We start from the raw sequence: 124,632 nt of genomic DNA on the forward strand, positions 1-124,632 counted from the left end.
GAAAATGGATGACCCGGGAAATTACAGACCAGTCAGTCTCACCTCTGTGCCTGGCAAAATCTTGGAGCAGATTCTCCTGGATGGCATGCTAAGGCACATGAAAATCAACGTGGTGGTTGGTGACAGCCAGCATGGCTTCACTAAGGGGAAATCCTGCCTGACCAATTTGGTGGCCTTCTATGATGGGGCTACAGAACTGATGGAGAGGGGTGGAGCAGTTGATGTCATCTACCTGGACTTATGTAAAGTGTTCAACACTGTCCCATATGACATCCTTGTCTCTAAATTGGAGAGACATCAATTTGATGGATGGAGCACTCGGTGGATAAAGAACTGGCTGGATAGCTGCACGCAAAGAGTTGTGGTCAGTGGCTCAATGTCCAACTGGAGGCCAGTAACGAGTGGTGTCCCTCAGGAACCGGTGTTGGGACCGGTCTTGTTTAACATCTTTGTTGGTGACATGGACAGTGGGATTGAGTGTGCCCTCAGGAAGTTTGCCGATGCATGGCTCGGTTGATACGCTGGAGGGAAGGAATGCCATCCAGAGGGACCTTGACACACTTGTGACGTGGGCTGATGCCAACCTCATGAAGTTTAACCATGCCAAGTGCAAAGTCCTGCACCTGAGTCGGAGCAATCCCAGGCACAGCTACAGGTTGGGCAGGTAAGAGATTCAGAGCAGCCCTACAGAGAAGGACTTGGGGGTGTTGGTCGATGAGAAAATGAACATGAGCTGGCAGTGTGTGCTCACAGCCCAGAAAGCCAAACGTATCCTGGGCTGCATCAAAAGGAGCGTGACCAGCACATCAAAGGAGGTGATCCTGCCCCTCTACTCTGCTCTCGGGAGACCTCATTTGGAGTATTGTGTGCAGTTCTGGCGTCCTCAACATAAAAAGGACATGGAACTGTTGGAACAAGTTCAGAGAAGGGCCACGAGGATGATCAGGGGACTGGAGCACCTCCCGTATGAAGACAGGCTGAGGAAGTTGGGGCTGTTCAGCCTGGAGAAGAGAAGGCTGAGTGGAGACCTCATAGCAGCCTTCCAGGATCTGAAGGGGGCCTATAGGGACGCTGGGGAGGGACTCTTCACTAGGGACTGTAGTGATAGGACAAGGGGTAATGGGTTAAAACTTAAACAGGGGAAGTTTAGATTGGATATAAGGAGGTTATTCTTTCCTCTTAGGGTGGTGAGGCATGGAATGGGTTGCCCAGGGAGTCTGTGAATGCTCCATCCCTGGCAGTGTTCAAGATCAGGTTGGATGAGGTCTTGGGTGATATGGTTTAGTGTGAGGTGTCCCTGCCCACGGCAGGGGGTTGGAACTTGATGATCTTAAGGTCCCTTCCAACCCTAACTATTCTATGATTCTGTAAGTGCCAGTCAGTTCTGCATTCATTTGGCAAACATAGTGCCAAGAATATTCTTTAGCCTGAGCCCTTTTCAAGTGTTTCCTCAGCCAACCTTTGGTCTCTACAGTGTCAATTTTACTTGGTTTACAGCAACGAACAAACCTGTCATTCATACTTTTGAACAACATACTTGAGGATGGAAGTCAAATCAGAAAGTGGAGAAAATTCAGCAGAATGCTGCAGTTGGTTTCAATACTCCTGCTTTCCCAGGAGTGTCAGACCTTTTCTCCTAAAATATATACCTACATACACTGACTGTGTGGTTGCTTTAGCTGCACTAGTCCCTAGCACAGCTCACCGTACATCCACTGTGAACATAACGTCCAGCACTCAAAAGTGCCAAACAGCATGCCTGAATGCAGCAACCACCAGCAGCTGGAACATAAAACATCCTGAAAGCAGCAATGCTGACAAATGTAAACACTGAGTTTTCAGAGATGCAAATTTAAGCAATCGCACCAATATTCTTACCCTAAGCAAGGCTAGTTCATCCAACCTAACTTAGGTCCTTGGCTGGGCTGTTCAGGTTGGGGAGATAAGCACCATCTGCTTTACTCTGTTAAGGAATGGGCAGGTTCCCTTCAAAATGTCCTTCACAACATCCTTGTTTCTAAACTGTAGAGGCACAGATTTGATGGATGGACAACCCAATTGCTAAAGAACTGGACAGATGGCCACATGCAGAGAATGGTGGTCCTCAGGGGGGTCGTGTTGGGACCAACCCTGTTCAACACCTTTGTCAGTGACATGGACAGTAGGATTGATGCACCCTCAGCAAGTTTACTGATGCCACTAAGCTGTGTGGTTTGCTTGGTATGCTGGAGGGAACGGATGGTCCAGAGGGACCTTGACACACTTGGGAGGTGGGCCAATGTCAGCGTCATGAAGTGCAATGAAGCAAAGTGTAAGGTCCTACACCTGGGTCAGGGCAATCCCAGGAACAGCTACAGGTTGGGTGGAAACATGATTCAGAGGAGGACTTGGGGGTTTTGGTTGATGAGAAACTGAACATGAGCTTGATTCAGTGTGGGCTCGCAGCCCAGTAACCAAACATGTGCTGCACTGCATCAAAAGGAGCGTGACTAGCAGATCGAAGAGGTGATCCTGCCCCTCTACTCTGCTCTTGCACAATGCCAGTTGGAGTACTGTGTGCAGTCCTGGTGTTCTCAACGTAAGAACATGGAGATGTTGGAGCAAGTCCAGAGAAGGGCCACAAGGATGACCAGGGGGCTAGAGCACCTCCCATATGCAGACAGGCTGAGACAGCTGGGAAAAGCCTGGAGAAAAGAAGGCTGTGTGGAGGCCTCATAGCAGCCTTCCAGCGTCTGAAGGGAGCCTACAAGGATGCCAGAGAGAGACTCTTCATCAGGGACCTTAAATGATGGGACAAAGGGTAATGGGTTCAAACATAAACAGGGGAAGTTCAGGTTAGATATAAATTCTTTACTACGAAGGTGGTGAGGCACTGGAACAGGCTTCCCGAAGAAGTGATGAATGCTCCATCCCTGGCAGTTCAAGGCCAGGATGGACAGAGCCTTAGGTGACATGGTCTGCTGTGAGACATCCCTGCCCATGCCAGGGTGTTGAAACTACATGATATTAAGGTCCTTTCCAACCAAACCATTCTATGATTCTATGAAAATACTCAAGAGAAGTTCCTCCTCGACACACATTTTCCTCCTCTGCCTGGAGAGGGAGCCTAATGCAGCCAAGTTACTAACATCAGTATCTTAAGTAAAAACCTTAATGTGTCAGATACCCAAACTATACTCTTTAGTCTTCCTAAAATGGGCAGACTTTAAAACCAAAACAAGTGCTTTCTCTCTTTAAGTCACCTGCTCTCATCCACTGTAAGAAATAGTCTATCAACTAGGATAGTTCAGGGCTAGGATGGAATAATGTGAATGGCCAAGCTATTGTAGTTTCAGCTTTTATTAAAAAAAAAAAAAACAAGACAGACATCACATTTACATTTCAGTATATTTTTAAACAAGGCCTTTTTGATAAAGCTTTAGATATCTAAAAAGTGTCTACATGATTCACACCTGCATGGAGCTTTGCAAATCACACAGTAGTCACCAAACAGCTATATTGCACAAAGATCCACGCAATACCACACAAGTGTTAGCTTAGCCTACATTGTAAAGTGCTATTTCATAGGAAGAAATTTGTTCCAGAAAAGTAAGTATCTGGATAGGCAAGTACTGCTGAACTGTATTTCTTTCCATGGTAGTGGAAAAAAACTGGCAGTGTGTTGCCAGTGCCTCTGACAGTGTTTTATTTAATAAAGTGAAGTAAGCACCGTATTGTAATGAATACATCCTAAGTATTCAAGTAACACCAAAAGCCAAATCAATTTTTAAACTCACAATGAGATGAAACAGACATAGCAAAAGGTAAATAGATGTTTAAAGTAGCATAAGTATCTGTCCCCTAGAAAAAGTAACTGCATAGCAAAGCACATCCTAAATGAATGTAAGGTACAGTAGAGGAAAAAAAAAACCAACAAACTAAATGCCTGAATTTTCAATTTCTTACATCCACATTCTTTTTTTTTTTTTTGAGTAAATGAGTCTGAGATACTGGTTTCATATCCAAGATAAATTATTCAGTTTATGACTATTTCCATAAAGTAACAAAAAGGCCAAAGCCTGGTGGTATTGATCCAGCTGCTTATAAATAATGCAAATGTGGAACTGCAAAGTGCTAATCACAACATAAAACCTCTAATTTAGATCAGTTTCTGAAACAGAGAAATCAAAAATGATACACTTTTATGCAGAACGAGATTTGGTCTGGGAACAACAACCACGAAAGTTCAACCCTATAATGTATACCTTTAAGCCGATACTACGTTTGGTAGATGAATGGACAAATAGCACATATGTAATGGGAGAAGTCACAGCTACTGACAACAGAATTCTGGCCTATTTGACTGCTGGACTCACACAGACCAGAACATGAGTCATCTACTCAACAGAGTGTTCCAATCACAGTTTAAGAAATGACTAAGGGAAAAGAAAGTGGCAGGAACAACAAATTTTAACAGAAAGATTTGTTGTGTCTTACTTCAACTTAAGTTGCTCTAAGATCTGGAAAAGCAAGCAAAATGTTTGTGTTACCTATGAAGCTGCTCAGGAACATTCAAGTCTGGAAGTGACTGAAGAGATGCAGGAGGCCCTCAGGCCTAAGTGACTAGGTAAACGAGCAGATTAAACTCAACATTAGTGAATGCTAAATAACACAAAGTGGAGAAACCCTTATGTGCACAGCTTATTTACCACTACCATTAGGATTGTGTGGAAAACACCGCAGATGAAACTGTTAAGCATCAGTTTAATATTCGGCATCAACCAAAACGGCAAATACGATTTTAGGAGCATGGAAACAAGGAAAACCCAGAATTTTGCCATCCTTCATAGTAACAGAGCATATGGAAGGCTTCTTCAGTCAGCCTCAGAAAGCAAACGAATAAAGAGGGACAGCAGGATGCTCCTCACTACAGAATGGCTTCCATCCAGTGAGAAGAAACATGAAGGAAAGAGCATAATGAGAAAGGCTATGATAACCATCTATTTTCAAAACGAAAGAGACCTAAAGGATAACTAGCAAGGGACAGCTTGTTACTACTCCTGCAGGAGAAAGTTCCGGAAGATATCCACTGCTTCACACGTGTTACCTGGGACATCCGAGTGTTTCTCACACAAGCACACAACAAAGCTGTTGGAACATACTTCACACAGCCTTATTAAGGCAAAAAAAATTTTTGGTGAGACTCTGTGGGGCCTTTCTACCCCTGAAAGGGCTGTCCTATTCACCTTGGCACAGATGACATTTTTGCCAATTACCATTTCTGACAGTTTCTTCTGACAGTGGTTACTACTCAGAGGCTTAGGAAAGAGGACAGGGGGAGGGGTGGACTCCAGGTCACATCAGTACAAGAGTTCAGACAGCAAAGCACACAAACGTTTTGCTTTATGACCTACATTCACTTAAGTGTATTGGGATTTTCAGGTCCCATTTTGTAAGTCTACAGCTGTATACATGTACTTAGTAAGCGTACTTCGCGCACATTCATCAACAACATTCATGCAATACTATCCCCAAATTAGAAAGCATATCCCCAAATTAGAAAGCACCAAGTATATATTAGAAACACCCTTCACTTTAGATCTTCATTTTCCCACAACACAAATCAACAGAGCAAGAACCCAAATGCTTTTTTTCCATAGGTTTCTATAAACAGATGCAGTCTGTTCTCCATGCCCAGTAAGATCACGTAACAGATCCTCCTAGATCTGTCAAAATATATGGAAGATGGGAAGGTGATTAGGGACAGCCAAAATGGATTCACCAAGGGCAAATTGTGCCTGACTCATCTTGTATCGTTCTGTAACGGTGTTACTGCATCAATGAACAAGAGAAGAGCATATACCTCAGTCGCACACCTGCACATCTGTAAGGCTTTTCATATGATCCCCAACAACATTCTTACTCTAAATTTAAGAGATACAGGTTTAATGCATAAGGAATTGGCTGAATGGCCATGTCCAAACTGCTACAGTCAATAGCTCGGTGTCCAAGTGGAAACCAGTAATGAGTGGTATCTCTCATGGGTCCCTACTAGCACCAATATTATTTAATATCTTCACTAGTAACATAAACAGTGGGATGGAGCACTTATGCAGATGACACCAAGCTGGTCAGTTCATTCTGACAAAAAGACAGAAGGGATGCCATCCAGACGGACCTTGACGGGCTTGAGGAGTGGGCCCACATGAACTTCATGAGGTTCAACGAGACCAAGCCTGGGTCAGGGCAATCCCAGGAACAGCCACAGGTTGGATGGAAACATGATTCAGAGCAGCCCTGCAGAGGAGGACCTGGGGGTGCTGGCTGAAAAAAAACTTAACATGAGCTGGCTTCAGTGTGTGCTCGCAGCCCAGAAACCAACCGTATCCTGGACTGCATCAAAAGGAGCTTGACCAGCAGGTCAAAGGAGGTGAGCCTGCCCCTCTACGCTGCTCTTGTGAAATCCCATTTGGAGTAGAGGGGCAGTTCTGGCATCCCCAACATAAGTAGAACATGGAGATGTTGGAGCAAGTCCAGAGGAGGGTCACAAGGATGACCAGGAGGCTAGAGCACCTCCCACATGCAGATACGCTGAGAAAGTCGGAGAAAGCCTGGAGAAAAGAAGGCTGCATGGAGGCCTCATAGCAGCCTTCCAGCACCTGAAGGGGGCCTACAAGGATGCCAGAGAGAGACTCTTCATCAGGGACCTTAATAATGGGACAAAGGGTAATGGGTTCAAACATAAACAGGGGAAGTTCAGGTTAGATATAACAAAGAAGTTCTTTACTGTGAGGGTGGTGAGGCACTGGAACAGGTTGCCCAAAGAAGTGGGATTAAATGCTTTATCCCTGGCAGTGTTTAAGCTCGGGTTGGATGGGGCTTGGAGAAACCTGGTCTAGTTTGAGGAGACCCTGTGCATGGAACTAGATAATCTTAAGGTCCTTTCCAACCCTAACCATTCTATAATTGTATGAAACTTAAACAGTGCATTTTTAACATTCTTACTAAAAAAAAATCCAAGCTGCTTCTAGGTAAGAAAAATAACTTATATGAAGTATTACAAGAAATACCTGATTTTAAGTTCACATATTATTTCTCATATAGATAACTCACTTGCTTTTGTCTAAACACCAGGTACTATATCACTCACACATGCAAACTTTTCTCATTTTGGACTCTAAATTCTGATGTTTAAGGTAAAATTGTACTTTATATATTTATTTTATATTTTATTTTGGGGGTGCTGGTTGATGAGAAAATGAACATGAGCCAGCAGTGTGCACTCGCAACCCAGAAAGCTAGCCATATCCCAGCTAGCTGCATCAAAAGGAGCGTGACCAACAGGTCAAAGGAGGTGATCCTGCCCCTCTACTCTGCTCTCAGGAGACCTCAATTAGGGTATTGTGTGCAATTCTGGTGTCCTCAACATAAAAAGGACATGGAGCTGTTGGAACAAGTCCAGAGAAGGGCCACGAAGATGAAAAGGGGACTGGAGCACCTCCCGTATGAAGACAGGCTGAGAAAGTTGGGGCTGTTCAGCCTGGATAAGAGAAGGCTGTGTGGAGACCTCATAGCAGCCTTCCAGTATCTGAAGGGGGCCTATGGGGATGATGGAGAGGGACTCTTCACTAGGGACTTTAGTGATAGGACAAGGGGTAATGGGTTAAAACCTACACAGGGGAAGTTTAGATTGGATATAAGGAAGAGGTTCTTTACTGTAAGGCTGGTAAGTCACTGGGATGGGCTGCCCAGGGAAGCTGTGAATGCTCAATCCCTGGAGGTGTTCAAGGCCAGGTTGGACAGAGCCTTGGGTGCTATGGTTTAGTGTGAGGTTTCCCTGCCCATGATCTTAAGGTCCTTTCCAACCCTAGCTATTCTGTGATTCTATAATTCTATGTAGCCTATAGTAAAAGCCTGGAAGAGTAATGAAACTTGCCTTTATGCCACCAACTATGATACAAGGTGTATCTTATAGTTACAATCATATAAATCATAAGATTAGAGTTTTATCTTACCATCTCACTAAAGGAGTATAACATGCAATCTGATTCTGGTCCACTCTCCTCTTTCCAAATACAACCCAAACGTTCAGCTGCAGTTCTGATTTCTCCCTGCTTTATATCGCATTTTATGCTGAAAGGTCCAACCCCTGGTACTCAGGGGTTAACTGGAAAGAATCTGACCCTTCAGAGGCATTTGGGCAGATGTATTGAAAGGAGAACAGCAACAACACAGTCAGCTTTGTCTTCATTAAAAGCAAAACTGTGTAAGGATTTAAGTTACATAAAAGTCAGATTTCTGCTCCTGAAGAATAATTTTGCTTGCGAGTCAAACTTCTTCCCTGCTTTCCTCTGGGAAAAAAATGTGTGGAGAACAGCATTTCACAGATCACAAGACAGGCAGGAGAGTTCCTCCCTGGAAGAACATCTCCCACTGGTGTGGAAAGTGCCTGGACTGCGTGTTTAAAAAACACATGGTCCAGAGGCTTATGAGCAACACATATATAGAATACAATTAATCAGGACTGAAAATTAAGGTAGAATTCTTCCATTGTTATTTTCCATCTTAAAACATCAATAGGAATAAGTAATCTCTCTGCACTAGATGTCATTGTCATCATACTCCCCATACTTTGCTGTGACAGGTTCCTCAAGATGAACTGCTGCACCACCCATTAAGGCAAATGCTGGGTACATCATGCCAGAGCAGTCCACCTTGCACTCATAAAGGCATTTCATACTGCCAGCATCGTAAAACCCCACCTTGCCTTTGTCACAGTCAAGGCAGATGCCCAAGCATGAGGGCAGGGTAAGGATTCTGCTCACTGCATCCTTGGAAGCAGCAGGTGTTGTGGGGATAAAGAACTTCTTCATGCCTAATGTGACCAGTGGGAAAGGCTGTGACGAGTCAAAAAAGGCATCTTCACTCCCACTGTCGTGACCACTGTCTTGCTCGTATCTAGAACAGAAAAACAACCATTTTCTTCTGTCAGATTCTGAAGTGGGATCAGTGATGTGAACTGGAGAAAACACTTTTATAAAGATAGGTAACATCATGCTATCACCCTTCAAACCTTGTGGGGTAAAAGTATACATAACCCAGGAGGGAAGATGCATTCACTAGCTGGAGAACAATCATTTGGGCCACTTCAAACAATTAGTAACAGCTAAACTGTTAACTCCCGACTGGAGGGATGAGACCACAGAAGGCTTTATTAAGGAGTGGATGTACTCATGTACTAAATGTCCTTATGCTAGGCAATCATTAATGAACCTACAGCTATAGATGAGTTAACCTGAGAAGAAATATAGTGAATATTACTAATCATCATAGATAAGAGACGTTTATTTACGTAATGTTAAATGACACTTGTAAATACATTTAACATCACTGTTGTCCTGTGAGTTTTCCATGCTGCTGCTTGCTACATTGTCCTTAAAACTCAAAACACAAAATAGTGGTTTAAGGGGATTTCATTTTTTGTTGGATTGCTTCAAGTGGTCTTCATGGAGACTTCCCTGAATCCCTTTCCCAGCTCTTTACTGGATAGCCTGTAGCCAGATTTGTTCAGTCTACATGCTTTTCCCCCTACTTTTGTACCCAGATGAAGACAGACCAGAGAAGCACACATTATTCTGTGCAGTCAATCCCTAGCTAGATTTGCTTTTTTTGGCCTGTTTGGGGGGAGGCTGGATGTGGGTCAGCTAAATTTTTTCAGGTATTTGTGTGGAAAAGGAGAAAGGAATCTGGAAATCAGCTTCTAATCTGTCACTTGGCAAAAAGTCTCCATCCGACTTTAAGCAGCTCAAGACACTGGCATTTTTACGCTTTCGATATGGTACACAAGAGGAAGCCAATTTATATTTTAGATTCCTGAAAAAGTGAAGAATCCCCCAGGAGACAGTGTCCCAGCCTGCAGTTCCCAGACACATCCAGGCTTACTGTAATTGAAAACTGGACATTTTCTTCCAGGTTTGTTCACTGTTCTTTGGCTTGTGCTTAGTATCATTCCATTACCGTAAGTAGAAGACATAGCCTAGGACAAGCCAGTGACTTGGAATCCACCATGACACAAGCTACAGCAAAGATACACAGATACGCACAATGAACATTGTACCCCTGAATGACTGCCAAACCTAGTATGCTAAGAGAATTAAGGAAGAGTCTTACTACCGATAATTAAGCATTGCTCCAGTCTTGCAACCGCTGCCTTTTTTTTTCCTACCTTCTTGCTTTAACTGATATACCTTGGTATCTGTAGGAACCCGATTTCTTTCCCAGAAAGAAATGAAGTAGGACTCTGAATAATTAGAATATCTTTGCACTACTAGCACGGGATGAAAAGAACCACCTGCTTACACCATGTGCTTCAAGCCACTTGCCACTGGTAAGCTGCACTTTGTATACTAATGGCCACCAGATTCCCTCTTATTTTTTTAAAAGACATTTCCTTATATAAAACATGAATTAAAAAAAGTCTAAAATTTACCTTGGGCTGATCACATCATGGGTGTTATGGAACATTTTTTGCATCTTGTTGCTAGAGACAACTCCCACTTTCACCAAGTATGAATAGGGTTCCACATGAAAAGCCCAGAAGTGCTTCCCTTTGGTAAGCCCAGCGTCACCAATGATGTAATCCAGGGTTGTATAGCATCCAGTCTGCACACGCTCAGATCCCAACAGCAGAGAAAATCCAGCTCTGCTTTCCACAGAGGTTCTTCTTGGGTTCAGCAGGAGATGTTCACTGTTGTACCCACATTTGTCATCAAAAAGAAAACGGAAAACTGAAAAACAGTATCCCAGAAGATTTCCTCTTAGTTAAGTATCTGGCCCTCTGTGCTTCTAAACTATAATTTAAGTCATGCTGACATTAGAATTTCTCACTTTTAAAGGCTGCCAGAAATATCATGCAAGCCAACACAATCTCAGTATGATACCTACTTAACCTGTTTACGCTTCTAAACATTCATGCAACTGGTAACAGTACAGCAGAACTTTCTGAGCTACTGGGAACTACCTACAGCTTTAAACACCAAAAGACACATATTCAGCACCTTGTGGACATAGGAAAACCCAATACCTGGAGCTGGAGGTGTATGTAAAACAACTTCTCGGCTCCAAGCACTACAGATGGACCCTTTATATCCTCGTACTCTGAAGGCATAGCTGCTGTCATAATCAAGATCAGATATAACTTTGCTCTTGCTGCAAACTTCAATCTCCTGCCACACTGCACTCTCCTCTTCTCTATTAAGCTTATGATATTCAAGAACATATTTATCAGCTGTATCTCTCTTCCCAGGCCATTCCCAACTGATCAGAGCTTTGTTGTATGTTCTGCTCTGCAATTCATTTATTTCTGGTATTTCCAGACCTGGAATGACAGACATTCAGGAGAGAAGAAATCAAACACAGATACATACTGGTTTAGAATTAACAATACAAGCCCTTTGTTGAGTGGCTATAGCACTATGCGTGTGTGGGGGGGATATTTAACTCATTCAAAGGGTGCAGATGAGGATGGTTGTGTTCATGCACTTAAATACCTTCCTGTTTTTACTTTCATTTCAAATATTATTTATTTTTGCTGGCAGCTAAAAAAAAAAACAACAAAACCCAAAAAACTACCACCTTATAAAAACCTATTCTTTTCTGTCATACAACAAAAAGCTCCTAGGAAAACCTAGTATCAATTAACTACAGTAGTTTGGAAACCAATGTAACCTGGAACTGAATGCAACGGCATCTTGGCTTCCTTATCAATGCTGAAGCTACCACTGCTGCCCTGTGGGTTACAGGGACAGAAGGCACAATGCAAGTTACAAGACTGAGCTCTGCAACTGCAGTCTTGCATTGGTTTTACCTCTTTCCAGATAAATCCTTAAAGCCATAAGTTGAGAAAAACCTGATGCTCTCACAATTTACCATTGGAATGGAAGGTCAAGTCACCAAGGACCAATTCTTGCTGGGCTATGTCCACCACAAAGTCTTCAAAAGTACTTTCAGCTGTGGGCCTGAAACTCTTCAGAGATTCAGTAGCTTTTTGGATTCTGAAAGCACAGAAACAGGGGGATGGCAAAAGAGAGAAAAGGGAATTCACACATGTGCACTCCTTGAAGTAAAAAAATTGGGGTTTTGCTTAAAAAAAAAAAAATTTAAAAAAAACCTGTTTCCCTGTACACATTTTCAAGTCACTCAGAAAGGTCTGTGTCTCTGGACAGAATTCAAATGCAAAATTTACGGGCCTTTTGTGCATCAGTGTAAAGATAAGGAACAGGTAATCTCCTTCAGCTGGCAGAGCATTTTAGCAATCTGGGACATGTTCAAAGAACAAAACAGGTGTGAAGTGCTAATTGGAGAATGACTATTAAGATCTGTCCTGGGCTCAGCAGTAGCAGTCATTTTTCTCCTTCTTGGTAGCTGGTGCAGTGCTGTGTTTTGCCTTTCGGCCTGGGAACAGAGCTGATAACACTGATGTTTTGGTCTGGCCAAGGACTTTGTGAGCCTCATGCTCTGCCAGGGAGGAGGCGAGGCCGGGAGGAAGCAGAGACAGGACACCTGACCCAAGCTAGCCAAAGAGGTATTCCATACACAGCACGTCATGCCCAGGATGTAACTGAGAGTTACCTGGAAGGGCTAGGACTGCACAGCTGGAGGAGGTATCGGTCGGTGCTTGGTCGGGCTGGGGGGGTGAGTTATTGGTTGGCTGGTGCTAAGGTGTTGTATATTCTTTTCCCTTGTTATTCCCTTTATCATTATTATTATTGGTGGTAGCAGTAATGATTTGTGTTATACTTTAGTTACTAAACTGTTCTTATCTCAACCCATGGGAGTTGCATTCTTTTCGGTTCTCCTCTCCATCCCTTCAGAAGTAGGGGTAAGGAAAGAAAGAGGGAGGAAAGGGGAGTGAGTGAACAAGCTGTCTGGCTGGGTTTAAACCACGACAGTTCTGTTTTGGCACCCAATGTGGGGCACAAAGGGTTGAGATAACTACAGATCTGTCCGGATTAATAGTCACTCATCACAATGCTGATTTATTGGCTCTCAAAGTTGTTCCTCTTCATCTCACAGTTTCAGTATATCGTACCTTACTTCGAGCCGGTATTTGCTGTATTAGTGTTTTTCAAGTGTGGGGCTTGGGCTAATGTTCTTGTCTCATTGTACTTTATGGCAATGACTTGTAATACAATGGAATCATTGACTATGAAACTGATCTGGCTTATGTTCCCAGTGTGGTCACCACCTTTATACTTTGGGAGGTATATAATAAAAGTGCTTAGCAATTACACATCTTTTTTCTCCTTCTTAGGTGGTCAACCTGTGAAGGAGACATTCTTTTACCCTCCCAGTCCCCCGTCCCCCCCCCCCCAACCATTTACAGCATCATTTGAGAGTTTTGAAGTCTTTGAATGGCCTTTTAATGCTGTTGAGACTTGTTTGCTGATCGTGATGGGGATCACCATGTTGGCACGCATACAGAGTGTATTTTGCCCATGATCGATTTCAAAAGTTAAGCAGAGTCAGGTCTGGGTTTTGTCTGGTGTTAAACAATGATATAGGAGGACCAAGAGATTTTCCCCAAGGCTGGAGAGTCATGAGTGGCAGGGTGTATCTAGGTCAGTGGGCCCCTCCAGTGCTTTGGAAGCGTCAGAGATGGAAGGCAGCTGTATGGAGTCCCTAGCAACAAGCTGCAAAAACTGCTAAAGGGGACGGTGAATTATTTTGAACCTGGTGGGCCCATGACATGCAGGCCATCAGAGCAGAAATGCAACATAGAGACAGAGTCATGATCGAGGGGTGGACTTTGCAATTGACACTATTGCCCAGGTGATTCCTGAGTGTGAACACTGCACACAGCCTCTCCTACTCTGAAAGACTGTTACAAGAGATGGAGCCTGACATCATGGACCAGATGGACTCAGCAGCTTTATAGGGACTGGTCCATGCACTAAGATAAGAGTCCACTGAGATAAGAGTGATGGTATATTGAAAATGTGGGATCTGAGCATGACGTGAATGGTATGGAATAAGGGGTGGATAGTGTCCTGGGTTCAGAAGTAGCAGTCATTTTTCTCCTTCTTGGTAGCTGGTGCAGTGCTGTGTTTTGACTTTTGGCCTGGGAACAGAGTTGATAACACTGATGTTTTGGTCTGGCCAAGGACTTTGTGAGCCTCATGCTCTGCCAGGGAGGAGGCGAGGCCGGGAGGAAGCAGAGACAGGACACCTGACCCAAGCTAGCCAAAGAGGTATTCCATACACAGCACATCATGCCCAGGATGTAACTGAGAGTTACCTGGAAGGGCTAGGACTGCACGGTTGGAGGAGGTATCGGTCGGTGCTTGGTCACGCTGGGGGGGTGAGTTATCAGTTGGCTGGTGCTAAGGTGTTGTATATTCTCTTCCCTTGTTATTCCCTTTATCATTTTTATTATTGGTGGTAGCAGTAGTGATTTGTGTTATACTTTAGTTACTAAAGTGTTCTTATCTCAACCCGTGGGAGCTGTATTCTTTTCGATTCTCCTCTCCATCCCTCCAGAAGTAGGGGTAAGGAAAGAAAGAGGGAGGAAAGGGGGGGGGAGTGAGTGAACAAGCTGTCTGGCTGGGTTTAAACCACGACAAGATCAAAGAGTTTAAAGCTAGAAGAGACCCGTTTTGCTAAGTTACAAATACCCGATGCAATCTCTAAAGAACCAGTCAATGATCTGAATGAGCCCTTCCACTGCAGAACAAGGCTGGGGATTAGCAGGACAGAGCCCCTCTAGTGTGCTGTTCCTTAACGCACACTGTAATGTAGTAATATCTACTGAATGGCACTGGGATCATCTCCTGAGCCTCCGTAATACAAGGTACTGTATTCACTACTTTGCTAGCAGGTGTCAAAAGAGTATGACTGACTAGACATCCTAGAACAGTATCTGTACCTCAAACAGAATATAATCAAGATACCTGACATGAAGTTGTTTTGCTGTTTGAACAAAACAAGACGGATCAGTTTCTTTAAGCACTTCTTGAGCATATCCTACAAGGCCATTATTTTCCAGAAGCCCTTGATATTCTTCTGCTTGTGCTTGCAATTTTTCCAGCCTTAAATTCTTAGAAGCATCAATTGCCCTAAGAGCTGCAAATTTCTTCTCTTCCAGGATATGAGATAATTTCTCAAAACTTTGAAATGCTTCTTGTTTAGCTCTTTCACTGTTAAACTAGGAGGGAACAAAAGACACATTAGATTGCACAGCACTGTGGCTGTGTACAGAAACGTATTTGTTCAAGATATCATTGCAATGTAGTCACCCGTTTGACAGACAAGACTAATAAGCTTTGTTACCATCTTCAGCACTGCAAATGTGACCAGCACTGCACCCAAGCTAGTAAGCATTTACTATTTTAACACAAAGAATTAAGAGCAGGAAAGTACTCCTCTGATTATGCATGGCATCTGTCTAAACAGCTCATGGAAAAGCACTATAAAATAGCAGTTTAGTCTGTGAAGTCTGCATGTCCAAGAGCTACGTGCTCTTCCATCTTCCCCAAACACCCTGAACCACAGGTCCAGCCCAGTTTCTCACATGCCCTCAGAACTGTACAGCCTCCTCTGACTGGATAAAAGGAACTAGAAAGCATGGAGACTACCTTTATCAAGACACAAGCAGGGCCACAAGCTCCTGCAATTTCTGGCACTGCATTTTTCATGCCGCATGTGAGCTCCCAGCTCCGATTTTTCTTCATGGAGGTTTTGCCCTCAAGGCAAACAGACGGCGTAAATTGTACAGCACCACGAATACACAAAAGCTGTTAAGCCTAACCCACTTCTCACCAGTTAAAGCATCAAATACGCTTTATTTCAATTAAATTTACAGCAGCACTCAAAATTTAACTTCTGTAAGAATACATGTGACTCTGTATGCTGCCCAAATTTCCCACATTCATGATTAGGTCATGTGGGATTCACGACTAGCACAAACTGATCAGAAATTGTTTCTCTGGCTAACCAAAAAAAAAATCACTAGGTATTTAAAACACTTCACTGAAAACAATTTGAGTCCCTGCCTTGTCCCTGCAAGGGCCATCCCCAAACAACCCACAGGATGCTCTTACTTCTGTTTCTTTCAGCAGCAGATCCAGCTGTGTGATGTGAGCTTTCACCTGGCTCTCCTTACCGATGAGGTACTCAATATCTTTTGAAAGCTTCTCCTGTTAAAATAAAACAGCAAGCTGGGAGCATAAATGTATCCCACCCAAACTGACAACCAGTGCAGGCAGGTCATCCAGCTATTGCTCAGTTTGTCTCATTACAGGGACCAAAATCTGTCACTAATTACAACCAGCAACCCCACACAGAACTGCTCAGTGACCTGTGATGACTGCACACAGATGTGAGGCCACTGCTGTGAGCAGAACTGGGAGCACAGCCTCTGAGGACAAGCGGTAACAGCCTCAGCTTCCTTGCGTGCTCCTCCCCAACCACAGGAGTAGGTAGGAACATGATGGTTCAAGATGTTACTAAAACTTACAGAAAAGCCTTATTAGTTATTAACTCATTTGTAGTAAGATTTGCTAGAAAAGTAAGTGGTTCAAAGCACAAACTTTTGAGTTTGTCTGCACTTCTTTAGTTGCAAGAGTTAACAGCCATACAGGAAAAGTCCTGCAAACAGGCAAGCAGGCCAAAGAGCACAAGGCAGGCAGGGGCTGGTCCTCTTTTTTCCCCCTCCCTGAAAGCAAGAGTGTTAAGAAAGAAAAGGAGGTAGCTGCAATTATTCTTTAATAACAAAGCAATGTTTGCAAGTCTGCCCTGTTCTACTGTGTGTAGGAAATCAACAACTGTGCAATTTTAGAAACATACAAGGTAGCAACAAAACTTCAAATGCAAATTTTTCAAGAGTGCCTCTAAAGTACCAGCTAACCTTGACTGTCAAGTATTAACTGCTTCAACCTTCTGCATTGATTAGTCCTGCTGTACAGTTGACTAAAGTAATGTGGAAGCACTTCTAAGGGGTTATGTTTCAAGCTTCATAGAAAATACAGCTTAGTTTCTCAGACCTGCTATGTCACCCTAATATATACATTAACAGATACTGCACAACAGCATGCCTCCTGACTAAACACACACACACCCTGGATTCCTGCCAAAGTATGTTTGCCATTACAGCAGAAGCTCAGTACTCTTTCCCTTCTTAAGGCCATGTCCAACAATATTTGCTTTTACCTTTAGGGCTTTGTAGGCAGTGCTCATGGTTGTTACTCTGTGGTTTGCATGACATCCACCCAGTTTACAAAGATGACAAACTGGCCTTCTGCAGATTTCACAGTACATGTTTACCCTCTCCATTTCATGTTCTGGACACATCAAAATCTGGGGGGAGAAAAAGGGGGAGGAAAAAAATAAGAGCAGATGTGTACAGGTGTACTTCCAAGAACTGAGGTGCTCAAAAGGCCATCAAAACAATCACCCCATGGCAGCATCCGATTTCTTCAGTGGATTTTTTCTGTTCAATTTATCTTCCACCTTTTATATTTGTCCATGCCAGTGAAAGCCAGCAGATGAACGCATACAACTTCACAAGGTTTACAGTGCATAAACTTGTAGCAATGCCGGTGCAAACTTCATATAGCCTCCATACTGCAATTAATCCTTTGCTAACCCCTAAAGTTGTCTGCATGCCACAAGCTCCCTACACTGTTCTTCACAGCTGTAATTGCAATATATAGCACACCCACACTTTCAAATTTAACCATGTCCACAACAACATCTCTTCAAACAGCTATGAACTGTTTCTTAAAGCAAGAGTTGACATAATACTGCCATGATCTAAGTTTAAGCAAGACTGATCAGTCACATAGCCATTAATCTTAGAGCAACAAACAAAATGCAGCCACCATGACCAGTCACAGTCATTTTAAAGACAAAAGGCTCCAGGGTTGCTATTTTTCTGCCTGACTCTAATTACAAGTTATTCATGCTTAGTACTAATTCCAGTATCAGTTTGAACAGCATTGTGAAAAACCGGTGTTCACTAACAATCATCTTTCAAAGACTGAACATCTTGAAATAACTGCTCTAAGAGGGGGAAAAAATTGCTGTGCAACTCCAAGCTCAAGCAACAGATAAAACCCTCTAAAGTGAAAGAGAGGGGGTCTTAGAAAACCCTAAATATTTGCCTCATCCCAGAGCACTAAAAGAGAACATCTTGAGTCTGTCTTCTCCATGTTAACCAAAGAAGAGCTCTTGATAAAGCTGTTCAGTTTCAAGTCAAGGAGAAGAGCAAGACAGCAGTGTCAGTAGTCAAGCTTTAAAGGTATAATCTTTTATCACACACCCTTTTATCACACAAACAAATCCCCTCCCCCCCACCAAAAAAAAAAAAAAGCCACAAACAGCAAAGGCCACCAAAACAGAAAATTTTGAGTAGCACAGATATGGGCACAGTAAGCTAAAACTGCAGACCAGTTCAAGCCTGAAATGTTATCTTAGGCTTGTGCTTTCCACAGCAGTGCATAGTGACACCTAACAGAAGTCATGCATTCACTTCATCATATAAGCAAAAGTTACAGCCTGCAAGTTAAAGATAGTAGAGGTCAGCAGATTACCTAGTCTAGCTCTTTAAAATTTCAAGATCAGCCCACTGTGTGCTTCTCCTATCCCCACCACACATTACAAAGTGTTCTTCAAACTGGCTGTAAATTCAAGTGATGACTGGGAATATTGTTTGGGAGACCAGCAAATACTCTCTGCATTCAGTTCAGGTCTTAGCAATGCAGTGCAGTGAAAAAATGCACTTTCCTTTCTAACAGGTTTGAGGGGGTTTGTTTCTTTTTAAACAGTGCATCTGTCTTAACATGATTTAAAAAGCTAATTACACACATTTGATACATCAGGATGATCTAAACTACTTTTCCCCCCTTTGCTCTACTTCAGCAGAGTTCAGCTACTGACTTTAAACCCAAATTAGTCTGTATGTACGCATGCAGAATTCCTTTAAGAATGTTGCAGTAGTGAGGGCTTAGATACCACAGAAGTAAAGTTTTAAGGTACTCTACTGCATTTTAGATTAAGAACTGGAAGACAACATGCACACTTTTACCTTACTTGTGTATCCAACATACGGACATTTCACAAAGATAGCTGTGTGCTAGCACATATTAAAGCACATACAGCACATGCTTGTTCTTAACTGGAATTAAGGCGTTAGACTTAAGAAAAACAGCACCAAGTGCACTTCTGGATGTTCACTGTCAGCTCACTCTTTTCGAGGCTCAGATTTTTCCAGCCTCAGAATAAAGGTACGTCACTAGTTAAGCCCTTCTTATGCATTGTGCATTAATCAAATTTACTTAATTTAATCAAAATGAATCAGGACTCCTTGAATATCAGCTTTTCCAACATATGTGCGACCCCCAGTGAGGTCACTGGCCACCAGCACACAGCGTGGTCAGACATTAAGACCTACAGTGGTCCCTTGAGATGAACATGTAACAATTCCTCATGTCGTGTAATTAAATTGAGTAGGGCACTGCCACGTTCTGCACAACACTTAGCAGAAGAGACAAAGGTAACTGCACTTTGCAAATATTCTTTTCCGTCCAAATGCAGCAACAGCAACTACACTGTGTAAAGCAGAAAATTGCCCATTACACTTCTCTCTTCTGCTACAGGTTAAGAAAAAAAACCCAACAGTGTAAAACCAGCAGAGTTCTGAACTGCACCTTTTGCTATTGCTAGACACAAGGAAGGAGGAGAGGAAGAAAATGCTTTGTGGTAGACCAAACTCAGGCACAGAACTTCCAAAGGGAACCTGCCTTAATGGGGCAGAGGAAGCCAATTGTGTTGAGGTTTTTAAGCTTACCCACACAGGCATCCTACTTGACTTCTACCAAAAATCACTGCCACTCCAGATGTTCAAGATCATCAAGTCTTCCAAAAAAAGAAAAAAAGGATCCAAATCACAAACACCACAGTCCATTCTCCAAAATTAAAAAAAAAAAAAACCACCAAAAAACCAAACAAAAAAAACAAAACAAAATAATAATAAATCCTTATTTTTAAGGTCCCCTTCAAATTATGTTCTCAGTGTCGTTTCCAACAACAACCACTTGAGCATCAAGAATAACAAAGGCATATGGTGCATTCAGTAAATAACAGCAATAAATCCTAAAGAGCATCAACTGCCGCACAGATACACCTGAAGCTCTATGTATGTGAATGCTGCAACGCAAATCCTGTAAGATATGGTATACTTACCTTGGGTCTGAAGTTGGTGGTTGGTCCGACATATTCATGCTGGGCTTTCACAGTTCCCCAAGGATGGTGTATTTTGAAGCATTCATTACAATAGCTTGCACTGCAGTCCATGCAGCTCTTTGTAGACTCTTGAGGTGGAGGTTTGCAGAAATCACACATAATAGCAATGGCTGCCCTGGCTGCCTGTCTGTATCTTTCCACAATGGTTTCCAAAGTAAAGTTGCGAAATAAGCCATTGATGCCACGTTCTCCGAGATCAATATCCCGCTGGCAGCCCGGACAAGGAAACAGACTAGATCTAGGAGTCAGTGAATTGTGTTTTCTGCCTGCGTAGACACCTGATTTAGAGGTAGCATAAAACAGAAGATGTTTAAACGGAGAAGCACAGGAATTTATGAACCAATTCCAAACTATCAAAGCACAGTGTCCAAAACACTAGATTACCAATTCATATGCAGTCTGCCAAGCCAAAGAAAATACATTTACCATAACAAGGTAATGAAATGTCTGAGTCCAAGGGACATTATAAACTACTACTCTAAAATTAATTCTGTGGTAAGCTTAATTTAGCTGTTCCAGTCCTGTCTTCATCTAGTTTTAGATACATTCAAGCTGCAGCCTTTCAAAATGCTGAACACAGAACCTTCAGAAAAATTTTAGTTTTAGGCTAACTGGCTGGTCAGTAACAGAGTGAAGTAAAAGATGCTTATTCCCAGAGTGAAACTAATTATTTCCAGACAAACATAGCAAACTTCGAGCTCCCTAAAGCTTGCTTTAGCTCGTTTGAATTTATCTGTCTCATCCCAAGGAACATCATTAAAAAAATGAACAAACAAAAAAAAACCAACAACAACAAAAAAAAAAAAACACACAGTCCCCACCACCCCCCCCCCCCCCAAAAAAAAAAAAAGAAAAGAAGGAAAACAAAGAGAACTAGATATTACCAGTATGACATCTCAGCCAAAAAACAGGCAGAGGCTGACTTGATAAAACCTCACACACGAAAGGGAATGTTGAGATGGTTATGTCTGGAAGATTCTTCTGCCTTGAACTGGGGAACCACAGATCTGCAGTTACATAGGGTGTTACTTCTCTCAGCATTTCAGAAGGAACAGCAGAGAAGCTGTGCTACTACCAGCTATGCAAAAATTTCCCCTCCTATCCAAACTAAAGTGATCAAAGGCTCAAGTGAAGCTGCAAGCCTGAAGAACCTTTGGAGCCTATTCAAGGGGACGGCTCACAAACCCAAAGCTATTTACAGGGTAATGTCCTTGAGGCTATCAAACAGGGAGGGCATTCCAGTGTCTCACACACGAACTCAAGGAGCACATCTGTGCCTTTATGTATTTCTGAAGCAAGCCAGGCAAGTGTTTAGGCTTGACATGTACCCTCTCAGCTTCTTCTGGCAAAGAAACAAATGAAAAAAAACATCTTCTGTAGCTTGAGTGTGGTTTTAAGACCCCTTTGAGAGGACTGCATGGTGTTGTACCTAATGTTGTTATACCTAACAGATTTGTAAATTCAGGCATGACGTTAAACTGAATTCTCTGGATTGAAACTGATTCTTCTTCATCTGTGTTTAGTCAGTTATCTTCTTATCAGAAATGATGATGCTTCATCTCTTTTTGAAGTGTCCTTTGGTACTACTCAGAAGACACTTACTTGCCTTGTGCCACTTCTCCTGTGGCTGCTTAACACAACAATCTAAAACCTCCCTTCCTATCATGTCTCTAACATGTGCCCTCCTATCCAGTCTCTTTAAAAAAAAAAAACCAAAAACAAAACCAAAAGCAACAAGAAAACAAACCACCGCACAAAAAGGACAAAATAAACAACCAACCAACCCCAAACCACCCACAAACCAGTACTCCTGTTAAGGAACCAGTTCCTTTAAATATCTCTCATGGCAAATATGCATGACTGTCACTCAAGAAGCAACAACCAGAGCATGAGCAAATGCATACAAGCTGGCAGTCCCAAACCTTGTTGATCTTATGCCTTTCTGTAGGTTCTGAGTGGACCAACTAGACTGCATTTACAGAACAGTATGGGGGGCACAAGGCACCAGCATACAACTCTCTGCCTAACGGAAGCAGAGATTTTGGATTTTTTGTTTTAGTACTTACTTGAACCGAATTAATTGCCCAACTGCACATCCTGCAGTACCTGTAACTTGGCATACACAGCAAGACACACATGCAATGCACAGCAACAGCAGTGAAACACAAAACTATATTTCCGTATTTCCAATGTATGCTCCAGCACACAGCACACAGGAACACAGAGAGATCTACACAGACTTCTACAATGGCCTAACCAGAGATGATTTCACATGCAGTGCCATGCAGTCACCAACTACAGAAAGCAACCCAGAACACTTATATTTGCAAAAACTAATAAAATAATAGTACAGTGTCATACGTACAGGGACTGCCTACAATCAGTATGCTATAGCAGAAAGCAAGCAATGACAAAGCAAGACAGCAAAAGAAAAAAATATGGTGCAGTGGTCAAGTTTAGAAATATAATCTGAAGTTTGTATCCAGCAGCATGCTTTTCAAGTCTGGCTCAAGTGGCTCAAACACGGAAGGGGCGTTTGTTAAACAAAAAGATGAGTTCAGTTGTGTTTTAATGCAGGCCTTTCATTCTGCCCGTACTACAATGAAAACGTGGTAGACCAGTTGTAAGCTCTGCAACTGGTGACACTGCTTACAGAAAGCAACCCAGTACCAAGGAACTCCTGTGCACCTTCAGATGTCTCATCCCTTCTCAATGACAGCACTCTAAGAACTAAGGTTTCTCCTCACCCTGTTTTAAACCGTGGAAGTTTACTTGCTAAGCTCCTCGGTATGCTCTGCCACTTAAATTCTCACAGTATGGAAACAAAACATCCTCTTTTTGCCTAGTAAGTGTCGTAATATTAACTAACATGCAGTAAGAATTAGTCTGCTTTCTGCTTATAGGATTTCTACCCTCATATTCAAAAAAAAAAAATTATTTCTTCAGCAGTGTTTAGAGTACTATCTTTCTTATCTGCCTTATGTCCAGTTTGCTAAAACTGAATTTGCTTATATACAAAGCAGAACAGCAAAACCCATGGATTTTGTAGTCATATTAGCTGTGCAGATCAGAGAAATTTAGGTTCTCACTATATTCTCTTTTACAGTTGGCCAATCTGGTTTACAAGTATGTATTTTGTAAAATCATCAGGAATCCTCAAAAGATATTTTCTGCTGTGGTTTGTAGACAGACTGCTCCACTTACACCGAATAGCTTGACCATTAACTAAAAAATTAGTGCAAGGTATGCTCCTGCTTAGACTCCAAACTCAAATACTGCGATACAGATGGCAGACTAACGTCAAAGAACAATCTTAAATACGTCTTTTAAAGACAACATTTAAATACTCTCTTCCAAAGAAGTGATACCAACACTTAAAATGTTGAAAAGCCCAGCCTCCAGCTGATTGTTTGCAAAAGGGTAAGACATCTTAAAGATAAAATTGTGTTTTTCAAGTAAGCAGGATCACCAGAATTCTATGGTTATGGAAGATATGGAATTTAAATGTGTGAGAATTCAAAAAAAAAAAGATTTTAAAAGTCAACTGGATTCTCATGTAAGTTTTTAAAAATATATTAATGCATATTGCCACCTACCCCCCAAACTCAGTTACTATTTTTGGAATGATTTCTAGGAAGAAAGAAAAGAAAAAGGCAACAAACAAACATGAGGTAAGTCACTAGCTGCAAAATGAGACCGCATCTGGAATATTGTGTCCAGTTCTGGGCCCCTCAGTTCAAGAAGGACAGGGACCTGCTGGAGAGAGTCCAGCGCAGGGCAACTAAGATGATTAAGGGAGTGGAGCATCTCCCTTATGAGGAAAGACTGAGGGAGCTGCGTCTCTATAGTTTGGAGGAGACTGAGGGGTGACCTTATAAGTGTCTATAAATATATAAAGGGGGAGTGTCACGAGGATGGAGCCAGGCTCTACTCGGTGGCAAACAATGATAGGACAAGGGGTAATGGGTACAAACTGGAACACAAGAGGTTCCACTTAAACTTGAGAAGACACTTCTTCTCAGTGAGGGTGACGGAACACTGGAACAGGCTGCCCAGGGAGGTTGTGGAGTCTCCTTCCCTGGAGACATTCAAAACCCACCTGGACACATTCCTATGTAACATTATCTAGGTGTTCCTGCTCTGGCAGGGGGATTGGACTAGATGATCTTTCGAGGTCCCTTCCAATCTCTAGCATACTGTGTGATACTGTGTGAAATGTCATTTTTCAGACACTTATCTTCCACAAATCAAGGGTGCTTTCTGCAAAAAGAGCAAATAAGGCCAGCTTCCCAAGAGCTCTGGTGCTGTCCTACAGTATCTTTGTTTTATGACACTTTCAGTCTTCAACTGAGACAATCCAATCTTCTTCCCATTTCCTGTCCTCCACCGAGTGTGAAGTTCAGGTTTGTGTTTAGCTCAGTTCTTGTCTTTCTTGAAGGACACAGTATTTTTATGGATTGCTTGTGTGCCTGCCAATATTACAGCAACATGGAGCTTTGTGGGGATTTCTGCCACTTTTGACAGAGCATCCCATCAAAAAAAAAGTAATATTAACAAGCCCATGCAGTGACTGAAACGCTCAGAATAGCTCAGTTTTCAAAAGGAGATGTATTTAAACCAAAGAGACACTTGCTATCCTTCCACCCAATTGTGTCGCTAAGCACACCAAACATCACAAATTAAAATATGTAAGTTTCCCCATATATGCATGTGCCATGCTAAATTGCCAGATCCAGAACTACTATTCAGATTAACATGGCACAAACTTCAGTCTGCTTTTTTATCAAATTAATCAGGCTCAGATACAATGAAGAACCAGTATTATCTTCCATTTAAAAGCTATGGCCAACCACAAGCTCTCAATGTTATAAAGACTGATTCAATAACTATACTTCACTACCAGTAAGTCAGCAGTTTCACTGGAACTTGACCATGTAAATTCTTGAAAATTAAAAAGCATGAGGCAGGGGGGTGACTGTTGAGGTTTTATTTTTAAAGGGAAGAGAGAATATGCGGTTTTGCACCCATCAACATATGTTCAGACACAAGAGAAAAAAAATATAATTCAACTCCTAACTGAATTCCAGTCCAGTTGACCTTTAAGTCAGTGTTTAACAGAATGAAAAGCTTCCCTTATAGAAGTCCTTTGCTGTACCTTTGCTCACTGCAAAAGCAATTTTGTGGACTTGACCACTGACAAAAAGCTATATGCTAACCAACAATATTTAACTCGAGATCTAAATGCTAGACTACCTCTAGCCAGTACAAGAAAGGAAGCATTTCTGCCTCTCCACCCAAAAGACCTCCTCTGTGAGGCTGTGAACAATGAATAGAAAGCCATTTAGAAACCCCAAAATGAGATACACCACTGGTTTACAATAGTTTAAATAAAAAGCATCAGCTGTTTTCTCTCCTGTGGCTGTTAAAACTCCTGCAGGGCTGAATGGAAAGAATGTTCAATTCCCTAGCAGGTGAAACAATTGTAGTATTTAAGCAGAACAGAAAAAGGGAGAAAGAAGAGACTTGGGGTGGGGTGCAGAGAGAGGTATTTCAGACATTCTGTTTCTGCATCGTCCATCAGCACTGCACAAGTGTTACCATAACCACATTACACTCTTTAACTACACCAAGACTGTAATTAAACTAACATTATAGAAAATGGATCAGCAATAAGAAATAGCCTTTATTTTCATTTTATATGCAACATACCTTTTTTGACCAAAAATTATTTTATATACAACATAAACAGTGGGTTTGTTTGTTGGTTTTTTTTTTTAACCAACACATTAGATTTGAAGAAGCACATATGCTCTATTTCAACTGAGAAATGGAGAGCTTTTACATTAAAATAAATTGTATTTGTAAATATGAGATTTGCATTCACAGCAAATACAAAACATGGACAAGTTTATTCTGGCATCTCAAGAATTTAAACGCCAAAATCATTTTAAATAGATGCTACTCCTCATGGAGATAGTAGGGATTCCCTTAAGTGGGAAAAAAGAAAAAGAAAAAACCCACAGCAGGAAGTTGTCATATACATTTTCAAGTATAACAATAATGTTTTGACAGTAACATGCCCTGCACAAGCCTATCAGAAATTCTAGTGGGTTTTTTGTTCTATGTGAGGCCTCACTTTGGATGTCTCCTGTACTTTTTCTCTCTTAAGGAGCTGTTTTATTTCAAATCCCGAGCATCATAAAACAAATTAACCGAGGCAATGCACACTGTGGGTGCTTCAGATGCAGGACAAGAATTGCAGAAATATAAATTTTGAGCTGTTTGAACATTACTGGTACCAAATGTCTGAGCACAAATCTCACACCCCACACAGCAATGGAACTCTGGTTGCAACATCAGAAGTGAACAGTTTAACCTGACTATCCAAATACATTCTTTAAAGGTCCCATTTCCATATGTTTTCCATTTTGCAAATGTGAACTGTCTGAGATGATAATTTTCCTGTGATGTGCATCTGCCTGAAACTCTTTGAGGGAAGAGGGGGAAGCCCGTTATTTTCATGTCTCAACCTTCTCTTGCTACTACTCATCAACAAGTATGAAGTCTTTAGGAAAGCATTAATCTCCCTCAACTAGTAGGTTTGATGAGAAAATAACACACATAACTTCCAGTCAGTTGCTGGGATGATGGCAGGCTACTGTGGATTCAAAGATTACAACCCCAGCAACAACTTGCATGCATATATCTCACGGCAGGCAGAAGCATCATGAACAGGTCTATGATTCTATAATTCTAAGAGCAGCCAGTAACTATGGTAGCACTGCAAACTGAAACTCTGCATATCTAGATGTATTTAAATGCCAGGTTCTCAAGAGAGCATGGCCTCCTTTGAGTACAGGGCACACTGACCCACAGCACCATGTGCAGGCCATGTTGTCCTAGATCACTGCCTGAATGAGAGCCAGCTGAGCAGCTTCTAACGGGAGATAAAGCATTACCTCCTCACTTATGCTGCAGAAGGCAGCACGGGGGCTTCTCCCCACAGGCAGCCTGTCCAATTCTCCCACACTCCACAAGCCACAGCCTTCACAGGGAGGTCAGGCTGCCCACAGTAGACCTACCACTCCGATGTTCACGTTGTAGAAACATAAATCTGCAGTGGAAACCAGGAATCACAGTCCATGCATGCAATACCATGCCAGAACATTATGCTTATTGAGGAAAAAGGGAATAGGCTTGGATCTGGGAGAAGGTAGGCACCAGTAGGCTCTATTCATTCAAGTGTCACGTAACACTGCAGTTGGAAAGCAGCTGACATGTATGCAGAGCTTAAACAGTAGCTGTGGGACTGCACACCCCACATCCATAAAATAGGACTGTAATGCAGATAACTAGCCATTTAGTTTGGGGATTCACACAAATCCTGTAAGCTTCAACCACCCCAGCTACAGCAAACACAACATTCACTCATCAAACTGATTTGAAAAAGTACCAGTACTAACAACTGAGGAGTTGTATAAGAGAAGCGGAGGAAATAAAACATCTGAACTTTGGAAGCTGGGAAGACGAATGTTAGTAATATGGGAAATGCAAGACACAGCTTTAAAGTTTGTCTTCTGGGCAACTTATCCAGAGCACTGGGGAGTCTGGTTTTAAAGGGGATAATTATGTCAGAAGGAAGCCTAAAGGCGCAGATCACATTTCTTTCAAGAAGTACACCATGCACAAAGCACCTTCGATTCATCTATGTAAAAGCAGATCAACTTATCCATGGATTATACAGACAGCTGTAAGAATCCTTCTAGTGTCAACCCATAATGAGCGTGAGCCTGACAGCCAAGCACTCCTTTGAGCAGACCACGCTGAAGGAGACTGTTGGTACAATTTTCTTACAGTCATCTGTCCCCAGTTCTGCAATGATCATCATCTATGGGAAATTATTTACTGTAAGCATAATGAAACAGGTAGGACAAAACTACCATGCGCACAGACTGCAGGAGGCTCAGATGGAAGCTGACACTAATGAATTCAAACTGCCTGAAACCTGAGAGAACCACCTCAACAGTACTACTGATAGGCAATAAAACTGCTGAAATCTACATCTCAACACTACTGAACATGATACTATTGCACCTTGATGTAACTGAAACACAGGAACAAAACCACACAATGGTCACAAAGATTTACAGGATGCCACAAAGACAAATATATTATCTACAAAATAAAGTGCATTTTCCTTGAAAATATTCCCATTGTTCTTGCCACAGAATAAGACTTGCACTAACTCCAAGTCATCATCTCTTTAACTGCCTCAGACATTTTACCAGTGCAGACAGCATTCAGCTCAAGTCAGTCCAATACATTAAGTTAGGAAAACTCACAAAAATCCTGACACATACCTGATCTACTAATCTTGTCAACTCGATCCATGCTAGAAGAGATTTTAATTCGAGGGCTACTCTGATTAGAGGATTCGGAACCTCCATCAGCAAAAGAGTCTTCAAATGCAAATAGTATTTCTTTCACACACTTGTGACAGATACTGTGCTGGCAAGGAAGGATTAGCGGATGGGTGAATAATTCCTTGCATGCTGGGCAGATGAGCTCTCTTTCAAATCCCTTAATGGCAACCTTCATGACAGAAAGAGGGAGAAACAAATGTAAGAGCAGAGAACATGAGCTAGCATGGCACAGCTGTCTGTCACCAAACCCCAGCTCTGCTGAATAATCGCTGCACAGTTCTAGCTGGTTTGAAGCACTCCTCCAGTTAACCCTGCAAACAAATTTATATTTATGAGAGCACTGACAACATTCATTTCAGCTGAAACGAAAGCTGCCACTAGGAAAATTCAGTTCATCTTTAGGTCACGTCTGCATTGCAGGGGAAGAAAAAGAAGAGGGGAGTAGTCTTAATTCCACTCAAGAACCAAGCAAGATGAAATAAACCATACTTCCTAACAATAGGAATACATACGTTTAATTCTGCTTGCTCACCTGCTTTTCAAGAAGCAGGGAAAAAAGAAGAAAAAAGGAAATAAACTGTCCGGCTGGTTCAACAACAGGCTTCCCTGCCCTGTAACTCACATTTAAGGAGAAACTATTCTGACTTCATTTGGCTAGTAGCTCGAGTCAGGAACATTGTTTGTTTGACGCACAAAGACCCGCCTGTGCACCACCAGGGCAGCTCTTCCCCAAGTTAACGACTCCACAGCCGCCTGGCGCTGGCTCCCGGGCCTGAACCCACCGGCACCTCCTCGCCGCGGCACTAGCTCGTGTCCGCGACTGTCCAACCCGCCGCCAAACTACACCACGTACATGCAGGGGAATGAAACCCATCCCCTGCGCACCGAACCCCGGCTGAAGGTCCCTGTGCGAGCCATGCCCGCCGCCCCACACCGCGGGCTGCCGTCAGGACCCCTCCAGCCGGACGGGGACCGAGCAAACACACCCCTACCCCACTGTCGGCTCTCACCGCGCTTTCCCGCCGGTCGCCTTCCATCCCCACGCCTCCTTCTCCTGCCGATTCCGCGGTTACAGCTGCCATCCTGACGGGACACCGCGCCCCTAGGCGGAGGCGGGGAGGCAATGCCGTGCTCTGGGGCGGGGCCAGAGGCAACGCCCAGCTCACAATGGCGAGCGGCACCTGGCACAGGCGGCGCCACTTCCGCAGCGGCGGAGGGTCCGGCAGGGGGCAGCGCGGTGCAAGGCCTGCCAGAGCCCCCCCAGTCACCACTCCTCCGCTCCCCTCTTCGCAGCTGCGGGAAGTGTGCGTAGAGTCATAGACTCACAGAACGGTATGGGTTGGAAAGGACCTTAAGATCATCTACTTCCAAACCCCCTCCAATGGAAGGGACACCTCGCACTAGACTATGTCGCCTAAGGTCTCCACACAGCCTTCTCTTCTCCAGGATGAACAGCCCCAGCTTTGTCAGCCTGTTTTCATACAGGAGGGAAAGTTGAAGGGAAAACGGACAGTAGCCTTATGCTACACAACAGACAGACGTTTAGTGAATTAAAGTGGATGGAGCCTGAACTACATGAATGATGAAATGCTGTAAGTTTGACAAACCCTAAATTTGACCTATTTGCCTGTTTGAAAGACTAACATCAGGATAAGATCCTTTCTCTGCTCAGAATTACTGTTTCGATATGAGTCAATAAAACAAACACACTTGGAATGGCTTATTTCAGTTTTGGTCATTATTTACATCTGGGATTCAGTGTCCTAGACATGAAATTTGAGTGAAAAATAGCATTCAGAAATTATGAAAACAGGAGACTGTATAGCATATTCAGTATTACAAAGAACTTTCTAGAGAACACATGTAAAGATGCTATTTCACATTTACTTTGGAAAACCGCCCTCATAAAAATACAGAGCACTGTGCTTGAAATAATTCTGATATTTAGTATTTATATTCAAAATGATTATAAATGCTCACAGTATTTATATTCAAACTGAAACATGTCACTTAATCAAGCATGTGGGGAGAATGGGTTGGTAAGTACATGTGTGAGGATGGAGGCATGGACCCAGAGGTAGAGTGCAAGCTGGATCGTTTATTGAAAAGATTACACGATATTTATATGCTTCCAAGCAATTAGCCAAGCACATCTGTGTTTGCTTTGCGGTTACATCAGGTGAAAGGTCTATCTGATTTTCTTATCGACATCCTCTTTCCAGTCCCGACGTCCTTGTGCCTTGCCAGTTCCAACATCTTCCAAGTACCAGTCAGGGACAGGTCACTCTTAATTGCCTGCTGTAGTTTCTCCTTCCCATGGTCTCTGACAGTTTCGATACATTCCAACCCCCACAGTTCCCCCTTCTTGTTTTTGCAATGCAGTATACACATCTTTCAAAAGCTTGGGATAACATTTGCTGCATACATTGTAATAAGCAAGGTACAACACATATGATGGCAAAGAGAGCAAGCAAAAAGATCATTCCTCCCTTAACCAAAGTCAATAGCCACCCAGTGATACCCCAATCAGAGAAAAGTGATGATAACCAATCTTTATCATCCTCCCTTAACTTCATTACACTGTCTTTTAATTTACAGTTACTTTCATGTATGGATTCTGAATGATCTGACAAATTCATACAATACATTCCTTCCAGAATTTCACACCCATGTCCATGAGCTAAGAGGATAAAATCAATTGCTGCTTGTCCTGGGTTCAGCAGCAGCAGTCACGTTTCTCCTTCGTGGTAGCTGGTGCACTGCTGTGTTTTGACTTCCAGCCTGGGAACAGTGTTGGTGATGCCGATGTTTTCAGTTGTTGCTAAGTGATGTTTACCCTGACCAAGGACTTTGTGAGGCTCAGGCTCTGCCATGGAGGAGGGGAAGCCGTGAGGAAGCAGAGACGGGGCGCCTGACCCACGCTAACCAAAGAGGTATTCCATCCCACAGCACGTCATGCCTGGGATGTAACTGGGAGTTAGCCGGAAGGGCTGGGCGACTGTGGGGTTGGAGGAGGTATGGGTTGGTGCTTGGTTGGGCTTGGGGGGTGAGTTATCGGTCGGCTGGTGGTGAGGTGTTGTATTCTCTTCCCTTGTTATTTCCTTTATCATTGTTATTATTGGTGGTAGCAGTAGTGATTTGCGTTATACCTTAGTTACTAAACTGTTCTTATCTCAACCCGTGGGAGTTGCATTCTTCTTGACTCTCCTCTCTGTCCCCCTGGGAGTAGGGGGAGGCAAAGGGGGGGGGGGGGGGGGTGGGAAGTGAGTGAACGAGTTGTCTGGTTTGGTTTAAACCACGGCACTGCTCTATTTTGCAAAGTCGCATGTCTTATAGAGTCAACATCAGTGAGCAACACAGAGAGAGCGGATGCTGTAGCATTAGTTTGCTTAGCAAGCCAACATCCTAACTTATTCAATGTTGCCAAAGCTTGAGCGCTAGCTACTCCGGGAGCTAAAAATGAAGCAGCTATTATTTCACCTGTGTTCCAAAAATTTACTTTGTCATTGCAGCTCAGTTGAAAAGCGTGCTTTGACCTTCGAGAACGCAATCCTTGTTTATTTATTATCATAGTGTTATTAGGAATAAACATGCCTTAAGGTCCCTACTGCACACAGGCCATCCTTTATATGGCATAGGACCCTTTGCCAGGCCCAGTCTTGTGGCAACTGAGGCATGGACTCTGTTTCTGGCTACAAACAAAATCCCTTACTGAGTGAGCTTACAGGTTTTTATAGTATTCTGCTTAGCGGTTAGTAGTGGTTAGTTCTTTTGGTACTTTTCCATCACAAAACAATTTTATTGATCACACACTCTTTCAGCCAACCACATTACTATCCACACACCTTTGCTTAATTATTTCTAAACATAGTTCTCTGCTATTACTACTCGTTACAATCTCACTTCCACTTCCCCTTGACTACACATTCTTTATCTTGTCTTAAGCATCCTCCTGTTTCCAAATTTACAGTCTTCAGAAATTATCTTGATGCTCTTTCTTCGGTTCCACACAGTGTTCTTTCTCCAGCTCTTTCTAACTTGTCCCATTCACTTCTCCCAAGGTTTGTGGCTGATAAGAATCCAGATGCCCGGGCTCTCGTCCATGTCTACTGGCGCAGCTTCTTGTGCAGCATTCCCCTCATCTCCCCCTTCTTTATAAACTAACAAAACATTAATAGACTTAGCAAACAAAACGATTTATACAAGCAATTAAACAAGGAGCTGTGATCAAAATATATAAAAAGATTTTTACACAGGCTATTGCGATTTTAATAATGTCTTTCTACCATGCACTGATGCCCTATTCTGACAGCAAACTTTCTAGCCAATTCCAGGTACTCTCCACTTGCAACTTCTTAACTCCGTCCTTTAGGTTTTGAATTGCGTCATGGACAGACTCAGAATGATCAGATAGATTCATGTAACACATTCTATCAAAGTCTTTACAACCATGGCCTTGAGCTAATAGCAAAAAATCTATGGCAGCTCTATTTTGAAGGGTAGCGTGTTTGACTGAATCGTTATCTGATGTTAACAGACCATTGCTGTGGGTGAAAAACCTCCGGGGCAGAGGCTGGGTTTCTTCCCGCCTCTCACCGGGACGAGTGGACCCCCCGCCGCCCAGCAGCGCGCATCTTGGCTGGCGCAGCGCGTCCCCGCGCCTGCCGGAGCACACAAAGGCGAGGGGCGGCCGAGTATCACAGCCCTCTGCCCTCGGGCAGGCAGTGGGGGGAGCCCGCCGGAGCCTGCTGCTGCCGCCGCCGCCGGGCAGGTGACTGAGGTCGCGGCATCAGGGAGGTGGAAGCGGCGCGCCCGTGCTCCGCAGCTCCTTATCCCACCGCTGCCACCAGGCGCAGCCCCTCGGTCGGAGGGGAGCCCCCGCCGCAGCTTCCACCCAGCTCCTCCCGGAGCGCCGTTTTCCTCCCCACCGTCCAGCCCGCGGTTCGCCTCGTGACACACGGGATGTGGAGCATTCAGGTTGTGGGGCTGGTTCACAGCACCTTGATTTTCCGCTTGTTTTTTAATGTTTTTCCACATATCATGCGGGTCAGGGCGGTAGAGGTCGGGTTCTCTGTAAGGGTCGATTGGTCCGGGATCAAAACGGTCATCTTTGGTTGGCTCATTTGCTGTTGCAGCCTGCCGGCGGACATCTTCCCACAGATCGATAAGCGCGGGAGGGTGTGTGAGCACCAGCAAAGCTTGTGTCGCATGACAGCCAATGCCAGGATCAGGCGGGAATAGATCTGGCTCAGTTTCTGGGTCTACTGGCCCCGGGTGTAGAGGATCCAGAGTGTTCTCATAGACTGAGTGCCATATGGCCAGCAGTCTGGGGGCCACTGCATCATCCCTTGTGTCTGCATCCCAAAGGCAGACCCCAATCTTGTCCCATACTCCCTTCTGATAAATATTAGTTGATGTCGCCTCTGGGGCATGGGCTGAGGCCCATATTCGTAAGTCTTTCTATTCATCTTCATTTACAGTAACCCCCTTCTTTGCTAGGAATTTTAGTAGTACTCTCTACGCCTATTTGTGCTCGGTGGATGCTGAGTTTCCCATGTTCCTGTTCCCAGCCGCTTACCTCAGTCAGAGGTATCAGTTAATTGCTGCAGCCTTTTGGAGTTTGGCAGGGCACCTCACCGGTAGCCAAGACACAGCTCTGTGTTGTCCCTGTTCGGGTGCCGTTTGTGAGGATGGAGGTGTGGACCCAGAGGTAGAGTGCAAGCTGGATTGTTTATTGAAAAGATTACATGATATTTATATGCTTCCAAGCAATTAGTCAAGCACATCTGTGTTTGCCTTGCGGTTACATCAGGTGAAAGATCTATCTGATTTTCTTATCAACATCCTCTTTCCAGTTCCTACGTCCTTATTCCTTGCCAGTTCCAACATCTTCCAAGTACCAGTCAGGGACAGGTCACTCTTAATTGCCTGCTGTAGTTTCTCCTTCCCATGGTCTCTGACAGTTTCAATACATTCCAACCCCCACAGACATGAGTTGTCAGCCTTGCAGCTATGTTTTGCGTAATGATTTGCAAGCATCTGAATAACTATATTTTGCCTTAACCACCTCTACTACCGCCAAATGTCCTGGTGTTACAGGCAGGCTTTGAAGGATCTAGATCTTCGTAAGCCCTTGGCTACGTTAGCATACTACCCATTGGTGACACTGGGTGTGATAGTTTTGGGGTCAGATAAACTATCGGCCACAGACCAGAACAAAGGCCCTCTTGGCTCTGCTGGTGCCTTTTGAAACAGTATGAAGAACTTTTGTCTTTGGTAGCACAGCAAGGCAAGCTGTTCTGTACTCCATGCCAGAGGTGTAGGTGACAGCAGAGGTGGGTCTTGCTAGTGTGGACGAACTTGGATGAAGCACATACTCTCCTACTGGCCTCTTACAGCCTGCACACAGGCCACAATGCCAACTGCTGCTACAGTCAAGACTGGTGACTCCTTGTTGTATCTCTCAATAGATCATTACCATATTAGCTTGCTTGTGTGCCTATTTGCTCTGGCTTTGGGGTAGTTTAGAGCATGATTTTAATTACCACCTCCTCTACCACATTAAGATATTACAGGATGAAGAGGTACTTGAAGGCTTAAGAAGGGCAGAATTCCCATGTCTGTTCTCACACCTTTTGCTAGCATTTCAATGCTTCCCAAGGCTAGGACTACTGCATTTGCCAGTACCTTTAAGGTACTGGGAGGAAAAAAGCAACAGCTAGGAGTCACTGGCACACTGAAAAGGCAAGAGCACAAATAACTGCCGAAGGAGGGTCCTGTCCTTTGCCTCTGCACAGTCACCCATGTCAGACCTGCTCTTCTGCTTTGTTTCCAGCCACTTGTGCATCAACTGCAAACCTGTTCTGCTAACAAGGGACAACTTTTACATGAAGCAATACCTGGAAAGTGTCAAGACAGGTCAACACATTCTTTATAATTCTCTCCTGCCCCTCAGCAGGCAGGGTCTGACCAGGTGTCAAGGGCATGCCTTGAGCTCCCATGACAGCAAGCACAACACAACTTGAGTGGGGGTTGTCATCCTATTTTCCCTCCTACCTCAGGTTCAGTGTGCTTGTTAATTTAATCTCTGGTACACAGCTGTCTCCTAACATTAACAGTCAGTACAATTCAATGAAGGATGGTTTTCAATGAGCCTGGTTTTCAATGAGCCATAAAAATCCTAGGTTTGTCGTTACACAATGTAACAACATTGAGTGGTTGAGGCCCTACTGCATGAAGCAACACAGCCCTGCCCCAAAGTGCTCAGTTCTGTCAGCACCTCCCGTGCCTTTAGCAATCAGGATCCAAGACCAAAGCTTTCCAGGACACTTCTTTTCATGCAGCTTTTGCAACCATGGCTCAAGCCTAAGCAAGTTCCCAGCTGGTCTGCACTCCTCTGACTGAGCTGCTGAAGCCTGCCTTGCACCAGGCTTGCCTCAGAGCCAGAGCCAGAGCCAATGCTTCCATGGCAGAGGTATGCAAGATGAAGAGTGAGATTTGTTCCCAAGTTAACGTGACTTTCTTGGGCACTGGGGTACAAGGGAGACACATTTTTTTCCCCCTAAACAACAGTTGTATTCCTGCTAAGATGGATGTAGTGGGTGTTTAGCCCACATTCTGGTCTCCGTAAATCGTTAGTGATGCAATTTGCTGTAGGAGAAGAGGAGTTTGAGCTTGGTCAGAGTACACTGAGTGACCATAATTCTTTGGGGAGCTAACTTTGAGCAAGACTCTGTAATCTTAGCTCTTTGGGGAGCTAACCTCAAGCAAGAAAAGTGGAGCAAAGAAGTGCAACAGAGAGGATGAAAACAAGAAGTAGATGAAGGAACTGAGAAGTGAGGAGAAGGTTGAAAGGAAGATGTCGAAAAGGCAGACTAACTGATTAAAAGCTTGTATTGTGCGCGTGGACAGCAGCAACTAACCAATTGCATTGTCCGTGTCTTGAATCCTCTCAAATAGTGACTCCGATGTGATTGCAGAACGAAAGGCGCAACTCGCGGAAGAGGGCTGCGTACTCTGGAGGGGACTGTCTTGGCTGAAAAATCGTCTTGCTGGCCAGACTGAGCAGACCAGAAATCTCCAGGAGTAGCTTCACCTGCTTCAGAGAAAAATTCAGGTGAGCAGCCAAGAGACAGGAGGGAAAGAGAGAGGATGGGTTCAAATATCTCAAGCGAAGAAAGGATGATAGTTAGGATGATGCAAAAGATGAGGAGGAAAATATGAAAGAAACAATGTGGAACTATTGCTAGCATGGTTAAAAAGTAAAGACTTGCCCGTGGAAACACCACGTGTATTTGACTGTGAAATTTGGAAAAAAGCTGGTAATCTGATCTTTGACCATGCTACAAGGGGTGACTCAAATGCCGTACGTATACAATCGACATGGCGTTTGGTATATGAGACGCTGAAACAGATGCATCGTGACAAAACTGTAACAGAGGAAGTCAGTGGAGTGTTAGTGACTGGAGACCCAAATGAGGAATCCACTCACAGTGGAAAGTCAGCAAAACAGGAAATAGCAGTCCAGATGGACAAGAGTGAAGCAGAGCGGGAGGAAAGTGAGTCGGAAAGTTCAGATGAGGAGGGGACTGTGGTCTCACAAAAGATAACATCGTTGCCACATATATGACCTGCGGTTTCATGTAAAAAGGGTTCAGGCAGTACGATGATGGCTGCAAGCTGCAGGGAGCAAAAAGAGAAAGATGAAGGAAGTAAAATAAGAGAAGGGTGGAGAAAAGTGCATTTAGACCTAATCAAGGAAGGGGGAGAGTTGCAATTAACACCTCACTTGGCATTTCCTGTGGTGGTCCAGCTCAGTCAGCCCGGGACCCATCAATTGGGAACTGGTAAAGGAGATTCAAAAAGCTGTGATGCAAAATGGGCTACAATCACCATTTACCCAAACTTGATTGGAAAATGTCTTGGGTGGACAGCTTGTGATTGTCCTCAATTAGCTGCATTGATTTTAACACCAACCCAAAAGTTGTTGTGGAAGGACAGATGGGCAGAACTGTGTGAGCTGCAGGCTTTAGAGAACTTGAATCGGCACCAGGGTGATCCATGCCTGGGAGGAAGAGTAGATCATCTAATGGGGGCAGGTGCATTTACTACTCCTGAGGTTCAGGCTCAAATGGTGCCATTTTAGGAGACTCAGCACACTTAGCATTAAGAGCATTTGCGACTATTCTGGAAATGGGAAAAAAACCTCTCTCATTTACCACAATAAGACAGGGGAAGAATGAGCCCTATATGCAATTCATAGATAGCTTGTGAGAAGCCATAGATGGACAGTTTGATCATCCAGAAGCAAAAGAGTCTTTGTTACTAAAATTGTCTATTGAGAACGCGAATGTGGACTGTAGAAAGGTTTTGCTGTCCTTGCTAAAATCTGCATCATTAATAGAGATGGTAGAGGCTGCGAATCACGTAGGCTCTCTAGAACAGCAACAAATAATGTTAGCTGACACGTTTGCTGCGGCCATGCAACCCCTAGGAACCGAAAATAAAAGATGTTGTTTGCGGCAAACTAGGTCACCTTAGTTTCCAATCCCCAAAAGGCAAAGCAGCCAAATCCAAGGGCCCATCAGACTGGGTCCCAGGATGGTGCCCCCGATGCCAAAAAGGTTGTCATTATGGCAACCAGTGTCAGTCCAAATATGATCGGGAGGGCACACCCCTTCACCAGGGATTGGGAAACTGGAAGCGCAGCATGGGGCAGGGCCGCACCATGACACAAATACCCCTGAATGTGGTGAATGGACCCCCATCGTTAAACAACAACCTTCAGGGTGTTTGGACCAACTCACCACAAAAACTTGTGGAAGTGCCGGAGTGGATGTAGTGACAACTGAAGAAGTCACATTAATGACATCTACTGTCCACATGGTAGCGCTTAATGCACATGGACCATTGGGCTGTGACTTTAGTACCCTGTTATCAGAACATTCTAGTATAACACTGCAAGGTATCTTTGTGCTGCCTAGCATAATTGATGTGGACTATGTGGGACAGATTAAGGCAATGGTATGGACTCCGAACCCTCCAGTACATATCCCTAAGAACACAAGTATAACACAACTTACTCCATTTTTAAATCAGGCACCCACAACTGGGTCAGAGAAAAGGGGAACTGGAGGCTTCAGCTCCACAGGACGAAAAACAAATATTATGTGGACATTAGAGATTCAACAAACAAAACCACAGATTCGAATAACAGTGAACTGGGGAAATCAATCAGTGCAGCTTGATATGCTAGTAGACACCGGAGAGGATGTAACAGTAATTGCTGAGGAAAATTAGTCCCAAGACTGGTGATTAATTAATCCCCAGGGAACTTCAGTAGGTGTAGGAGGAAACACCACAACTAAACAAAACATTAATTTAGTGATCTTTCGAACATCAGATGAATCTCAGGGTTTCACCAGACCGTATGTGACTTTAATTCCCATGAATCTGTTGGGAAGGGACTTGCTAGGACAAATGGGATGTACTGTCATCAAAAAATTTTTAGGATGGGCCACTGATGGGTAACCAGTACTCAAACTGAAATGGAAATCTGAAAAACCGGTTTGAATAGATCAGTGGCCATTAACCACAGAAAAGGTTGCCATTTTGTGACAGCTCATCCAAAAGCCAGACACATTCATCCATCAACAAGTCCATGGAACACCCTGGTATTTGTCATCCCAAAGAAATCAGGAAAGTGGAGACTGTTACATGATCTGCATTGGATAAATGAAGTGATGGAAGATATGAGGCCTCTACAGCCAGGGTTGCCCTCACCCACGATGATTTATCAAGATTGGAACATTTTAGTTATTGATTTAAAGGACTGTTTTTTCACAATACCCATTTATCCTAGAGACAGAATTTGCCTTTTCAGTCCCTGTAACAAACAAAGAAAGACCTATGCAGACATATCAATGGGTGGTATTGCCACAAGACATGAAAAATTCACCAACAATATGTCAAGGTAATGTTGATGTAGCGTTTTGTCCATTTCGGGAAAGGCATCCCGAACTATTAGTATATCATTATATGGATGATATACTGGTGGCTGGGGAAATGACCTAGAACCCGTTAAGCAAGAAGTTTGTTCAATGTTGCAACGACATAAATTGCAAATTGCCCCTGAAAAGGTTCAAGATACCGCACCATGGAAATATTTGGGTTGGAAAATTTTAGATCACACCATTGAAGCTCAAAAATTAACCATCAAGATCGATATCCATACACTTAACGATGTGCAAGTCTTGTTAGGAAATATCAATTAGATTCAAACATTACTGGGAATTGACAACAAAACTTTAGAACCATTGTTTGAATTGTTGAAGGGTGACACAGACTTAAATGCACCCAGACAAGTAACACCAACAACAAAATAAGCAATAACGATGGTAGAAACAGCATTAAGTAAGAGACAGACACATTGTGCGGTGAATGGAATTCCTATTGAGTTTTTGATTGTCAATAATGATTTCCAACCAGTAGGATTAATCATGCAATGGGTTGAATCTGATAAGGAAAAAGTGAAAATTCTCAAGTGACAATTTTTGTCACATCAACCATCAAAAAACATTGTAACAAGACCTGAAATGTGTGCTCAGCTAATTATGAAAGGAAGAGAGAGCGTTTTAGCTCTATCTGACAAAGAACCTCAAACCATAATTATTCCCATGACAGAACAATATTTGCAGTGGTGTACGCAGAATAGTTTAGCACTACAGATAGCTCTAGGAGGATTTGATGGAGCAATCAAGATCCATCATCCTAGCCATCGAATATTGATCTTTATTCAGCAGGAATGTAGAGAGGAAAAACACAAGTGTAGTCTGAAACCTGTGAATGATATCACAGTCTTTACAGATAACAGTGGAAAATCAGGGAAAGCAGCTATTACCTGGCAAGAACAGGGCCAGTGGAAATCACAAATAATTTTTCTGAGGGATCACCCCAGACTGTAGAATTTAAGTGATTGAGGTGTTTAAACGGTGGAACACATGTCCAATCAAAATAATTTCAGCATATGTAGTAGGAGTTGTGCAACAGTTAAAAAGGGCTTATTTGAAACATGTTACAGTCGAAACCTTGTTTAACAATATGAAACAGTTACGGTTGTTGTTAAAACAAAGAACTGAAGTGTACTATATATGTCACCATCGTAGTCATGCAAACTTGCCAGGATTCTGTGCAGAAGGAAATGCTAGAGCAGACCATCTAGCGCTGATAACAGTGCTGATAACACCGATTCTGTGAAGATTTTGAAGGCATGTGCTGCATGAATTTGTTGGACCATTCAGAATATATTTGTAAAGCTATTCATGAGCTGAAAAAAGGAGTAACAAAATTACAAATAGATGATGGATTTTTTGGATTAGGAAACTGGATTAGGAAACTTGACTCTCTAGGACTTGGGACATGGTTTGTTTCATTGATCAAAGGAGGTCTTACAATGCTATTCATTGTTATTTGTATCTTACTGATTGTTCCATTTTTATTGAGTTGCCTGCAGCAGATGTTAGAAAAAATGGTAAAGCAAATAATGTTTTTAGAAAAACAAAAAGAGGGAGATGTATGAGAAGATGAGTTTGAGCTTGGTCAGAGTATGCTGAGTGACCTTAATTCTTTGGGGAACTAACTTTGAGCAAGACTCTGTAATCCTAGCTCTTTGGGGAGTTAACCTTGAGCAAGAAAAGTGGAGCAAAGAAGCGCAACAAAGAGGATGAAAACGAGAAGTAGAAGAAGGAACTGAGAGGTGAGGAGAAGGTTGAAAGGAAGATGTCGAAAAGGCAGACTAACCAATTAAAAGCTTGTATTGCGCACATGGACAGCAGCAACTAACCAGTCGCGTTGTAGCTCTGAGCGTGTGGACATAATCTAAAACATATATAATCTTTGTAATCTGAAGTAAAAGGGTCTTCGACTTGTAATCAGAGTCCGTGTCTTTAATCCCCTCACTTTGCTTCTCAACCCTGAGCAGTTGAACCTTGAAGATGACTGTTTTCCCCAGGATTTTCTCAATCATGCAGGCTGAAAGATATATTGTTTGCTCAGCAATAAGGCAGGAATTTATGCTGCCTGAGAGAAATGTGACTGTTTTGGCTCAGGAACATAGGCTCTTCTTTGTCTATTTGATGTTTACCCTTCAACTGTGTCACCCCAAACAACCAGCAAGGGCCTTAGACCCTGGGGTTTCAAAATGAAAATAACAATGATTTGAGAATCTCTTGTCATAAAACAAAAAATATCGACCCCTAACCCTTTGATTCTGCTCTGCAGAGATGTGCTACAGGCCCAGAAGCGTCACAGTTGGATGAGTTTCCTGACAGATCCCTAACTTTATAAACTGGACCAAACAAGTGTGGAAGGTCACACAAACACTCAGAGCACTCAGGCAATGAAGACTGCACTTAGCAACCACCAGAATATTTGGACCATAATCAGCTTTGGGTAGGATTTGTAGCTAGCACTTCTCAAAGCATGCTAAGCTGGCTCAGTATACTTTTACTTTTTTCAGTTACTGCCATGTGTAATGTACTCTGCTTCAACCTAGTACATCCAGAAAGCAGCGGTTACAGAAGATCCAAAGAGAAGACAAGAGTCCACACAGAGGACTCTGCTGTTTCCCCCTGCACTTGCCAAGCGAATGAAGGAATTGTAATGAAAAAGCTTCCAAAAAATACATGACATTTAAATCACAATATCTTCCAGCTCTGAACTAGGGAAGAACATACCTGTAAACAAATTATTACTGTTTAGCAGAAAGTAAAAGTACAGATTATTTTTAAAAGGACTTAAAATATAAAAAGTTTACATTAAAATAAAAAAAAATAAAAACTTACAGGAAGCCCAACCACAGACTCAGTTTCTTACACGATAAAGATATGCACAAAGAAACACAAACCATTCAGACATCGTGCATGGGGAATTGCTATTCTGTCCTGCTGCCTTCCTTCCTTCACCTAGCTATACCCAAGGCTGGCAGCTGGCCCTTCATAGAATCATAGAACGTTTAGGGTTGGAAAGGACTAATGGTGTCCCCATGGGCAGAGATGCCTCACACCAGACCATGTTGACCAAGGCTCTGTCCACCCTGGCCTTGAATACTGACAGAGTTGGAGCCCTTGCCATATTATGTCCCATGCTCTTGAAGGCACTTCATAGAACCCACTGCTGGAACGATGAGAACATGCCTAAGCGTGGAGACACACCTTTTGTCACACAGTCATTAGCCCTAAGTAACTCAGATTGAAAGCTGTGAAGACAAGCAAATTGGATTTTAACTTGTTTTATCTACTAGATTTCAAACTCAGACTCCTCTGCAGCATCTAACTTGAGCTGTTAACTGAAACTCAACTCCCAAGTTATCTTCACATGCTCTTTTAACATAAGTCACCTTTTTGTGCAAATACCCCTCTCAACATAGACATAATCTGGCACAATTCTGGGTACCCTGGAAATGGAAGAAAATTGCTGGTCAAGAGGTCTTCTCCTCATGGGAACCCAACCCCCTATTAAGGCCTTTCCTACACATAGGCAAGAAGTATGTAAAGCCTTAAAGATGAGCAGTAGAACTCCAGGTCACTTAAGTAAGGAGCCCAGAGCAACCCCCCCAAGCCCCCACAGCTGCTAGTAAACTTTGCTGTGTTTCTTCTCTCCAGTTTCTCATGTGATTTGTTTTTTTCATGCCTGTGTGGCTCTATCTCTTACTCTCACCTGGAGAAAAGCTGAAATGTTACCATGAAAGAATTCTGCATCAGTCAGTGTATGAAACCAGGCAGAAGGGAGGGACAGAAATCAGTGTTATCTGCAGGGTCCAGGTGGAGAACATGCAGAATTTTAAATACTTTTTTTATTTTTATATATTTTTCATGTTTATATCATATGGGGTTTAGAGCTTGGTTTTAGTAGTATCAGTTTCTGAAAACCATGTGGAGGGTAGAAATAGACAGTAAAACAAAGAAAACGTGAGGGGAAAAAAACAGAAGGGTCTGATTAAAGAAATGGAGCATATCAAGTTACTTATCTCAACAAAATCAACAAGCTAGTGCACAAGGACAGTGTCAGTGTTGCTAGCCTCTCTCTGACATTCTCATTTGTATATATTGGCTTATTGAATTTAATCCACTTACAGGAAAATGATTGGAAATAGTTCTACAAAACGGATGACCAGCATTGATATCAGTTTCTGTATCAGGCACAAATGTTTCTTTATAGCATCTAAAAATTCTTCGACGTTAAAATTACAAGAGAAGCCGATGCATTCCAATTGAAAAAACGTACATTAATGCAAGTAAAACAATTTTGAACAGAGTGAAGGCAAAAAATTGGAGCAGTGTTTGTGTGTTTCACTGCTACAAAACAAAAGTTACAGATTGTGAAGAAGCGGGGGAGGGAGATTGAGCCGCCTTCTGGAATATTGTCATTTTGAGACAGTAGAGTGTCTATCCTTGATGTATTTTGAACTGGGATTTCAGAGTCCTGAAAGAAGGTCATACAACCTCCTTCTTACTCAGTGTCTCTGATAGAAAATGCAGTTAATTGTTAATCTGTGTCAGAGGGGTCTTTTGCAGTGCTCAGATGCTGCTGTGATATTTGTGTCATGTGCCTTGGAGGCCTAGAATATCTTACAGAGTATTGAAGTGAGCCTGAACGGATGTTATAGATACATGGATTGCACAAGGACTATCTTATTGCGGCTAAAAGTGTTGCATGTATCTTTCTGTTCCAGGTACAATGTGCAAGCTGTGTGTGTGAATCAGAGTCATGGGGGAATAATTAGTACAGATCACTAAAAGAGATAACAGGTTTTTGAAGTGATATTCCCACAGGAAAAAGTGACATATAATGATTTACCCCATTTAAGAGGTCTGACAGAAGATGCAAGCTAAGTGGAAAAACAACATGAGTGCCAAAAGAGGTCACATGCACAGCATTGAAGAGCTGATATATCATACTGTAGGGATCCTACACAGTGAGAGGTGAGTGTGAGAGTGTACAGTATTGTTATTGAGTCCTATTTCTCTAATAGTGCATTGTTCAGTGAAAGCCAGATGCTGAACAGTTAATTCAGAGCACGTTCATGCACTCAGGCTCTGTTGCAAAAGCTTTATTGATGAAGGAGAAGAAGAAAGGGAAAACCAGGGTGCTGGGACCTTTAAGCAGTAATACCCTGTCCCTAAGTAAAAATATTTTACCATGCAGAAGACTCCTTTTGCTGGCATCATTTTTGTCACCCGAGAAAGCAGCTTAATTATCCCAGCAGATACCTCCAAGCTGCTGGGTAACATCAATAAATTACAAAGGGCCTGCAATCTGAAACCCTGGTCCAGAGGTAAAGAAAGGCAAAAGGAAAACATGGAGAGCAAGAGGTCTCAGAACTGGCCCTTGGAGCGCCTCAAGTAGTGACCACCACTATGGAAAGTCTGTGAAGGTCACACAACTGCTAACTGCTCTTTTTCCACATACATCAAGTGTCTCAGAGGATGGGACCTGGCAATGTGATGCTCTATGTATAAACAGCAGTCTTGGCAATAAACATGCATGATTCACACTGCTCTTCTAACTCTGTCTACCAAGCCATATGGTCTTGCATCTGACTCAAGCAACCAGCACAGGCTATTTAACTGTTAAGAATGAACAGAGGTAGCATCGCTTTACAGGGAAATACCAGGCAAAGGGATTTTCTTGCCTGAAACCCTTTACGATTTTGTGTATTACTTAAAATGGACAAGAACAAGACAAGAGCCTGGATTCCCCCTCCTTTTTCTACAAAAGGAACATGCCAGTTTCCATCAAAATACTTGCAAACTTGGAACTATTGTGGGGGCAGAGGGGAGTGAGTTTTCTGTCCATTACTGCCCACTGCCATTTCAGCTGTGGAAACAGCCTGTGTCCAGCATCATGCTGTGTCCAGTGGTGAGCAGCCAGACAAACTGACACACACCTTGCAGAGGGTGCAGAGGTGGCTGCCTGTTCTGGACCAAGCAACACTGCCCAGTTTAGTTGTATTTTTTAAGTTTTTCATCCAACAGCCTTGGAAACACATGGCAAATATTGGAGTCATAGAATCATAGAATAATTTAGGTTGGAAAAGACCTTAAGGTCATCTAGTGCCACCCCCCTTCCATGGGCAGAGATGCCCCACTCTAGACCAGGTTGCCCAAGGCTCTGTCCAGCCTGGCCTTGAGCACTGCCAAGGATGGAGCATTTACCACTTCTTTGGGCAACTTGTTCCAGTGCCTCACCACCCTCACAGTAAAGAACTTCTTCCTTTTATACCTTACTCAAACTTCCCGTTTTAAGTTTGAACCCATTACCCCTTGTCCTATGCTACAGTTCCTGATGAAGAGTTCCTCTCCAGCATCCTTGTAGAACCCCTTCATAGGCTGGAAGGCTGCTATGAGGTCTCCACACAGCTTCTTTTCTCCAGGCTGAACATCCCCAACTTTTCTCAGCCTGTCTTCCTATGGGAGGTGCTTTAGCCTCCTTATCATCCTCTTGGTCCTTCTCTGGACTTGCTCCAACAGCTCCATGTCCTGCTTATGTTGAGTGATCATCTGTACATCAGATCTAAAGCCAAGTCAAGTTCCCCCACCCAGAAAAACACAAAACTTAAGGGGAGGACAGGCTCATCTTTCAAGGCTGGAGCCGACCCTCTTCTCCAGGCACATCTGCAGGCAGAGGCCGGTCCCGGCACTGCCACCTCCTGGCCCCGCACAAGTGTCCGGGGCAGCTACACCGCACCCCTGTACTGCGCCTGGTCCCATCCGGCAGTGCCGCAGCGCCACCGTCCCGCAAGGACCACGCCACCCCTACCTTGTCCCGCTTCAGCAGGCCCAGGACGTTGCCGAAGTGGCTGCCGGCCGCACCTGCGGCCTCTGGCTCCGCCGACAGGCAGCCCTTGCAGCGCGGCCACGGTTGCAGCTGCCACTTTGCTGGAGATGTGCTGCCTGCCTCCACGCACTGGCACCCCGCTCCTGTGGAAGGGCTCGCGGTGCCCAAAAGCACCATCTCAGCTGAAGCACTGTGCGCGGTGTTAAAGCTGGTGAGGTTACACCTGCCTGAGGTCTTGCCAAACCCGAGCATGGCTGTATAAACAACTCCGGCTCTTCGCTGAACCTGTGGCGTGAGGTTGGTGCAGTGGCCAGGTCTACCCAAAGCAGCATTCCCGATACAGGTATGCCTCTTTTAGCACAGACTGAAGTGGAATGCATGCTGAGGTACAGTGTGGTGTTTTTGTTCCAAGTCTCCTGATGGTTTTCCTAAACTCCAAGCATTTGCTTCGATGAGAAATTGTGCCTAAACACATCTGCAGAGAAGAGCACATACTAATGTGATGTACGTTACTGCATGTATGATCTGTCTCATATTTATGTGCTTGGACTGTATGCTTGTCTCCTATGCTTGTCTGCAGGGTAACTCAAAAAGGAAGAAAGCTTTCTGTCTTCTGTTTTTCTGCATCCCAGGCCTGATGCTGTCGTTTAAGATAGATACAATGTGCCTGTATACAACCGTAGCAGAAAAACTGGTCCAAGCAATTCAAGTCCCCTGCACTGCTTGAAGAAAGCAGCAACCTTAAGGGCCCATTGAAACGTTCACTCCTGGCAAGAAGGCCAGCTACCAAGAGGGACAGTTGCAGGAGAGGCACTGCAACACTCCACCCCAGCCATCTCATGGATGGTGTTTGTGATGTCGCAGACATGGCACCCCTGCTCCATGCCTGTCTCCATTTCGTGCTGCTGCAATAGCTTGTTTCTGGTGGAGGAACCACAGGTCACTGCAGCCCGCAGCTGGCTCATTTCTTTCTGTTCTGGTCTCAAACTGCCCCAAACCCAAGGTTTTAGCTTCCCCCAAGACCTGGGGAGAGGGACAGGTCAATGTCCAGTCCACTGTTCTCTCACTAGCTCTCTCCCAAACTGAGAGGTGGAAGGGGACAAACTACCTTTAAGCTGTAGCTGTCAGGTAGCTCAAGACGCACATCACCTTATGTGGAGAAAGCATAATAAAGGGTGTTTTATAAAAGTGTAATGTTTTCTCTCAGAGGCTGTATTTCCTGAATGTAGTGATACGGTGGTAATGTTATCCCAGATTCTCTCTACAGGTTACCCTTTCCTTTCCGGAAATGGGGCTCATGAATAGCTATGACTTTTGTGTTACGAGATACTGTAAAATAATATGTATCAGATGACTCATTAATCAAATAGCTTGGTATTGGGATATAGACAGGCTTTCAGTGTTCTATGTATTGCTTTGAGAAAACAGCCCAGGAATAAACAGTTGGCAGTGACACAGGGGAGAGTGAGCTGTCATCACCCACACAGCTGAGAGATCCTCAATACATAATTTAACTCAATGTGAGATACTTTACTTCTCTGATCCAATTCCTGTTTGACAAACAGCACTCATGTGGGAAATTTTTGCTGCTGTGAATTCTTTGTGTCAGTGCTGAGGGCCGTCAGACAGTGGGGCTGGGCAAGGCTGGGAAGGGGGCTGCCTGAAGGAGCCCCTTGCTTCTCCCACAATGCTGAAGTCCGGTAGTCACCTGCAGGACACTGTGCTGTTGTGACCTTGGAAGCAACAGCACTCCCACATGAAGGAAGGTTGTACCACTATCACTGTGAACCTCCAAACATAACCAGTGCCAAGCAGCACACATACCTTTAACCTCCTTGCTCAGTAATGATAGGCTGTGTGAAAATACAAGGAATTTACCATCTTTCTTGCTACATAGTGCAAAAGGCAGCATACAGCTTTTTACTCCATTGGAACCCTTCCACCTGGAGGCATGCCTGCAACTGAATTTCACTGCAGCTTTGTTATGTCCGTGCTGAACAATCCCCAGCAACCACCTCCCAGGGCCTGTGAGGCAAATTTCTTCCCTGGTGTACCTGCTCTGAATTGGTGATTTTGTCTTGCCTTGTTTGGCCATTAATCACATCATATTTTGAATTATGTGTTCCAAATTTCTGCTTATCGTCTCATGGTTATGTTGCTGCACCAGTGTGATTAGTTTTTTCCTTTTTTTTTTTCCTTTCTGCTACACACCACAGCACTGGCCTGAAATTCAAGGACCTGTGACAGAAAGGATGATTCCCAGTTCCTCTCCCTTCACCTCCTCATGCCCTGCTTCCATAAATTGATCAACAGCCCACTTACAGCTGAGTTGTACTGTACTGAAGGGAGAGCTGTGGCTCTCATTAGAGTGCTCTGTAAATATAAGAGATGTAAATATGTAACGATGACAAGTGCAAGGTCCTACACCTGGGTCAGAGCAATCCCAGGCACAGGTGCAGGTTGGGCAAAGAAGAAATTCAGAGCAGCCCTACAGAGAAGGACTTGTGGGATGCTGGTTGATGAGAAAATGAACATGAGCTGGCAGTGTGTGCTTGCAGCCCAGAAAGCCAAACGTATCCTGGGCTGCATCAAAAGGAGCGTGACCAGCAGGTCGAAGGAGGTGATGCTGCCCCTCTACTCTGCTCTCAGGAGACCTCACCTGGAGTATTGTGTGCAGTTCTGGTGTCCTCAACATAAAAAGAACATGGAACTGTTGGAACAAGTCCAGAGAAGGGCCATGAGGATGATGAGCACCTCCCGTCTGAAGACAGGCTGAGAAAGTTGGGGCTGTTCAGCCTGGAGAAGAGAAGGCTGCATGGAGACCTCATAGCAGCCTTCCAGTATCTGAAGGGGGCCTACAGGGATGCTGGAGAGGGACTCTTCATTAGGGACTGTAGTGACAGGACAAGGGATAACCAGTTAAACCTTAAATAGGGGAAGTTTAGATTGGATATAAGGAGGAAATTCTTTCCTGATACGGTGGTGAGGCACTGGAATGGGTTGCCCAGGGAGTTTGTGAATGTTCCATCCCTGGCAGTGTTCAAGGCCAGGTTGGAGGAAGCCTTGGGTAAGATGGTTTAGTGTGAGGTGTCCCTGCCCATGGCAGGGGGGTTGGAACTAGATGATCTTAAGGTCCCTTCCAACCCTAACTATTCTGTGATTCTATGATTCTAAATGTAGCTCAAGTCATGAAGTCCATCTGGACAAGAAGGATATGGTAGAAGACATAAGAAGCTGATGGTTCTTTCATGCTTTCTTCTTGATGTGGTTTTGTTTCAGTGTTAGCTCTGTCAGTATTCCAGGTTTGGGTGGCTGCTAGTGATAGGCAAGCAGAAGGATGCCACAAAACATTTCTACATTAATTTAACAGTTTTGGCAACGGCATCCTCCCTAGCACCTCTTGCTGGGATGACCCTGGGCCCTGCCCTGTATGATAGCACTCTTTGCCATAGCCCTGCAGAAGTGTATATTTCTGTAGAGTCCTGCAAGCTTCAGCAGAGCCTTGTGGGCAGTTCACTATCTTTAATACAAACTGTCTCCATAGATCCAGACCAGTTAGGAGTTTGGGACTATTCTCTGCAGCAGATATCAATTCTTGTGGCCATTCTGAGGGCCCCTGTTTATCTCCCCTTGATGTGAGATAGTTTGTGCTAGCCTTTGCCTTGAGTGGCTGCAGGCTGACAGGGGGATCTACACTTCAAAGGCTGGAGACAGATGGGGAAACTTCATGGTGCAGCTGGTAGCTCAGAGACTTTCACTCCTCTTGGTAACCAGTTGCTGTGTTTTATATAACCTTTACTGAGGTAGGCTACGTCTATGTCAGAAATAGCTGTGAGCTCCTCAACTGCTCCACATAAATTCCAGATATGCAATTGCTTTTCATACTTTTATTCCTTTTGTTTCATCTCTCAGGTCAGGTCCTTTCTGTGAAACCAGGGTGCCTGAAAATTAATTCAAACCTTTGGTTGTCATGAAATAATCAATCTCAGAGCAAGTCATACTATGTTAAAATGAACCGGCAGAAGGAATTTTTAATTTCCTTTCTATCACTTAAACTCGAAGTGGGTCTCCAAAATGACAAGATCCCAGCCAGATTATCAACTGATTTAAAATAATTTGTATAATTTTAAACCAGTGGAAAAACTGGCCATGTGTTGCAATCCTGAAATGTCATGAACCACTTGATATGGAAATTAAAATAGAAAGAAAATCTCTTCTTCCTGACCTGTGAATTATGTTCATTCCCATAGGATGGCAGTGACAGCTTTAGATTATCTGGTTGATGTCCTTCTCCATCTTAATTTTCATTTCTGAACTAAATCTGAGCAGTGAAGCTCTTGTATTTCTGCTGTCCATGGATGGTGAGGTATTTTCCCATTTCCGTTATACAGGCTGCTCCTTTCAAGCATATACCCTTGGCAGTTGCCTAGTGTCCTGGGGGGGGGGAACTTCTCCCACTGGGCACATGTACACCGTGCTTGAACTGGTTGCCCTCAATACATGTGGAAATCTACTTAGAGAGTGTTTGAAACCAGGTGCAGGTGGTGATAGGGGGCAGGCTAATGCAAATAGTTCAGTACAGAGAAGAGACAGACTGCTTCCATTTTATGGTATGCATGAGGGAAATGGATCCATGTAGGTGTACTTCCATCTCAGAGACTCTGATGCCACACACAGTTGCAATGCCAGAGCAACGGAGATACAAGAAACATGATGTTAAAGGTGATGGAAAACTGTGCTAGTATTCAGTATGAATTACTTCAGTGTTAAATTCTACATGGAACAAACATCTGAAATAATGAAAAATTAACCACTTAAATGCATATCCAATTATACATGCCTCTGGAAAGGATGTGACCTGCTTTTATTCTGCTGTGTTCAGAGGCCTGTGTCCAGCTAAACCATTCTAAAGAGAATTCATGCGAATAGTTTATGAATTCTACATAAACTGTTTCCTTCCACACAGAGTGATGTGGATGGGAACTGTCAGTAGCAGAAAAAAAAACAAAACATGAAACAGACAAGACCTTCTGATGGCTGAAAAGGTTTTACAAGCAGGACAAAGGAGACCAAACTGTATTTCAAAGCTCACAGTACCTGTATGTAGGCCCAAACCTCTCCCGGGAATAAACACCATCCCTTCTTGTTCTTTTAGGCACCACAGAGGGATTCCTTTCTCCCCCTCTTCCCTCCGTTCAACTGTCACCTGTGCTACTCTGGGGAAGAAAAAGGAGCACAACTATCTGGAGTATCTCAGTGAATGGTCAGAGAGCTGTTTGCTTCTGTCTTTACCACATTCATCCAGGGTCCCATGAAGCCCACCTCAAGCAGACAAATGCCTGCACCTTCTCCCTGTCAGCCACATTAATAAATTCCACCTGGAAATCAGATATAGCCTGTGATTTCCTGGGATCCTCAGATGTCCCTCTATGATGCAGCTGCTAATTCACATCTTAACGTTCTGTTGGAGTAGTAGACTTTTGCCTCCTCAGTGTCTCTGTTCTTCCTTTGTGATGAAAGTTTTACTCCCTGTCACTACAGACTGAAGCACATATTATTTATTTCTACATACTTTGTTCTAATAGATACTAGCAAAGGCAAAAAGGTCACTAAACCCATAACAGTAAATATGACAAATAACAATCACCATGAGATACGGAAGCAGCTCTGCAGATGATCTGTGGCTAAGTCAACATCATCCCTTGCTAATGGCCAGAAGAAAAAGACTCACTCAGCCTGTGCCTCTCATTTCTCTTGCTTCTTCTACAGGTTCTCTGGTAGAGGCAAATGTAATAAAATTAAAAGGCGAGTTTCAAATCCACAGTACTTTGGAGCCAGACTTTTTGTTCTGCTGTGCCCAGACCTTTTTTGACACTAGAGATAGCTAGCTCTAGGCATTTTGCCTTGCTTCATTTAAAGATTTCCAGCCAAATTCCATAAACATGTTTGTTCAGTAAGTGTCAGGCACAAGACCACTAAATAAAGTTCAGTAAAAATGGCATCTGTACTATGTGAAAAATTAGGTATAATTTCCCCCTCCCTGTTCCATGTGACACCAGCACAGTATCACATGCCCACGGGAGCAAGCTCATTTAAGAAATATGGGTGAAATATGTAGATTACTATTAATGTTTGATGTATTGAGTATATTATTAGATATTTATAAGGAATCATCTAAAGTACAATGAATATACAATGAATACAATGAATATGTAATCTAATTGTGATTTTTTGCTACAACTCTAGTTAATCAAGTTTGACAATATAATTTTGGGTATCTAGAATTTTAACAAGTGTTTATTAAGCAAAACACAGCAGGCTTGAGTCTGTTAATTTACTGATTCTATTAATTTACTTGAAAGAATGTGACTGATGAAGAAATCAGAGACATGCAAATCAGAGAAAGATAAGGGAAAGGTGAGTACTGCTGAGCTCTACATGCAAGTGTGGTTAAGGGTGGTTTTGGGTCTTTGGCAGGAGGAGAAGGTCTGTAAGAGGGAAGGCTGTGAAGGAGATGGCACTCCTGCTCCGTGGTACCATTATGTGGAGCATGGAGAGGATCTGGGACAGCAGTTTGTGCTGGATGTGAGATGGATGCCAAGATTGGCCAGCACTTTTGGGGACCAAAATCCCAAATCATGGTTCTGGCTGGTTCCCCTTGTGTGCTGCAGTGCAGGACATGCCAAGCACCACAAGGTGCAGACCCAGCACAGGGTGTCTTGGAAATATTCCCGCCCCATGCATACTGCAGTGCAGAGTGAGCTATTGCAAACCTTGCCATGTGAACTCGGTTGCTTGTATCATACAGATGGTATATACAGTCCCTGTTGTGGGAGCCTGGGCCCTGCCATGGCAGCCAAGCACTATTCTGGAGTTTCTAGAAAATAAAATCCCCTTTTTTTCCATGCAAATGTATTTTCATTCTTTTGACTTCTGTAGGCCTCTTGACAGCTTCTCAGCAGCTTTCCTTGGAATACTTAAAAAGGCCTCCTTGATGCAGCAGCCTAGCTGAGTGCAACAGATTTCCTTCCAGCCCAGCTATAATGCCCTAACTTCATGGAGGCAAGATTGCTTTGCACTGCTGTGAAGGAAAGTCAAATGCATCGTGGTCTGCCAGGGGTGGCTCCTCCCAGTGTCTTCCTCAAGTGACCTGCCACCTAAGGATTTCAAATGGATTGAAGACAAGGCAAACCCTTCTCCTGCTAGCTAGGAATATTGCATTATTTATTACCTTTTCCCTTTTTCACATGGAGATGGGTTGGGTGAAATAAAGTATGTTGTCAAAAGGACATTTTAGCCTGGTTTATTTTTTTTAAATGTAAAGCAATCAAGAATAATCCACTCCTGACTGACACCAGTAGATGAGCAGAAGTGTGTAGGCTAGAGCTGTCTCAGCCCACAATACAATGCACCTTCAAAGTGTCTGAAACTTCATAGTATCATAGTATAGTGCGGTGAAAGAGACTTTCGAGCTTATCTAATCCCAGTCCCCTCACCCAAGGCTCATTCTTACCTGGCCTTGAACACTGCCAGGGATGGAGCATTTACCACTTCCTTGGGCAACCTGTGCCAGTGCCTCACCACCCTCACAGCAAAAAACTTCTTCGTCATACCCAGCCTAAATCTATGCTCTTTCAGTTTAAAGCCATTCCCCCTTTAAATCTTTCTTTGCCAGTGTTTGCAATGTACAAATTTTTACCGTAGTGACAGGCATTGGGGCATTTATTTTTGAAAGACAAAAAACCTCATACATAACTTCGTTTTTGGTCCCATTTGCTCCAAATCTGGCCAGCATCAAAAAGCACCAGAAGGCTCATCTTGTTCCAATATCCAAGAGCTATCTGTAGCTAGCTGGAGTAGGCAGGGCAGCCATCAAGGGAGGGGAATTGAGTACAGGCTGGGTATTAGATCAACAGCTGCTACAGAATTTAATTCCTTTTATAGTAAGGAGATTGTGGGGATATCTCCTCTTCATAGCCTGCAGTCTGTGGCTTGTAAAACTGCTCTCCCTGGGGATCAGATTGTACATAACATCTCAGAAGCAGGTCTGCCTGTTTGCTCAGATTTCTGTCACAGCCAAGGGTAGCGTACTTGCCATTGCCTCCTGCAGGGACCCGAGAAACCTCCCTGTTGTGTGGCTCACGGAACATGACTTGCAGCCATGGGAAGTAAGAAAGCCTGCAGCAATTCAGAGGGATCACAGGCAGATGCAGAGTCAGGGCCTTCCAGGAGCAGGAGGAGAAACATGAGGAGTACGGGCTCTGGAGACTGCCAGGATACTGTGGGGAGGGCTGCTGGGGGCAGCTGCAAGCCAGCAGTGTTACCAGGCTGGGGAACAACCATCCCCATAATAGCTGCTGTTTCCAACAGGCCCCACAGCTGGCAACATCTCACAACAGGGAACGTGTACAGCAGAGATCATGAGCCCCTGCTGTGTTTAATACCTGTGTTTTGTAAGAACTGATTAGCCCGATCTAGCAGAGGGAAGGGGACATAGCCTGCGACCAGGGATGCTCACCTTGTTAACACTGTTTACACCTTTCCTTTAGATTCTCATCACCATATTCCTCACTCTTACCAGCAGCTCCTCATTCTGCACAAGGAAATTGCTTGAGACTGGGGTTTATTTACATTGAAAACAAATGTCAAGGTGCAGAGCCATCAGGAAAGACTGGTGGTAGTAGCAATTCACATGGTTTGTGTAGGAAGCTATCTATAGCAACTGGGAAGCCACAGGCAGGCACATATTATCCCCACTCTGCAGGATGCATTCTGTCTGGCCATATACAGGGAGTTACATATAGAACCATACACAAAAATAAAGAAGAGCCCTGTGGCTGAGTTGGGAAGCCTCACCCAGACAAATCTCTAGTGGAATCCCATCCTTGGCTCCAGCAGAGAACTCTGTATTTCAGGGTCTGTTCCACAAGGATGCTGATCTGTAAAGTATGAGCATACAGACCAGGGTGCAATCTTAGGAATCTAAGATTCCTAATTTCCTCCGAAATATCCGCGCTATTTATAGAATCCCTCCCATTCCCATCTACATATTTTGCAGACCAGCACTGCATCAGTTCCATCAGCAGAACTCTTCATAAGGTAAGAGTTTACAGGCTGGAAGGGGGGAGGGGGGAAAGAGAGTAAAAAAAAACAACAGTGCTAAATTAGAACTTAAGAACTGTAAAAAATAGTCCAGGAGGGTTCTTTAAGACCTTAAAAATCCACCATATTTCCCTAAGACAGGATTAACTGTCCCTTTGTCATTCCCAATAGTTATGAGGCTATATTGCTGTGAAGGAGCACCCCAAACCCTTCATCTCCTCCCCAGTGAAAGCTCCCAGGTAAGTAAGTTTACACAAATGCTTTTCAACACGATGCTCCTCCACAATGAGCCTGCTGAAGTTAAAGGAGGATTTAATGGTATAACGAGCAGTACAAGTGTCAGGTCCAAATTTAAAATGTAATTCTGTTAAGGGAGCCGATTTTAGTAAGGCATGGGCATAACTCAAAGAAGGTTGCTAAACAAAAAGGCCTGGACAGTGTAACAATAAATAAATATAGCTTTATGTGTAGGGAAATATTTCAACTAAGCAAAGGCAGCATGCAATTTTAACATCAGTGCTTCATATTCAGCTTTCTAGGCAGCATGAGTACCGCTCCTTTCTCCCAAGCATTCAGGAAGGGTGACAAACAACAGAATGCTGGGCCTCAACTTGGATTCTGTCATTTTCATCTCAAATTGTCCTTCTGCAGATTCACAGAAAAGGTTAAGATGGGATCCTCCCTCCCAGGGGGAGAGTCTCTGTCCCGTATGTTGTAGCAAAGGGGACATAGCGAGAAACCCAGAGGTGGCTCTTGCAGAAATAGCTTCCTGAAGGCCTCTGTGCCCACTCAGACTGCAAGCATGTGAGGTGGTTATTTTAACTGGTGCATAGGGTAGTTCCTTGTTCTTGTATTTAGAGCAAAGAGTGAAGAGGTACATTTTGCAGGCTTAAGATCAAACTTTGTGAGGTAACGGGAAACAAATACATCTTTTGCAGCCTTTAAAAAAGGATAACTGCTGTCAACATTCAGCCTGAAAAAGTGCTACTACTCAGCTTGGAAAAAAAAAAGAAAACCCACCTTGTAGAATAACTTGGGCAAAGGATATGTGAAATGTAAAATCTTTACAAACAACACAAGATAGCTAACAGATACAGAAAACAAAACAACAAATGTTAGCAGCTTTTTGAAGTAGAACACTGTTATATTACTTGCTACAAGGAATTAACTTATTATTCACAGAATATAATTTTTCATTCTTTTCCCCTTACTTCTGCTCCTCCACCCTGATGTTCCCCACAGATGAGAACCGGGTCACAGACTGGGAAACTCCAGAAGCGTAAGTTTGGATTTTGCAGGTACAGATTTTCCCCAAAATAATCAGATACATTATTCCTCATGAAGCCAGGTAAGAAAGTATCACTATTTGGACTGTTTCCCAGCAGAGACTTAGAACACCACATTCAAATGTTCTGAAATTCCTCTAACAGGGGATGTAGTAAAAGCTAAAACAGCTCTCCATGAAGGCAGAGAGGAACAGGGAGGGATGGGTAGCTACAATTACATCTTCATTGTAACTTAACCATGAACCAAGAACCCATCCCACTCTACCATTGGTCAATTTGTGGCTGCCATCTGATATCAAGAACAAATGTGGTAAAAAATGATTTATTTTTACCACATTTTGTTTTTTGTTTGTTTTGCTTTTTTTTTTTAATGGATTCTCTTCTAGGTAGACCCCCATGACCTGACAGTCTTCTGTTCAGAGGAGCTACCTCAGCCTTTGCTGACCAACATCCCATTAAGGCTCTCCAGGAAAATGGACTCCCACAGGAACTGCTGTAGCCCACCTCCAGGATGCTAGATCCTCTTTTAGATATTTCTACTTGCACCTGAATTTCAGGTCATCTCAGGATGTGGGAATGAAACAAATTCCCAAACTCCATCTCCCTTACTTCACTTCCTCACATCGCCGAAGTCTTGCTCCCTTTATCTCTGCACTTAACCTTAGGCAGCTCAAATCCCTTCCACCATTTTGGTTCCACTCTTTTTCCACATTCCCTTCCCTATTTTTCTCTTGCCTCCACTTTCTGTATCTCCCAGATACAGACATCCATTTAGTAAGGCCACGCAACTTTAAAAGTACAGTATATTGAATAAAATAACTTTATTTGCATTTACTTCATTTTTTTTAAACAAAGTTTACGGAATCTAAAAGTAGATGATAAAAGGTAACTTTTTACTGATACTTTAATTTGGGAGCTTCTCCACTCCAAAACATGTTGAACATCAAGATCATAAAGAACCCCGAGGATTTGTGCTATACCATATGATATGTAAACAGATTTTGAAAATACTTTCCCATTATGTATTTTGACACAGTAAGCACAAATTTAAAAAAAATAAAAATGAAGTTTAAATGCCTCAAGGGATTTCTTAGAAGTAAAGCCATTTGAAGACCCATTTACAGTTTGCAGTGACAAACTTTTATATAATCAAAATACCTCCTTTTTCACAATGTAGAATATTCTCCTGAAGGCAGCTCCCTATTGAAGTAATGCCAGCAACACAGATCTGATTGTATGACTCCAGCACTTAAAAGAGCACATTTGCTAGACATGGCTTTTAACCTTGCGCTACAGTTATGCTACCAGAACTAAATTCAAGTCTAAATCAGTCATGTAGTGACGTATGTGTCATCTGAACACTGTTCAGAGTCCTTGTTTTCCACATCTGATGAAGGTGGTGAAGGCGTTCTGAGGTTCTTATGCTTACATTCAGGGCAGGATGAACTTTGCAAATACCAGATTCTCCAATTAATGACAAACCACAGATCCCAAAGTAGGCGTGTAAAGCATCTGAAAGAAGAACAGAAAAAGAAAATTATGTCAGGCTGTCAAAGCCAACTGTTCCTGGATTCCAACTCCCCTGAATAATTACAGCCAAGGAAAACAAATAGGTGCTTCATTTTAAACAGAAGTTTTGACAGAAGAAATAATTTTCTGCCCAAAGTGACCAGCGTGAACCAGTCAGTCATCTCTAGAAACAGAGTCTAGTTTTCTTTTTATAACAATTCTTGCCCACTACTTTGTTTCTTCTGAGAGCTCAAGTCAAAGAGCAGAAGAATTTGAGCATTCTGAAAATAATTCTTGTCCGTAAAGCAAATTTTTATTCCCCAAACATGAAAGAATTTTTTGGCTGAATACCAATATTAGTGCCAGTAGCTGTCAAAGAACAAGATTTAGAAGCATGAAAGAAGTTATTACTTTACTAGCTTTACCCCTTCCTGAGATAATACCCTAAGGACAGGAATTTGTGAGGTGGCTCGATCAGTCATAACAGCTGACTGCCATGAAAAAGGGATGCACTTATCTCCCTATCCCATCCTGCTCCTGCAGCCTACCTTATACCAGCACTACAGCTTGCTGAAAACTCTAAGCAATTGAAAAAACATGGAAGAAAATTAACCCAAACAGGATAAAATGGACAGTTTTCTGATACACTAGTGAATTAAACTGGTTTTATTTTGCTACACACCAAAGCTAGTGCAAAAAAGAGAAAGTAGGTGAAACTATACTTGGGGAGTCTGGGAGGAAGAGAAGCGAGTATGCCTCCTCCTGGCAGCAGCAAGTCATGAGATTGGAGTATCTCCCCATGAAATCACAGGCTAAAGATGGAATGAGGATGTGAACGTAACATGCCCCTTGCAAATTCTCAACACTTAGTAATCTTTCAGAGGTGTCAGTAAATTTGGATCTGACTAAAATGGTAGTACAAGGAAGTACCTGGGTAGTAAGACTCTGAAAGAAGGCTTCTGCTGATCAGCATTAACATGCAGACAAAAGCATGCTCAGAAGATACAACACTACTGACCTTGCAGAAAGTATGTCAGGCAAGGAGACCTCAGCTTCAGGAAATAGTGTATTAACCCCTATGGACAGCTGTATTGAAACCATATACAAACCGGATTACCTCTACATGGCTATTTTCTGGGTTCAATGACAAAGTTCAGCACTTGTGCAAATCTGTGCTAACTTAATACTCTAGCTAGTTCAAGCCAAAATAAACATATGCAGCCTGTGTACATCTCTGTTTCAAGCTATAAAATACATCAAGTTTTTCAGGGTCAAAAACCACAGGTCCAAACATTTTGTTTCAAAAGTAACTCATAAATACAGAATGCAACATGCAAACTTGCAAATGCTCTGCTGCTGTCTTAAAAACATAACAAAGAAAGGTGTATGTACACTTCTACAGGCACAAATCTCACTTCAGTGTTTTACGCATAGTAATTGTGCGCACCTATTTTCATTCTATCATTCCTTATGTTAGGTGTTTTAATCCTTCATAACCCATAATTCACATGTGCTTCCAATTCTTTTAAATTGTGCAACATTTGAAGAGAAGAAGCGACATGCATCAGAGTTCTGCTTGACCTCCTGAGGCATGCAGCAGTACATTTAAGTAATTTAAGATGAAAGTTTATTTAAATATAGTCATGACTTATGCACAAATCTGGAAAAAAAAAAAAAAACCAAAACCCAACCCCAAATGGGTTAAGTATCTATACTAGCAAAATGCTGTGGATTAACCCTGGAAGACAGCTGAGCACTGCAGAGCTGCTCACCTCACTTCCCCCAGCCCTGGTGTGAGAAGAGGAAAGGGAGAGTAAAAGTGAGAAAAACTGCAGGTCAAGATAATGGTAATAGGTAAGGGGAAATCTGCAGCTGCAAGCAAGAAATCCAAGGAATTCATTCTTATGGATCAGCAGGCATGTGTTTAGCGGCTTCCCAGAAAGCAGGGCTCCATCATGCGTAACGGTTAGTTGAGAAGACAAATACTGTAACTCCAGACATTCGCCCCTCTTCCTCCTCCTTCTCTCAGCTTTTATTGCTGAGCACAATGCCATGTGGTATGCGGTTCCCTGTAGTAAGCTGGGATCAGCTGTCATGGCTGTGCCCTGTCCCAACTTCTGGTGCATCCCCAGCTTGCTCACTGGCAGGGCAGCATGGGTAACAGAAAAGGTCTTGATGCTTTTAAGCACTGCTCCACAACAGCTAAAACATCCTTGTGTTACCAAGATTATTTTTGGTCGCAAATCCAAAATGCAACCTCGTAAGGCTCCCTAAGAAGAGAATGAACAACTGAGCTGCACAGATGCTTCGTATTAGTGAACTATGAAATCTTCATTGTGGAGTCATGCAACAATCAAAAGACAGCTTGCCTTTCAGATACTAGACTGAGCTTGTAGGAAGCTCAGCTGTGTATATATGACAATAAAATCACAGTTACACAGAAGGAATGCTGCATTATAGTAATTCTTCACATTAGAACTGCATTAACATTTTTCTCCTTCCTTCAAAACATGAAGACAGACTTATGTTACTATCTGCATGAGGAAAGAATGCTGCAATAAACTCACCATCATAACAAAAGAGACAGCAAAAGAATGCTTTATGAGAAACAGTGGTGCTCAGGCTGGAACACCACACAAATCGGAGGAAAGCAGCTTAAATCTTGCCGTTCTCAAACCTTATCTCAAATAATCACAGCTATGCTAAGACAGGTTAAGGAACTGTGAACATTACTAGGGTTTTACATAGGGTTTTTTTATCCCTAGCTCACTAAGTAAATGGTTCATCAAGATAAACAGAAATATTTCCTCCAAGTGATACTTACCTATATAATGCACAGTAAATACATCTAAGGAACCCTAAGCTGCTTTTTAGGTGTGGGGGGGGACAGATCTGTCACAAGCACTGCATTTTCAGTTTGGGTTCACCTTAAAAAAGTCTCAACTGTGTTCAAAATGAAATTTTGAAAGGAAAAATATCAAGGCACAGATTCTGAACAGACTCACCCACTTTTATCACATTTGGTGAGTTTACAGTCTCTTTATCTTTCTGTACAATATGCCACTGGGCATAATTTTGGGTTTTCGTTTGTTTGTTCATTTGTTTTTTTTTTTCCCCACAAGTTTGCAGTACTTCCACTGAATTCTAGCAGCTTTTAAAATTATTTCAAATTAGAAGATTTAGCATCTTTTCAAGTTTTTCACAACTTTAAATTATCTATTTGTAAAGGATAATTAACTTACATACTATATCTAATTGATATGCATAACTACATAATGTTGGTATGTAAACTTGGACTGTTTTTTACATATATCAATGACTTCTGAATAAGCTTAAAGGAATTCATTTATTAAGTAAAAGCAGTTTTGAAATATTTTACTCAGATAATTTGCAAAGGTACCCAACTGCATGATATTCTCTTTAACTAGAACAGTTACACACATATGAAAAGGCTTGTCCAGCTCTAAACAGACAGTGACACCCTTAGCAATAATCTAAACAGCAGCTCACTTGCTCTGTGGGTGTGGTGAGCAAGAAAAAACTACCTCCCTCTTCCTACTTACATCATGAAATCTCATATTTTGTTTGTTTGGTTTTGTTTTTGTTTTTTTTTTCTCATTTTTTGGAAGAAGATTGAGGAGAAAACTTCCTTTACATCTTTCCAATGTCTCACTGTTGGAGTGTGCTTGTAGGTTAGAAAGCACATTAAGTTTGAAAAACAAATTTACCTGGATGGCTATCTGGCCACTTGGCAAATCCCCCAACAAGGCGATCTTGAGTTGACAGGATGTAATTTCGGTTTTTCTCAAAATTTGTATATTGGAATATGTTCAAGAGCTGAAAAGAAATTAGACCATTACAGTAATATACTAAATCTTAGTCTATTTTTAATACTAAAACATAGTACCTATTTATGAGATAAGCAGTGATAGCAGAGATAGCACTAATCTGGTAAAGCTCCGTATTTTTGCAATATGAAAGACCTTTATAGTGATGTGTGCATATTCAAGCACTTGGACCAAATATGTACCTCTTTTGAGAAAAGATGCTTAAAGAAATCGAAACAAGGCAGTAACTATCCTCTAGCTGTTCTGTACACTACCTTCAATGTTGCTCCAACCCAAAATGAATAGCAGGTGTCTACAGGTTTGTTGGGTCGTCCATGGTAGCCATTCTGTTGTCTCATTATACACCACCTTCTTATTCTGTTCAGTTCTTTTTCTGAAAAAACTTCTTCCAGTTTACCCATCAAACACAGCGATGCAATGCCACAAAATGTAGAGCCACCTGTGAAGACAGAATTGTTTTTGCAATGTTTTGTTACGCAGATTTTCACTGAAGCCTGTATGATCTCAGTCAGAACTAGGGTGGTAGCAATAACATCAATAGATTTTCAAAAATATGAAAATATTTAGTCTAATCTCCAAAGATATAATAGCACTTTGGTTCAGAATATATGTCAAAGGGGATCCCACCCCCAAATCAACTCTTGCATTATGTTTACTTTCTTAAAGATGGATTCCCTCTCTCAATGCCGCACAATTTACATTACACACCAATCCAGAAATAAGCAAATTGCAGAAAACATTTTTTCATATGTAACTTAAAAAAGAAAGCTATTGGGATGCCAGCAACCAGAATGAAGCAGACATGCCAAAACAGTCTCAGACGCAATCCCCACATGATACAGACACAAGTGTCTGATGAACAGAAAGCAAAAAAACTAGGAGGGAGGAGCACAAGAAGAAAAAATACAATGGCAATCACTTTTTAAAGCCCATCAAACACCATTCTGAGTATACTGCCTGACATGACAAAATTATAGCCCGGAAAGACTGTAAGCAAGCCACTGATAGAAGACTGGGGCCCAGAGCTCCTTACACTATCATAATGCTAAAAGACCCCATATTTTCATTTTGATGCTGAAATGCAGCAGAAGGATGCGGAAGTAATGCAGTCTGTTAGGGACAAGCATTCTATGGTACCTTAGCTAATTGCTTTCTTAAATACACAGGGATATAATTTATTCCTTTCAACTTGATCTATCCCATAGGAACAAAAAAACAGACGTGATCCTATCAAAGCTCAATACTAAAAATAAAACTAATAAAACTAATAAACGATTGACAGATTGAATATCAGTCACATAAAACTGAACAGTTTCTGCCACAATCAGACCACTACTTCATGGCAAAGAAACATTTTGCTTAAAAAATGTCAGTCCTTTGGGAATTCCTGTCTTCACAACTACCAACTATTTGCAACAACTAACTGCTGCTTCAAGATTTGAGCCCCCAATATATGCTTTAATCTATCAGAGAAAATGTTTCTAGGTTTTACTAAGAACTGCTGAAATTGGAGATTATCAGGTGCATTGCACAAAATCTGTTGCAGATAAATCCACAAAGTATCAATGGTACCTGTGGAAAAGTTTCATCTTTCAGCAAAAGACAAGAACCAGAACCAACACCTTTCAATAAAACATTCATGAGGTAAGATTAATGGAGTTGGTACATTAAAAGCCTATCTGATCTGATATTAAGCTGGAACTAAAGCAAGAAGGCAGAAGACAGACAATATTCTGAGGCATGTTTTGGATTTGTTTCTCATCACAGTTCCCTAAATCAGAAAAGAAGGACAGATATGACATGCCCTGCACCTCTTACAGCATTTCCAATCCCAGTCATAAAAACAGGTGTAGAACATTTTAACATTCTTACCATGAGATTCTAGTCCAGCTCCCTGTGCCAGGCCATTATCGTAAGACTGAAGACAAAAAAGCCCACAAACCAGTTACTTTGGAATCACATTACTTTCACAGACATTGCAATTTCTCTGCCCTATAAAATATTACTATTAAAAAATACCTTAGCAATGCTGAAAAGTCACTTTGTTAAGTGAAAGAAAAAGGAGAAAGCTGAGTCTGATGAACAAAGCACCAAAAATATTACAGTACAGGTCTGTTAGGAGCAACCTAGGAGCACATGATATTTTAGATGTAGCAATAACAATCCTTTTTTCTTAAAAATTCATTAAATTATTTTGTATAAGAAACAACACATCATAGTAAGATACCTATAAAATGGAAAATGGTTATTTTACAAGAGTTCAAGGGGTCTACAAGGATGCTGGAGTGGGACTCTTCACTAGGGACTGTAGTGACAGGACAAGGGGTAATGGGCTAAAACTTAAACAGGGGAAGTTTAGATTGGATATAAGAAAGAAGTTCTTTACTGTAAGGGTGGCAAGGCACTGTAATGGGTTGCCCAAAGAAGTTGTGAATGCTCCATCCCTGGAGGTGTTCAAGGCCAGGTTGCACAGAGCCTTGGGTCACATGGTTTAGTGTGAGGTGTACCTGCCCATGGCAGGGGGGTTGGAACTACATGATCTTACGGTTCTTTTCAACCCTAACTATTCTATGATTCTATGATTCATCAAATACTTCATAAATTATCACTGGACAAATACCCAGCTCTTTAGGAGGAACAAAGATGAAGTTTAACTCTTGGAATTAAATTACACAGCTCCTAGATCTTCTATATTAATTGTTCAATTAATGATTGGTTCAATATCTGATCAGACAGTTAGAAAGCAATTTTAAACCCCACCTCCAGGTGCCAACTATGCATTTCTCTTGTTTTCTCCATAACATTTAACAGTGTTAGCAGATACAGGACACCTTGACAGACTACCATCGAATCCCACAGTCCTAACTAAAGAATGCTTACAGCACCTAGCACGCCGTTAGGAATGACCTAAGGATTGTTTTTAAAGCTGACATTGAGAAGAAAACAGGAAACAGCAGCAGACACAGAAGCTACTTTGAAACTGTATTTCTCAGTTCTTTAGTTCTTGCTGCAAGCTCAAGCAACTAAAAAGACTAACATCTGATACATACACTTAAAGCTGCAGCTTGACATTCTGATCTTTGAACCCGTCAATTTTAAGTAATTCTGATGAACATCAGAATGCTAAAACAGTGTAAACGTGAATGCAGTGCAAATGTGCTACCACATTCCACAGGCTCATTAAGCAAAGGCAAGCTGATTAGCAAAGCTATGCTGGCAAAGCTAATTAACTCTACAAACACTGATTGTAAAGGGAGGTGTTTTACTTTACGTATGACAAAGTAATTAGCTCTGGAGAAAAGCTGTTAAGTGTGCATCCCAGACCTTGTACTACGTTGGGCTGCACAATTAGCTTGTAATTTTAATAGATAATTGTTAATCTTTGGCTGACTGGTGCCTGTTTGCAGACAGCAGCTGCTCTTTGGGGACTTGTGAGTTTGGGGAGCTACTGGCTGAAGAATGAGGGAAATACTTTTGGTTCTTTGTCCTTTTTAAAAGACTCATGAAATTATAAGTGAAAAGAGGCTGTAGGTTACTGCAATGTGAAAATCGCATAACTGAATACTATCCTCAGGAAATGTGTAAAACCAGTTGGGTACAATCTTTGCATCACAGTCTAAGAGTTCTATAATTAGGTTAATCATATCAACAGACTCATACACCTGCATTTCAAGAAGAGTACTACAGTAGAAGCAGCGTATGCTACACTTAAAAAGCTTCTAGCAACATTTCCACTGAAAAAAATAAAACAAATTTGGGGTAAACCAAGCAATGTTGCAAAAAAAGTGTATTTTAGAGTCTGTAGAAGTCATTAAAAATTTCAGCATCTTAGTGTTTGTTGGTTTTGTGATTAGTGATATATCTGACTTTTGAATGTGGAAGCACCAAAAATCAACCTCTGTTGATAAAAATAGTGTTCCTGGAATCTGACTATTTTACTGACAATAAAACTGACCCAGAATTGGTTTTGTGATCAATTTAGTCAAGCCAAGTGACAGTCAAGAAGGCTATCCATTCTGTATAAAGATTCTTTTTAACATGGTTATTTTTCTGAATAAAGCAACACCATTGATTCAATCTTCTGCTGTTCTTGACAGGCCTAACTACACAAATCCACTCCCTCCTTCAGATATGTTGAATTTTATCTGTCACAAATCTTACCCTCCATCACTAAATAGAATAAATTCCAAAGAACAAGCTAAAATAATACAGAAGCTTACATACAAAGATTACTGTGTTTAACCAGTCATGTTACTCTCCATCCAGATTAGCTGCATTTCACATATATGCCAATTTGAATTACTGAAAAAAAGTTGATCACTTGCTTCAGCTGTGTGTATTCAGCTGTATGATGCCATAGAAAGTAAAACAAAGACATACCTTTCTGTCACAGCAGTTTACTACTGAGCAATGCACTCTTTTTTATAATTAACAGAAGTAGTAGAATGAGGTAACATTGTAGCAAACCAGAAATAGGCATTTGCAAGAAAGTCTACAGCAATACTCACAGTGTAGTTAACTAACGTTACACAAGGAATAACAAATGAAATATTCTCAAACAGAAATTACTTTGAGTTGTAATATATATGCAATTCTTTTTAGCACCATCTATGATATCTGTAGAGGAGTGTCCTGGGTTCAGCAGTAGCAGTCATTTTTCTCCTTGTTGGTAGCTGGCGCAGTGCTGTGTTTTGACTTTCGGCCTGGGAACAGAGCTGATAACAATGGTGTTTTGGTTTGGCCAAGGAGTTTGTGAGCCTCATGCTCTGCCAGGGAGGAGGGGAGGCCGGGAGGAGGCAGAGACAGGACACCTGACCCAAACTGACCAAAGAGGTATTCCATACCACAGCACGTCATGCCCAGGATGTAACTGGGAGTAACTGGAAGGACAAGGGGTCTTCTGGGTCGGACTCGTTTTTCAGCGGGTGGTATTGTATTCTCTTCCCTTGCTATTTTCTCTTATCATTGTTGCCGTTGGTGGTAGCGGTGGTGATTTGTGTTGTACATTGTTTGCTGGACTGTTCTTGTCTCAACCCATAGGAGTTGCACTCTTTCGATTCTCCTCCCCATCCCTCTGGGAGTGGCGGGAGGGGGGCCTCGATTGCTTCCAGCCCGGCACCACTCACTGGGAGTGAGTGAACAAGCTGTCTGGCTCGGTTTTAAACAACGACAGTTCTTTTGGGGGCCCAACGTGCGGCCTGAAGGGTTGAGATAACAACAGATCTGTCCGGATTAATAGTCACTCGTCACAATGCTGATTTATTGGCTCTCAAAGTTGTTCCTCTTCATCTCACGGTTTCAGTATATCGTACCTTACTTCGAGCCGGTATTTGCTGTATTAGTGTTTTTCAAGTGTGGGGCTTGGGCTAAGGTTTCTGTCTCATTGTACTTTATGGTAATGACTTGTAATACAATAGAATCATCGATCATGAAACTGATCTGGCTTATGTTCCCAGTGTGGTCACCACTTTTATACTTTGGGAGGTATATAATAAAAGTGCTTAGCAATTACACATCTTTTTTCTCCTTCTTGGGTGGTCAACCTGTGAAGGAGACATTCTTTTACCCTCCCAGTCCTCTCCCCAGACCATTTACAGCATCATTTGAGAGTTTTGAAGTTTTTGAATGGCCTTTTAATGCTGTTGAGACTTGTTTGCTGGGTAGTGATTTGTGTTATACCTTAGTTACTAAACTGTTCTTATCTCAATCTGTGGGAGTTGCATTCTTTCCAATTCTCCTCCCCATCCCTCCAGGAGTAGGGGGAGAAAAAGAAGGGGGGAAGTGAGTGAACGAGTTGCCTGACTGGGTTTAAACCACGACAAGGAGAAATCAAGCTAAGATTCCCAGATACCGCATTTTATATTCATTGTATTTATCTTAATAAGTAATACACTTTAAGAAATATTTGGTTCATGTGAGAGGTAACTGAATTGGAACATATCTCAAGGAAGGTGGTGGAAAGAGATGAATTAGAGGAAGGAACAACCACAACTATGAAATGATTTTCACACAGGGCTATTCCCTGAACATCTGAGATTTTTTCAGACACATCTCTGACACCACAATGTGATTGATCAGCATGCAGATTTTGTGTATTTGCCAAGAAGTACCAGACACTTGGCAACAAGTCAGTGTATTGAAATGCTGCTCTCACAAGCAGTGCACATGCAGAAAGCCCAGGCAAAACTAGAGTAACATGTGCATACTAGCTCTGCAGAGAATTAACAGTGTCCTTTAGGATGACTCCTTTTGCCAAAAGGAGTCCTGCTAAACACAGCGTATAGTCAATCTGCCAATTCACAGTAAATCTGGACAAAAATACAGCATCTCTTATTATGTATTAGCACATGCTAAGACGACTGCTGCCCAGGATTGTATAAAACTTGTTATGTGGTGTTTTCTGGGGAATGCAGGTGTGTGAACAACTTATTACAGGATGGATAGGGAAAGGACCAACAGTGAAAAAGGGAAAGATCAAAGCAGACTGTGGAACAACAAACGGAAAACAGAGGGGAGAATGGTATGAAAGGTACCACTCTAGTATGAACAGACTGCTGGTCTGTCTGTATGCTTATATGACTGAGCCTTGTCTTGATCACCTTGGTTGGTCCAAGATTATGGCAGAATCACATAAAGCTTCTTGTGATAGACAGTAAGAAATGCTTATGCAACTAACTACTTCCCTAAAAAATAAAACCCAAATTGATCAGCTAGCAGCAACTATTAAAATACACTGGTTTACAACAGAAGTTGTATGCCATGATACATTTGGCTCTCTGAATCACAGAAATTTACTATTTATGTTTACTCACATTCTGGGAACCCTAGGTTTCAAGCTTGATTCAGGTTCTTTGAAAAAGATTTATTTTAATTTTGGAAAATGAAACTCAATTAAACTAATGAAACATCACAAAAACAACCCTGAAAACTCTCCTGCTCCAATCAAATACGAAGTCATCTTGCACAGACACATGAATAAATATGTACGTTCTAATATTTTCTTTCATTCCAATATTTAATAAATAATGAAGTATATGACTGGAAATACTTACTGAGCTTGAACTGATGCCAATACTTATTTTTTCCTTTGATTCTGTGTATCATTTAAAACACACGACTACAGATCACTGAAATACAAGAATTTTACTGATGCAGTGCTATACTTACATATTTTTTCTACATTAGAGGAACATCAGGCCCCAATTTTCAAAAACTTACTTTTGATTTTAAATTGAGTTTTAAAGAAAAAAGATCAGATTTCATTTGCCACTAACAAACATACCAGATAATTTTATCTTGCTAGTAGACACATTACAATGAAAACAGAAATGCAAAAAAACCCAACATACTTTCTCATTTTCAACTTGCTAAAGTAGGAACAAACACTGCCACATTTAAATTTAGACACAGGGATTTTCAGTCATAGTTAAGAAATAAAGCTAGCAAATTTAAAATACAGTAAGAAATAACACTTCGTGAATACTCACCATACTTTTTCTAATGTAGTCTATAGCTTTTTTCATATCCATGCCTGACCAGTTATCAAGCATGTAGCAGATGCAGGAAGCACAGTACACAAACCTCATATCATTCTCACTTCCTTCCAGCACTGCACAGAAACTGAAAGAAATGTTTTGGTCATTGTACATTGTATAGCCTCTTACATCAGAAAATATGAGAAGCAGTTTGAGGAATTGTGTAATTTTTCACTTTGAAAATGAGTTACTTCTATTTACATTATTTCCATAAATATAACCTAAAGCTATGCTGCATCTTCTTTCTAGAAGATGTGATTCTAACTAAGCCAAGTAAAATAAATAAAACTATTAACATTCAGGGGCGTGGGTGACTATCTCCAAGGATGTAATGACACCTGTCTTTATTTATTCGAAGATGTTAATGCTTAGAGTATATACTGATGTATAAGCTACCATTTTAACATTTACCGTTTTAGGCAGAATTCTTTGCCTTCCTAGAAATCTTACTAGCTGGCCAGGCTTTCTTTCCTGACTGCAAATTCAGGATCAGTTTTCCATGTATGTATAAACGTATTTGTGATTGTCACCATTCTAATATGAATGGCAAAATGTACCTTCAAACCAGTTTTTGATTTCTTATAACTATCATATTTCCAAACTCTACAAACATTTTAAAATGGTTGTATCTGTGTTGTCTAGGTAAAATATTGTGCTCTCATAGCCTCAAAATGAAGATGGATGCTATGATTTGGATGCCTGTACCAGAAATAGTTTGGCCAGCAAGACAAGGGCAGTGATCATATCCCTGTACTTGGCACTGGTGAGGCCACACTTTGAATCCAGTTATGGGCCCCTCATTACAAGACAGACAACAAGGTCCTGGAGAGTGTCACAGCTTGGTGTCATCCGCAAACCTGCTGAGGGTGCACTAGATCTCACTGTCCATGTCGCTGCCAAAAGATGTTAAACAGCACTGATCCCAATATCAACACCTGAGGAACACCACTAGCCACTTATCTCCACATGGCTATCAAGCCATTGACCATCATCTTTGAGTGTGACCATCCAGCCAATTCCTCATCCACCAAATGGTAATGCTATGATACTCTCTCTTTGACCCTGAAATTCAACTGTGTCCCATTCTACATCTGGGTTTTCTATTAACCTTCCAAAGAGTTGCAGAATATAAAAGATCTTTTACCTTCCATCCTCCAGCTGGAGAGCTCTCAGTCCTGCCAGTATGGCATCTTTATTTACTCTACTTAAATCATCTCCAAGGATAACCAGACATGACAGACCTGTGTAAGTCATTGCTATGTGCCCGCTATCATAGGGGTGAGACAAACCTGGACCCTAGAAAAAAGGGAGGAAAAATTAAAACATCATAAAACATCATTCACACACACACACCAAAAAAAAAAAAAAAAAGAAAGAAAGAGATAAACAAAGTTCTTTTCCCATCACTCATTATGGCTGAACTAGAGGCATTCCACACAGCTTTTCTAATCAAACTAAGCTACTGCACAGCTCTGCTACCCTTGTAAACAGTCAGTTAGTAGGAAGCTTTGGAAGAAAGCTTTGCCAACAGTATTATTTATGCAAGATTTATTTTATTTTTGTTTTATTAGTATTTATTTTGCTTTTAAGCAAAAAGACAAGAGTGTGTTCATCCTGATACTGGGCATTAGCTTCCTGGAAGTTGGGTAAGCACTGTGAAATAGCCAAAACTCTGGAGATACGTTCACCAAAGACTGTAGAATCTAATGATCTACAAGTAGAAAGCAGTGTGAGGGATTATTAGCAATCTCTCTGCCAACTGAAGCAATACCAAACCAGCCTCTCATCTATTTTCATCTCTATTCTAAAACAACAGAGCTTAAAGAAAGTTACTTACATAACAAATAATGTCAACAGAGAAGTGAAAATAGCATTAAAATGCAGACTAGTCACACTACAGGAACCACTTTAATGTTCAGGGATTGATACAGCTGTGTTAAATTACTAGTTTTCATTCTGATATTTTATAGGCACATCCTGGACTGTACCACTTCACAAAAACAGAAACCACATGTAACAAGATGACTCTGGGTACTTGGGATGGCTCAAATTGGAGCAACTGGAAGACAGCTATTTTGAACAGGATAAAAGCTATTTCAATACTGAGTAGCAGACACAAGCAAGTTTTTAAATCACACTTTACTAGCATTATTGCCTAATCAGCTGCTTTTTTATTTTGCAATTAATCCTATAAACACATTCAAAAAGCAGGATGAAACCTAATTTAAGATTATGTTATGTGTAATTGGTATTCTTCATGCAAGTCACACTTATTTCCAAAACCAAAAAGCTTTGCTTCTAGCAAGAAACTGGGAGAAAAATACTAGAAAATTACCCAGTAGACAGCAAGGGACTGTTCTCATGCTAGGGAAACAAACACAGTTGGGAAAGGAAGGCAAAAAAAACAGGTGAAAATGGCTGCAGCTTCACTGAAAAAGCTCTAGCTGGGGAAACAAGAGGAACAAAGGAGTGCTGAAAGCTGCTCCTTCTCTCCCTCACTTCCAGCCCAGGATCTCTGCTGAGCAGGGGGCACCAGTCTCAACAACTCCCACTCCTATCCCCGAGCTCCTAGTGCCCCTGTCACTGTCACCTGCCCTACACATCCAGCCACAGACACACCATCACACGGTGATGGGAAGCTGGCAGGGACCTCTGGAGCTAATCTGGTCCAAACTCCTGCTCAAGCAGGGTCACGCAGAACCGGCTGTCAAGGATCTAGGGCCTTTTGAGTATGTCCAAGGATGGAGACTCCACTACCAGAGCCATCTGTGTCTGTACTCAGTCACCATCACCATGATAGTGTCTCCTAATGTCCAGAGGAAATCTCTTGTTTCAGTGTGTGCTCATTGCCCGTGGTCCTGTCACTGGGCACCACTAAAAAGAGCCTGGCTCCATTCTCTTTACATCTTCCCTGAAGGTATTTATATACACATTGACATGATGCCCCTGAGCCTTCTCTTCTCCAGGCTGAACACTCCCAGGTCTCTTGGCCTTCCATGTAGCAGAGGTGCACCAGTGCTTGACAGACCTCCCCATGGAGCATACCACAGACTCAAGACAGCTATGCCCTCAAATAGTGTAGAAAAATCTACTGCAGTCATGTTTTTCTAACTTGAGTGGATGAAAGGCTCTAATTCCAGAAGGAACAACTTGGCCTATCACACCGATTTTCATGCTTTTAAATCAATCAAAACAAAAAATCTTTTCAGAATACCTTCCCCTTGGAAATTTCATTATAAGCAGCTTAACTCTTGTGATGTCTCAACTTATTTAAAATATAAAATTCTGCACAAAAAATCCAGACACATAGGGTGACATGATTTTGCCCTGCCAAAGAAGTATTTGGTTTAATGTAATTAATTAGTAATTTTAACCAAAGCATGTCTCCAGTTTAAAAAGCCAGTTTTGAAGCAGTTCTTGCCTTGAAATGATTCTCTGTATCTGTAGCTAAAGCTTTGCACATACTTTGTCAAATGGAATACAAGACACACTATTTGATGAAAAATTCCTGGAAAGGTTCTCAATATTAGGACCAACCACTTATAAAATGTCCTGGCAGTTCCCATCAGCAGTTACCAAAGAAAACTAAGTTTTTAAACATGTGTATAATTGAAATTAAACTGGATTGAGAAGAACACTTGATTTCTTCCTACTTGGATGTACAGAAGATGCATCTGTTTCACACAGACACACTGAAAAAGGCAGAGTATGCATATCAGTGTTAACTGTTCACCACTGCTGTTCACACACTTTAATAGGTAGTTCATCTCCAAATCAACTGATAACAGGAATGACTGAACAGTAATACACAATAGTATAAAAGTTTGACTTTATATTTGAAAACATAATTTCCAGAGGGAAACTGTATTTGCTAATCAAGGAAAGTTTATTCTAAGGATAAGGATATTCTAAGGACTTGCTTTTGAAAACTGGGGTTTTCAAAAGGTAGGAAAACTCTACCCAGATGTTCTAAATACTACAAGTGTGCTTGGATGTTCAGCAAGTTTTCTAAGACATCTGTAGTTCTCAAACAACATTCTCTTTCAAGAGATGATTTTTCATACAATGTCTACATAAACTAAAAATGCCCACTTCACAAGGTTTTATTTTTTTTTTAATTGTACTTTTCTATACATGTGCTAATGCCATATTGCCTGTAAAGCTTTGGTAGCCCACAAGCAGGTTTAAATAACTGCGCCCCTTATTTTTAATGAATTCTGTATTTTAGTAATTCTATTATACTATTACTTGCTGCAGTAAAAACAAAGCGCAATAACCACATATACTGTATGCTCATGAAACTATGTATTATCATCCTCCGCAAACCAGTTGTATCAATCCCCACTGTATCCAGACAATGCAAAAATTCTAACTGTACTTCATTTTCTATGCAAACATTTCAAAATGTAGCAGCAGCACATTGCTTTTTCCAGAACAGGGTTTCAGCAGTTCCAGAGCTATACAGAATTTTGCAAGTCCGGTAGTTTTAATAAAGACCACAAACTATGCTTGTATGATGCATACAGATGCCTGTACCTACAATCAGTTTAAAGTTATTTTAAGAATAGTAGAAGTTACACCTCAAAAACTGGCACCAAGAAAGCTATTAAACTGTGGATGGATTGTTGAACACTCAGACTGAACAGAATAAATATATTTAATCTAGCAAGGATATACTACATGAAGGAGTAATGCAACAGGAACGGGTCTGGAAAGCAGAGCAGTAGGTGCTGAGGTGCAGCTGCCTACATCATATACATTACACAGTCCATGCAAGCTGTAGTCTGGCTCCATGGATGAGCAGCCCACTAATGGAGAAGTTCACTCAGAGTGCAGCTTCTGGTTTAGTTTGACTTAAAAGGGGCCTAGTTTGTGTGTCTTGCTGTTTTGGAGCAAGCTCTTTTTAAACTGCTCTTACCAAGTGCTCTCTACTGATCTGAACTAATACACTGGTGCAGAGAGGGTCAGAGGAGACAACAACAGTGATATAGCCTGGTCTTGTTTTCTCTTACAATTCACCTGTTGTAATAAGTACAGTCTGTAAGTGTTCCCGAGTTCCAGGATTCCAGGTTGAGATAGAGCAAGCGAGAGATTTCTGGGGAGGAGCCACCACAGACCATTATCTCGTGTGCCTTGCAACTGGTTTGAGATTCCCTTTTGCTAACAGCGGTGTTAACTCCCCTATTTTCAAGGTTACGTTCCCACAATCCCTGCCAAACAGTACTGCTCTATTTTTGTCTGTTTCACCACGGACCATTATCTATTGTTGCTGACAGTAAGTCACACAGTAAACAGATTAACTTGGATGCTGGTGACAGAGTAAAATAGTTCTGCTACATGGGTATTACCACCATTGTCTCCACAATCTGAGTCTTCCTTAAAAGAACTGATGCTTAAAGATGCAGGGTGAGGGGAAGCTTTCAAACATTTAAATCTAGTTCAGTGACGTGATAATGTTCCCTATCACATGGTCTAGAACAGATATTTAAACATAACTCATGGTCACCAAAAATTCCCACTGACCACTGCAAAGACAGCTGAGAAATTCTCGCTGCTGCAAAACCATTGGTAAGATCTCTCCAAACATTTTTAAAGAATGCTAGTAACCATACTCCTAAACATACTTATAAACAAGCAGAGTGCCACTTTCAAAAAACTTTATTCTCCCACCTGGCATCAGTGTTACAAATATGGATTCTTTAGCTTTGAGAATATACAGTGTGTTGGGAACAAAATCATACCTTTCTTCCCCAAGTAAAAGCACGTTATTTACTGCAATCTTACACAGAAGTTCCAGGTATTCAATCTAGCCTCTAAAACTGTTTCATAACACTTTAAAGAGACTGAAAAGACCTAAGCCCATCTGTTCACCTCTAAAGTAAAAAGCCAATTTAAACTCCAGTAACACCTGATCAGACAGACTGCAGAACCTGAAGCCATTTCAGAAAATAACTGTTACCCTATTTTAAATGATTCATTTTAAATGCAGTGACAGAAGCAGCCCTCTGCATTCATGTACACTTAGGAGTGTTAAGGCTTGTTATGGCTGTGAGTGTTGAGTTGGTCATGTGGATAAGGTTTTGCTCACTTTTACTACAGTCACGAAGAGCTTCATAGCTACTACACTCAGGCACTGAAAGGGTAACAGCTCAAAAAACCCAACTAACCCCAGACCAAAATCAAATGAGCTATCCTGGTATTATTTAGTAAAGTTGGAAATTGTAACATACCCCTTGGCTTTTTCTATTACTTTGGAGGGTCCCTAATGACAGAAGACATTTGGGGACCTCCAGTGTGGCATTTTCTCAGAGTTCAAGAATAAGATCACTGGAGTGTAATAAATAGTAATAAATGGTAACTGTAATAAATAGTAACTGTCAATGCAAATCCAAAATGCTTACAGGCTTTTCCGAAAATTGTTTTTCAAGACAGAGATTTAATAGAATATTTTAAAATGATGAACAGAAAAATAATAAGACCTTAAATATAATTCAAAGTGGATTTCCAAGTTTTTCTGAGTAATTTCAGAACATTTCAGCAATACTACTGAAAATACTTTGAATATTTGTATGCTGATAACTCAAGCAGATCTGATCTCTCTAAAGTAGATGCAATGAAAAAAGTACACCAATGCTTGAACAAAAAACATGTCCATTTGCCAAAGTGTTTTCTAAAGATAATGGCCCTGTAGGTAACTGCTGCAGCCTATTTGATTCCACCCCTCTGTCCCTTCTGCAGATTGGCTAACATACTACAAGACACTGATGGGCCGCAACACATTTCTTGAGAAGAGAATATTTAAGTATGAGGCATGTACTATTGGAAGTCGAGAGTTAAAGTAAAACAGCAGAAAGTGATGGGAAAGGATAATGATGCTTTGACAATCTTACGGACTTTCTGTCTGCATGGACCTTTACAAGATGTCAAACTATATCCAGAACTGGCTCTTCAACTGGGGAAGATTTGAAAAAGATTGTCAGAAGAATGCACCACACAGCACTGACAGAGATCTTTGAGGAAACATGACTGATAATTTTTTATCATCTCAGTCTGGTAAAATTTGGTCTTCATTCATTTTATAATGCTGTTATGCCACAATAATAGAATGATCTCAGCTTCTTTAAGTGACTTATCAAAGAAAAACATCTTCCTTTTGAGGAAAACCAGTCTTTTTCTTATACAACTACACTGAAATTGTTATCTACTATCTTGTCTTCTAGCTTATTTTTAACAAAGCATCCCAGTAAGTCACTAATACAGATCCCAAACTGGTTTAGGTTTATGTAGAAGTTTTCCTATTTTCAAGCTCATCAGGTAGTTGGATTGCCAACTGTCAATTCCAAATAAAACAGATGAATTCATCTTGCTACTACAGGGTGAGCACACTGAAGACACCATCTGTAGTGTAATACCAACACAAACTAAGAGACAAATTACCTTCCCTGTCATGTGCAGCTGTAGCACCCCATGTAGAGATGTAAAAAATTTTTTTCACAATTATCTTCCCTTGTTAGAAAGTGCTACTCCTGAATATTATTGCTATGAGTACTTGGATGATTTGCTATGCAAAGAGCATATGCAGTTATTACTCCAATGTAGATTAACATTCATACAAATTACTGAGAAATATGAAGTTATGATGTTAAGAGTAAACAAAAATAAGGTCAAAACAGGCTGCTGTGCTGCCTTCACAGCCACATTAGTTTAAGCATTTTAACAAACATTTTTACAGTCATCAGTGTATCAGATGTCTATTCTTGCTTTCAATTTCAGATCCCAAGATCCATTTATTTGTATTTGAAATCTTGCCACAAAAATCAAACACTTGGTGATACATTAGTGGTCTTGCAGATTTTTCATCCACTCTTCGGTGAGATTTGACTTCTCAATCTTAAATACAGGACAGAACTACCGTATCTTTCATAATCCTTCCTTGCACACTGTCTTCGACTTTCCTCTTCCGACCCCATCAGACCTCTATACTTTCTTTTGCAGCCTCTGCTAACCTTCTTTTTCTCTTGTATTAAGGGCACTTTCTTTCTGTATACAGATTTAACTCTCTAGAACCTCAGTTCCATGGGCTTCAAACCATCCTTTCTTATGGTCAAGAAAAAATGGGATGAGCAGAGACTTGACTATCTTTGAGTGGATATGCTTGTTTCATCACAGGAAGAGAAATACTGAAGTACTGTGTATTAAGCACCACTTAATATGGAGGTTTATGTCCTTCTCTGCCAGGTGACAGCTCTTGAGGTAGAGAAGTTTTCCTACTTCAGTAACATCAAAGAACAGGGAAAGTACACTGAGACAAGCCCCAGTTTGCAGATCAATTTTTTCACAGTCCTAGAAACGTGAGTGGTACCATTTTAATATGTTTCTTATACATGTTTCTTAAAAGGTCTGCAAACATTTTGGTGCGTTAACAGTGCAAAAATCCCTGTTTTCCAGGTATTCCGTGATTATGCAGTTAATATTATAAAAAAAACACATGATCATTTATTGCCTATCTGAAAATATTTCAGACACGTACACACATTCTCAATGAACTGACCTTGGAGGGACTGAATGGCATTCCCAAATATGAAGAGCCTCTGAACCCACAGTGATCCAAATTTGATTCTGGAAAAAAAAAAAAAATAAGGACTTAACTAGTTTGTTTTGCCGAAGCACTCATTATAAAACAATAATTCTCTAGTCAAGCTTAAGACCTGTTAGTTCAACACCATTGACAGTATTACTAGAGTCTGCATGCGTCTTTCAGCATATTCTCAAACTCAGTTTGTTTTCACTCTAATAAAAAAAAAAAAAAACAAACCAAAAAAACTCAAACAAAACCACAAGCAAACCTGATCCTGCTGTAATGACAAAGCAACAGATTACTTTGATAGGGTGGAAATACAGTGTTCATATCAGCATAGACCTGTCTTCCATACTTGCCACAGAAAAAAAAAAAAAAAGTGATTGCTCCCCTGGAAAAGTGGCCAGAGCTAGAGTTAACAGATTTTTTCCTCCTCTCTGGATTCCTGCCTGGTAATCCCATCGGTTCCCAAGCAGAGTTGTTTTAAGATGCTTTGCAACATGTAAAAGGACAAACCATTTGCAGTTGTGAGCTAACTGATCTAACTCAGTACTATCAGAATGAAATAATTAATATGATGTGAAAGGTAAATTTTCAATTGGAGCCATTTTTATCTCACCCAAAACAAGATGGTACAAGAGGCTGCAGCTACCAAACATTTCTGTAGGGATTCAGTATAATGAAACGTGACACAATAACTGAGCATCCAGCATAAAGAAGTGTGCACCACACAGTCTAGAAATAAGTGCAGGTTTGCAGGGTTCAAATCTGCTTCTGCATGGCAAAAAAAAACAATTACTTTGCTCCTCAGCCTCTAAAAGTAAAAGTCTAGCGAGTGCCATAGCTCAATGTCACTTCGGTGTTCTTAAATTCTCTCTCCCGTCTTTCCCACTGCCCATCTGCCCCTCATCTCTTCAGCCTTTAATCATGAAGACTAAGGAAAATTGCACCACAATAACCAAACAAAAATAGTTATAAAGCTGAAAGTCCTAAAAACATCACTATGAAATGTGGTCTACCAGTTCTGGTGTCATTTATCAGCATGTGTCCTGAGTTCAGCAGCAGCAGTCATTTTTCTCCTTCTCTGTAGCTGGTGCTGTGCTGTGGTTTTGACTTTCAGCCTGTGATCAATGTTGATAACACCGATGTTTTTAGTTGCTGCTAAGTAATGTGTACTCTGACCAAGTACTTTCTGAGTCTCATGCTCTGCCAGGGAGGAGTGGAAGTGATGAGGAAGCAGAGACAGGACATCTGACCCAAACTAACCAAAGGGGTATTCCATACCACAGCACATCGTGCCCACTATATAAACTGGGGGCAGTTACCCGGAAGGGCTAGCTCTGTGCTCGGGCTGGGCTGGGTATTGGTCAGCAGGTGGTGAGCAGTTGTGTTCTCTTCCCTTGTTATTTCCCTTATCATTATTATTACTGGTGTTAGCAGTAGTTGTTTTGTGTTACACCTTAGTTACTAGACTGTTCTTATCTCAATCCATGGGAGTTACATTCTTTCGATTTCCCCCCCCATCCCTCCAGGAGTGGGAGGAGGAGGGGTAGAGTGAGCGAGCGGCTCCGTGGTCCTGCGTTGCCGGCTGGCTTAAACCATGACAGCATGTTGGCTTCTAATTGTAAATACATTCTGCATGTATGCAACATTTAAACTAGAAGCTCTTATCAGTCTAAGTACTTTGCCTTCATTAAAGTATGTAAATTAGTTTCTCTACCAAACAAGTCTTTGTATCTAATTTACATGGAGTGAACCACCTTCAATTCTCCACTTTCCCCACCCTTCAAACAAAAGTACTTTTTGATGATATTACAGGTGTAACAAAGGTCATTTCAACCTGCTCCAAAACTGGTAAGTCATATCCACAAACAGAAAACGAGTAAAACGAGTATTTGTAGACAAGGAAAAAAAAAAAAAAAAAATGCGTGCACAGCTGAAAGCTGTCCTGAGAGACACTGGCCCAAAAGCATCACAATATGAAAAATGGGACAAAGTAGATGAATCAGTAAGAAGAGAACTAGAATTCCTACCTCTTATACACCAAATTCCCTAGGTGACATTGTGGAAAAAATCACCATTCACTTGGCCCCTTTTTGATAAAAATGAATCTGTCTTAACTGCTTAAGTAAACTACAAAATTCAGTTTGAAAAGGCACTAATGTGGAAACCCTTCACCCAGAAAAAAGCTGCTACCTTACCAGCACACAGCTGTTCTGCCCTGCTGCAAATTAAAACATGCTACAATCAGGACAGCTCTGCAGTCAAACTGAACTCAGCTGTTAGTTGCTAGATGGAAGGATTTATCCCAGAAAAACTGATCCCCATCACTGGACTTCTAAACTGTAGCTTGTAATTCATTACCAAGGTAGAAATGGCAGTGTGAAAGCCAAGTGCTCAGGTTATTGTCAGGTTATTGTTATTGGGTCACTCTGACTGACTTCTGACTTGACAGCTACTCTGAAAAAAAGAGTTTAAAATAAAGTACATGAATGTTACTTGCTTTAGATATTCAATTTTCATGTAATATTTAAAAACTTTTCTTGCACTACTAAACTGCTACTAACTAAAACGCAGCATTGGTAATCTTAAAATACTGGGTTTTTAACTGTATTGCTGTCATTGATTTAAAATCTGTTCTGACTCTTTTTACGTAAAGTCAGTGACTTCTGATCTCACATTCCAGAATTTACATGCTGGATCCTAGGAGAAAGAGAACAGCATGGCTCTTCAATGCCCTTACTACTGCATAATCTTTAAAAGGAATTTTATCCCCTCCTCCAAACAAAAAATCCTTAGTCATTAATGTGTATGCCATAGATGCTTCCCAGACCTTTGGGATTACAAGTAAATTGCTCAATTTTTAGTTACAACTCTTGAATTAAAAAACAGCATGCTGAGCAAAGGAAGTGTAAAAGCATATTAATTTCTAATCAGATGACTCTGGAGCATTGCCATCATATCTCAATTGGTGTTTTTTAGCTTCCTCTAAACATACAAGTTCAAAAACAAATAGAAAACAAAGTGGAATTGGGGAAAACCCACTGTCTTTCAGTTTATGCACATCACCTCATCTTCAGTGAAACGTGTTTTATGATTTTTGTAAAAGTACTTGTACTTCGTATCTCACATAACAGCTTCGTAGAGCTAATCAAACTTTTGCCTACTTTCCTGAATCACAAACAGCTTGTCAGAATCAGAAACAGAATTAGAAATTAAACATACACTAATTAAAAGGATATGATCACAGTTTATGCCACAGAACCACAAACAGGGCTGGAAGGGACCTTAAGAGATCACCTAGTTCCAACCCCCTGCCACAGGCAGGGACACCTTCCACTAGACCAGATTGCTCCAATCCCTGCCTAGCCTGGCCTTGAGCACTGACAGAGTTGGAGCATTCAAAACTGCTCTGGGCAACCTCTGCCAGTGCCTCACCACCCTCACAGGGAAGAATTTTTCTTAACGTCTAATCTAAATCTCCTCTTTGCCAGTTTAAAGCCATCCCCCTTGTCCTGTCACTACATGTCCTTGTAAAAAGTCCCTCTCCAGATTTCTATGGACTCCCTCTTGTAGGTCCCTAATAAAAAATTGCTGGAGTGGAGTTCAGCCTCAGCACAGTCTGTCAGCACAGTCTGCTGAAGCATCAAGTATTAGCTGCAGTTATGAAATGGCACCAACTAGTGTTCACTTTCAGAATTAAGCATACTTAAACACTGAAAGAGCTTGGAACAGTGCAAAAAAATAAGACATTTCATCAACTGCTGCATGACTACTACTACTACTACTTTTCCACATTGATCAAAACACACCTGGAAAAACTTTTCACATCCAACAATGCAACTAAAGAAAATTAACCCTCTTCCCAAACCAAAAGACTCCACACTTATATCAAGAGCCAAGACCTTCCCATGAATAAAGCCACATTACTTATGTGTATATAGGTCAGAAAGTCCTTAAAACATGTAACAGAGCTTCAAGTCATGACCACAGATGACTTATCCTGGCAGGTCTTTTGTTACAGATAGGACATTTTAGTTATTTATCTTTTATAATTTATCTTGCATGGGAAGATCGGTAACTTTTACCACTGCTTCATCCCATTCAGTTACCAATGTATTCCTCTCATTCCAAGGCTTTTCTCATTTTGCCAAGTACAGACAGAAGCAAGCTTACATACATCACTAAAATCTTAACATAAAAAGTCACAGCTTTAACACAGGCTGACACAGCGGTACATCCAGACAAAAGTAAGCATAAACAATTCTTCCTGAACTAGGGCTAAAAAATAGTTATTCTTACAAATCAAAGCACTAGAATATGTTATAAAATGTAAAGTTGCATTCTCTAAAATCAAAGTCCATTAACATCCAGTTAAACACTTCATATGTAGCCACTGAAGAAGGTTATGTTGGAGCAAAATTGGTATTTTTGCTGAAGAAACTCACAATCAGAAAGGTCACATATAACAATGATCGCAAAAAACAGTCAATGACATTTTATACATTTTCTTCAGTACTGACGCACAAGTAAAGAAGAATCATTAATTATCTAAATTTAGACTTTGACAGAAGAAAGTTTTAGGTCCCTCATGTAGTGTAATGGTTTTCAGCCTTCTATGCACGGGGTTTTGGGGGTCCAGACCCACAAATGAAATACGTCTCAGCTCTCCTTCTGGTGGCACTCCTTAGTACAGCAAAGCTAGTGAAGTAGCCTGCTGTCAGAAAGCACAATCTTCTCTCTCCCTTTCATAAGGCTGGCACTGGCACTAGCACTCCCAGCCAACACGGTTCACAAGCAGAACACAAAGCTAACCTTCTGTTAGACAAATAAATGGATGCTTTCTTCCACTTTAACAAGCTAAACCAGCTCTCAAAAAGGGCCAAACACATGCCAGTGTTGCTGTGGGGGCGGATGGTGGATAAGTGTCTCCACTGTCTGTCTGTAGTTAGATTACTTGAACACAGAGCCAAGAGGTGTACTTCAATTGGAAAGTCTGTCTAGGAGCTGCTTTATGAGAAGAAAAATAGTAAAAGTCTTGACATAACAATAATGTTAAGAACATTCAACTGAAACAGGATCTCCTGTCAACCCTTTTCCAATTTTACTAACACTTTCAAAAGCAAGTCTAAGTCTAAATACACATAATTTCTGATAAGGCTTGTAAGAGAGCACCACCCTTCTCAAAAAGAAAAAAAAAAACTTTATTTTTTTCAAGATTTCAACTTCTTTCTGAAAGGAAACACAGCATGGTCTTTCCGCAGTGAACACACAAAAACATGTATCAGCCATGGGCCTAAACAGAGCATTTACCAAAAGCACAGGTGAAGTACTATGGCCCAAATATAAGGACTATAAAGCCAAACTATTTTGCAAGAGTTATAGAAGACAGGGGTCCTTCAAAGACAGTAATCAGATTAAGCCTACAGCTAAAGATGGTAAATTTCTGTGGAGGATCAGCTTGCATGTGTGACATGCCATTCTCTCCTAATTAGAACTGGTACTGAGTCAGTCTCTTGAATACTTCAACTGAAATTATGGCACCTAAAGGGCATTATTTTTGCATCAGTTACAACAAACTCACAGAAGAATATAGTCTATCCTGACAGACCTTAATCTTTACCTTCCTTTAATGCATTTCAGTTGGGCTCATTAGAGTATATATTTGCTTTCTTACCCAGCGAGATCAAGATCTCAACATTTTGCATTCGTAAGCTTTAGTTTCACCCAAAATTTTCAAATGCTACAAACCTCTGAGTTGAAGCTTTTATGAGCCAACAGACATATCACATACGAGTAAATACAAACATGTTACCTAAATCTATCACAGTATGTTGTGATATTTTGTCTAGTAAGTATTCTAAACCACAAAATTCAAAATTTTTTCTACCAGGTTCTGTAATGCCCTGCTGTGGTGGGTTGAACCCAGCCAGCAGCTAAGCACCCACTCACCTCCCCCTCCCATGGACAGGTGAGAAAACAGAGAGAAGGGGAGAAGGCTCACAGATTTAAACAGAGACAGTTTGATAGGCAAAGCAAAAGCTATGGGAACAAGCAAAGCAAAGGAGGAACTCATTCACTACTTCCCATCAGGCAGGCAAGTGTCTAGCCACAACCCAGAAAGCAGGAGCTCAGCACATCTCAGGGTTATACTCAAGAAGACAAATGTTACAACAAAAATATCACCTCCTTTTTCCCCCCTTTCCAGGGTTTTACTGCTGATCATGATGTCAGAGGATATGGAGTATCCCTCAGGTCAGTCAGGGCCTGTGCTGGCTGTGTCCCCTGGCTATATCTGCTAGGGGAAAACAGAGTGCAGATATGGAAAGAGAGACAGCGTCGACGCTGTGCAGGCACTGCTTAGCAGTAGCTCCAGCACTATTGTGTTAGTTACCAACACTGTTTTAGCCATAAGCCCAACACACAGCAGCAAACAGGCTACTGTGGGAAAAATGAGTTCTATCCTAGCCAGTATACCTACTGTAACTGTTACTGATAAAAACAAATAGATACTAAGTTTGCAGAGCATCAACTGTTCTGTCTCACATTCATTTGAAAAATTGCTAAGTAGCAGTAGCGCTCAAACTAAATTGAATTTGCCATCTTAAAAAGTACTTCAAATAAAAGTCAACTGAAGCGCTATGGATATGGAACCTTTAGAGGGATAACATGAACAGCAGAGTTTATTTTTTCTGATGAGAATTACAGGAATTCTCTTTTTGCTCACTTTAAGATTTCAAACAGTGACAAGATCAAAAACAAGCCCCAAGACTTAGGTTTTCAGTCACACAATCAGTGAAGACTTGTTTAAAGTACAATACGCTTACTTAAGGCAAGATTACTGGAATTCATCATTCCAGAAACTACAGTATAAAAGCATGATTAAGAACATTAAAATTCTAAATCTTCCATTAAAAAATACATTTATCAGCAAGCATGTAAAAAAAGTTGCAATAGAAAGTTTATTTAAAAGCGATGTAAAGGCTTTTTTTTTTTTTTTTCACCTGGAAGGATTCTTATGCATCAAGCTAGCAACCATTCTCTAACTAGAGATGCACAAGCATTTCAAAACTAACAACTTGACATCTACAGCCTACCAGGGTTTAGCTACTTCAAAGAGGAAAAAGAGAGCGTCAGGGCTCTAATGCTGGGGGGCTGTCAGTTAACAAAAGGTTGCACACACCCAGGATTAAAAAAAAAGAAAGTGAATACATTTTATTCAAAGCAGACTCTATGGAAGGGTATACATTCTCTTCTGCACATGTAGTCATCCAATATCTAACTTGCTGATGCTGGTATAGTTTATGTTTTGCACCCTCGATTGTCCATTAGATGAAGTAAAAATGGAACAAAAATAATGCTGAATTTTAGGGGTCAAGTGATCAGATAGCTTTATCAACCAAAAGCCTAAGCGCGTAAGAACAGCAGAGTTTTTACAATGTGATACAAAAATATAGTATTGAAGGGAAGTTTGTTCTGGTGAAAAGGAAATACTAATTACTTAAGAGCACAGAATGCACTCCCAATAGAGCCCTCCTAAAGCTACTCTCCCGTAGTTTTATGATGATAGCCAGAAAAAGGAGGAGCATATCTCAGCTGTGCCCTTGGACTTGGCTCCACATCTGCATGCTGAAATTCATACTGTTCTTCCTCTGAGGCTCTTGACAATGGGACTATTCCAAACATTGGCTAGTTAGAACACCCTCCCAAGAACTATTGCATGCTATTAAACAAACAAAAAAACACCTATTCTACTCTCTCTTCTTGCAAACTTCACTGTTCTTTCAGAATACACTCCTGAAAACTGGAATAAAGATCAGAAAGTGAGCAACTCCTGAAAAACACCCACATGTTCATCATGGAAAAAAATTTTAACCTTAAGGGAGAGGAACCTTCTCACAATTAAAAATGTTGTGAGAACAACTACGTGATCCAAACCCCTAATTTTCTAGAATCAGTCCTGGAATACAACACAAGAAAACAAATCTATTAGCACTAATGCCTGGGGTGGCTCTCAAGTCTCCATAATAATAAAAAGGACCTTTTTATAACTGTAAAAACTAAGCACCGTCAATCTTGACTTCCATATGCTTACTTCATAAAAATGCTTTTCTTTCATATAACTGCTTTTAGGGAAGACACCTATTTTAAGTATATAATTAGACTAGATATTATAAGGAAAAAGACAATTTTCTTTCTACCACCATGCAACATATGAAGTACACATTCATGACTTTACAGAGGGGTACCTGGAATCACCTTTTCTCTAGAGACCAGCATAGAGCACCATCACTTCACATTTCAGCACCTCCTGCCAGAAAGCAGTAGTCATCTCACCTGCATCTCCCTCTCTTTCGCTCCCTCTATTGCTATTAACCATTCACCTGCACTGCCATATTAAAAATTGCCAACAGCAACTAACCACAGAAAGAGCACCTCCCTGACTTCTGCCAAGTTGCCAGGAAAAGGACCCTTCCTGTGTGCTCCCTCTCTGGCTTGGATCTGCACCTTCCAATCTGAGGACAGCTGGGCTGCAGAACCAGCATTACTCCTAAAAACTTAGGTAACTTTAACCTTCACAGATCTAAGGAAAAGATTATTAATTTTAAAGCAGGAACTGAGTTCATCCTTTTTGCTTCTTAACTGATAACCTTCCATTTTCCAAACGATATTCTGAATAACCATAACCTGTGAAGTTCCTGGCATAGTTACAATTAGTGGAAGTCAATATAATGATATTTGTAATCTTACATAACATATGCATTTCTTTTAAAACCAGGTGAAATGTTCCTCTGAGATGCTTAAAGATGCAACTTTATTATACTATTTTATACTGTCTTATCTTCAAATAAATTCCAGTTTTTCAACTTGCATACATTAAAAAGCTGAACTAACTGCTGCTTCTTGCTTTATTTATTAATGTAGAGAGATGTATTTCTAGGACTCACTTAACATATCCATCTGGAATTACCAGGACAGCACTTCAGGAAGGTCAACTTTGTATATTACAAAAACCAAGAGGCTATTACCACTATTCCCCAGGTAAAAAGCAAAAGTAAAGATGTTAGTATCAATAAAAAAAACTAAAAACTCACTCACTGTCTTCTGTGGGAAGGACCTGCAGGGAATAAATCCATTCTATTATATCATCTTTGTTCACCACATCTAAGGAATCCAACATATCCAGACCAGAGAGTGCGAAAAATGCAATTGTCAACCTAAAAGAAAAAGATAAGACTTACACTTCCCACCATAAATATCATGGGGAAATTAACAAATGGCTGCAGAAACAGATATATCTATGAATTTTCAGCCTTTGACAGTGGTGCAACACACAGAGCCTAGCTCAGAAAGCATGATGAAATTATGTTCTTTGTACTGTAAACATTTCTCTGTAAGATGTCAAACAGCAAGGCTTCCTTTGTACCTAACCAATGTATGAACAAGCACACAGGAAGAATCACCATCTAGAGGTACTTATTTCTTGCAAGCATAGATAACTAAATTAAAACATAAAAAATCAAGCACTTCAAATCCAAGTGTCCAATACAAGAGTGAAACAGCTAGCATGCTGAATTTCTTGCATACAGCCCATTTCCTTGTATAAGCATGTGCTACCATACCTGCATGCTAACACCTTCTTTGAGGGTTTCATTTTCACCCCAAACCACTGCAGTCATCTAGCTTAAAGTATGTCACCTAGTTTAAACCCTCAAGCAGCTGCATTACTTGCTCTGACAGACCACCAAAGCAACAGCACTGTGTTAGGAATTTGAGATAGCTTTCTATGAGAGAAAATGTTAATGTAATGGTACCTTGGAAGCTCTGAATCAGATTAAAATTAGAGGGATGTAATATTCTGCCACCCACCCTTGCATCTGACTATTATTCTAGGAACTCCTGCTCTCCTTTCACCATGTAAGATGATGGATTGTGAAACAGCTGCTAAGCAGACAGAAACTACACTTCAGCAAACTAACTTCAGAAGTTAATGTCAGCTTTCCTTCGGAGACTTAAGTTACAATTTGCAGTAAGTCACAAGTTGATGAGCCACCTTGTCTGCCAGTAGTAGGCACCTCTGATGACGACAGACAGATGTAGACAGAAGATTCTGCAGCCACGTAATTTCTGCATGTGGTTCTGCATCAGAAGCGCCAACAGTAAGAACAAAGACAAATGGTGATGTCAGCCCAAACACACCCTCAACAGAATTCATCTAATTAAATAACAGCAGCCAAATAATGATGCAGCAGGCACTCATCTCACTACAGTGACACAACCTCAAAGGGTGACATTGCTACTGGAGGGCTGACAGGCTGCTATAGTCATTGCCTGGCCATTCACAACCAGAATTTAAGTCAACAACTGCTGTTTCAAAACTGCTAGTATTACATAACACAAACGATGGCCAGAACTCAGGTGAATAGTGGTGACTTGTTAATCTGAAGTTACCTGATTTTTTTTTCACCTTTTTTGACATCCTTTGATTCTTTTTTTTCCCCCTATCTTTTACTTTAAATCTCAGCTTTTCCATTGCTTTTCATACCATTCTTGCAAACAAAAGGTATTAAACTGTAACCTGCCTGGATATTGAACACTGACATTAACACAAAATCACAGAACAACTACAGTTGGAATGGACCTTATCATCCAGTTCTAATCCCTCTGCCACCAGCAAGAACGTCTTCCACTAGACCAGCTTGCTCTAAGCCCCATCCAACCTGGCCTTGAACACTGCCAGGAATGGGGCAGCCACGGGTTCTCTGGACAACTTGTGCCAGCACCTCAGCACCCTCACAGTAAAGAGTTTCTTCCTAGTATCTAATCTAAACTTCCCCTCTGTCAGCTTAGGCCATTCCCCTTTGTCCTGTCCCTACAGGCCCTTGCATAAAGTCCCTCTCCAGACTTCTTTAGTCCCCCTTTAGGCACTGGAAGCTCCTCTAAGGTCTCCCCTGAGCCTGCTCTTCTCCAAGCTGAACAAGCCCAGCTCTCTCAGCCTGTTTCTATAGGGGAGGTGCTTTAGCCCTCTGATCATCTTCATGGTCTCCTCTGAACTTGCTCAAGCAGATCCACATTCCTTCTTCAAAAAAAAATCCCTCCATGGAACTCTAAGATCCTCGCAAAAAATTAAAACTACAAACCCCAAAACCCAACATGGAACAGCGTACACCTCCACCAGTAAAAGTATTCATGGCAGAAAGTGTAAACTTGCTCTATATCATTGGGTTCTAAAACATGTCTTTTTCCTATTATTATTATTACAAATAAAGTTTCGAGTATTGAAAGCTAAAAATGTATGGTTTACACAAAGGTGGAACAAGAGTATCTTTTAAGCCACCTGATGACTAAAAACCTGCCCTTCGAAGTGCAAAAATTAACACTTCAATGCTTGTATCAACTTTTGTTGTTTATCAAGTCTTTGTAACCCAAAATCTGATTCTGGATAATAACCCAATTTTTTCAAGCAAAACCACTACTTTTATAAAAAAAAACAAAACAAGAAAGCTACTCTTCAACTACAGTAAATTATTTCTTGGAAACCTCGCATGTATTTTCTGATTTTCACAAACAGCATGTTAGACAATGTTGTACTGAAAGCTACTTAGAGACTTTTTCACACTGTGTTACCCAGCTATGCTACTTCCAGTGAGGCACAAATAACATGTCAACTTCAGCAGTAGAAACTGCAGCAAACTAGGTACAAACCCACAAGGCTGTACATACAAGACAGAGAATAACTGTCATCTATTCTTAAAAATACATAGAATAGAAATATAGAATAGTCAGGGTTGGAAAGGACCTTAAGCTCACCTAATTCCAACCCCTTTGCCATGGGCAGGGACACCTCACGCTAGACCATTATCACCCAAGGCTCTGTCCAACCCGGCCCTGAACACTGCCAGGGATGGAGCATTCACAACTTCCCTGTACCTCACCACCCTTAAAGAATTTCTTCCTTATATCCAATCTAAAATTCCCCTGTTTAAGTTTTAACCCGTTACCGCTTGTCCTATCACTACGGTCCCTAATGAACCCCCAGGGATGCTGGGGATGGATCAGAACATGGATCAGATAAAACGTAAAAAGTGGGTTTACATATAGTTAAGTTTCAGTTTACTTATTGAGAGTTGATCCTCTGTGTTAACAGCACCAGCATGACTAAAGAACAGCCCACATAGTGCGCTGGAATTTACATATAATAGCCAAGAACATCTGGCACCACTGGACGTAGAGCCTGATGCAGCCACCTAGCTACTGCATCCTTAGTCCCTCACCGAAAATTAACAGCTACATGTTCTAAGCCTAAAAAAGAAACTCTTAGCAGCACCTTAGCTGACAACATATCATGAAGCATAAAAGTTTTGTATACAGCTATTTCCATAGAGGGCCACCCTTTATAAGACAGCCCCCAAGTCTGGCATCACTTTTGCTGTTACTTTTCTTCAAACCTCGTACCACTTTAGTTACTACATGTGTATTAATTCAGGAAGACAAGGATCACAGCTTGGCAGCTGAAATTTATTGAACCAACTTACAGAAAGCTTACAAAACAGGTATCATTTGTCTTAAGTTCCTGTCCAAGACAAGCAAGTAAAGATGTTTCTGATGACAGGTTCAGTGCTCTTCATCTTCAGGCATGGATTAAGATTACTTAAAAACTACTGTTGCTGATGCTGCATGCAGTAGCAACAGAAATAATTATAAAGGCTTTAAGCCAGTATGTTGAGTAAAAAAGGTAGTACTGAATTCCTTTTATCGCTGTACTTACTCTTTTATTGTTTGACAAACTACAGATTAACTCAGAACGGACCAGCACTGTGTGGAAAATTTCATGCTCTACTACACTGCCTGGTGTCCACAAATGCAGCCACTTCTGCTGCAGTGCAGTGAACTAAAACCAACTCACTGACATCTTTTTTTAAGAATTCTCTCTTTAATTTACTTGAGTTTCCCCATTTACTTCACCACAAAGTGCAGGAACAAGAGAAGTAAGAATAAAATGGTAACAGCATTTCTTTCTGCAGCAGTGCCAGCTCAGGCGGCTTTCTGAACCCACTGACCTTGTACTTGTCAAAAAAAAAAAAAGCCTTAGTACCCTCAAGGTCAAACTGGGGATGACGCATTTGTGGTTCAATCCCCTGCTTAGAATTTCTTAACAGATATGTATGCATATCTGCAGAACACTGATCTAAAAATCAGTGTGAGAGAACTAGAAAACCTCTGGCTGAGTAAAAACTCAAAAAAATGCGTAAGTTTAGATGACTGCCATTTTTATCCTAATTGAAGGGCTAAGCTGTGCTTGTTACCCCAAAATTAAGCCATCCCGAAAGAGATGCAAATTGACAGTTTCAGTTTTCAGAAAACGGTGTTTTTTTGCAGAGCTGCTCAACCGTTGTGTACAATACATGGGGCACTGGTTATTTAATGCACTGCGGTCACTATGAGCACACATTAAGCTTAAGCTCAGGCAACTCCTTGTTTGCTCAAGAATTTTCAAAACAATTGGCATTATAATTAGCATTATTTAAAAAGAATGGGAAAGACCCCATGTAAACCAGGGCCTCTGCTTCAGTTCACTAGCAAACTGACAGCCTGGCAATCTAAATCACAGAACAAAACAGAAACATCCAGGAGATCACCAGTCCCACCTCCTGCAGAGCATAGGGCTGTACATGAGAAGATACAGGACCCTGACAAGCCAGGTCTTCAAGGAAGACTCCATCACTTCACTGTGCAACAGCAAAGAACATCTTTCCTACATTTAAACAATTTGCCCTGAAGCAATTTGTTCCCATAGCCCAGGACACCCACCACCATGGTCCCTTGTAACCAGGGCACTCCTACCTTTTCTGTTACTAGTTTTCTTGGTAATGGAAGGCTGTGATCAGATCTTCCCTCTTTAAGGCAGAACACTTCTTTAGCCTTTCTCTGCATGACAGTGTGGCCAAGGTTAGCCCTCTGCGTTATGATTCTAGTATAAATGCATGTTATTGTTAACTGTAATACTTAGAGTTAAGAGTACAACATGCCTAGACCTCCTTGTGCTGTCATTTAAAATAACTGGCAAAGTATGCTGAAACATCAGTTAATTCTTAATGGCTTACATCTCTGAAATAAATATTTCAGAATTCCCTTTTGTATATAAAGGGTTATTCCACACAGTTCAGCATTATCCATAGTAGTTCTTACACGTTTTTACCAAGTGTTTGTACTCTCAACTGAAATAAAGCTTGATTCAGCATGAAGACTTGATCAACGGCATTTTTCACAGTGTGACTTGCAAAACATTAGAAAGTGGAAAGCACCTGGTGATTTTACTGGCTGAATATCAAACCCTCTACACGTCTCCAAGTTTTTATCAAGTGCACCTTGACAATCAAAATATTGATTCTCTTGTGCCTCAGATATAACTATGCTATGTAAAGACTAGGAATTTTAAGTAAGTGGATCCTGAAGCCATTAAAACTGTCCATCAAATTCCAAAGGAGATACATACTTCTCTAGTACTTTAACTCTCCTACTAGCTAATGAAGATTTAAATTAATTCTGCTACACTGAAAAAAAAATAAAAAATAACAGTATGTACTCTGACTTCGATCAACAAAAGGTTTAAGTCACTAATTTTAAAATCGGCTTTCAAGACTGAAGCACAGACCTTAAACACATTAAAAGGATCAAAAAGTCTTTCCTCGTGGATAACGGGGAATTTAAGCGCGCACAAACGAAGCCCCTACATCCACTCGTATTTTGGGGAGCCGTGCGATGGTGGGCAGATCCTACAGGCAGCGCTTCCTTTCCGGCCACAGCGGGACGCGACCGATCACAGGGCCGCCACAGCGTGCTCCTGCTGTTGCTTCCTGCTCCAGCTGCGGCAGCCTCTCCAGGACAGGTTTTCTGTCAGCGCGACCACCCGCCAGAGAAAAACGGTTGTACGGGGAACAGGTAAAGCTGGCGAACGGCAAAAGCCCCGCCCTTCGACCGTGCTGCCCGAACGTCACGCCAGGTCTCCGGCCCCCACCCGTTCCCAGAGGCGCAGGATACCGTCCCGCTACCTGCTGGTCTCGAGGGAGCAGTACCGCTCGGGCAGGATCTGCAGGCAGCGCTGGAAAAAGCGCACATGGCGCTCCCGCAGGAAGTCCAGCCGCTCCGCCTCTCCCGACCAAGGCGCCGCCGCCGCCGTCGCCGCCATCTTGTGACCGATCCTGACCGGCGCGCTAGTGCTGCGTCACGCGCGGCGACACCCGCCCCTTCCGGGGCTACGTCACAGCCCGCGGGAGACGCGTGTTTCGCGGTGATGGAAGCGCGTGGCATCCGGCTGTGTTAGGTGTTTCACACCCGAGCTCACACAATACAAAGGCAGCACGTGTCATTAGGTCAGTTAAGCTCTGTGACAGCTCCCAAGGGCTGCCGGCCGCTCCACTGCTGAAAGTCACCCTCATCCTTCGACAGGCTCATCTGTAGCCCCTATCTCCAGGCTGGGACAGCTATTAAAAAAAAAAAAAAAAAAAGAGGTCAGAGGTCATTTATAATTATATTTCATCATGCTACGAATCCATCATTCTCCTCCTTACCTGCAAGAAATATGTAGAATTGGTTTTGAGACTGGTAGTGTGACCTCTTTTGTGCGTTCCTCCAACCCCTTGGTAAGTCTGTACAGGTCTTTGTTAACATGAACCTCAACCTCCGAATGAAACAAACAAATCGAGCTTTCCATTGATCACAGAATGAGTTACAAACCCTTATTAGGTCCTCATCAAGGCTGCACTTCGAATACTGTGCTCAGTTCTGGGCCCCTGGCCTTGGTTCAGCTCTACCAGTCATTTTCCTCATCCTTAGTAGCTGCTGCAAGTGCTGTGTTTTCAAATTTAGCCTGAGAGCAATGATGATAATAGATCGATGTTTTCAGTTGTTGCTAGAGGAATGTTTACCCTGTTCAAGAACTTTTCAGTCTCTCATGCTCTGCCAGTGGGGGGCACAAGAAGCCGGGAGGGAGCAGCATCAGGGCACCTGACACAAACTAGCCAAAGGGGTATTCTATACCACAGCCCATCATGCCCAGTATATAAACTGGGGGGAGTTACCCAGAAGGCCCAGATTGCTGCTCAGGTTGGGCTGGGTATTGATCAGCAGGTGGTGAGCAATTGTATTGTGTGTCATTTGTGTTTTTTATTTTCCTTTCCCCTTTTAGTTTTATATTCTCTCCCCTTGTTATTTTGCTTATCATTATTATTACTGGTGGTGGTAGCACTAGTAATTTTGTATGGTACCTTTGTTACTTGACTGTTCTTATCTCGACCCATGGGGTTTACATTCTTTTGATTCTCCACACCATCCCTCGGGGAGTGGGGGGTGGGGAAAAAGGGAGGAGAGTGAGCAAGTGGCTTCATGGTTCTGAGTTCCCAGCTGGGCTTAAAGCACAACAGACCCTCACTACAAGAGAGGCATTGAGGTGCTGGAGCAGGTCCAGAGAAGGGCAACAAAGCTGGTGAAGGATCTGGAGCACAAGTCTGATGACTAACATCTGAGGGAACTGAGGAACTCTGGAGAAGGCTCAGGGGGGGGCTTGTCCCTTTCTTCAACTACCTGAAAGGAGGCTGTAGTGAAGTGGGGGTAGGTCTCTTCTCCCAAGTAACAAATGGTAGAACAAGAGGTAATGGCCTCAAGCTGTGCCAGGGGTGGTTTAGACTGGATATTAGGAAAACTTTCTTCACCAAAAGGGTGATCAGGCATTGGAACATGCTGCCCAGGACAGCGGTGGAATCACTGTCCCTGGAAGTATTAAAAAAACTGTGTAGATGAGGCCCTCAGTGACATGGTTTAGTAGTGGTCTTGGCAGGCCTGGTTGGACTTGATGATCTTAAAAGGTCTTTTCCAACCTAGTTTATTCTGTGATTCTCTGATAAAAAGTACAGAGTAAACCAAAGCCAGGTGGCCAGGCAGAAGAGATGTTTTTTCCCTTCACAACTTCACAGGAAACATCATGAATACAAAATCAGTAAGAGGGGCAACAACTGCTTGCTGTCATTAACTTTAGTGATTTAAAAGGATAAACTCCAAGAACTCAGTGTTCCCAAAACTCTTCTGGAAGCCAGTCTACTTATTTAACTAGTCATTGAAAACCATTGAAACCCATATTGCAGCCCATTTGTATGAGCTGTAGGCTTTACCCAGAATAAATACAGCTGGGGGACAAATTAGTAAATTCTCCATTGCCCCTTCCCCGCCCCCACTCCCCCCTGTTTTTTTAAAGGATAGCTATGCCTGCTGCAATTTTGTTTCTTGGGAACAAGCATGACTTTTTTTTTTTTTTTTTGCATTTATCAACCATTTTGATAAGGAAAAATAATTATTTTTGTCTCAGTGAGGAAAATGATTGCTTAAACAGCTAAACTGCACACGTCAGATTAAAATAAAAAAGAGGTTACATTCTGTCTTGTTTGCCAGCCTTTTTTCTTTTTCTTGTTTTTCCTCTTCTTTAGCTTGTTTTTGTATAATCCTTAGCTTCAGTTTCTGTAGATCCCGAAACGTAAAACAAATAGAAAACCAAACATTTCTTTGGAAGTAAAACAAGTTGTATGAAATACGTATGTAGCCTTTTCAGTTATAGTTTCTTGTTGTCTTGAAATTATTTTGTCACAGAACAGAATGAAAATACACTGTGTAGCTACTTGCTACAGCTTGTCCTGCACAAAGAAATTATAGTTATGTAGTTCTGAAAAAAAAATAGTAGTTTAATCTCTGCAAAAATTAAGTCCAGTGGGAATGGTGACAATGCTATCAGTCCTCCAATAATCAGATTCACATTAAAATGAGATCTATCATGCCCTTACAGCTACTGAAACCTTCAGGATATTCAAACAGGACTTTTGATTTCATATCTACATACAATAATCAGGTCTTCTGACATTTTCTATAGCATGGAGAGCAACACAGCCCAAGCTGGTTTTCCCAAACATTTTCATAGTGAAGTAAATAAAACCATTTCTTTATGCAGAAAGAAATATGGACTTGAATAATCCTGTAGAATTTAAAATAGTGAGGAAAAGGAACACTTTTGTATAAAATAAAGTTTCATACTGCTTCTTGTATGCAGCAGATGCTATTCTTCATAGTGAATCACAAATAGATTTAAATAAATGAAACTTGTGTTTGACAGATTATACTGTAGGAGGAAGTAGGTGAGTTTAAAACATGTATAATGGGGATGTAGTTACGCACACTCTGTTGAAACTTAATTTCTTCTGCAGCAATTCTCTTCCTTTCCTCCTTTCCTGCCTCCTCTCTCTTCTCCTTTTCAAACTTCTTAAGTTCCTCCTTTTCTTTCTTCAGCAAGGTATACTTTTCCAACACTAACTTCATGTGGCATTGGCATTATTTTTGTTGCTTTTTTCCTTCTTTTTTTTCTAGTTTTAGTTGCAAAGCTTGTTCCATTACCTATTGCTTTCTGCTCCTTCCATGCTTCTATTGCTGCTTGTTGTCTTTTTCTTTCTTCTGCTGCTTTTTGCTTTTGAGCTTCTTCACGCTGTTGTGATTCTTCCTTAAGCATGCTTTCTGATTTCTTTTTCTCCTTCAAGTTTCCTTGGCTTTTCTTGCTGCTTCTTTTCTTTCCACCTCTTAATTGACTGCGGGAGAACAACAGGGGAGAGGGAAAGGGAGAGGGTAAGATGTTCATGAAAACTGTACACATTCCTGTTGGTCTTATAAAAACATGCTCCAAGGATACAAAGTAGCATACAGATAGGAATTAAAAGTCTACTAGTGGTAAAACCTAGGACAAAGAAGCAACTATATCTGCTTTCTCCCTTTTTTTATTTATTATAGACACAGGGTTATTTAACATATTCCTGCTAAAATCATTTAAATTATGGCATTCATCTTTGGGTAGTTATGAATGTTGGTGTATTATGCTTTTTTTTAAGCAAACATACATTTTTTTTCTCCCTTCAAGTTAACAAGTCCACATTCTATTTTATAATACCATTTTTATGTTAGCGTATCATTTATTACTCAGGTGGGTAGCTCTTGAAAGAATTGTAATTCTCTGTGTCAGAAGAATGCTAATTCTCTATGTCAGTATGGCATAGGTATATTGCCTATACAGGGGGACAGACATTCTTTGGGACAGATGTAACAAGAAATGCAGTTTCAGATAGGATCACTTACTGCTTTGGGGCTGGCACCTAGCTTGCTGGTCCACTGCCATAAAAGTATGTCTGTTCCTCTTTAAAAGCATTGATTCATTTCCAACTTCTTCCATCATCTCTTTGAGCTTGTCAACAACTAATAAGGAAAAGAGGCTAATATTTAAGTATTTACCAGTAATTCAGCACTATCCAAAAATGCAGGCGTTTGCAGAGGCTTCTTTGACATTTGATTCAGTGTACAAAATAGCATGCATTTTCATCTCATATAGCCTTAAAAGACTCTCATTTATACAAAAGATGTGATTTCACAGTGATTTAGGTCACTGGATGCAAAGCCAGAATAAATGCATATGTCCTTTAAGTAAGTCTCTTTCTGAGTAATCTTCAACTGATTTAAGAGAATAGGACAGCCTTATTCTAAAGTTTCCACTTTTGTTTATTTTTATAACAATGCAGTTAAGTGACTGCTCATATCTTTGGTTTACGCCAGGATGCAGCAATCCTTTTTAACCTACTTCTACAAAGCTGACAAAGACCCATCAAAGTAAGACTTCTTTATCCTGTTAAGTCAGCATACTGTAGTCTCAATATGGAGAAAAACAGCAAGACAGCTGCCTAGAGATCTATGGCAGAAATGGTAGAAAAAGTGTTTTAGAATCTGTTTTAAACCAGCATAACATTTCTATGAACACATATTGAACACACAGTTTAACTAACCTGACTTTAAAAAAAAAATAAACTAAATCAGTACTGTTGTGTCATCTGAAAATCCCTAGTTCAGCTCTCATGCTGTGTTAGTTCTTGGTAATTTGCTGACAGCTGAAGAAGATAATGCATTTTTTTTTTATAGAATAGACACTCCACAGATGAAATGAGATGCATTATATCCAACATCACAAAGCCCTCAGCTAGCAGAACTTCAACAGGAGTTCCACATGAGGTAGCAGAATATCATAGGGGAATGTGCCTATTTTGAAAAGGTTTCAGAACATCCAAACTGAACAAGTTCTTTCAGTATTTCCCACAGAATATTCCAATTTACACTTCAATCCATGTGGATGGCTAGAAATTAGTTTTCTGTACACCCTTGCTCTGTGACATTTTACCAACTGAAAGGGAGCTGTATCTAAACAGCAGTAGAATACTAACTTTACATAAGGCAAAGTTAGACGTAGAAAATACCTGGCTTTCAACAACCTGAGGAAGCAAACCCACACCACTTCTGAGAGAGAGGAAGTTTCTCTGTTTCCACACAGAAATGCATTTCTACATTCTTCCCTTCCGAGACTCCTGGAAAAGCAGATAGACTTCAGGAGTATTCCAAGTCTGCAGGGGAATCACAAGCAACTGTGAAAGGAGCCTGTCTGTAGATAGAATGTTTTTAGATCTTTCATAGTGACTTACATTCAGGTGTAGGTTTCACGTATTTTAATTGATGCTGGAGTCTCTTCTTAGCTTGTTCAGCTTTGATCTTCCAGTTCTGATATTTTTGACCAGTACCTGTAGTACTGGAATAGCTGTCATTCTGTACATAACAAAATACAGTATTATTCAAAACCAGTATTATTTAAATTATTATAAGTTATTTTTAAGCAGACAACACCACAGTGTAGAGTAACAGCATTACTTTGGTTTTATACTGGTGCAATTCAACTAATTTTAAGTCACACAGGTATAAAACTAGGGTGATGACAGTGAGCTGATGACTGTACATAAAAAATGTATTCTGATGAATAAATGAAAAAAATGAAAAAGAATGTAACATCAGCTTGCATTAACAGAAGCTGCTCACCACACTGCAACTGCCTTGCCTCTCCCAGCAGCCAGTCTCTGGCAAGTCGGAAGAACTACCTACCTGACTATAAACAAGTAATCAACACTAGGAAGATTGCCCACATTCCGTCTTGTTCAACAAAAATACAAGCTTATGAAATCTGCTTAATAACACTTGCAAACTGCAACTCTGATTCACAGCAACCCTGAACAAATTTAACTGCTAGTGATACAGGGTTAACCAATGTACAGGGGGGTTGTACAGGGGGGTTGTACAAGGGGGTTAGAGGAATCCGCTTGCTTAAACAAAATGTACCTATCACGCCTACTAAACAGAACAAAGGCACTAACCATTGATAAGGAAAAGCAGACACCTGGTTCTATTGACAAGGAAAAGCAGACTGATTCTACTGATAAGCAGCTATTGATAAGGAAAAGCAGACGCCTGAAGGGGGAGATGCAGATGGTTTATGGCTGGGACACCGACCAAACCCTAAGGCCATACGTGAAGACTAAAAGGTGAAAAGTTCAAGAAGAGGAAGACTCATTTACTTCATCTTGAAGACCCCTACCCACAGGAGGAAGACTCAGCTACTTCATCTTGAGACCCCTGCCCATGACCAGAGGGGGCACTGCGCAGGTGCAAAGGACCTTCTAACTCATTATAATATGAAGCGGGGATAGGACATGAATATGTATAGGCATATTGTGCAATCTTATGAATATATATAACTTTAGAGAATAAATGTAGAAGGAAACAACACTGAAGTACGCATGACTTTGAGGAATTATCCCCGTGCGTCTCAGCGCTGAATACTTTACAACTTTAACGAGTTGTGGAGTCAATCCGCGCATCACTAGCTAATCAAACTGTTTGGGTTACAGGTTACATTTTGAGGCCAGCCACACAAACCTGCACTTCCTCCTACAGGTTTCTTTTTAAAGTTTATTACCTACACCTCGTAAAAAGAATTCCTCAGCAGCCGTCACCCAGCGGGCCTGCGGAAAAGAACTGCCCCCTGGCGAGGAGGGAAGCGCGGCAGCCCTGCGCCGTGGAGACGCCTTTACCTGTTCATGCCCAGCGGCCACAGCAGTGACCGTCATTACGAGGCCACCCATGTTGAGCGCGGCGTGCTTAGGGGCGGACCGGCTGTTGTAGCCTTCCAGAACGCTGGGCTTCCGCAGCAGGAAGGAGGGTTTATGTGTGGGGGTGTGTCACCGTTGTCAGAACCGAACTATGAAGGTGTGTGGGGGATGACATCAGTTGCAGCCATCATGGATGTGGCAGGTGGCATTCAAGGTCTCTGCGGTGTCTGAGAACCCAGAGCTGTGTACAGTTGGTGGGACCACAGCCTGGGCATCAGAAGCTAGTGTTCCAGCAGAGTGATGTGCTGAAGACAGGAATGCTGTGTATGGAGATCCATTACATGTATAGCAGAAAGTGGTGCTGCCTGTAGGGCTGTGCCATGTGGCTGATACTGAGAAGTACCGTTGATACCTGGGAAAAAAAAAGGGTTAATAATATGCCTGCCCGCTTAAGTAGTCAATGTGCTTGCTGAAGCAGAACCGTATGAGTTAAAGTTGCTAGAATTGTGAAGCAGAATTGTAGGCGTTACAGGTGCTAGGCTGTAGTAGATAAGATTCATAACTTGTGTGATGAACGTTTAAGAAATTCTTGTTTAAATAGTATCCGTAGAAAAAAAAAAGAAAAAAAGAAAACAAAATTTACAAGCTTAACAAGTTTCTGCTATAAGATACATAAAACCGGCTTGTACCAAACGTGAGGTTTGGATAGGAGCCAAAACCCTGTTCAGTCTGTATGAAAGCAAGAGATTACTCATCGTGATGAAGAGGAAATACGGGCCTTCATCCTCACGACCCACTAACGACCACCACTAGGAGGCACTGCCCAAGTCCATCAATGGGATGAATGCCAGAAAACTAATTATAATACTAGACGGTAATAGGTTTTGCATATGTATTAGATGTGAAGCAATCTTATGTTTATGTAATATTAACAAACTGAGTGGCAAAGGAAAGGTGCGCATGCTTTTGGAGGAGTGATCCCCCATGCGCCTCAGCACTCAATGAAGCATACATACTTTACAACTTTAACAAGTTGTGGAGTCTATCCGAGTATCACCATGTGCACTTCTGGTGTCCCCAGCTGTCCTGGGCTCAGCAGTAGCAGTCATTTTTCTCTTACTTAGTAGCTGCTGCAGTGCTGTGGTTTTGACTTTTAGACCGGGAACACTGATAACACCAATGTTTTTAGTTGTTGGTAAATAATGTTGACTGTGACCAAGGACTTTGTAAGTCTAATGCTCTGCCAAGGAGGAGGAGAGGCCGGGAGGAAGCAGAGACAGGACACCTGACCCAAACTAACCGAAGAGGTATTCCATACTACAGCACGTCATACCCACTGTATAAATTGTGGGAAGTTACCCGGAAGGGCTAGATCTCTGCTTGGGTCAGGGTGGGTATCAGTCAGCAGGTAGTGAGCAGTTGTATTCTCTTCCACAGTATCACACAGTATCACAGTATGCTAGAGATTGGAAGGGACCTCGAAAGATCATCTAGTTCAATCCCCCTGCCGGAGCAGGAACACCTAGATAATGTTACACAGGAATGTGTCCAGGCGGGTTTTGAATGTCTCCAGGGAAGGAGACTCCACAACCTCCCTGGGCAGCCTGTTCCAGTGTTCCGTCACCCTCACTGAGAAGAAGTTTCTCCTCAAGTTTAAGTGGAACCTCTTGTGTTTCAGTTTGTACCCATTACCCCTTGTCCTATCATTGTTTGCCACCGAGTAGAGCCTGGCTCCATCCTCGTGACACTCCCCCTTTATATACTTATAGACACTTGTAAGGTCACCCCTCAGTCTCCTCTTCTCCAAACTATAGAGACCCAGCTCCCTCAGTCTTTCCTCATAAGGGAGATGCTCCACTCCCTTAATCATCTTTGTTGCCCTGTGCTGGACTCTCTCCAGCAGCTCCCTGTCCTTCTTGAACTGAGGGGCCCAGAACTGGACACAATATTCCAGATGCGGTCTCACCAGGGCAGAGTAGAGGGGAAGGAGGACCTCTCTCGACCTACTAACCGTCCCCCTTCTAATACAGCCCAGGATGCCATTGGCCTTCTTGGCCACAAGGGCACAGTGTTGGCTCATGGTCATCCTGTCGTCCACTAGGACCCCCAGGTCCCTCTCCCCTACACTGCTCTCTAACAGGTCGTTCCCCAACCTATACTGGAACCTGGGGTTGTTCTGCCCAGATGCAGGACTCTACACTTTCCCTTGTTACATTTCATCAAGTTATTCCCTGCCCAACTCTCCAGCCTGTCCAGGTCTCGCTGGATGGCAGCACAGCCTTCTGGCGTGTCAGCCACTCCTCCCAGCTTAGTGTCATCAGCAAACTTGCTGATAGTACACTCAATTCCCTCATCTAAATCGTTGATGAATATATTAAATAATACCGGTCCCAGTACTGACCCTTGAGGCACTCCACTAGTTACAGGGCTCCAACTAGACTCAGCCCCATAGACTAAAACTCTCTGGCTTCTCTCCTTCAGCCAGTTCGCAGTCCACCTCACTACCTGATCATCCAGTCCACACTTCCTCAATTTAGCTGTGAGGATGCTGTGGGAGACTGTGTCAAATGCTTTGCTGAAGTCAAGGTAGACCACATCCACAGCTCTGCCATCATCCATCCACCGTGTTATTTCCTCATAAAAGGCTAAGAGATTGGTCAAACATGATTTCCCCCTGGTGAAGCCATGTTGAGTGCCCCTCATAACCCTCTTATCCTTGATATGCCTTAAGATGGCACCAAGGATAAGGTGTTCCATCACTTTCCCAGGGATGGAGGTGAGGCTGACCGGTCTATAGTTACTCGGGTCCTCCTTCTTGCCCTTTTTGAAGACTGGAGTGACATTTGCTTTCCTCCAGTCCTCAGGCACCTCTCCCGTTTCCCAAGACTTGGTAAAGATGATGGAGAGTGGTCTAGCAATGACTTCCGCCAGTTCCCTCAGCACCCGCGGGTGCATCCCATCTGGACCCATGGATTTATGGATGTCCAGATTGCTCAACTGGTCTCTAACCCATTCCTCATCGACTAAGGCAAGCCGCTCCGTTGACCTGACTAAGGTCTCAGGGGTACAGGGCTCTTCAGGACTGTCTGCAGCAGAGTAGACAGAGACAAAGAAGGCATTCAGTAACTCTGCCATCTCTGTATCTTCTGTCACCAGGGCACCCATCCCGTTCATCAGTGGGCCTACATTGCCTCTGGTGTTAGTTTTGTCTGCCATGTATTTGAAAAAGCTCTTTTTGCTGTCCTTGACCCTTCTCGCCAGGTTTAATTCTAAGGAGGCCTTAGTCCTCCTAGCTGCCTTCCTACATCCTCTAGCAGCAGCCTTATATTCCTCCCAAGTGGCCAGCCCCTCCTTCCATGACCTGTAAACTCTCCTCTTCCACTTGAGCATACCCAGCAACTCCCTATTTAGCCACATTCCCTTGTTATTTCCCTTATTATTACTGGTGGTAGCAGTAGTGGTTTTGCATTATACCTGAGTTGCTGGACTCTTATATCAGCCCGTGGGAGCTGCATTCTTGTGATTCTCCTCCCCATCCCTCTGGGAGCTGTGGAGGAAGAAATGGGTGGGGGGCGAAGTGAGTGAGCAGCTGTTTCATTCTGAATTAAACAATGACACCAGGATAAGAAGGACATGCAGCTGCTGGAGCAAGCCCAGAGGGGGGCCATGAGGATAATAAGGGGATGGAGCACTGAAGATAGCCTGGAAAAGTTGAGGCTTTTCAACATGGAGAAGGCTGCTTGGAGTCCTCATAGCAGCTTTACAGTGTCTAAAGGGATCCTATAAGGGTACCAGAGATGGGCTCTTCATCAGGGATTACAGGAATAGGACAACGGCTGATGGGTGCAAACTTAATTTGGAAGATAGGGCTAGATAAAAGGAAGAAGTTCTTTACTGTGAGGATGGGGAGGCACTGGAACACAATTTCTAAAGAACTGGGGTTGAATTTAGATATTAGGAAGAAGTTCTTTACTGTGAAGGTGGTGAGACACTGACACAGCTTGCCCAGAGAAGCTGTGGCTGCCCCATCCCTGGCAGTGCTCAAGGCCTGGTTGAATGGGGCTTAGAGCAGCTTGGTCTAGTGGAAGGTGTCCCTGCATATGGAAGAAGGGGTCTGAACTAATGATCATTTAAGGTCTCTTCCAACCCTAACTATTCTATGACTCTATGATTGTCTTGTAATTTACTGTTACACGCAGCAGAAAAAAGTTTGTCTAGAACTTGTTTGTATTTGGTTTCCTTTGGTGACTGTCAGCCAGATTAGCAAACTGATAACTGGTCAGGGATTGTGCCATAGCAAGCATGTGTTTTCAGCAAGCATTTTAATAAGGTTGCTCCAGTCATAGTGTAATTCAGATACTGTTCAGTAGCTAACCAGTTTCTGGATGGTAAACCTGTATTATTAATTGCCACACACTTTACTCATGAGTTATTCAGAATTCTGAGGGCTTTTCAAAGATGCCTGTAAGTTATATGCGAGATATTTCTGATATCAGACTTAAACTAGGCTTGGCTAGTTCTTGCTCTTCACTCCAGGGTGTTCAGGCATTGAGTTGTGATGCTAGTAAAAGATGAAACCTGTTTTTATGCTGGGCCGGGACGTTACTTTACTCACTATGTGGAGCAGGACTCATAAATCAGAATATGCCTGATCTGGAGGTTGGACTTGGCTGGCCACCAGGTGCTCACGAAGTTGCTTTATCACTCTCTCCACAGCACTACAGGGAAAGAAAATAAGACAGAAAACATGGGTTTAGGTAAAAGCAGTTTAATGAGCAAAAGCAAAGGCTATGCTCAAAAACAAAGGAAAGCTATTTTCTATTTCCCATCAGCGTGTGAGGCACAGCCACTTCTTGGAAAGTTTGGCCCCAGAATATATGGTGATTTCTCTAAAAGACAAATACCTTAATAACAAATGCGCATCACTTTCTCCCCTCATGCTAATTGTTACCAACAAAACATCATACGCTACAGAACATCCCTTTGGTCACTTGGAGTTAGTTGTCCCGGGTGTCTCCACCCAGCCTCTTGCCCACCCCAGCCCACTGGCTTTGGGAAGGGGGTGGGGGTGTCGGACCGACAGCCGTGATGCTATGTGAACACTGCTCAGCAGTAGCCCAAATTCTTGAGTGGTCTAGACACCATCCTAACGACAAACACAAAGAACAGCTCTACCTGGACTGCTCTACTGCAGAAATTTTTCTCGTCCAGAACAGATACAGTGCCACAGCTCTTGGGTGGTGGCCTCTATGGCCTTCTTGTAAACAGGTAATCTAGACCCAGAAGCAATGAGCTAGGTAATTACATAGGGTAATTACACCCTGACCTCTCCCACTTTCAGCTTACTTTGGTGTTTGAAGTTACCAATTCCTGATATCTATGTGTGTATTGCTTCATAGATGCAGGATTTTACACAGAAAAGAAGCATGGGAATATACCAAGGCAATATGTTAAAATAGAAACTGGGTATACATAGAACAAAAAAGCCCAAGTAACAACCTGGAAGATATAATAACAGCAATCAAATGATTTATCACAAGCCATTATCATAAAGATAAACCTTGTTTGTCCCAATATTGGTTCAGCACCATCTCCTATTTTCCTGAAGTCCTTCAAGACAAATGAAGAAAAGGGAGTGCACAGTAATGTTACATTCCCATCCATGAGATCCTTGAGGAAATTACCCACTTTACCATGAGGCATAACCTTCAACTCACTGAATGGATACCCTCAGAAGACAGGCTTTCATAAATAGCTGTTTCTCTTCGGCATGGTTGATTGGTTTTGTTTGTTGGTGTTTGTTTTTTTTTTTCGTGCGTGTGGTGGTGGCTTTTTTGCTGTTCTTGTTGGTTTTTTGGTATGGTGTTGGGTTTGTGGGTTTGGGTCTTTTTGTGTTTTTTTTTCTTTTTTTTAAGTAAGGACAGAAAAGACAGCCAATGTTAGAGAAGCAGCTGGAAGCAGTTTAAAAGGGAAAGAGTAAACTAAAGATCAGAAGATAATAAAAGCCTTTAAACCTATGAGTAAAACTATCCACTTGTCAAGGCATTCATAAAATTGTCTAGTTATCTGAGACTCAGCTGCTGCTAATAACATGAGTTTTCCTGATATTTTGACTTCTGAAGACAGTATCTCTACTTAGTCTAGCCTGAGACTCACAGGTCAGAATTAAACCAACTCCGGGCATCAACCAGAAGATATTATAAAAAGAAATAAAAAAAAATGGAAGCAGGTGTAAAAAAAAAAAAAAAAAAAAGCTGTTACAGGCACATGGATGATACATCCTTATCTTGGGGCTTGGGGTGCTCTGGGGGGCATAAGAACTGCAGGGAGGGCACCTGGTGTGTACAACAGCAGTTAAGTGCAATAATGCAGATAGGGGCAGGCATGTTACAGTTACGCACTGTGAAGGCAGGCTACTTTCACCCCCTTTCTGTCAATCAGGTGTCATCTGAAAAGAAATTTCTGGACCTTTTACAGGCAAACCAGGAGGGACTGCTTGAAGATGTAAAGTTTGGGGGCAGCCTTGGCTGTAGTGAGCATGAATGGGTGGAACTCAGAATTCTGCGTGGGAAAAGCAAACCAGTAAGCAGAAGGCTAAACTTCTGGAGAGCTAACTTCAGCCTCTTCAAAGACCTATTTAGAGGAATCTCATGGATAGAGCTGTACAAAAAAAAGGGAGTCCAAGAGAGCTGCTCAATTTAAGCACCACTTCTTCCAAGACCAGTCTATCCCTCATGCTGATTTAAGCCCAGCCATAACACAGAACCATGCAGCTTAGCTGTAACACAGAACCATGCAGCTTTCCCCTCACCCCCCCTTCCTCCTCCTGCTCCGAGAAGGATGAGGAGGAGAATCAAAAGAATGTAACTACCACGAATTAAGAACAGTCCAGTAACTAATGTATAACACAAAATGACTACTGCTACAACCAATAATAATAATGATGAGGGAAATAACATGGCAAAAGAATACAACTGCTCACCACCCGCCGACTAATTCCCAGCCCGACCCAAGCTGTGATCTAGCCCTCCAGGTAACTGCCCCCAGTTTATATAGAGGGCATAAGGTGCTATGGTATAGAACACCTCTTTGGTTAGTTTGGGATAGGTGTCCTCTCTCTGTTTCCTCCCTACATCCCCTCCTCCCTGACAGAGCATGAGACCCAGAAAGTCCTTGCTCAGAGTAAACATTACTGAGCAGCCAGTAAAAACACTGGTGTTATCAGTGTTGATCCCAGGCTGAAAGTCAAAACCACAGCACTGCACCAGCTACAAAGTAGGAGAAAAATGATTGCTACTGCTGAACCCAGGACAGTATCCACGCCTTCTTCCATACCATTCACGTCATGCTCAGATCCCACATTTTCAATATGCCATCACTCTAATCTCATATATATACATCCACAAACAAACACAGAGATCATTCCTCAGTGCACTGACCAATCCCTATAAAGCTGTGGGTACATTCGGTCCTTGATGTCTTGCTACATCTCTTGTCTTTCAGAGCAGGAAAGTCTGTGTGCAATGTTCACAGTTGGGATTAACCTGGGCGATATTGTCCATTGCTAAGTCCACACGTTGATCATGAGCCCATCTGTGTTTTGCTTCTCTGTCCTGAAGCCCTGAAGTGTCATGGGCCCAGGAGGCTCAAAATAATTCACAAAAACTGTTGTGGTTTAAACCCAGTCAGCCACACAGTTTCTACTCCCCCCTCCCCCATGCTATTTCTTTCCTTCACCCCTCCCCTCCCCACTCCCAGATGGATGGGGAGGAGAATCAAAAGAATGTAACTTCCACGGTTGAGATAAGAACAGTCCAGTAACTAAGGTATAACACAAACCACTGCTGCTACCACCAATAATAATGATAAGGGAAATAACAAGGGAAGAGAATACGATACCACCCACCAAAACGAGCCCGACCCAGAAGAGAGCGAGTGCCCTACCGAGTAAATCCCAGTTACCTCTTTGCTCATGGAGCACTGTGGTATGGAATACCCCTTTGGCTAGCTTGGGTCCGGTGTCGTGTCTCTGCTTCCTCCCGGCTTCCCCTCCTCTCTGGCAGAGCATAAGACTCACAAAGTCCTTGGTCACAGTAAACATTACTTACCAACAACTAAAACCATTGGTGATATCAGTGTTGTTCCCGGGCTAAAAGTCAAAACCACAGCACTGACCAGCTACTAAGAAGGAGAAAATTGACAGCTACTGCTAAACCCAGGACAGTATCCACTCCTTATTACATACCGTTCAGATCCCACATTTTCAATATACCAGCGTTCTTACATATATATACATACCCATAGACACACAGAAAGAGAATAGATCATTTCTTAGTGGATGGACCAATCCCTATAATGCAGCTGAGTTTATTCAATCCATGACAATCAGGTTCCATCTATTGTAACAGTCTTTTGGAGCAGGAGAGGCTGTGTGCAGTGTTGGATCATTGCCTGCTGATGCTGATCATTACGTTACTGCAGAACTCATCAGGTTCTATCAAAGTTCATTATCTGTTGGGATGATGGTCAGAGGGAAGTCAGAGGCAGTCGCTGATGACTGAAGACATATAGTTGATGGGCTATAAAAGTATTACACAGCAGGCAACTGCATATAATTAAGTTCATTGGCTGTTTTCCCCTAAATTCAAATCCCCTTGAGGTTTACATCTGACTTCCCCAACTTCCAGTATTACCCACCAAGTATATCTGGGTTCCTGAGTAAAGCAAAGCCCACGAGTGGGTTTGTGTTTACCTGACGCAGGAATAACCCAGACTGTCTTCCCCAACAAATTCTTCATGGGCACCACAGGAACTTTGTCCTCCTCTACATTATGTAAAAGTTCTGACTGGGCTGGGCCAGCCCTGTTGGCAGATCCTCTGGTGTTGACCAATCAAGTGGCCTATGAAGGAGAAGAACGACTGCTACTACAGAAACCAGGACACAGTCTCTATCACTAAGGAGGGCTTTCAGGAGTCCCAGGTCATGGAGGTAAAGGAAGGCTGCAGAAGGGTAGACTTCCTCCTACTTGCAGAGAGCTGGGTTGTGAATAAGCTTGACAGACCTAAAACTCATAAATCCATGGGTTCTGATGGGATGCACACAAGGGTGCTGACGGAAGTGAAAGATGTTGCTCTGCCATTCTCAATCATTGAAAATCATGGAGAATTGAAGAGGTGTCTGATCCTTGGAGGAGGGCCAGTGTTATTCCCATCTTCAAAAAGGGCAGGAAGGAGGCAATGGAACAGCCAAGAATTCACTCTCTCCTGATTTATAGCTGTGTAAAAGACATCTGAATATGATCTTTTAATAACTCATCCTCTTCCTTTCTTTCTTCCTCCAAATCTTTATTTTTTTTCCCCCATTCTGTGGAATTTCTGTATGTATTTTCACAACATCTTGTATTTTTGGCTCTCCTGTAATTCTGTCCTTTTTCATCACCCATTCTTGTTATTAAAAGAAATAGAAAATGTTTCCCACAGCTGTACTTGAAAGAAACAAATAAGAAGAGATAGCAAGCATGCTATTAAAACATAATAATTTCCTAATGTGTTACTTAAGCATCAGAAGTTTTCTGAAAATCAGTCTGAAGGTGCTGAAAGTAGAGGTATTAGGTAGTAGTACAAGTTACTAGGTAATAGTCAAGCGTTCAAGTCCCAGTCTTCCAAAGTATCTTCTTAGATCTGGGAAGCAGAGGAGAGAAATGAGGGCCATGGCGAAATGGCAGAAAATTTTAGACTTGCCCAAATCTCAACACAGCAAAAAAGTTGGATGTTTACGCTGGTACACATTTTATATTCTGTGAACAACTTTAGCAGCGCCTTACGTTTGAAACTGGCAGTCTACATATCTCACGCTATTGGCAGCATCAGTCATGCTGGGGATTAAAGACCTTACTCCGCAGCTGTCCCTGCCACTTCTCTTTCACCATGAGTATGTAATTTATCATCTCCTATGCTACTTTTGCGTAACTAGTTATTAATGCACTTTGTTAGGGCCTTTCTTTGGCCTTTCCTATGGTTTCTACAAAAAACTGCCTCCCTATTTTAAGCTGTCAGGAGCTTTTCTTCCTTCTGTCTCATGAAGCTCAAGCCACTCTCAGCAGCACTCAAAAAAACTTATAAATCAGAGGCAGACAAATGAGAATGTATTACCACCATAATGAACGCTCTCTAGGGAAGTGTGCCCTGCAGAAAAGAGAGGATGTGTTCCTAGGTGCAAGAATAAAATGGCTGGTTGGCGAACTTGACCCGGCTTCATGCAAATTAAAGGCTGTTTGTGCATGAAAGCAAACTTAGAAGGATTATCAGAGCTATTACTGATATTTGTCTGCAGTAAATAGAAATTAGAAAAGGTTTAAATATGCCAACAGTGAAAATGATTCCCACAGAAAACTTCAGTGTCAGGCATTTGCCTGAAAATGTTATAATTGGTATCCCAGGTCATACTAGGATCAGTAATTAGATTGCATTCTTATATTTTTTGTTCTTTTTTATGTTTCTTTTCAGGATTTTTTGTTGTGGGTTTTTTGAGTTTTTTTTTCCTTATTTTTGGTGTTTTTTTTTTTCCCATGGGATAATAGGATTTTGTCCCTTTCAAAGTAGAAAATGAAAACAGAGCACTTTCGTTTAGTCCCTGCCTGCTGGCAGAACAGTAATATATCAAGCTGTTATTTTCAGTGGAAATGCATGGGGTTATCAAGATGCATGAAACAGAGTCACTTGCATGTAGGCGAAGAATAAATTCACATTGGTGTGACATCAAATGTTCAAGGCACTGAAGATTGCTAGAGTGGTATAGTTCACTTTGGAGGCACAGTGATCAGTGGTTCCAGAACCATGACAGGGATTCAGAGGACGTATCTCTTGCCTCTAGCTCAGCTGTATGTGAGATGAGGCGAGTTACAAAGGCATTAGCTGCTCTTATATTGGCATATGCACCGTCCAGTGGAGTGCCAGGGGGGCTTGTGTGGACAGTGCTACGGCATTGCCATGCACTAAGGAATTACAGTGTTGAGAAATGAGTTCAGTTAAGCATTGAATTTGCAGCATGCAAAATCAAAAAGTGATGTCTGAATTTGTACTTGTCTTGCTGTTAGCCACAGAGCATTTCTGAACTCTACTCAGGTAATCCCCAGAGATGACGCAGCACAAAAGATTGCTTAAAGCCCCTGTGACTTCTGGCTGAGTGGTCACTTCAGTACTCACAGGAGAGGAAATCCAAAATGAGCTGTAGGATTTTGGGGTTTTTGTCTTTGCAGAAGGCACATGCGTAGAGAGATGAATACACGGTCAAAAGCCATAAAGGAGCAAATGGTAGTTACTACCCAAGCAAAACAAAATACAGGTTGGCACCCTTTACAGATATTTAGGATATTGAGCTGAATTTATTCTGAGAGGGTTAACATATTCTAGATTGGTGCATGATAAAGCTGGAAAATATCCATCAGCCTCAATATTATTCTCCTTTGTCCTTCCCCTTCTGACATCCATCAAGAACTATGCCCATTAATTATGTTTTCTTCTAGGGAGAGAAAATCTGGATCTAGACTATTCCTGCAAGTTATAGTACACTATCCAGGCATGTCACTCTATTGAGAGTATCCCAGTAGCACCCTTGAGGAGCTGAGCGTAATTCATGTTTACAGCAGAGTACTTTACGTTTTCTGATCCCTGCCGTGCATTTAGAGGAGTTATCCTTTCTTTCTACTATATCTCTAATGACCTTTTTGAGTTTTTGTTAACTGGTGTTTTTCTGCTGCAGCAGTACATTGAGCACTCAAATGAGTACAACATTTGCTAGGACTCAGAGATACTCATCTTGCAAATGAGAGTATGTTTAGGCACACTCATGCTCTGACAGTGTTCATGTAAAGTGATCTGAAAAGTGTCCCCAACTGGATAACTCTGCTGCAGAGGGATGTATGATTTTAGCATGGTCTTCATGTTGCAGGTATCTATTAGTTCATCAGCAAACACGCATTTCAGTACTTCAAAATAAAAGCAGTCCTAACAATCTTTTGCCTGTGCCATTAGCTCCTGCCATGCATTAAAGTCAATTTGTGTCTCTGCTGAAGCCAGCTAAAATGATCCAGGAGGATTTTCCCAAAGGACCCGAAGTGCGAAAGAACTGACATTGTGTCTCTTCCATTCCCCAGCAGCAAGCTCAGGGCACATGGCTTGGGAAAAAATTCATTTGAGAGTGTAGGAAGATACATATGGCTAAACAGCTGATTTCAGTGAGGATCTGGCTTATAAATCAACCCATGGGATGCATGATTTACCTAGACAACCACATCTGTTCTCTTTTCCATCCTGTCCGCAATCTCTTTTTAGATGCTATCATATGATGTAAGTGCCTGACTGCCAGGTTATTTTTCACATCTCATTTCCTCCTATCATATTTGCGGTAATACAGATTCCTGTAAGGGTATAAAAGGGCAGACACAGTGGTGTGTTCACAGCCATTAAATCAAAAGGCAATGTTGGGCATTTCAAATCTGGCTCTAAGTCTCATAAATACCTTTTAACCCTTTAATTTAATACAGGTTTTTTTCTTTTTTTATTTATGTTTTCATCAAATGATATTTTACTTTGGTGGATGAAGCAGCAAATGCTGATGTTGTCATACTACTGCTTCTGGACCACCTGCGGGAAATAGCACCTCCCTGATGGACATAGACACATAGTCAGACTGAGCCTTTGTCTTTTTGCTGTTTCGTATCTCTAGCCATGGGATTTACATTCTTTCAGTTCTCCTCCCGTCTGGGACTGAGGGGAAAGAAGGGGGAGAGTGAGCAAGCAACTGTGTGTTTCTGAGTTACCTGCTGGGCTTAAATCATGGTAATATCATACGGCTTGTTCATCAGTATTAAATTGTAGTCCAAGTGCCAAATCCTGTAACCAGGCACATATATAAGTAATTTGACATGGTTGAGTAGGTTCTTCATGAAACAAGTATTTGTGCTCTTAGATTCTAAGGTGCTGGGAAATGTGTTACACAATCCCTTTCCAAAAACTGATTGCTGGCCTCATTCCTGTTGTAACCTAGTGATTCATATATATGTTCTGTTGTTAACACTCTTGAAAACAAGCTTGGCTACCTAACAGCTCTCTCTTATCTATCTGTTGTACAATAATAACATGCTTTATTTATATTGCTATGGCTGGTGTGCCAGAAAGATTGAATCCTGGAGGTGCAAGGTAAGAAAAAAAAGACACCTGCTTCTGTCATGATCCACAATTAAAACAAAGAACAGGAGCAGGGTATTTGTGTAACCCAAGAACAACGCATGAGACTTAATGCACAGGAACAAATATAAAGTACAAACATCAAGTTTTCCCCAAGGATTTTTACTCATAACACCAAAATTTTTAAGGTTTCTACCATGACGTCTTGTTACTGCCGACCAAAATGGTATTGCATAAAAGACATTATCTACATGTAAACATGATAGAAAATTTTACTGATTGGCCAAACCCCAGACCTATTTGTAGGTACACGTCTTACATGACACATGTAGCACAGGGTGTTCTAAGCATTTTTCCTTACCTGGGTAATGTTTTCTCTGGGAAGCACCTGAGAGGGCAGCTGCTGTCAGAGTGCACCAGAAAGCAATAAAACTACCTGCTTTCTGAGAGTAAGAGCCATTTTCTCTCATGCTACTGTCCTGTGTTTTTTTCATTCGACCATCTGCACACATGTATGCTGTCCACTGAGGATTGACTGGGAAGGCATGAGCATTGTCTATGCAGTTCTATGCTCTCCTGGTCTGGGGCATCCCTATATGCAGCTGAGTCAGTCACAGAACAGATGGATTACCAGAGAAGGATGTCTAGAATATTCTGTCATATTTCCTGTAGCGGATTGTAAAAGTAGGCACAAAATACTCAAAAAATTGACGGACTCTTAAACTCCCCTTTTTGTTCAGTGTTTGCGCAAAATCTCAGTATTTAGCTAAAGTTTTAGAATGTGCCCTTCCTCACATGTGCGCATGCACCTACATGATGGAAGTAACCTCTCTCTTTACACACCTAAGTGTGCATCATTCTCGTGCCTTTCAGTGTGCTACATTATCTTATAGAAATTGTGTTCTTCTAAAGTAAGACATAATTAAACTCAAATAAATTTATTATATTAATTAAGAGTTTCTTGGAAGAAAAATTTTGGAGTTTACATGAAAAAGAAATGTTCACTCTTGCAAAATAGAAACTACACCCACTGACAAGTGGATATGCTGTGCCATGCTAATAATATAAGCGAATCATAATTATTTTTCTTAATTTCCTTATCAAGAACAAATACCATTTTTTAAATGGGATTGTGCAAAACTCCTTTGAAAGGCTATCTTAATCTAGGGCTAAATCATATATGTAATTTCTACCCAAACCTGCAACTTGGATAGTAAAATCAGCCTACCATTGAAACTAAAACAGGTGTTCTCCTGATTATAAAGATTAGTAAAGCAATACTGATAAATTTTCCTTCATTTTCAACAGTACTTGTTGAAAGAGTAGATTTCACTTCAGAGTTCTGAAGATTTTGAATGGCCTTTGGGTAACCTTGAGACCTGCCTGCGGATTATGATGGGGATCAACATGTTGGCAAACATACAGTGTGTTTTACCCACAACCGTTTCTTCTGATCTCAGAAGTAAAGCACTGTCAGGTTTGGGTCTTGTCTAGGATTATATGACGGTATAGCAGGACCAGGAGATTTTCCCCGAGGCTGGAGAATCACAAGCGACAGGGTGTGTGGGATAGTATGGCCAAGTATCTAGGCCAGTGGAACTTCACCACTGAACAAATGCAAAATCCAGGAAATTTAGTAAAACACTTAAATGAGGTGTGTTGTCATCCAGGTCATACAAGAGAGGGACAAATCACGACAACGTGCTGGGGCTTGGCCAATGCTTACAGAGCTCTGTTCCACGATATCCAGCAACTTCAAAGGGAAAAAATGTCTCTGGATCTGATGCCAAAACAACAGACAGGACAGCTATTCCATATCCAAATACAGCAGCCATAACAGTTCTAGCGACAAGTACAGCAGCTACTCAAACTCCAACTGCAACAGACACTGCAGTCAGTCCAACCACATTGGTAATCACTGCAGCTAAACCAGAGGATCAATTTGTGCCAATATCAGTTACATATGTACTCAAGGAAAAAAGCAAAAAAGAGGCAAGAAAGCTAAAGCAGGATGAAGAAACAATGTACTCACCACCCTGGGCAGCATCTGATTGGTAGTTATTATGTGTATCAGAGGAAGAACAAGAAAAGGTGAGTTCTTGATACAAAATCTACCGAATATGTGAAAAGATTTTACCTGTCAACCACTACAGGACATCATCACCTGGTTGCTCCGATGATGGGATAATCACAGAAACACAGAATCCTAAGGGTTGGAAGGGACCTCAAAAGATCATCTAGTCCAACTCTCCTGCAAGAGCAGGATAACCTAGAGTACATCACACAGTAACTTGTCCAGGCAGGCCTTGAATATCTCCAATGTAGGAGACTCCACAACCCCCCTGGGCAACCTGTTCCAGTGATCTGTCACTCTCACAGTAAAGAAATTTTTCCTGATGTTCACATGGAACCTCCTATGCTGCAGTTTCCACCCATTGCCCCTTGTCCTATCACTGGACATCACTGAAAAAACCCTAGCTCCATCATCCTGACACTCACCCTTTACGTATTTGTAAACATTGATGAGATCACCCCTCAGTCTCCCCTTCTCCAAGCTAAAGAGACCCAGCTCCCTCAGCCTCTCCTCATAAGAGAGATGTTCCATTCCCTTAATCATCTTTGTAGCTCTGCGCTGGACTCGTTCAAGCAATTGAATGGATCAGACTGTCTATACGTTAGAGAAGCCAAGCAGCTGGGATCACTTGCTAGGGAATGGGGAACTGACAAACAGTTCCTCAGCCTTTGGAGGCTGCTCTTGGCAGCTTTGAAGTAAAGGTTTCCATACAAGGACGACGTTATTAGTCGTTTGGCCAAAGGGACTACTCTACAGAAAAGTATCCATTCTCTGAGGGAATCAGCCATTGTAGAGATGATCTATCGTAAGCCAGATGCTGGGAAAGGAACCATAGCTCTAGATGAAGCCGAATGTACATGACCCATGTGGCAGAAATTTACAGGGAGTGCACCGTCATAATATGCAAACTTATTGTCAGAAATAACCTAGACTGATGTAACACCACGAACAGCAGATGAAACGATTCGTCAACTGCAAGATTTCAAAGACAATCTCACCACTTCCATCATTTCAGCTGTGGAAAAATTATCTCAGGAGTTCAAACCATTGAGAGGTGATAGATCTATCCAGCTCCTCACGTGTACCAACCAAAGTCTCAGCTATTAAGAAAAAGCATCTTATTGTTCGAGAGTGAAGATATAGGAGGTACACGCCATCGGTCAACCTATAGTTTTACATGAGATATCATGGGGAAGACATGAGGAAGTGGGACGGAAAATCTACCTCAGCTCTGGAGGTAGGGTGCGTGAATTGGAGATGATAAAGTCTGATCTTCCCTTTAATAGCCCATATGGCCAGTGCGAAAATAAAACAGAGAGTGGAAACTAATGGTAGACTTTCATGGGCTGAATGAAGTCAGACCACCCCTGAGTCCTGCCATACCTGACATGCTAGATCTTCAGTATGAACCCGAAGCAAAGGCAGCCAAGTGGTATGCCACAATGGAAAATGCCAGTGCATTTTTCTCTATTCCTTTGGCATCACAGTGAAAGCCACAGTTAGATTTTACTTGGAGGGGCTTCCTGTACACTTGGAACCTACTGCCCCAGGTGTGGAAACACAGCCCTACCATCTGCCATGGACTGATACAAACTGCACTGGAACAGGGGGAAGCTCCAGAACATCGGCAGTATATTGATGACATTATTGTTTAGGGTGATACAGCAGAGGAAGTTTTTAAGAGATGAAAATTATCCAAATCCTGCTGAAAGCCGGTTTTGCCATTAAAAGGAATAAGATCAAGGGATCTGCACAGGAGATTTAATTTTGAGAATGAAATGTCAAGACAGATGTCGCCAGATCCCCACAGATGTGATCCAGAAGATCAGAGCAATGTCGCCACGAACTAATAAGAAACACAAGCCTTCTTGGTTGCTGTGGGGTTCTGGAAAATGAACATCCCAAATTGCAGTTTGATTGTAAGCCCTCTCTATCATGTGTCCCGGAAGAAGAATGATTTCAAACGGGGCCATGAGCAAAGACAAGCTTTTGAAAAAATTAAACGAGAGACAGTTCATGTAGTCCTTGGACCAGTCCTGACTGGGCCAGATGTAGAAATATACTCTACACCGCAGCTGGGAAGAATGAACATACCTTGAATCTTTGGCAGAAAGCTCCAGGGGAGACTCAAGGTTGACCCCTCGGCTTTTGGTGTCGGGGATATAGACTGTGGTCGGGGCTGCTGCACTGTGGCAAGACACGGCTGCCTTGGTGCCTGGTGGTGAAGGTACTCTGTGTACATTATCCTGTACCCAAGAGTTGGGCGAAAAGTCAACAAGTGGATAAAGCTGCTAAGTTTGAAGTGCCTCAGGTGGACTCAGATTGGCAACATAATATTTTGGCCCTGTTTGCCCATAACACTTCCATTAGGGCAGAGATGCAACATAGAAATGGGCTCATGATGGAGGGGTAGATTTAAAAATGTACACTATTGCTCAAGTTATTCAGGAGCTTGAAACATGTACTGCAATTATGGAGCTATCACACCCCCAGCAATACTTCAAGGGAAGGGCCATGTACTTCCCATGTTGGAAGAAAACAGTGAATGGCTGGGAACATACACAGTGCCCCATGCTGCTGCCCAAGATCTTGGGCTCTGAGAAACAGATTTTGGGACCACAGAGCTCCCCAGAGTGAACTGATTAAGAGAATGGCACTTGTTTCCTTAACAACCTTTTAGACACTTGGGCCAAAGAGCATGGCATTGAGTAGGTAAATCACATCCCCTACCATACACCAGCTTCGGGGAAAATTAAATGGAAAAGAGAAAGGACACCTGACCCAAGCTAACAAAAAGGTATTCCATACCACAACATGTCATGCCCAGTATATAAACTGGGGCAGTTACCTGGAATGGCTAGATCACTGCTTGGGGGAACAGCTTTGCAAGAGGAAATCAATAACCTTCGTGGTACCAGTGGTCTTCCTACCTGCTAATAGCGCAGCTGTAAGGCTATGCCTGGAGAAGAGGTGACAGCCAAGGCTAAGTCCCTGCGCCAGGCACCTATGCCACCATGCTCACTCTCCCCATGTGGGGAAAGCTTTTTCTGCCCCTCCTGGTATAAAAGTCTGATCCAGTTATAACGATTTCACTTACAAGAGGAAAAGCATAGCAGAGCTCTAAAAATTTCAACTGGATATAAATAAATATACGTAATAGCTCATCCTTATTTTTCAGTAGTCAGCGAAGAAAGAACCATTCAACGTTATAAAGAATTCAGAGGATAAATAATATTAGAGTTAATCTTGTGGGGAAAAAGGTTCCAAAATGTTAACATCTTTAAAAATTACAGATATTGTAGCAGCTCAGGAAACCTGCAGAACGGATTTCAGCGATACTGCCTAGATTACTTTGCTGCAGAAATATTGCTGGAGAGTTCTCCTCAATAATAGACAGATCCTATTTGATGACTTACTTGTTTATGCCTTGCTTAATTAATTGACATATTATTCAGATTCAGGATGTAGGAATTTATAGTATCTGTCTACGGTCATTAAAGCTGATTTAACCTTGCTCTTTAGTGCTCCTGGTTTATTGCTATGCCTTTTCCTGTCAGCTCTCAGGGATGTGTCACCCAAATCCTTGTGCTCCCCCAGCCTGCTTTCCTGGTGTGGTGTGGTGAGAGGTAGAAAAAGCTCTGGTTCTGTGTAAGTTCTGCTGAGCAATAACAAAACCGCCCATGTGTTAAAATAGTTATCAGCACAAAGCCCTGTACCAGTTACTATGAAGCCACTAACTGCAGCCCAGTTCAAACCAGAAGAGTATGGAAAACCTTGCCCCTTCTCAGATGCCCTCTCTGTGAAGCAGGGGTTCATCCAGCACAGAAACTCAACAGTGCTTCAGCCGGCAAAAGCACATCCTTATCTTCATGTTTCATGTGAACTCACCGGTTGTCCCTTGGTTTTCTTGAGCCATCTTCTGACTGGACATTGTAGTTGAACTTTACCTGCTGGCTATTCTTGTATCATGATCAGCAAAATCTGTAGATTTCTTCTTAATTTTTACTTCTGTTGTTCTGGTGTTTACTGGCTGCAGTAAACACCAGCTGGGTTTCATGAGGTCTGGTGGCCCTGAGTACTGGGCAGTAGGCATGGATTTTGTTTCCAAATTGTAATGTGCTAGCTAGCAATGTGTTAGTGGTAACCAACAAATTTAGGAGCTCTATCTACATCACCTAGGGAAAGTTCATACCTTCTGCCTGGTCCATAGAGAAAAAAAATTGTGTGTCTAGGCGGGTGTGTAGGGACCAGTGAGTTAGCCCTTTTAGCACAGGTGATGGCACAATGTTTAAAAAATAGATTTTTTAGCTAATGTGATTAGGTTCTCAGCTTCCATGGATATTTTTCCATTATGGCCATAAAGGGTGTGTTTTTCCAACGACGTTAGCTCTGTGAAGTTGTGGCAGAAGCAGACCTAAATCTTACTAACAATCTTGTTATGAAGCTAGGATGCTTGATATTAGGTTAGCTGTCCATAAAGGGCCTAGTTTTCCCATATGCTTTATCTTGCTAAGCTAGGCATATCTTAAACCAGAGTGTCTATACAAACCAGAGACTCCAGATGAGCATAGCAGCCAGGTACTCCAGCAGAGACAGAGCCTCTGCCTTAAAGGAAAATGTGCATAAAGGAAGTAGTTACAAGTTTGTTAAAATATAACATACAACTACATGACAGTTTTAGAGCACTGTTGTACAAAGCTTCAATAACAAGATCAAGTTGTCAAAACCATAATTTTGATGCCTTCCTGTCCTAGAAGGGGCACGAGTGGAATTTGAAGTCAGTTTGCTTTGGAAAACCTTGCAGGGCATAAAGGTGTCAGAAGCTTTTTAGTAAGCTCTGGAACCTGATGGAAAAACCTGTAGTATTCTCGGATTTGCAAAGCCCCTCAGATGCAGGAATTCCCCAGTCAAAGGCCCCTGCTGCAGCTTTCCTGGAATTCAGCTCTGAAAGCAGGCAGACATGCACTCTGTTTCTCAAGCCTGCACTTTAGCATGTGAAAACATGAAAAATGCATTAACCTCACAGACATAGCTGCATGTGAAGAGATTTGGAGGCAAAGTACTTTTGATGCAAAAGATTTTAAGTTGTCATTAATTACAGGCATATTTTTGTCTTCATTGCATCCAGATCTCATACTACAAGAGATAATTTTTTCTGAAGTCCATTTAGGCAGTAAAATTTTTGCTCTAAACAACAATGCAGTAATGTTTATTGTGGTACTTTTTACATTAATGCCTTTTTGAAATAAGAAATTGCTCTGTGCTCAGTGCTGATATGTATCGTTTAGAAAACGATTTAGTAACTGGTTCCCAAAGAGCTGTGATAATTTTTTGTTACGTGTTGTGATCTTTCTGTTGTTCCACCAAGAGTCTTCTTTAGCGGTGATCCTGGAGTAAAGGTTGGACTTAATGATCTTAAAGGTCTTTGCCAAACTGGTGGATTCTGTGGTTCTTTGTGCCTATACTGTGTCTAAGCTGCAGTGAAGGAACAAGATAACTAGTTCTGGTTAAGTAACAATAGAAAAGCATGGCATTTTCTACTGAAATCATCTTTTTCCAGAAAAAAACCTCAGGAACATGACATATGCCTATGCAGGCAAGAATGAGTGGTTTATGGCCAGTAGACCCCCACATTTATGATGATTTCCACAGTGGAACAAAGGAGGAACAAAAAATTGTTACTCTCTGTTTCTCAGAACAGTCAAAATGTGTCGTTCGGTCTCATTTGAAAGCTGAGTGCTACTTTAGCCTCGAATCCAACAAAGCATGAAAGTAAATGATATTGAAGTGGGGAAACTAGGAGAAGGAGGAGGAGGAAAAGGAGCTACTTTTTTACCCATTGAGGGATGCTACCACAATACAATTAGTCAGATGCAACTCTGCAGTTTCATGGGAGTATTTTAAAAGGAACTAGTAAATGCAGTCGAAGATAGAGCGAACAGGAATATGCTGCATAGTTTGTAAGGAGAGGGAGTGTAGACAAACTAAAAAAAACATCCAATCTTTCTTTTTCTTTAAAGCAGTCATTGTTAATTGATTTTAAAATTCTTAGCCCTGAATAAAAATTTATTTCTAAAGAGTGTGAACTAACCATTAAACTGACAGCTGTTACCAGTAGTGACTTGCATGTGCAAGCATAGATTCCTTTACCTCTCCTTCATTCACTGCTGCTCTCTGCAAACCCCATCCCTATAAACCAGATCAGCACGTGTTGTGCACACTTTCCTTCATATGCCAAAATATATCCTAACATCCCCAACCTATTGGGATGTTAGCACACACTGCGCTGGAAAAAGAGTTTATTAGCCTCATCTAAACTGCTTAGGTTTAGAGAGTCTTGGACATGTCTTTGGCTCTGGCAGTCTTGTGCAGACGACAACAAACTGTTACCCGACATTGTGCCTGGGTCTTGCCCCATTGCAGTGTCTTTGTCATTTATAAGGGTCTGGTGTTTCCTTATGTCAACTATGTTGCTCCCAGACTGCTTACCATAGTGCTACTTATTTGCCAGAGCTGGAATAATTTTGATCCCAGCTGACTCAAATTCTTCACTGAAAATTTCTCCATTCCAGCTCAATCCTTCATGAGCAACCAATGGGAAGCTCCCACAGAAATCACAGTTATTTTCTGCATCGTGTTGTAAAGTCTGCTCCCTGAGGAAACCAGTTATAAATATAACAACAAATAGCAGGTTAATGACTCATTAAGACTATTCATCAGAAAGGATTTCTCCACTCATTTCATTGGCATAAACAATGTGTAGGAAGCCATGCAATGGGAGGGTGAGGGTTACATCAGTGGGTTTACAACAGTGATGAATTTCGCTGTTCTCGTCAGACCTTTTTAATAGGCGTGCTGCTGCTATCACTGTATTGCCACCTGAAGCCATTATGGATGTACTGGTCATAGAAGTCCTTCAATTGCTCACCAAATGCTCTAAGACTTGTAGGTGTCTTGGTATTCAAGTGAACAGCACTTGCATCTACCAGTTACTAGAAGGATGACATGTATGAGCCGACAGTATACTTGAGAAATTAGTAAATAATTAGCATGGATAGGGAGAATTTAAACATTTCAGATTTTTCTAAAGGTCTGTGCTAAAAGTTCTGAATGTGTAAATGCTAGTTCTGAGAATGTTTATAATGTAGTCTTTTATTATCAGTATTAGTATTGTTGGTATTCTTTATGTTATCACTATATTTTACTTTATTTTAGTTACTGGGCTGTTCTTATCGCAACCCGTGAGTTTGCACTCTTTCAATTCTCTTCCTTATTCAGCCCAGAGAGGGTGAGTGAGTGAGCAGCTGTGTGGTGTTGAGTTACAGAGTGAGGTTAAACCATGCCACTCACCTTTAGTAAGATATAAAAAGAGGAATACAGTGTATGATAGAGCCCATGTCAAGGAAATAATTAGCAAGTCCAGAGGGGAAAAAGAGTTTATATGAGCAACTGGAAAAGTATCATAGGAAAGTAAGGAGACTATCCTGCGATATAGGCTATGACATCTGGGACTGAGTATGTTATTTCAGATCTACTTAAGTTGGCTCAAGATAGCTTTGTCTCACACAGAACTAGAAAAATAAATTGGGAAGTGGCTCCTTCCCTGGCTTTGAAAAGGGTGGGGAAAGCCAGGTGTGTGCAAAAGGTATTTTGGGAATTACAGATTAAAATAAGACAGACTGCTTTCTACTTCGTCATAGTGCATGGACAGTTGCCATAGCACCATGTGTTCTAAGAATAGATTTCTATAGCCCAGCAGCAGGTCAAAATTTTTATAGTAGTTAGGATCTTTCCAAGGAAAATTGAAATGAAATTCAGGACCCTGTACACAACTGCTGAAAAGCACACGATGTAACCTGCATGTCCCATCCCCAAGCTATAATGAGGTGGGGTGATTTGGATCAGGTGTTTTGTGTTACATGTGCTTCCATGGAAGTCAACAATAAGTACTCTGAAACAAAACCCCAGAACTTGGATTGCTGATATCCCCTTTTAAAGCAGATTTTGTAGAACTGGGTGATAGGTGAGACAGAACAATGATCTGAAAGAGATTACTGGGGAGGCGGCCCTTATCCATCCCTACCAGTTGGATGTCAGCCCCTGCAGGAGATGTTCAGAGAAATGCAGAGGTACTTCAGCTGCCCCAGACAATGAGTTGGCTTTTTTTGCAGCTTGGGTCAGATGCCACTATACAAACACACATAGTATGGAGAAGAAACAAGAGGAATTAGGTATGTATACCTGTCTACAGGATAACGATTATGACAGGAATCACAAAAACATGGTGGGATGTCTCCTGTGACTGGAGTTTTGGAATAGAAGATTTTAGACTCTCTAGGAAAGACAGGCCAGGTGGGGGCAGGTTGGAGGGGGGCAAAGAATTGTTATCATCTATTTCAATGACTGGTTGGAAAGTATGGAACTCTGGGCCTGGATAGTGACTTAACAAAGAGGTTGTGGGTCAGGGTCAAATGGAGAACTGAGATGGTGCCATTGCTGTCGGGGTCTGCTACAGGCCTCCTGATCAGGAAGACTGTGTGAATGAAGCCCTCTATAGAGAGATATACTCGTACTCATAGGGCCTTGTCCTCCTGGGGATTTTAAACACCCTGATATCTCTTGGAGGGATGGTATGGCCCAGCACAATTAATCCAGAAGTCTCCTGGACTGTACTTGTCCTATTGCAAGAAATAGAGACGACAAGGAGAGGGGCCGTGCTTGACGTGGTGCTCAACAAAAGGGAGGAGCTCATTGGAATGTGATGCTCTAAGGCAGCCTTGCCTGAAGTGATCATGACATAGTTGAGTTCGAGATTCTCAGGACAGTGAGAAAGGGATGCAGCAAGCTCACTGCCCTGGGACTCAAGAGAGTAGACTTCAGCCTCTTCAGGAGCCTGCTTAGTAAATTTCCGTGGGATAAAGATTTAGAGGGAAGTGGGACCCAGGACTGTTGGTTGATCACCTGTTCCAAGCT

At 41.9% G+C, this 124,632-nt stretch overlaps 3 protein-coding genes across 5 annotated transcripts; all 3 read right to left on the minus strand.

Annotated features, from left to right (window-relative positions):
• Window positions 1-8,493: 8,493 nt before the first annotated feature.
• On the minus strand, window positions 8,494-29,811 carry TRIM36 (tripartite motif containing 36). Of its 3 annotated transcripts, none has more exons than XM_061478518.1 (10): window positions 29,711-29,811; window positions 28,638-28,869; window positions 20,218-20,555; window positions 17,185-17,331; window positions 16,077-16,172; window positions 14,928-15,181; window positions 11,908-12,032; window positions 11,063-11,356; window positions 10,469-10,766; window positions 8,494-8,937 (listed from the first exon to the last, which is right to left on the minus strand). In XM_061478518.1, exons 1-10 carry the CDS (start codon window positions 29,780-29,782, stop codon window positions 8,580-8,582), a joined length of 2,214 nt encoding a protein of 737 aa, XP_061334502.1. In that variant the 5' UTR covers window positions 29,783-29,811; the 3' UTR covers window positions 8,494-8,579. The 3 variants fall into 3 exon arrangements, with proteins under 3 accessions (XP_061334502.1, XP_061334501.1, XP_061334503.1); XM_061478517.1 differs by having other exon boundaries at window positions 29,693-29,805; XM_061478519.1 differs by lacking the exon at window positions 8,494-8,937 and adding an exon at window positions 9,363-10,055 and having other exon boundaries at window positions 29,693-29,805.
• Window positions 29,812-57,724: 27,913 nt separating this feature from the next.
• PGGT1B (protein geranylgeranyltransferase type I subunit beta) lies at window positions 57,725-93,569 on the minus strand. The gene is given in 10 exon segments (XM_061478529.1): window positions 57,725-58,301; window positions 58,304-58,435; window positions 62,161-62,269; window positions 62,535-62,719; window positions 64,153-64,198; window positions 69,768-69,900; window positions 70,960-71,111; window positions 78,367-78,434; window positions 87,493-87,611; window positions 93,447-93,569. Coding segments are annotated over 9 exon segments (954 nt in total). The 5' UTR covers window positions 87,575-87,611; window positions 93,447-93,569; the 3' UTR covers window positions 57,725-58,254.
• A 364-nt stretch (window positions 93,570-93,933) lies between these two features.
• Window positions 93,934-100,415, minus strand: CCDC112 (coiled-coil domain containing 112). The gene is given in 8 exon segments (XM_061478520.1): window positions 93,934-93,965; window positions 95,820-95,916; window positions 96,616-96,829; window positions 96,831-96,970; window positions 96,972-97,105; window positions 97,558-97,674; window positions 98,943-99,063; window positions 100,269-100,415. Coding segments are annotated over 8 exon segments (1,002 nt in total).
• Window positions 100,416-124,632: the final 24,217 nt, after the last annotated feature.

The sequence above is a fragment of the Pezoporus flaviventris genome, unplaced genomic scaffold, assembly GCF_033815535.1.
Source record: "Pezoporus flaviventris isolate CSIRO_AGI_PZ_B2104156 unplaced genomic scaffold, CSIRO_AGI_Pfla_v1 ptg000126l, whole genome shotgun sequence".
Taxonomy (NCBI): Eukaryota; Metazoa; Chordata; class Aves; order Psittaciformes; family Psittacidae; genus Pezoporus; species Pezoporus flaviventris.

What these genes read in the sequence shown, in the direction of transcription:
- TRIM36 (XM_061478517.1), bottom strand. Translation starts at nt 29,782, where the DNA reads ATGGCAGCTGTAACCGCGGAATCGGCAGGAGAAGGAGGCGTGGGGATG. An exon ending in CGGTGAGAGCCGACAGTGGG is followed by an intron (nt 28,870 to 29,692) that starts GTAGGGGTGTGT and finishes TCTGTCATGAAG; the next exon opens with GTTGCCATTAAGGGATTTGA. An exon ending in CTTGACCTTCCATTCCAATG is followed by an intron (nt 11,357 to 11,907) that starts GTAAATTGTGAG and finishes CTGTCATTCCAG; the next exon opens with GTCTGGAAATACCAGAAATA.